This window comes from Tenrec ecaudatus, chromosome 7 (assembly GCF_050624435.1).
Source record: "Tenrec ecaudatus isolate mTenEca1 chromosome 7, mTenEca1.hap1, whole genome shotgun sequence".
NCBI lineage: Eukaryota > Metazoa > Chordata > Mammalia > Afrosoricida > Tenrecidae > Tenrec > Tenrec ecaudatus.
Genome location: NC_134536.1, coordinates 94,551,810 through 94,695,988, shown reverse-complemented (window position 1 = coordinate 94,695,988; position 144,179 = coordinate 94,551,810). Strand labels below are relative to the sequence as shown.

General features: G+C 44.4%; 1 protein-coding gene and 1 pseudogene across 2 annotated transcripts; one reads left to right on the top strand and one right to left on the bottom strand.

Annotated features, from left to right (window-relative positions):
- Positions 1-45,189: 45,189 nt before the first annotated feature.
- On the top strand, positions 45,190-104,446 carry SH3BGRL2 (SH3 domain binding glutamate rich protein like 2). Of its 2 annotated transcripts, none has more exons than XM_075554851.1 (4): positions 45,190-45,452; positions 78,161-78,346; positions 97,706-97,786; positions 100,499-104,446. In XM_075554851.1, exons 1-4 carry the CDS (start codon positions 45,363-45,365, stop codon positions 100,508-100,510), a joined length of 369 nt encoding a protein of 122 aa, XP_075410966.1. In that variant the 5' UTR covers positions 45,190-45,362; the 3' UTR covers positions 100,511-104,446. The 2 variants fall into 2 exon arrangements, with proteins under 2 accessions (XP_075410966.1, XP_075410968.1); XM_075554853.1 differs by having other exon boundaries at positions 45,197-45,407; positions 100,499-104,444.
- A 563-nt stretch (positions 104,447-105,009) lies between these two features.
- Positions 105,010-111,409, bottom strand: LOC142452430 (transmembrane protein 50A pseudogene; annotated as a pseudogene).
- Between the last annotated feature and the right edge of the window lie 32,770 nt (positions 111,410-144,179).

Sequence of the window (144,179 nt, the reverse complement as noted above, 5' to 3'; positions counted from 1 at the left end):
CCTTTCTCATTAAGGATAAAATCAATTCCCACTTCCTGAGCTCACATCAACGGAAGGCAGTAAAAGACAGTTCAAAGTAGCTCACGTTTCTCAGTGTTAAAAAGTTGTTATTCAAGGGTGTGCCTGAAAGAACCCAGTTCTTGGGGCAAGAGAGGCATGCTGAGCTTTTGCCCACAAGTGGTGCACTGAGATGGCTGTGTGAGCAGGTGAACTGTTGTGGTGACAAAAACCAGGCCTTTTTAAGTGGCACACAGTTATGCAATCTTTTCAGAACCTCTACCGAGAAAGCTTAACAGTCTGACTGGTGGAACAAACTCCAAATGCTCCATCACCCTCACATCAAATAAGAGAGAGAGAGAGCTCTTTTTTTGGTGAAGTGAAGAAGTCTTCCACTGGCTTATTTGTTGTTTGTTTTCAGGGTCAAAAGAAGAGCACCTTGTCTCTTCACCAGCAACGACCTTGGGGGGAAAGGCTGGGTCGCTTTGGAGCGATTCTCAATGCTCATCAGTCAGAAGCTGAGGCACAAATTTCACAGAGACCCTTCTTATTCCCAAATTTCCATTAACATTCACTAAGCCGAGCTCCAAGATAGTCCAGAGAACTTCCCCATCTCTTCAATGGTCTGTTGTCAGTCTTCAAGCACAAGCGCACAAATTTAGACCACAATTTTCATCCATTTGGGAAGTTGGTGGACGTCCTGAACTAGGTTTGTCATCAGTCGACAGCTTACCTTTTTTGAAATGAGAAAACCACTTGTACTCTTGAGTTTTCCCCACAGCACTGTCTTTGTAAGCTGTATTCAACATCATAAAAGTTTCTGCGACATTTTTTTCTGAACAGGAAACAAAATTCAAAGCCCCACATTGTTCTCTTATCAGCCATCACATAAAACGAGATTCAAGTGAAACTGCTTTATGAAAAAATTCACTGTAACCAGAGAGAACCTTCCCAGGTGACGCCACTGGGTGCACTAACTCAGAGCAAGTTGCTTGATGCTCGCCTAGTGGGGAAAATGTGTACTATGAAAGCTCCATCTAGCAGAACTTTTCCCCGATTTTTAGTTACCATACATACTCGTGTACAAGATGAGTTTTTCAGCACAAAAAGTGTGCTGAAAAACTGGGGTTTGGCTTATACACAGGGCAGTGGTACCCCAGCGAGGTGTAATATCTCACAGGTGATTGCCATTCCTCCGCTGGTGATTCAACACCCACTGACACTGCAGGGCTTTGAATGTTTGTTTACTCACATCTAACCAATCAGAGCTGTCCTATGACGCGGACGGCTCCAATTTGCAGAAGCACCCGTAGTGATTCACTTACGCTGGCAGCTGAACTGGTAAGGATGTGTCTGTGACTGTGCTCCGTCTCTCCCCTCTGGTCTCTGTGTTAATTCACATCCTGCATTTCCCACCCTAGGCTTATACTGGAGTCAATCAGTTTTTCTGGTTTCCCAGGTAATAATTAGGTACTTCGGCTTATACTCAGGTTGGCTTATATTCAAGTATATATGGTAGTTTGTTTTTTTGTGTATGTGAGGGGGTACCCTCTCATATGCTTTTTTATGTTTCAGTATATGAAACCCAGCACTGGTGAACTTATAGGGACAGCAAGTAGAATAAGGGTGTCAGGGGGTGGTGGGCAGGGGGACAGTAGTGGGTGAGGGGGGTGGATAAAAGTGAGACAATGTCAAGGAGCCCAAGAAGAAAAAGAATATTTGGAAATTGATTGTAGTAGCAATTGTACAATTCTGCTTGCTGTGATTGAACTACATATATATTAATTCCCAATTAAGAATAAATTAGATTTTTTTTTCCAGTAAACTAAAACAATAAAACCCCACCAAAAATCTTTGCGATAAAAATGCTCCAGTAATCTACCAAGTGCATAAAACCAAAAGTTGTCTAACCCTCATTAAGCTGAGATGTGTGGAGAATTGGCTCTATAAACTCAGCAGGTAGTTCTGAGTGGCATCCTTAGGCATCCGTGGCTATGCAGAACTAACACAGGCCTGAGAATAGCACTTGAGGACACCTGGCTGCTGATCCTGGGGTCAGAGGTGCAGCTGAGCAGGTTGTGGACAGAGGTTTCATCCACTGGGCTTCAGCATCTTTCCCAAGGAGATCCTGTCTTACTAAAGCTTTTATTTATCTCTGTGTGTGTGTGGAGGGGGGGGGCAGTCATGGCGACATCTCTGTTGTCATATGGTAACTCCACAGGCAAAAACAGGGCTCTGTTTAGATCATGCTGATAAAAGACCCAACCTTGTTAGAGTCAGAAATGAAAAGACCGTCTGGCTCCAAAGGAGAAACGTTTTGAAGGGATCTCTCTTCCTTTTCATTTTGCGTTAGGCTGCGCTGACCCTCATCTATGTATGAGAAAGAACTTTATATCTGGAAGTCATTATATCTCAAGAGAGCGTCCATACGTGTGGCACTAGGCCATAGCCCTCTTCAGACTCCCACAGCCACACGCAATGAGTCAGAATGCAGGCAGATCACAGGCCGGTGGGTGCAGAGTCAAGAGGATCCAAGGTCCGTGGAAGTGCTGCAGGGCTCCTGCAGCTCCTGGCATGACCAGCAAACAGGAAGGGGACAGAAAGAGTAGTTCCCAGTGTCTCACATGCTTAGACCATCAAGGAGTCATCAGGCTGTGACTTGATGGACAGGTTTGACTCCACCCGTACGTTTTCTTACATCTTCAAGTTGACATAAAATTATCTAGCTTTTTCCCATTCCAACCTCAAAATTCACATCCAAACCACCGAGTCGTATGCCTAAAGCAGGTAGGTAATGACTTAATGAAGGAAAGAACCACACTGAGTGAAGTAAAATAACTTTTAATATTATAGTAGAGTACAAGGTATATAAGGGTCATATGTTTGTTAAAGTTGAATGACAATAAGAGACGTTTTCAGCAACATGATTGACCTAATAGTCTCAACAGTAGCTAAACACACACTACACATTAAAGAAATGGCACAAGAGCTAGCAATGGTTCGTTGTGTGGCACATGGGGCTGGCCGCCATGAGCTGGAGCGGACGCAATGGCAACTACCAACAACAGCCAAGATAGTGTATGTCGGCCCAGAGTTTCTGGGGATATTTTGAGGCAATAATATTAAGAAGGAATTATACTTGTTTTCATACCAGATGGTATTTGTACTCTAGAGATAAGGTATCTGTGTAAAGTTGATAAACAATGTGCACTTGAACTTTGGAACCCACACCTGTCACACAATTCTACGGCAGTTACTGCTGAAAAGAGGCTCCTTTTCCTGGTTCCTTTAGTCAAATTGCTGAAGGAAGGTGAGTTTGGGGCATGAAGTGATCTAAAGCAGGATTGGGTCTAACCTAAACTTCCCGTCTTAGTCTCAAAGATCTAGCCACAGGGGCATGAGAGGGCTGAAGAGGCCACTGCCTTTCCACGTATTGGGAAGGTGCTCTGTGCCTGAAGTTGTGGCGGAATGCTAGTCTAAAATATCGTTACCCTATTCTCTCCTAGACATTCTGTATTCCGCCCCCTGCCTTCTCTTCCCCTCCTGCCTTTATTGCCTCAGAGGAGGTAAAAACAAGGTAGGAAACAGAGAGTCTGTAGGCTTTATGAGTTTTCCAATAGTCACCACTAACTCATGAGGATAAGGCTTGGGAAAGAGGGGCAGAACCTGAGCGACACAGGATGGAGGGTGGGCCTTGGGGGCTTTGCTTTGAGGAGGGTGCAAGCCCCAGGGTGGGGATTGGCAGGGTTCTCGTAGGGGGGACATCCTAAGAGCTTGAAGATCCAGGAGAATCTGATAGCTGGGGTTGCAGTGGGGCAGATGTTGAAAGAATATCAAAGGCATCCAAAGAATGTCAGCTATCATGACGTGTTTACCTCTGCATGCCTTCATTCTCGATTCTGATGCAATTCTGCAAGAGGAAGAAACGTTTCTGAGATTGGCTAAAATAGAAGTCCATATCTTTTCTAGGAGATGGAATTAAAATAAAGAATAAGTTGATGAATGCACAATATGTAGAAAATGCCAAAGTGCAGAAAGATAAAGTAACTACTCCATGGTGATCCAGCAAGCAACTAATTACCAAAAAGCAGAAGTCAACCCCAAACTGGAACCCAGAAATCCAGTTCCTGCTCATTAGTCCTCACGATGCCCTGAAATTTCTGGATCTACTTGGAAATCATCTGTTGCTTCATTTTGGAATCTACAATAGTTAAACAAGCCAAACTAAGCACCCTATTATAGCCATGGTTTTCCTTACTGATTCCACTGTCATCAATGATGGCTGCCCCTTTTCAAAAACATTAATGTGTGAATAAGAACGATGTAGGGGATACAGCGATGATGAAGTCTGACTTTGACCTTGGGGAGCTCACCGTCTGGTGATGGGAGAAGTATCCCTGCAGAGTCCGCATGAGCTGCTAGGAGGGCAGAGAGGAGGCTACTTAAACCAACTCGAAGAATCCGGGAAGACTTCCTCGACTAAGAGAAATTGAGCCAAGTTCTGAAGCGAGGCTAGCAGTTGGTTAGACAGTTTAAGTAAGGTCACAAAAGACAGAAAGGGAAAAAAAAATCAAAGTCCAAAGTATAGGATGTAATGGAGGGTAGAGTGATCAATAGGGCTGAAATATGAAGCTTCCTGTCACTCTAGAAGCTATTGATGGTAGGAAAGGATTTCAAATTGTGACTGGCTCACCAGGTTTATGTTTTCAACTATTTTCTAACCAGACCCGAGGAGGTTATGAGAGCAGAGTAGGAAAGAGGTGCACTCTCCTGTTCTCAGCTGTCTGCCATGTGTGTAGTACGCACACTGCTGTTTCAGGCAAGGGCCTCATCCCTGCCGCCTTCTCTGCCTGACAGAACCTTTGGTGGTTCCAGACTCATTCCGATGGTCGCTCTAGTGTCAGGAGTAACCACTGCCTTGACTTGATGACTTTCATGTTCCCCTCGTCACTTGAAACAAGCCATGCCTTAAATGGCACCAACACTCACAGTTATTCTCAGGTCATAGCATGTGTGTTGGACATGGTTCTCTAGAGAGACAAACCAGATTGCTAGTAATTATATATATAAAGATAGATATATAATACAAGAAATGAACCGTAAAATTATATACAGATAGATAATACAAGAAATTAACAGTTAAATTATAAAGCAGTGAGACACTAGCAGTCCTTTAAGGCTTGAGAGCTGCCAGTTGCCAGTCCCCTACTGTAGAGAGAACTGGGCTATATATATCCAGGCAGCAAACAGCAAGGCAGGTCCTCAGCTGTCATCAACTGTCGGTCCCCAGCTCCAGAGACGAACATTCCAATCGTGTGGGCTTAAAGGGACCTCAACTTACAGCAACACAGTCCACAGGCTAGGCATCCCACAGGTAGTGTACCCCTTTAAACTGAGGCACAGAACAAGCAAGGTGAGGCTCACCGAGCCATTTATCCCTCTGCCCTTCAGTTAATCCTACTTGTGTTTATCGGCCAGGCTGGCACAATAAACTGTCACAGCATGGGAAATTGTCCCTATTCATTTCATCCGCACCCCGTGCCCTCTCGGCGCACAGGGACTGAGGGCTGTCAGGCAAGCCTGGGGCTGCTAGCGGCAAAGTCATTGCTTCAAACCCCGCAACTGCTCCTTGGGAGGAAGACGAAGCTGTAGGCTCCAGCGAATCTTTACAAACGCCGCAGAAACCTTACATAGGGCTGATGTGAGTCAGACACGACAGCAGGTTTTTGTTTTTAGTTTTCTAGGAACTAGGCAAGGAGTGAGGGATAGAAAGTTGTATTAGACACAGCCCTTATGCTCAGGAAGATCCTGGTGATGGGACAATAGACAAGTAAAGAGTAATAAATCAAAGTGCTGCTGGGGGTGGCAATAACCAGAGAGTAGTCATCATAAGAGTAGTTGTTATGGCTGCTGTAATATTTAACATTTCTTTAGCACTTACTGTGACCAGGCATCAGAAGCATCTAACATGTCGAATTCAGTCCCCTTCTCAAGTCAACATCATTCATCTGGTGGATGTTGAAGCCAAGAATTCCATTTCTTGAACCCATGCTGAAAACCTATAGGACCAATGATGAGGGTTGGCTCCGCTGGCTACAGCCGTGAGCTACTTTGTAGCTACTTGGAGACCATCATGTAGGAGATGACGCCTGGCATAAACCCTGAAAGGCTCTTTAGAATTAGGTTGTTGGAGGTGGTGATTTGAAGAGAGGTGATCCATGTAGAGGGAACAAAGTGTTGGAGGTGACTTAAAAGTAGGTCATATTATGAGTTTCTTCGACTGAGTTTTCAAGAGAAGCAAAACGAGAGAGAGAGAGAGAGAGAGAGAGAAATTTATACCAAGAAAATGATTTATACAGTTGTAGAAATGGGCAAGTTCCTCGTCTGAGACTCAGATGTCAGATGGGAAATCTTGTGGAGATTCTATCACCAACAGGAACGTGATAGACTTGTTGCAGATGTGAAATAATACCAGGCTTGTAAGTCAGATCGCAGGCTGCTGAGGATTCATTCCTAGATTTGGAAGGCCACACAGCAGGCCATCACAGCAGGAACCAGAGATCATTGAGCCAGATGCACGACCCAGTCTCCGCAAAAACACCCAGCAAGCTTTTCCACTGATTCCACTTATATTGGAAGCAGGCTACACCTCTACCGAAACTTCCTTTCCATTTGATTGGCTTCTTCTCATAAAGGATCTCATTATGGAGGTGATAACAGTGTGTTAGATCACTTCATGGAGATTGCTAGGTATTCACCTAGTACTCCGTTCAGTATTTACTGACCATCCACGGAGAATTCTGGCCCTGTCAAGTTGGCATAAAATCTGAACTATCACAGTGGATAAGTAAGTGGTGTGGTCTGCCGTATGTGCATAAGTGAGAATGGTGAGAGATAAGGTGGTCGCTGTGAATCCTCTTGCTGCTGCTCCCTAACTGTAGCGTTTGGAGTTAAAACAGTTATTAACTGGGATTCCATTAAAAATGCTGCAAGTTCCTTAATGTCCTTCTTTATCTCTGATAACCAGAAGTGTTCCTCTTATTTCGTTTTATACTTCACAGTATTTGTGTTGGGCCTGACATGCCTTACCATCTGCTCAACTTCAGTCTTCCTACCTTCCTGCTAGAGCTGAACTTCACACGTGGTAGATGCTCAATGATTGACTTACCTCACTAGTTTCAGGAGGAAGATTAGCAGAGCTTACTAAGTAGTGTAGTAGGTTACTTGTTGGTCTGCTGACCACAAAGTCAGCAGCTACCAGCTGCTCCAAGGGAGAAAGGTGAGGCTCTCTCTTCCTGTAAAGATTTATATTCTCAGAAACACACAAGCAGTTCTACTCTGTCCTGTAGGGTTGCTATGAGTCAGAATCAACTTGTTGGCGGCGAGTTTGGCTTGGTTTTAGGATCCTAAGCATTGTGTGACTATGTACGTTTTAGAAAAGTCTCAGAGTCAAGCTGAGACAAAACCTTGCATCAGGTCTGTTGGTAGAAGGAACCAGGGTATGGGATTTGGGACCCCAAGGGACAAAGAGTAATTAGTTCTAGGACAGCAACCGCGGCACAGTAACCAGCCATGTGGAGAAGAGAAGGGGAGAAAGTAACTTTGTGACTTGGTGAAATGCTGAGAGCAGAAACAGAAAGAACCCTGAAAGCAACCCACGATGGCATGGGAGCCTGTCTCGGGAGAAGGGGCTCCACCCCCAGGAGGCCGTGCCCAAGTCCCCGCTCAGAGCTCATTTTCTGCTTACACCAGGGACCAACACGGCTACAAAACAAAGGTGGCCCACAGAAGTTCACCATCACTATCTCAAATGGACTGCACCCTTGCTTGGTGCCAGGACTCAGCTCCTGGTTGGGAGCCATCCCAGGGCCTGATAGGTTGCTTTAAATTTGAGAGGCCCACTGCAGAGGTAACACATTCTTGGCATGAGACCAAGAACCCAAACCAATGAGTTGATTTTGTCTCATCATGAACCTGTAGGCTCGAACTTCCCGGGTGTGTTTTGAAGGCTGAAAATATTTATGGGAGCAAAACCCCCCATCTCTCCCACAGATAGGCTGGTGAGCTTGACCTTGCGCTGACAGCCCAGCTGACAGCCCACTCTACCACCAAGCTCGTGACAGAGAGCGGCTTCAATGTGACTTGCACTTCTACCAAGAAGTTGGAGTTGGGGTACGTCACCTTTTTTTTTTTTTTTTTAAATAATTCTTAGTCTGGTGTGGTCTGAAAAACCATATGAACAGCTGAATGGAGTTATATCAGCACAAAGGCCTCTGTGAAGCCACCACTCTGGACAATAATTCCACGGCCTGATAAGGCTGATTGGTTATTAAAAGTATAGGCTTTGAAATGGGAGGCAAAGGGCATTTATGGAGGTCTAGATAAAGACATGTACATATGCAAATGTATTTATATATGAGGATGGGGAAATCGATCTATGTGCCTATATTTATAGGCTTAGTATTAAGGTAGCAGAAGGACATTGGGCCTCCACTCAAGGACTCCCTCAATGCAAGAATACTTTCTTCTATTAAATTGGCATTCTGTGATGCTTACCCTCCTGACACAACTGCTGAAGACAAAGCGGGTGAATAAGCAAATGGGGTGAAGAAAGCTGATGGTGCCCAGCCATCATAAGATATAGCATCTGGGGTCTTAAAGGCTTGAAGATAAACAAGCGGCCATCTAGCTCAGAAGCAACAAAGCCCACATGGAAGAATACACCAGCCTGTGTGATCACGAGGTTCCGAAGGGACCAGTTATCAGGCATCAAAGAACAAAAAAATCATATCATTGGCTGCATACCTCCATGATACAGTCACTGAGGACAAATGGGTGTATAAGCAAATGTGGCAAAGGAAGCTGATGGTGCCCAGCTATCAAAAGGTATAGCGTCTGGGGTCTTAAAGGCTTGAAGGTAAACAAGCGGCCATCTAACTCAAAAGCAACAAAGACCACATGGAAGAAACACACCAGCCTGTGTGATCACGAGGTTTCGAAGGGATGAGTTATCAGGCATCAAAGAACAAAAAATCATATCATTGTGAATGAAGGGGGAAGTGCAGAGTGGAGACCAAAAGCCCATTTGTCAGCCACTGGAGATCCCCTTGCAGAGGGGCCTAGGGGAGGAGATGAGTCAGTCAGGGTGTGATGTAGCACCGATGAAGAATAGAGCTTTCCTCTAGTTCCTAAATGCTTCCCCACCATCCTCCACCCCCACCCCCAGCCCGCCACTATCATGATCCTAATTCTACCTTGCAAGTCTGACTAGACTAGAAGATGCACACTGGTGCAGATAGCAGCTGGAGGGAGGCACAGGGAATCCAGGGCAGATGATCCCTTCAGGACCAGGGGTGTGAATGGTGATACTGGGAGGGTAAAGGGAGAGTGAGTTGGAAAGAGGGAACCGATTACAAGGATCTATATGTGACCTTGTCCCTGGAGGACAGACAACAGAAAAGGGGGTGAAGGGAGACATCGAACAGGGCAAGATATGACAAAATAATAATTTATAAATTATGAAGGGCTCATGACAGAGACGGGAGCAGGGAGGGAGGGGAGAAATGAGGACCTGATGCCAGGGGCTTAGGTGGAGAGCAAATGCTTTGGAAATGATGAGGGCAATGAATGTACAGATGTGCTTTACACAACTGATGTATGTATGGATTGTGATAAGAGTTGTATGAGGCCCTAATAAAATGTTTAAAAAATAAAATAATGAGAAAAAAAAGTATAGGCTTTGGCATGAGATCCAGATGTAAATCCTGGCTCTGCAGCTCACTAGACCAATCCCTTACTCTTTCAGAGCACTGGCTTCCACAAATGTAAAACGGAGTCCATATCTCCGTGTGGTTGGCACACATACAACCTCCATAACCCATTGTTATTATCGTCTTATTGCAAGCCTGTGTCTCCCCTGTGCGTGCGCTGCGGCACACAAGAGACTGTGCCCATGCAGACGGCAAATGATCTCTCTGCTCAAATGTCCTCTTATTAGCTGCACTTCCTTTGAAAACAGATTCGGATTTGAAGCGCCCCTCGATTCCATCAGGGCGGAAGCTACCTTCTCCTGCAGCCAGCCTCTCGGAGCTGGTCTTGACCTTTCCTCGGGCTATTAGCACAGTGGCCTCACGTCAGAGGGCAGGGCAAGGACGCCCACCAGGAGGAGAAGCGGGAGCCCATGCCATCAGAATCCTGCCCACAGCATTTCTCTAGCCATCCAAGTGGGATGCATCCTGAAAGGAGCAGCCCTAGGGAAGCCAGCGGGGCAGAAAGACAGGGTGGCAAGGACCTGGCCGCAGGAGTTGAGAAAAACTAGCATTTACTCTGATTCTTGCATCCGTGGCAGCGTTTTAACCAGTCTCTTTGTGCGTGTTTTCTTCACAACATCTTCCAGAGGACTCTGAGAGATGGGTAAATAAACTTGTTTACCGACGAGGAAAGGATGATCAGAAAGGTTCAGAGATTTTCTCAGGATCCCCCAGGCATACTGCATGCATGTCTTTCTGATCCCAGAGTGCCTTCTTATCCTGGGGGCTGCTTTTGAATGTGCACCGACACCGTGGCGGGGAGTATATCTCACGTTCCTTGTGCTTATACACAGGGCCTCGTGTACAGGATCTCTGTGGTCCCTTTCCGCTCTAACATGTCGCCCTTGGCACCTTGGGAAGCTCTGCGTGGAGATGCAGGGGCGTAAAAACCCACACCCAGCCTACCAATTTATTCGACGTTGGATAGCTTCCCATGTAATTCCAATACCTGTTTCCCCACAGCCTTAATCATGACAAATGTCAGACATCTCGACTCAACAGTTATTAGGGTTCTCCATATTTGCTTCATCAGTATTTGTCTCCACCACCCCCTCTGTCAGTTAGTCTGTGCCTCTACACATACACACACACACACACACACACACACACACACACACGCCCACCATGCAGAACACATTCCCGTGGTGCAGCCAGATGAAGGCCACCTAGGAAGAAAGGCGTGGTGATCTACATCCAACATTTTACCAGGACTTCAGGGATCACAACAGAGCATTGTCCCACTCGCTTATTTGGACAGGGGGGATTAATCACCCAAGGGGACTATTCTGTTTGGTGAATTAGAAGGTCACCAAGGGTAGGGAGACTCTTGGTAGGATGGATTGGCACAGTAATCACAACATAGATATGTTAGGCTGGTTTTTCTAGAGGAACAAAACCCAAGGACACTTGTTTATGTCTAAGAAACAATTTTATCAAGAGAGCAGCCCACACAGCCACAGCGGAGGCAAGCCCAGCCCAACTCAAGTCCATGCACACCAACATCCGTGACCGAAGGACTGTACATCATACACTCCGAAGCCTAAGGAAAGAATAGTTTCAGAGGCAACACTGTGGGATTCTGGTTTGCAGAGGGCTGTGGATGACAGTGGGAGCCCGAGATACCTTTGTGAGATCTGCATTGGAAATAAGCCTCTGGTGAGTCCCCTCTAGCCATGAGAAACGTGACCAAACAGAGTGCATTGGAGAGTTGACTATAGGAGATCAAAATGATCACCCCTCCTTGAACGGTAAACGCTTGCCAGTTGATCCATGCACGCCGGCCCTGATCTGGTTTAGCATTTTCTTTGTGTTCTTTTGTTTTGTTTTGTGTTCCATATACGAGTTTATCTCAGATATATTATGTCACTGGGGAAAACCCTCTTGAATTTTTGTTATATGTTCTTCTTTCAGTATGTGAACCCTAGGATTGATGAATCTATTTTGGGGGGTACAGTGGGAGAGCAGGGGAGGTGGGAGTGGGTAAAGGGTAGCTGATGTCAAGAAGGAAGATAGTGTTTTCAAACTGATTGTGTTAGCAGTGTTCAATGCTGCTTGATGTGATTGAACTATGTAACAATATGATATCTGTATTAACTCCCAATAAAAATTTTTTTGGGGAAAAAGTTTAGTTCTGTTGAACAATATATCAATACATAATAAACTCTTTGCCAATTGGAGGAAATATTATTAGCATGCTTGTGGACTCCCAGTTTTTTGGACTTGAGCTAACAGCCTGCCATATTGCCTGCCAGTCCCAGGAGTCATCAGCAGCCTGGCATCGGACCTGCCAACTTTGGGTTTATATGCCTCTCCAGTCACAAGCCTGACCTGCTGATCTTTAATTCATCTTTATATTCAGCCACTAGCCTGTGATTTTCTTGCCAATTTGGCATTCATCAGCCCCTGTAGAAACTCAAGTCAAGAGAAGCCCCTACTTTAACATCTGACTCAAGGACTGGGGACCCACATAAAAGCTGGACTTTTCTGCTTTGATAACTGTGTGAGCCTTTTTCCTGATATAAGCAATTAATATCTCTCTCTCTCTCTCTCTCTCTCTCTCTCTCTCTCTCTCTCTCTCTCTCTCTCTCTCTCTGTGTGTGTGTGTGTGTGTGTGGTGAGAGAGAGAGAGAGAGAGAGAGAGAGAGAGAGAGAGAGAGAGAGAGAGAGAACCCAGTCTAAGACAGATGATATAAATGATGCTCACAATTCCTTGATGCTCACCTTCCTGACACAATCGCTGAAGACAAAGCAGGTGCATAAGCAAATGTGGTGAAGAAAGCTGATGGTGCTCGGCTATGAAAAGATATTGTGTCTAGGCAGGGTCTTAAAGACTTGAAGGTAAACAAGCAGCCATCTAGCTCAGAAGCAACAAAGCCCACACGAAAGAAGCAAACCAGCCTTTATGATCACAAGGTGTCGAAGGGATCAGGTAGCAGGTATCAAAGAACAAAAAATCATATTATTGTGAATGAGAGGGAGTGTGGTGTGTGGACCCAAATCCCATCTGTAGGCAACTGGACATCCCTTACAGAAGGATCGCCGGGAGGAGATGAGCCAGTCAGGGTGCAGTGTAGCAATGATGAAACATTCAACTTTTCTCTAGTTCCTAAATGCTTTCTCCTCCCCCACTATTATGACCCCAATTCTACCTTAAAAATCTGGCTAGACCAGAGGATGTACACTGGTACAGATAGGAACTACAAACACAGGGAATCCAGGAGGGATGATCCCTTCAGGACCAATGGTGAGAGTGGTGATACCGGGAGGGCAGAGGGAGGGTGGGGTACAAAGGGGGAACCGATTACAGGGATCTACATATAACTTCCTCCCTGGGGGATGGACAACAGAAAAGTGGGTGAAGGGAGACGTCAGAAGTGTAAGATATGACCAAATAATTTATAAATTATCAAGGGTTCATGAGGGAGGGGGCAGTGGGAAGGGAGGTATAAAAATGAGGAGCTGATGCCAGGAACTTATGTGGAGAGCAAATGCTTTGAGAATGATGAGGGTAACAAATGTACAAATATGCTTTATACAATTGATATATATATATATATATATATATATATATATATGGACTGTGATAAGAATTGTATGAGCCCCCAATAAAATGATTTAAAATAAATAAATAAATGTGGGCAAATAAATGTGGGGAAAGCTTCTCAAAAGCAAACCAAACTCACTTCCATCAAGAAGGGTTGGCGAATGAAAACACCACCTTCAGAAACATGTGGGCCTCTATGGAAGGTATATTGAGTCGCAATAGACTCACATTTGGATAATTTTGTGAACAAAAGTGCCCGATTTTGTAGCAGTACTTTTGATTTATCCTTGTACATGGTTTTCATTATTTTTTAATATTAGGTGAGTTACTCTGTAGTCCTATAATGTTATTATTGTTATCTGGTCTCAAAAGAAGAAATTTAGCATCTATTATTTTACTTGTGATAAGCTTGCCCTTGTTTCTACCCTGAGAAGTCTTGTGGGCATTTGAGGTTTGGGCCTTGGGCTTTCCAGATGGGCAGAGGCACATCAAGCACCACTGATCTCCTCCTTCAGAGGATTTATCAACTGCACTCCACTTGCCTTGGGTACAAATGAGAGCAAATAGGAATGGAATTACTGCTGCTTCCTCTACACCCAGTCCTGGGCTTTTCCTTGTTTAGGTGGAAATAGCTGAAATTGGGACTAATGAAAGGAGGGCTGGTTGTAATACAACTTGGTTTTAACTTTCGCCCCCATTCCCCTTCCTGTCTTGGCACAAAATGCAAGAGTGGGGATCATTTCCCTTTTGTGCTAATTTAAACAAATGGGATTCTAAAAAGAAAGAAGAAAGGGGAGAAAAGATAGAAAAGGAATCCTGATCAGAAGAGAGAGAACACAGACCAGAATTTCAAATTCTCATGGAACTCGGGATTTCTGGACCTTTGGAGGCCACCTAGCTGGATCTCCACAATGATTGTTCTGAGATAATCTTTAAACCTTAAACCCAAAATAGTTCTCAAACCAAACAATAGTTTTGCTTCACTAGTAAAGTGTCTGCCTTGAACATTGTGCTTGAACATTTTAAGGATTCTGCCTTGAACATTTTAAGGATTATTTTTATCAAATGGACAACTCCAAGGATTAGGTAGGAAATTTGGGGGGGTCAGTGAGATCATGTGAATGAAAGAGGAACAACTCAGGAAAGGAGGAGAAGGATTGTCCAACTGGAAGGGCATAATCCACGTATCTGAATGGTAGTAAGGACACTGTTGAATTCGTGCATGCTTTATTGTATACATTCTCAACAACACTGAAACTGGAGCCTTCGTTAAACAAACAAACAAATGATTCAGACTTCTCTGAATCAATATAAATATAGGATATGTAAGTTCACTTTATGTTAAATTCTTCCCCCTGCTCTTCTAACAATGCTCATAAAACACATACCCTCAGGTTTTCATTCTCTGCTGTGTTTTATTCATCATTCTCACAGAAGCCCAGCATTGCCTTTTAAAAAATGTTCTTTCATGCCAGCTAAGTCTTTGAAATTCTACTCTTTCAAAGGTCATTCCTTAAATTATTTGTCCCATTGCTGCCTTATTCTTTATTTTTAAAAAGAAGTCGAAAAACACATTTGGTTAAATGTAAAGGTTTTTGTTTTTCCTTATAATGATTTATTACTGATCTTCATGAGAGTGATATGGTAAAAATAAATTGATGTAATAGAGTTGGTTTTTTTTATCAGCTAACAGATGCACCAGCCAAAGACTATTATTAGAAGGCCTGTGGATTTCTTATGCTTTAGTACATACAGACTAAATCAGCTGAGTTCCAAGTATACCATCTATTGGTCCTTGGCAGGTAATCATTCCCTAGGAATCAGAAAAATCTATGTGAGGTCAGCATCCTCTTATGGCTGTAAAAGCAGGAGCGGGTAAAAGTAATTATCATTTAAAGACCTGAGAAGAAAGGATAGTGTCATGAGACAGAAGGAACATGTGTGGAGAAAGAGGGTGGAGGGTCCCCAGGAAAATCAACGGAAAGCACTGCTGTGAGCCAATCCTGACTCCCAGCTACCCACGAGGACACAGCAGAGCTGCCTGATGGGATTTGCAAGGTTGTACGTTTCCCGGAAGTAGATTGCCTTGTCTTTCTCCCGGGGAGTCAGGGGTGGGTTCAAACTGCTGGTATTGCTTCGTGGTCAGCACTTACCCACCATGTCCCAAATAGATCTGAGAAAAAATAGGGAAGGGAGAGAAGAGAGAATGGGGAGGGATGGGAGAGATGGGAGGATGGAAGAGAAAGGGTCTAAACTGTACCGTAGAGCGCCGCAGGTAAATGGAAGAAACTCCCCTCTGAGAGCTGCAAGTGTATACCCAGGTCTGTGATGGGCGGCACATGGTGCTCTCCAGGAACTCTGACGAGAGCGGTTATAAATCCAGTACTTTGTGAAATCACTTATGGCTTTTCATGGAGTATTCATTATTTTCCAAAGAAACGCCGACGGTGGGCTGGTTGTGCTCAGTTGCTAACAGAAATGTCAGCGGTGTGAACTTCTCAGCCGCTGTGTGGGAGGATGGACCTAGAGACCTCTTCCTGTAAAGATGGCCATCTAGGAAATCCTACGGCCTTAACCACATTGCTTTGAGTTGCGATCAACTCAATGGCACACAATCTCTGCCACCACCAGCATGTACCAGACATAAGTCACGCACTTGACATAATGTCATTTCATTCTCTTCCTGAGCCTAGCCATTCAACCTTATAATGCACCCCATTTTCCTGCTGCAGAAACAGAAATGCAGAAGCTAAGTAATTTGCCCAAGGTCATGCTCTGAGCAAATGACTGTGACAGCCTCTGTTTCTTGCCACTCTCCAGCATCTCTCTTGCCTGTGCTGACAATATTCCCTCTACCACCACGACAGGCCCAGAGGATGGATGATCGCAGGCTTAAGCAGTTTGGGCTATTCTAGTCTCGTTCCTAATACATATTTTCCCAACCTCTCTTGTAAGTGGTCATGCAACCCAGTTCTGACAATGAAGTAAAACAAAAGTAGGCCAGGGTGGGGTGAGGTATAGATTCTAGAAAAATTTTCTCTGGCACAGTGAGTTAAGAATTGAGGCTTACAAATCAAAAGGTTGGAAGTTCAAACCCACTAGCTGCTCCACTAGAGAAAAATGAGGCTGCCTGCTCCTGTACATATTAATAGTCTCAAAAATCTTTTAAAAAAATAAATCATTTGGGAGAGTGGAGGGTGAGTGGGTTGGAAAGGGGGAACTGATTACAAGGATCCACATGTGACCTCTTCCCTGGGAGAGGGACAGCAGAGAAGGGGGGAAGGGAGACTCCGGATAGGGCAAGATATGACAAAACAACGATGTATAAATTACCAAGGGCATATGAGGGAGGGGGGAAGGTGGAGGGAGGAGGGGAAAAAAAAGAGGACCTGATGCAAGGGGCTTAAGTGGAGAGCAAATGCTTTGAGAATGATTGGGGCAGGGAATGTATGGATGTGCTTTATACAATTGATGTATGTATATATATGAACTGTGAAAAGAATTGTATGAGCCCCAATAAATTGTTAAAATTTAAAAAAAAATAAATCATTTTATCAGGGGATCGTACAACTCTTATCACAATCCATCAATTGTGTCAAGCACATTTGTTGCCATCATCATTCTCAAAACATTTTCTTTCTACTTGAGCCCTTGGTATCAGCTTCTCACTTTCCTCCCTTCCTCATGAACCCTTGATAATTGATAAATTGTTATAATTTTGTCATGTCTTACACTGTCCGATGTCTCCCTTCACTCACTTTTCTGTTGTCCATCGCCCTGGGAGGGTGTTATATGTAGATCCTTGTGATCAGTTCCTCCTTTTTACCCGACCTTCTCCTTCCCTTCCTCGTATGGCTATTCTCATTATTGGTCCTGGGGGTTTATCTGTCATGGATTTCCTGTGTTTCCAGCTCTTATCTGTACCAGTGTACATCCTCTGGTCTAGCCAGATTTGTAAGGTATAATTGGGAGCAGGATAGTGGTGGGGTGTGGGGTAGTGGGAGGAGGAAACATTAAAGAACTAGAGGAAATTGTGTGTTTCATCGTTGCTACACTGCACCCTGACTGGCTCGTCTCCTCCCTGTGACCCTTCTGTAAGGGGATGTCCAGTTGCCTAGAGATGGGCTTTGAGTCTCCACTCCCAACTCTCCATCATTCACAATGATATGATTATTTTGTTCTTTGATGCCTGATCCTATCAACACCTCATGATCACATAGGCTGGTGTGCTTATTCCATGTGGGCTTTATTGCTTCTCAGTTAGATGGTCATTTATTTATCTTCAAACCTCTAAGACCCCAGACGCTATATCTTTTGATAGCTGGGCACCACCATCTTTATTAATCACATTTGCTTATGCACTCATTTGTCTTCAGCTATGGTGTCAGGAAGGTGAGCATCATGGAATGCTAGTTTAATAGAAAAAAGTGTTCTTGCATTGATGAAGTACTTGATTGGAGGCCCAATGTCCATCTGCTACCTTAACGCTAAATCTATAAATATATACACATAGATCTATTTCCCCATCATCATATATAAATATATTTACATATGTACATGCCTCTATTTAGACCTCTATAAATGCCCTTTGCCTCCTAGTTCTTTCCTCTAATTCCTTTTAGTTTCCTTTTGTCCCACTAATATGTTCAGGCTTCATTTGGGTTTCAGTAATTCTTCTCGGTTATATTGCCCTTGATCAAGCCCTACCAGGCCTCCTACACCCTCCTCACCACTGATTTGGATCACTTGTTGTTCCCTTGTCCCTAGGTTTGTTAACACCTACTTCCTCCCTCCCCACCCCCCCCCACCCCACCCCCCCCACCTTCCCATGTCTTCCCAGGAACTGCTGGTCCTGTTGTACATCTTATGGAGCAGTTTTACTTTGGCTTTCTACTCCCATAAAGAGTTGCAGTCTTAGAAACTCACAGGGGCAGTTCTGTCCTGACCTATAGGGTCCCTGAGTTGGCATGGACTAGATGGTAGTGAACTTGGTTTTGGTTTGATAAGGTCACTAGGAGTCAGAACTGACTCTATGGCCGTGGTTGAGTGGCTTTGTAAGAAGAAAGTACAGTTTGTCCTGTTGTCTTCTTGACCCTTTACTTCGGATGGTGACATGAAGATGGCCTGACGGAAGCTGTATCAGGGCCTTGCAGCCATGAGAACGTGATGACGCTGAGGGTGGCAGAGCGGAAAAGGAGAAGCGTGTGAGCTCTGAGGACGTCGTTGGGCTGCAGCTCTAAACCTGGATTCATCTCCTGCAGACTCCTTCTCATGGGATATAATCCGAAGTCAACTGCTGTTGAAAAACTTTCAGGTTTGTCCACAGCTACCGCTGCATGTATATCAACTCTATAGGAATGGAAGTGGAATTTGGACACTGTGGAAGTTTTTCTGTTTTAGACCCAAAGTTTGCTATTCAGTGCTGTAGAATTCTGCCGCCTCAGGCACCTCCCACCCCATTTGATTCTACGTCCACAGTTCTGATTCTGCACCCAGAACAGAGTTGAAATGAAACAAAGTGTAGGAAAATGGGCACTAAGCAAAATGTAATTTATTCTACTCACTATATAATCTGGGAATGAAAATTATAAATACAGCAAGTAAACTTTAGCTCAGACTACAAAGATTCCTTTCAAAGGACCCATATTCTGTGCCATATTTTGTGTCACGCAGCCTCGGTGCCTCTATTCAGAACTTCATTTTGTGCTAAAACGGGGACACTCCATCCCTGACACAATGTCTTTCTTTGCTCTTCTCAATCTTTCACTCCCAGCGCTCTCTCCAGCGCCAGTGTATCGCAAGGGCTTAATCAGTGCTGTGGTGTGGAATTGAAATTGCAGGGTGCCTTCCTCTACTGAGCACTTGTCAAAATCATAGGACTTTTTAACATGACATGGACATATTACCATATTTCTGGTCTTCAGAGAATATAAAGATGAATAATTATTAACAACTTAACAAAATGCACATTGCTGACGAGAGGGATTTGATCATTTAATGATGGCTAGGAGGTGTGCAATTAACTTGATGAACTTGATGAGGTGGGCTTTTCAAAAGCTACCAGGGCATGAAAAGTGTAAATCGTAATTACAATAAAAATTTCATTATCTTGTTCTTATTTTTGCAATATGACCATTTAGGCCTATTCTCTTGGCTGAAATTTGTCATGAGGGTGAATTCCATTCCAAGTTTGAGGGGTATCTGAGAACCAGGCTCAGGGGTCCCACCAGACACGATCAAACCAGTAGTCCTGGTGATTGTTATGGTTTTGACATCTGTTCCATATTTCACTTCTACTCTCTGCAGGACCTCTGATTGGGATCTCTTTCAGAGTGGTCAGCAGGGGTAGTGGGCACCATCTACTCTGATTTAAGGTCATGGAGGCTGAGGTTCCCATGGTCCATTTGTCCTTGAGAAGGGGATGGAGAATTCAACAAGAGGTCCAAATACATCAGATTCACAAGCAGGGAATCGTTGACACTGGCAGGACTTACTGGTGCTGTGGCTAGGTGTCATTGAGTTGGTTCTGAGTCATAGCATCCTTAAACACAGCAAAATAAAACACTGTTTGGTCTGGCACCATCCTCACAATGCTTGCTATATTTTTCATCCCATTGTTTCTCTCACTGTTTCAAACCATTTTATCAAGTGTCTTCCTCTTTTTCACAAACCTTATTTTTAATTTATCAGGCTTAGTGTTCCACCAGGATTGGTCCTTCCTGATAACATGTCCAAAACAAGAGAGACTAAGGAACATTGTAGTTGACTTCTCCCAAAATATCTTTGTCTGTTCTTCTGGCAGTCTGGGTATATTCAATATTCTTCTGCCACACAATAATTCAAAGATGCAACAATTTTTTGGCTCAGTTTTCCTTATTCACTGTCTAGTGTTAGCATACATGAACGAACATACCATGGCTTGCGTCGGGTACATATTATTCCTCAGAGTTACATCTTATCCCGGTAAAGATTTTTCCAATGCAATATACCATTTGATTTCTTGACTACTATTCCATGGGCATTGATTGTGGATCTGAGAAAATGAAATCTTTGACTGCTTTAATCTTTTCTTTGTGTTGAAAAGTGTTCTGGAATCCCCGTTCTGTGCAATTTTACCCAAAATGTTTCATAAATCATACACAAAAAGCTTTTGCATAGTCAATAAAACACAGATGAATATCTTTTGGATATTCTCTGCTCTCCATCAAGATCCCTATCAATGGTATCCCCTTTTCTGCATCTTCTTCTGAATCCCATTTAAGTGCCTGGCAATCTGCTGCTAACGTACTGCGGCAAGCACTTTTGATATTTCTTCAGTAAAACTTTCTTGCTGAATTATTATAGTTTGTTACTTTCCACATTTCATAAATCACATATTTTGAAATGGGCACCAATGTGGATCTCTTCCAGTCAATCATCCAGGTAATTGTCTTCCAAATTTCTTGGCATAAACAAGTGAGCATTTCTAGAGTTATGTTCATGTGGTAGTTAAATAATCTGGTGTCAAAATGGGACTTGAGAGGATTAAGAGTGAAGGGGTGGAGACTAGTCTGTCAATCAGATCATAGCCAATTAGGCCTCTGTGTGGGCATGGCTTCTGAGAATTCTGGGAAATCTGGTTTATCCTCCTTATAGGCAGAAGACACTTCTCTCCTCTCTCCCTTGGAGACTCTACTGACAACACACATGGCACTACACTGATAGACCCCATGCCCTGGGAACTGGAGAAGCCACGTGGAGACCCCTGCCAGCACTGAGATGCTTACAACGCCACTGGATCCAAAGACTTTCTACCCCCCCGGCCTATGATCATCCTGTATTTGGCATCATTGCATGTGCTTCATGATTCTGAAGAGGACTTTATAGATTAGTGTTGGACATGTGGACTGATAGCAGCCTTATGGGCTTGGACTGGACTGGGTTGGGATTCTTTCTTTCTTTTTTTTTAGTTCAATCATTTATTGGCCTTTAGGAGTGTTTTCCAGTCCAGTCTGTTGGGACACCACGCCCTGGCCCCAAGGTCCACTTTCAGCATTCCCTGGGGACCTTGCCACTCCATTCCCTTGCTGTTCCGCTGCACTCCCCCAGTGATTTGCCTCGGTGTGGTGGGATCAGGTCAGGTGCAATTCTCACACTGTGTCTCCGGTGCTGTCCCCTGCAGGGCCATCGGTCAGTGAGGGACGTCATGTCTCATCGTGGGGCTGTTCATGTGGTCCTTTCTGTGGACTGTCTGCTCTAATTGGGGTCATCGTCCTCAGAGCCTGGTGGGCCAGGATGTGCTCCACTGTCTCCTCCTCCCCCTTCATCTGCTCCCGTGTGCTCCGATCAGATATGTCCCTCTCCCGGAGCTGCAGATTCAATGCTGTCCTTTGAAATAAATTCTTCTGGGGGAGGGGCAGGTGTCCACTTAGTAGTTGGGGCCAGCAGCATTCTGGTGTGGAGTAGGGAACCAGGGGAGAGGTCTGGGGGTATTCTTTCTTAATGCTACCCTTTATATAAAACTCTCTCTTATACACATATGAGTGTCTATGAATTTGTTTCTCTGGTCTACCCAGACTGACAATTCATTGGTTGAAATGTATCACTTGGTATTTTATTAATTCTCAAACATTTGTTTTTCAGCAATGCCTTCAGTATGCTTGGACTTTTTCCTTCAGTATTATTGGTTCTTGACCATTAGGAGGACAAGAATTCCATTATTAAGTGCTTTATTTGGTCATAAACTTAGTGTAAGGTTTATTGGGGCACGAAACATAACCAAAGATCCTATTGGCAAAGTTTTAGAAGCAGGCTTTATTGAGAAGCTTGCAGGCAGGTTCAGCAACTCAGGGTCTTGAGCTATTGGAGCCTCGCCCTACAGGTGCAGAGGTGCAATGTTTATATGCCGGAGAGAAGGCAGGGGGTGGGGGTTTCCTATTGTTAGCAGGTGCAGCTGGCGGGCTGCCTGGGATACCTGGTGTTCTGAGCACATTCCGTGCTGACCACGGTCATCCTGCCCTTTCTTTGTAGTTATTCCGAGAGGGGTGTTCACCGAGGGAGTGGAAGGGCAGCAAGGGGTGAGTTTGAGAGCTAAGATGGAGGTGTTGGATTCAAAATGGAGTTCCTCATGCCAAGACCAAGCACTTAGTGATAACTTGGTCATACCATGCCTTCTGAGTATGATGAGTTGTGTTCATAAGGAAGTCTTACTCTCTGACATCATTGCTTTAAATGGAATTCCACTTGATATAAAAATGCTTTTCCCCTATAAAATGATATTTAAGCTCAAAGATTTTCATTGCAGTGTTGGTCAAGGTACAATATATGCAAAATTTAAGATTCCTTACAATTAATTGACTAGAAAATGGACACAAAGAATTCAGTAAAAGGTGTCAACTAAATCCACATGGAAGAAGCACACCAGGTCATTGTGAGACAAAGATTAAACATAATAAAATTTAAATCCTAAAGAGGGAATGGTATCAGAGCTTAAATCACGAACATCTGGTTTGCAAAAGCCTATGGAGAACAGTGGAATTCTGAAATCCATTTGTAGGGTCCACACATGAATTCAGCCTCTGGTGAATTCACTCTGACCATAGTTGAGGGAAGTACATAGGCTTGCTATCAGATAAAGATCACTGTAAAGTTGATGATAGCAAATGAAGTTAAAATGTAACACCTTGGTCACGCCCTACCAGGCCTCCTACACCCTCCTCACCACTGATTTGGATTACTTGTGGTAGGGCGTGACCAAGGGTAATGCAGATGAGAGGAATTACTGAAACCCAAATGAAGGCTGAACGTGATAGTGGGACATGAGGAAAGTAAAAGGAAACAAAGGAAAGAACTAGAAGGCAAAGGACATTTATTGAGGTCTAATTAAATGCATTTACATATGTAAATATATTTATATAGGATGGTGGGGAAATAGATCTATGTGCACATATTTATAGGGTTAGTATTAAGGTAGCAGATGACCATTGGGACTCCACTCAAGTACTCCCTCAATACAAGAATACTTTATTCTATTAAACTGGCATTCCATGATACTCACCTTCCCGACACAATCGCTGAAGACAAAGAGGGTGCATAAGTAAATGTGGTGAAGAAAGCTGATGGTGCACCATGCCCTGGCCCCAAAGTCCACCTTCAGCATTCCCTGGGGACCTCGCTACTCCATTCCCTTGCTGTTCCATTGTACTCCCTCAGCGTTTTGCTGGAAAACACTCCTAAAGGCCAACACACAATCCTTGAACTAACTACAAGCTTTTCTTTCTTGTTCTACTTTTTTTGGTCATGGTTTGTTGTTGTTGTTTTGTTGTATTTTGTTGCTTAGTTTTGCTCTGTCTTGATTTTGTGCATGTTATTATCTCCACAGGTCTGTCTAAATAAGATAGGCTGGATGAACAATCTAGAGGAGAAAACAATGGGACCGACAGTTCTGGGGGGACATGGGAGAGGGAGAGGTGAGGGGAAAGGAAGTGGTGTTAACAAACCCAGGGACAAGGGAACAACAAGTGATCCAAATTGGTGGTGAGGAGGGTGTGGGAGGCCTGGTAGGGCATGATAAAGGGTAATGTAACAAAGAGGAATTGCTAAAACCCTGGTGGGGACTGAGCATGATAGTGGGACAGGAGGAAAGTCAAGGGAAATAGAGGAAAGAGCTGGGAGGCAAAAGGGATTTATAGAGGTCTAGATAAAGCCATGTTTATATGCAAATATATTTATATATGAGGATGGGGAACTAGATCTATGTGCGTATATTTATAGGTTTAGTATTAATGTAGCAGAAGGACATTGGGCCTCCACTCAAGTACTCCCTCAATGCAAGAATACTTTCTTCTATTAAATTGGCATTCTATGATGCTCACCTCCCAACACAATCGCTGAAGATAAAGTGGGTGAATAAGAAAATGTGGTGAAGAAAGCTGATGGTTCCTGGCTATCAAAAGATATAGAGTCTGGGGTCTTAAAGGCTTGAAGATAAACAAGTGGCCATCTAGCTGAGAAGCAACAAAGCCCACATGGAAGAAGCACACCAGCCTTGTGATCATGAGGTGCTGAAGGGATCAGGTATTAGGCATCATCAGAACAAAAAGTCTTACGATAGTGAATGAGGTGGGGAGTATAGAGTGGAGACCCAAAGCCCATTTGTAGGTCACTGGAGATCCCCTGGCAGAGGGATCTCAGAGAGGAGATGAGCCAGACAGGGTGCTATGTAGCAACGATAAAAAATACAACTTTCCTCTAATTCCTAAATGCTTCCTCCCCCCCCCCCCCCAACACACTCGCATGATCCAAATTCTGCCTTGCAAGTCTGGCCAGAGGATGTACACTGGTACAGATAGGAACTGTAAACACAGGGACTCCAGGGTGGATGATCCCTTCAGGACCAGTGGTATGAATGGTGATACTGGGAGCGTAGAGGACGGGTGGGTTGGAAAGGGGGAACAGATTACAAGGATCTATATGTGACTTCTTCCCTGGGGGACGGACAACAGAAAAGTAGGTGAAGGGAGATGTCGGACAGGGCAAGATATGACAAAATAATAATTTATAAATTATCAAGGGTTCATGGGGGGGGAGCAGGGAGGGAGGGGAAAAATGAGCTGATGCCATGGGCTTAAGTGGAGAGCAAACGTTTTGAGAATGATGAGGGCAATGATTGTACAAATGTGCTTTACACAATTGATATATGTATGGATTGTGATAAAAGTAGTATGAGCCCCTAATAAAGCGATTTAAAAAAAAGGAAGAAAAGTAAAATTAAAAAAAAAAAAAGAAGAAGAAAGCTGATGGTGCCCAACTATCAAAAGGTATAGCGTCTGGGGTCTTAAAGGCTTGAAGATAACCAAGTGGCCATATATCTCAGAAGCAACAAAGCCCACATGGAAGAAGCACACCAGCCTGTGTGATCACGAAGTGTCAAAGGGATCAGATATCAGGCATCAAAAAACAAAAAAATCATAACATTGTGAATGAGGCGGAGTGTGGAGTGGAGACCCAAAGACCATTGGTAGGTAATTGGCATCCCCTTACAGAAGGGTTGTGGGGAGGAGACTAGCCAGTCAGGGTGAAGTGTAGCAATGATGAAACATACAACTTTCTTCTAGTTTTTAAATGCTTCCTCCCCTGCCCCTCCCCTCACCCCCACTATCCTGCTCCCAATTCTGCCTTACAAATCTGGCTAGACCAGAGGATATACACTGATACAGATAAGAACTAGAAACACAGGGAATCCAGGGCAGATGATCTCTTCAGGACCAGTGGTGGGAATGGCGATACCGCGAGGGTGGAGGGGGGGATGGGTGGAAAGGGGAAATCAATTATAATGATCTACATATAACTTCCTCCCTGGGGGATGGACAACAGAAAAGTGGGTGAAGGGAGACGTTGGACAGTGTAAGATAAATTATCAAGGGTTCATGAGGGAGGAGGAAGTAGGGGGTGGGGAATGAGGAGCTGATGCCAGGGGCTTCAGTGGAGAGCAGGTGTCTTGAGAATCATGAGGGCAATGAATGTACAAATGTGCTTTACAAAATTGATGGATGTATGGATTGCTATAAGAGTTGTATGAGCTTCTAATAAAAGGATTTAAAAAATGTAACACCGTATCATTTGATCTCCCTTTTGACTCATTTTAAAGTTGCTTTGGTTTTTTATATTTTCTCCTTTCTTATTTATTGAGGGTTTTTTCAGTTTTGTTTTGTCATTGTTACTTTATTTGTTTATTTTGTTTTGTATGATTTGGATTTCTGTGCATGGAACCCAGAATGACTAGATCTTTAGAGATAGTAGCTGGATTAATAATTACCTAGTGGCTTGGCAGGGAGGTTGGGGAGACACAAGGAGCTAATAACTATGAGTAAAAGAAAGGAGAAAGTGTTCTGAAATAGATTGCCGTGATGTTTGCATAATTCTTTGTAATATGATTGAATGATTAAATTGCATTGTATGTGAATTATATGCCAGTGAAAACTATTTTTAAATAGAAACTATATTTTAAATAGAAACTATTTTTAAATTCAGAAAAAGAAAAATGACTTGATATTAAAGTTCTCAAAAGATTTTTCATTCTTTTAATTTTATTTCTAGGAAACAATAGTGACATTTTTTTCTCTCCCTAACATTTGTGTTGCTTCAAATTGAGCTACTGTTGTGGGTATATGATGATGTCTCATCGTTGTTTTACTTTGCTTCCACTGGATGGCTAGTTATCCTTTTATCATGTATTTATTAGCAATTTGAGTATTGATTTTGGTGAACTGTCAACTCATGCATTTGTGCATTTTAAAAAAACATTTTATTAGGGGCTCATACACCTCTTATCATAATCCATGCATATACATACATCAATTGTATAAAGCACATTCGTACATTCTTTGCCCTAATCACTCTCAAAGCATTTGCTCTCCACTTAAGCCCTCTGTATCAGGTCCTCTTTTTTTCCCCCTCCCTCCCTGCTCCCCCCTCCCTCATTAGCCCTTGATAATCCACAGATTGTTATTTTGTCATATCTTGCCCTATCCGGAGTCTCCCTCCCCCCCTTCTCTACCGTCCATCTCCTAGGGAGGAGGTCACATGTGGATCCTTTTAATCAGTTCCCCCTTTCCAACCCACTCACCCTCCACAATCCCAGCCTCGCCCCTCACACCCCTGGTCCTGAAGGTGTCATCCACCCTGGATTCCCTGTGCCTCCAGCTCCCATATGCACCAGTATACAACCTCTTCCCTATCCAGTCCTGCGAGGTAGAATTCGGATCATGGTAGTTGGGGGGAGGAAGCATGCAGGATCTGGGGGAAAGCTGTGTTCTTCGTTGGTACTACATCGCACCCTGACTGACCCGTCTCCTCTCCTAAACCCCTCTGTGAGGGGATCTCCAGTGGTCGACACTTGGGCCTTGGGTCTCCACTCTGCACTTCCCCCTTCATTCAATATGGTATGTATGTATACACACACACACACACACACACACAAATAGTGACATTTAAAGGTAAAAACCCTGCGTTCTTCTCACAATCATTGTAGATTACCGGGTTAAAGGCACTAGAAGCAGCTGCTAATGATGTCCTTTCAAAGCGGGCCTCCTAAATCCTGGGGGGGCAGGGGGACAATAAAAATAACTCCTGCAACCATAAGAACACTTCGTTTAGCCTGATATTTCCATTTTCTGAAATTGTATTTATATGTAAACATTTTCTTATACTTCCTCTGTTCCAATTATTCTGTATGGCCTCTATGCCAAGCATAATGAGATACTATAATGAATTCTGAAAACTCATTAGCACTTTATTTATGAGGAATCAAAATAGTTTTAGAATTCAACAATAACCTAAATGCAAATTTTATGTTTATTGTGACATGGCAATTACACAGAAAACAGTGAACTAATAACCCCCCAAATATAGTGGAGTGTTGGAAATTCCTATAATTTGTGTTACATAGAATTATATAAGCAATAGAATCACTTAATTTTGTTTTTGTGATATCATCTCCTTTCATGGAATGTGATCTCGGAAAGAGAATATATATGTGAATTGCTCCTAGCATGCCAGTGCATATATGCACAGGCTTCTTCCAAACAAAGCATGTTTAAATACGACTCTGCGATCAGTGGATAGGTGCAGACAATTCCTCTCAGTACTGCGCTTCACGCATCAACGTGTCTTCAGAAAAGGTCTCGTCAAAACACAAGCTTCAGAGGGGATCTGCTGGGTCAGCTGAATGTATGGCAGAGAAGTCCATTTAGAAGGTTATGGTGACTAACTTTTGGGATTCCCAAAGGATAATCTTGATAGGCTTTCTTAGAGGGCACATGGTGATCATAGGGATTTGGGGAGAAGCTTTAAGAAAATTTAAAATTGCTTTTGTGAGGGAAAACCAAATGAAACAAGATAGTTGTGCCAACGAACTTCTTCCCATCATGGCAATGCACCTGTCCACTCTTTAAAGGTGCCAAGAGTTGTCTTAGGACAATTTCCTTGGGAAGCCTTATCTCATCCTCCCCACAGACCTGATCTTGTCCCTTAGATTTCTTCTTGAAGCCCCTTACATACATTTACCTGTTGTTGTTGAGTTGGATCTGACTCATTGCTGCTCTGCAGCATGGGATAGAACTGCCCTATAAGATATCTAAGGCTGTCATTCTTGTGGGAGCTGACTGCCACATCTTCCTCCTCTGGAGAAGCTGGTGGACTCAAACCACCACAAACTTAACCACTGTGCTACTAAAAATTCCTAAGAGAGAAAAAAAATCCATTTTCCTAAATGTAGCATCTGATTAAGCAATCATCTCTATGAAAGATCTCTATGTAGGGGTAGGGGCTTTGTTGGACTTACTGCTGACTCCTCAACAATTGGCATAGCATCTGGGAGCTAATGAGCATGGATGAAGATAGCCGCATGTAATTAACTGCACAGCAGGGCATGTGTGTTTCGTATAGTTTTCAGAACCTCGTAATAATTTCAGGAAGATAGGATGACAGTGGGAACATGGCACTGGGGAATGAAATGCCAGCGAGGCTGTGGAGCCTCATAGGTTGGATGAGTGTAAATTAATTGAATATTATGCCTTGAATGTTGATTTCAAGTTGAAATCTTTGTTATTTGGCTCTGTTTCTTAAACATGAGTACTGAATATTCTATCTAATTTAGGGACTTGGTCAAGATGGATAGGGAGCTGTTGTCAAGTCAACTGGGGCTCATGGTGACCCTGTCACTGTCATTAGATGCTATGAAGCTGGGTCCGATTTATATTGACCCTATCTATGCAAAGCAGGGCAAACACTCCCCAGGTTTGCACCATCCTCGCAATCATGTCGCTGCAGCCACGTTGCCAATCCATTTCCTTGGCAATCTTCCTACTTTTCCTCTAACAGTCTGCTTTACCGAGCTCGATGTCTTTTTCCCGGGACTGGTCTTGCTTGATAACATGTCCAAAGCACATGAGACGAATTCCCAATATTCTCACTTCCAAGGAACATTCTCACTGGATTTCCCCCAAAAAAGATGTATTTGTTCTTCTGGCAGCCCACAGTCCTATCAATATTTTTTGCTAACGTAAAAATTCAAATGCATCAATTCTTCTGTAGTCTTCCTTATTCATTATCTAATTTTCACATGTATATGAAGTTATTGAAAATCTATGGTTTGAGTCCTACTCAGTGTTGTCAGTACTCTGTTTACCAGCACTCCCCTGCCATGCCTGTAGGAAATTATTAATCCAATTATTATCACTATAGACTTACCTCTCCTGGATTACAATACAGAAAATCATACAAATCATAATTAGGAAGTGAACAACAAAAACAATAATGACCAGACATGGAAACAGAGAAAAACTTCAATTTAAAAGAAAGCAGAAAATATTAAAAACTTAAACAACTTTTAGATGATTAAAAATGGAGATCAGATGATAAGGTGTTACATTTTAATCTAACTGCATCTGCCGTCATCCACACTATAATGCGCTCTGTCTGATAGCAAGGCTGTTCACACCCACCGACTATGGTCAAAGGGAATTGAGGCCTAATGCATATGGAGACCCTGCAAATGGATCTGGGGCTTCTACTGGCATCTATAATTTTCTACAAACTGGACGTTCACAATTTAAAATCTGATACCATTCCCTCCTTCAGATTTGGATTTTATTATGTTCAATCCTTGCCTCAAACATGCTTCTTCCATCTGGACTTTTGCCTCATTTAGATGGATGTTTGTTTAAGACAAACCTCTAAGACCCCAGATGCTATTCTTTCAGATAACCAGGCACTGCCTGTTTTCGTCACCACACTTGGCTGGAGCACCCACATCTTCATGATCTCTTCATTGGGGCGAATATTTAGCAGGGCCATGTCATAAGAACTAATTAAGTGTGAGCCCCCAATCCATCCATATATCTATGGCTTAAATATGTCTCTGGTTCACTTTAGAGACATCATTATCATTTTATGATAGAGAACATTATAAATCATCTCCCCTGGGTCATAAGGTATGTCTTTTGATAGTGCCATCAATTTAGCCGATGCAACTGAATTTAAAACACTGTTGAGAAAAGGAAATTACACAGGTATGGGCTAGCTTCTGACCTCATTACTTGAATACTGGCTCTTAAGTGACTGGACACTATTCACATGAAAAATGGAGATTGGTGATAGCGCGAACCTTTCAAGAGCACTGATTCGTGAAGGCAGAGCCATGCCTACCAGACTAATACATGTCATAAGAAAACAAGGAAGGCATTAAAATAGAGATTATATAGTAGTCCCAGGCCACCATTCATTGGGCACTCTCAAAGCAAGAGATTTGGACCCAAGCCTATTGACCAATTCAGTAACTTTGGGATCATAGTCATCTGCTTCTTCCCACACTAGAGTGTGTCAGCTTTAAGTTCCTTAAATTTGCTACAGGTGAGTTTTAGGTAAAATGGAACTAGCTTCAGTGGGGTTTCCACATCAAATCAAGGATGTTGTGTGCTTTGAAAAGACAGAGTCCAAAGTCCCAGTAGTCTATAGTACACAGACTGGACCACCAAGGGATGGATAGAAAGTAGGTTAACCATGTACAATTAGTAACATATTACTGGGCATATTCTTCCCTTGGGTTCTATGTCAGAGAAAACCAGCCTCTAACAACCAGAGGGTCAGTAGGCACAATTGTACAGTTATCATATATGAAGATTATAGTTAAGTCATAGAGAATAGGAAAGATAGGAGTCAGACACACTGTATGGTAGCATGCTCACCTCAGCACCTCTTCATGGTCCATGTGGAAGCGGGAGAGAAGAGAGAAGTCTTTCCTATCTTGAGATATTGATAGGTAGCCATAGGCAAGCATAAGGCAGTAGCTACACATGTCACAAGGTGGGTGGAATCTAACTAAGTAAGGTCCCTGAGCTCACAGGTGAGGAAACCTAATACCTTCTTGGGAAAGGTACAGGGGGCTGGGTGTCACGCAGAAAGAGATAGCAAGAGGACATCGTCTGCTTCTATTGCAGTGGTTCTCAACCTTCCTCATGCTGTGACCCTTTAATACAGTTCCTCATGTTGCAGTGACCCATCAACCATAAAATTATTTTCGTTGCTACTTCATAACTGTAATTTTTCTAATGCTATGAATCAGGAAACCCCTGTGAAAGGGTTGTTCAATCCCTCAAACTACAGGTTGAGAACCACTGTATAGGGAGATAAACTCAACTGTGCTCACTTTAAGGCAGCGTAGCTATTAGGGGAGAATCTGTGGAATATTCAAAGCAGGATAATGTACTTGGACTTTATCTCTAACCTACCGAAATGGAGGCTTTCCCACTGTGGAATACTAGCTTTCCAGATTCCCTCTGTTATAAGATAGGGAATACCGTCCTCATATTGCCCTCAGTGTGTTTCCCACAGTTCTACATAAGGATTGTTAATCATTTTTGCTCCCCATAGGAGTTTGCTCCATGTGGTTTACTCACCAACATTAAGTATAATAGTCTTCTTAGAGGTAATCATGTATAATGTTCTTTTATTAAAAACAATTATTTTATTGGGGGCTCATACAACTCTTATCACAATCCATACATACATCCATTGTGTCAAGCACATTTGCACATTTGTTGCCTTCATCATTCTCAAAACATTTTCTTTCTACTTGAGCCCTTGGGATCAGCTCCTCATCCCCCTTTTCCCCATGAACCCTTGATAATTTATAAATTATTATTATTTTGTCATGTCTTATACTGTCCAACATCTCCCTTCACCCACTTTTCTGTTGTCAGTCTCCCATGGAGGGGGTTATATGTAGATCCTTGTAATCAGTTCCCCCTTTCTACCCCACCTTCCCTCCACCCTTCTGGTATCACCACTGTCATCACTGGTCCTGAAGGGATCATCCACCTTGGAGTCCCTCTGTTTCCAGTTCCTATCTGTACCAGTGTACATCCTCTCGTCTAGCCAGATTTTTAAGGGAGAATTGGGATCATGATAGTGGGGGGAGGAGGAAGCATTAAAGAACTAGAGGAAAACTGTATGCTTCATCATTGCTACACTGCATACTGACGGGCTCATCTTCCCATGACCCTTTTATAAGGGGATGTTCAGTTGTCTATAGATGGGCTTTTGGTCCCTACTTTGCATTCCCCCTCATTCACAATGATATGATTTTTTTTGTTCTTTGATGCCTGCTACCTCATCCCTTTGGCACCTCATGATCATGCAGGTTGGTGTGCTTCTTCCATGTGGGCTTTGTTGCTTCTGAGCTAGAAGGCCAGTTGTTTACCTTCAAGCCTTTAAGACCCCAGATGCTACATCTTTTGATAGCTTGGCAGCATCAGTTTTCTCCACCACATTTGCGTATGCACCTGTTTTGTCTTCAGCAATGGTGTTGGGAAGGTGAGCATCATGGAATGCCAATTTAATAGAACAAAGTGTTCTTGCATTGAGGGAATAATTGAGTGGAGGCCAATGTTCATCTGCTACCTTAACACTAAACCTATAAATATATGTACATAGATCTATTTCCCCATCATCCTATATAAATACATTTACATACGCACATGCCTATATTTAGACCTCTATAAATACCTTTTGCCTCCTAGTTCTTTCCTCTATTTCCTTTTACTTTCCTCTTGTCCCACAATCATGCTCAGCCTTCATTTGAGTTTCAGAAAGTCCTCTCGGTTACATTGCCCTTGATCAAGCCCTACCAGGTCTCCTAGACACTCCTCATCACTGATTTTGGATTACTTGTTGTTTCCTTGTCCCTGGGTTTGTTAGCACCACTTCCTTTCCCCCAATTTCCCCTCTCCCATATCCCCCCAGAACCGTTGGTCCCATTGTTTTTTCCTCCAGATTATTTATCCAGCCTATCTTATCTAGACAGACCTGCAGAGATAATATGTATGAAAACAAAACAGAGCAAAACAAAGCAACAAAAGAAAACAAAACAACAACAACAAACCAATGAGACACACACACACACACACAAATAAAAGCCTGTACATAGTTCAAGTTCAGCTTGCTGACCTTTAGGAATGTGTTCCAGTACAGTCTGTTGGGGTGCCATGCCCTGTCCCCAAAGCCTACTGTTGGGACTTCCTTGCTCTGCTCCCTTTGATATTCTGTTGCACACCCTTAGTGTTTTGCCCCTGTGTGGTGGGGTCATATTGGGTGCAATTCCCATACTGTGTCTCCAGTGTTGTCCACCATAGGGCTCTGGGTTAGTGAGGGACGTCTTGTCTCATAGTGGGGCTGGCCATGTGGTTCACTCTGTGCATTTGCTGCTCTGAGCAGGGATATTGTCCCCAAGGTTTGGTGGGCCAGGATGTGCTCCATTCTCTCTTCCTCTACCTTCATTTCCTCCCGTGTGTTCTGATCAGACATGTCCCTCTACCTGAGCTGTAGCTTCAGTGCTGTCCTCTGAAGTGAATTCTTCTGTGGGGAGGATGTATAATGTTCATAATGTCTTCCCACAGCTCATCAACTTTTCTGTCATTAGTATTCAATGTGTCAAATCTGTTCTTGAGTTGTTCTCAAAATTCAGGTGGGATATATTCAAGGATGTATTTTTAATTCTCATGGATTTACTCGAATTTTCTTCAACTTCAACATAAACTTGCATATGAGCAATTGAGTTTGTTCCACAATCACCCCATTGGCTACTAATATTAAGCTTCTCCATGGTTTTTTTTCTGCAAATGTAGTCAGTTTGATTCCAGTATATTCAATCTGTTGAAGGTTTGGCAAAATTCTATCATGCGATTTCCAACCTTATTTATATCATTAGTGACATATTTTCCACCTACAGTTCCTTCCTTTTTGTTTCTATCTTTCCCATTCCAATTGGAAATAATTATCAATGCATCTTGATTACATGTTAGATCAATTTCAGACTTAAGAAGTTCAGAGAATACTTCAATTTATTCATCAATACCTTTAGTGATTGGTGTGTAAATTTGAATAATAGTTGTACCTATTGGACTTCCTTGTGGCGTATAGATGTTATCCTATCACAGATTACAGTATAATTCAAGATAGATCTAGATATGTTCTTTTTGGTGATTAATGTGACATTCATCTGGAATTTTTCACTCCTGACAACAGTAAACCATATGGATGTCTGATTCAAGATGGCCAATGCCAGTCGATTTCAGTTCACTGATGCTTAGCTGTCTTAGTCCAGGTTGAATACAGAAACAAATCTTGGGACATTCAAATGCATATGTAATTGAGAACTTTATATCAAGAAGTAATTATGCACCAGTAAATCATCCCATTCCTGTCCAGATCAAGTCCGTAAGTTCTATATTAGCCATACGCCTGATATTAGCCCATGAATTCCTCTTCAGACTCACGCGGCACATGCAATGATGCTGAGTTCAGGAAGATCACAGGCCGGTGGGTGGAAAGTCTTGTGGATCCAGTGGTGGTGGAAGCATCTCAGTGTTGGTGCAGGTCTCCCCGTGGCTCCTTCAGCTCCGGCTGCCACCTGCATAGCTCCATCTGGCTTGTCAACAGGAATGTGAAGTGGGGGGTGCCCCTCCTCCAGGGAGGAAGAAGAAGTTCCCAGAAGCCTCATGAGAAGTCCACGCCCGCTAGGAGGGATCAAGGAGGCTGTAACCTGATTGACAGGCTAGACCCTCCCTCTTCATTCTTTTGTAAAGTTGCATAAAATTGGGTAACCACCACACTAGGATATTGATCTTTAATTTTGGTGATTTCCTATTATTCTAGATTCATCCTCAGGATGAATTCCATCTTTGATGATTTCCTATTATCGTAGATTCATCCTCAGGATGAATTCCATGTTCCAGTTATCAATGTGTGTTTTCAGGTGTTTCTTTTTCATTTTGAGTCATGCCCAGCAATAAATGAAGTTCCTGGAAGCGTTTCCCCATCCGTATCATTATGGTCATCCTACTTTGAGGAATGAGTTCTTTCCCACCCGTGCTTTGAGTGCCTCTGGCCTCAGACCAGGAGCAGTTTTTCCTGGCACACATTTTCACTGTTGCTTGTAAGGTTTCAGAGACCCACCCCTCATAAGCAACCAGTCTGTTCCTTTTCTATCGTCTGTTCTACTCTCGAAGCTCCACTAAAATCTACTCACCTTGGGTGACTCTGCTGGTGTTTCACATACCAGTGACAGAGCTTCCAGCAGCACAGGCACACGCAGGCCACCTCGGTTCTGACAGACTGATAGATGGCGACCCTACGCACAGCAAAATGAAATGTTGCCTATTCCTTCATCATCCTCATATCACCAGCATGTTTCATGCCATTGTTGTAGCTATCGTGTCAGTTCATCTCACCCGGACATGATGTCTTCCTCCAGAAATTGAACCTTCCAGGGGATGTGTTCCAAAGCAAGCAAGCCTGACACTGTTCTATTGCGGTCCATAGGCTTGCATGTGCTACCTTGGGTTGGGGAAGCAGCCTGTCAAGCAGTGCTCTGATTGTCTACTTGGACATGAAAGCTCCGCTGAAGCCTGTCCACCGTGGGTGAGCCTGCTGTCATCTGAAACACCAGAGGCGCCACTTCCAGCAGCGTGGTAACATGCAAGCCACTGCAATACCCCCAACAGACAGGTCGGTGGTGATTGGTTAGTACAGCTGTTGCTAACTTAGATATAATTTGATCAAGAATAGATAGGATCTACCTGATGAAAAAGAACTACAGTAGTAGATAGATTTTCTTATTATGAACGTCTAGCTGCATTATTTGCTTTATTGCTACTTAATCCCACCAAGATCCGCTTTCTCTTTGTATGGCTTTGGCATGTCATCAACATTGAAAAGATTTTCTTAGTTACTTTAACTGAACATGACACTGTGCAGAGGCTTAGACACATCAAATCCTTGTCATTTCCCCATCCTACCACCGGTTGCCTTGTCATTTTAGGAAGTTAAGATCACAGACAAGAGGTGGAATTAATTATAGGATTTACATACTTTATGGAAATGGAGGCCGTTTCCGGATTTATTTTGCATGATTCATAATAGCTGGTACTTGTTGGGTCTTTACCATGTGCCAGGCATATGAAGAATACTTTATGTACACTATTTCCGTTAGTCCCCTTCCCACCCTCCAACAACTCTGAGATGAGTATTAATATCCTTAGGATCTGGAGGCGTAAGGTGAGGTATCAGCAAGTTAAATAAACTGGACCATTAATTCAAGCCTGGCTCTAAGGTCCGTGCTCTGAATGGGTGGGCATTCTCTGACCCCTCATGCCTCCATCTCATATCTGCCACTCCCATAAGCCTGACATCTACTGAGAGCCAAATGCGCTGACTGCCTGGGGAAGAACATCTGCTTGGAGCTGAGGAGGTGTTATGACAGGCAAATGGAGTGGAGCCTGAACTTACCTAAGAAGTTATTTGTTTCTATAATTTTTAGAAAACAACAATAATCAAAAAATTAAGTTAAATCCTTCGCGCAGTAGACAGTTCTCATTTAAGTGCTGCTAAAAACAGGGCATTCCTGATAGAACAGAATTATCCACCAGATTCAATTCTACCCTCAAAATAAAGCCTGGACTGTGAGACTGTTGCATTATTTAATCTGTCGGGAAACCTCAACGAAGGATGTTTATGCTCTCTCTCTGGTTCCGATTCTAGCGTCTGCCTCGCCTCTCTTCATCTCCTGTCACTTTGTACTTGCAAACACGAGTCTACATGGTCGCCTCACCTCTCTACCTCATCAGCCATCACCCCTCCAGCCACTGTGATCTGGCCTCTGCCTTCCACCTGCTACTGAAAGTGCTCTCACAAAGGTCAGCAAAGCTAATAAGCCATCAGTATAATCTCAGCTACGTTCTGGAAGTTTCTGGGATGCCAAACACTGGGCTCCGCATTTTATATCATTGAGGGAGAAATCTAGTCAAGCACGGGGCGGCCTGTTGTCGGTGTGTGCCTTCAAGTCAACTCCAGCTCCCCGTGACCCGATAGGACGGCCCAGAGCTGCCCCACACAGGAGAACATTTTAATGGAAGCAGATTGCCAGGTCTTTTCTCCCGAAGAGGTACATTTGAACCACTGACCTTTCTGTCAGCAGCTGTGAGTTTAGCCATTGTGCCTCTGGGTTTCTTTGAAGCAGCAAGCAGGCTGCCATCGAGTTGATTCTGACTCAGAGCAACTCTATGCGATAGAGTCGAGCCGCCTCATAGGGCTTTCCGGGCTGCAGTCTTGACGCAACGAGAGAACCCCTTCTTTTCCTGCAGAGAAGCTGGTGGACGCGGTTGGCAGACCCTTTGGCTAGCAGCAAAACGCTTTACTGCCGTGCCACCCAGGCACCCTTTACAGTAGTATAAGCAACGATGACAACACAAAATCAAACCCACTGCTGCTGAGGCAAGGCCGGCTCAAAGCATCCCTATAGAGTTTCTAAGGCGCTGTCTCTTTCCGGGGCAGCCAGCGGGTGGACCGGCGGGTGGACTTGAAGTACTGAGCTTGACCGTAGCTGCCCAGGGCCTAACTACACCGCACCAGGCCTCCTGTGAGTAGGAAAGACATCTCCAAACTCATCGCCGTTGAATGGAGTCCTACTCATAGCGGCCCAGCGGACAGGAGGGGCCGCCCCTGTGGGCTTCCAAGACTAACCAGCTCTTTCTGAGAATAGAAAGGCTCATCTTTCTCTCGCGGAGTGGAGCTAGTGGTTTTGAACTGCTGACCTTGCGATTAGCAGCCACTATGCTACCAGACCTGCAAATAATTCTGGCTTCGTTGCACAAGGCGTTGAAACTCAAGGTTAAAACATGAGGGTATTTCAGACAAAACCCCAAGGGAGCTGCGCTGTCTAGTTTGCTGCTTCTCCCGATGCCCAGGCCTCCTTTATTTGGACTGTGCCTACCTCCCTCGCCTGATGGTTCTCACCTCCCCCATTACGTCCCCTGCTTGATCCTGTTAGGAACATATGCATGATTTACTGCCCACGTGTGACATCAATATTCTGGTCATGGTAGCGTGTTGACAAATAAAGAAGCCTGCTTAAACTCGTGCAGTATAAAAGAGAGCGAGAGGCTATTAGATTCCCCAGGATCAGAACTTAAGAGCTGCCATCGTGGCAGAGCTGGATTCCTGGGAACTGAGACCGAAAGTAAGACACAAGAGGCCTCCTTTTGTGTGTTTCTGCTTTTTCTTTGGTCACAAACCAACATCTTCTTTTGACTCATCATTCCATTTATGTCACTGACTCAGCTTGCCCCAGGCTTCCCTCCACACCTGGCTCCCTCAACTCACCATTTCTGTCTGTTCCTGCTGCTAATTGCTTTTGTTCCACTTGTAAATTCCTAAAAGAGAAATTTGGTGGACAGACACACACACACACATACACACACACACACACACACACACACACACACACACAAGCTTGGCCACCTATGTCATAAATTCCTTTCAAGATGCTATCGAGCACACGGAGGCAAATGTGCAGCTGGGGCCCAAACAGCTGTGGCCAGATGGACGGAGAGTTTCCTTTATAGGCTGGGGGCTGGCAGGTCACAGAAGATTTACAATCTCCTACGTATAATTAATCCTCACAATCTTGAGTGATAGGCAATCTTTACACTTATTTTGTAGTGCCCCCCCCCCCCCCCGCTGAAAACAAAACAAGATAAAACCCCAACAAAAACCAAGGCTTAGGGAACCAGTGGAATTTGCTCAAAGTATTAAGTGGCAGGGCTGGCATGCGAACTCTGACTGCTGAACTGACTCCCTAACCGACCGGCCTCCCATTTCATGATCTTCGCTCTGGATTTCCAAGCTGAGTAACCTCTTTAGCTCTTCTCCACTCGAAATGTGCAGGTCGTCTCTGGGGCTCTTTTATGGAGCTCTTGGGGAGTTGCTCTTGGCTGATGGCTCAACCTGTTCTTTCATATTCCTTTTCCTCCTTCTAGTTGGTAAGTGTAGGGGTCTTCCTAGTTCCTTCTCCTCTCTTTCTTTACCTTCCCCCTCAGGCAAAGCCATAGCCTTCTACAGACTTGGATATAGTCAGGACCCCTGGTTTCTTACCCCGAGGGATTTGTGCATAGGATTAGGGTGTCTATGAACTTGAATGAGGGGAAAAATATCACATCTGTGTATCTTCACCAAATTCTACATGAGATGCAACAAGTTCCTCCATTATAAATGAAGGCAGGCAATAGACCCCTGTAATCGCAGCAACATTGTAGGAACTTGTCACCAATAAAACTCACAGGAATTTTCATATTTATAATTATTGTAATTATACATAATTGTAATTATACTATTACAGCTACCACTAGATTTTGATATTTAAGGCATTAATAAAAATGTATATATGTATCACCATCTCACAAATGTGCATTTTACTTTTTTTTAATGACTACTTTTGTTTGGAAATCTATTGTTTTCAGTTTCTAAGTCTATGTTTATCCATTTCTGCATTTAAAACATACTCTTAAAAGAAATGGTCACAAGGTGTTGAAGGGATCAGGTATCAGGCATCATCAGAACAAAATATCATATCATAGTGAATGAGGCAGGGAGTGCGGAGTGGAGACCCAAAGCCCATTTGTAGACCACTGGATATCCTTTACAGAAGGGTCTTCGGGAGGAGATGAGCCAATCAGGTGTGATGTAGCAACGATGAAACATAAAACTTTCCTCTGGTTCCTAAATGCTTCCTCCTCCCCCACTATCATGATCCGAATTCTACCTTGCAATTCTGGCTAGACCAGAGCATGTACACTAGTACAGACAGGAACTAGAAACACAGGGAATCCAGGGCGGATGATCCCTTCAGGACCAGTGGTGAGAGTGACGATACTGCAAGGGTGGAAGGAGGGTAGGTTGGAAAGGGGGAACTGATTACAAGGATCTACATGTGACCTCCTCCCAGGGGGACGGACAACAGAAAAGTGGGTGAAGGGAGATGTCAGACAGGGCAAAATATGACAAAATAATCATTTATAAATTATCAAGGGTCCATGAGGGATAGGGGAGCGGGGAGGGAGGGGGAAAATGAGGAGCTGATGTCGGGGGCTTAGGTGGAGAGCAAACGTTTTGAGAATGATGAGGGCAATGAATGTACAAATGTGCTTTACACAATTGATAGATGTATGGATTGTGATAAGAGTTGTATGAGCCCCTAATAAAACGATTAAAACAACAACAAGAAAGACCTCATCTAGCACATCAAATCTGTGCCTCCAGGGATACTGTTGCTAAGGGTTAAATGAAGATTTTAAAAAATGGTCAAAGATTTCATCAGACTTCCAAAGGGTCCTTGGCAGACTCATCTGGGATCTCAGTTTCCCAGGGTGGGTGTTCAAGTTACCACCGCCCTGCCCTGTGTGCGGATTTCCTTGTCAGATTGGCGTGCGCTCCTGCTGTGGTTCGATACCCTGGAGTTGATCTTGGACCTCTTGTTCACACCCTGGATGGCTTTTTGCCTCTCTGTCACCTCTCCACGTTGCTCACTCAGCCTCACACTGGCCTTCATGGGTTCCTTGACTGTTGACACGCTCTGTCCAGCATACAAACTCAGCAGGTGATTTTTTTTTCATCCAGTGGAAAAGTGGAGCTCCACACTGCCAGAGTAATCTTGAAACCCAGTTCTAATTGTATTCTTCTCTTTCATAGAATGCTTAAAAATCAAGGCCAAACATCTCGGGGTGCTTTTGCACGCAGGAAACAGAAATCTATTTGAGCTGCCTTGGGGCTGATCCGAGTTTTGTGATATGTTACGCAAGCCTCAAGGTCAGGGCTATAAAAACGGTGTGGACCACAGCCAGGGATTTGAAAACTTTTTCTATACATGCCTTTTGTGGGCATGGTGTCTCTGTCATTTTGCCCTAGACACTAAATAAGGGAACCTATTCCAATCAACAAACTGCCTTTGGGTCATAGTTTAAGTCCTCTGGGCTAAAGCATTACCAGGATTCTTACCACTCATCTAAGAAACCCTGAAGACAGAGTGAGTTACACATTGGGTGACTAACTGCAAGGTCCACAGTTTGAATCCTCTGGCTGCTTCTTGGGAGAAAGATGAACCTTTCTGTTTCCAAAGAGGCAGTTCTACTTTGTTCACAGAGTTGCTATGTGCGAGTCACAGTCAACTTGATAACAGTGAGTATCACTCATCTCTGTCACCCTCCACGCGCCAGCTTTGCTGTTTCCCACCTACTGACTAGCTTCTCCTGCATCTCTGGCTCACGTTGGAACATGACTTATTGAAAGCTCAGAACTTCCAGTTCTATGATTTAGGCCATAGAAAGCGTTCTCTTTTTCCAGACGCATACAAATCCTAGGGTAGGAATATTGTCTGACCTTCTTGGGTCAGGTACTCACAAACCCGCTAGCTGTGACCAGGGAATTGAGTCTTGCTGTATGAACATGGTTGGGGGCACCACCCTACAACCTCTTGGGTCAGAGCAGGAGGAACAGATCTCAGAAAGGGGCAAAGAGCTGGTAGACACCCTAGTTCCATTCACTCAAACCTAGTTTTTCAACATCAGTTCCTACGTGTTCTCTCTTACCCTTTCTGAAGCCAAACTGACTCTGTTCTCCTCACATATGCTTTGTGTTCTTCGTCTGCATCTCCCAGTCTGCCCATGGACATACTTACATTCCTTCCTAAAAGGTCACTTCTTCCTACCTTCTTCTTCTTTTCATTAGAAGATCACTTTATTGGGGGCTCTTTCAGCTCTTATAACAACCCACACATCAATTATCAAGCATATCTGTACATTATTCTCTAAACATTTACTTTCTATTGAGTCCTCGGTATCAGCTCCTCTTTCTCCCCTCATTCACCCCCTCCAACCCTTGTGACTCCTTCATAAATTATAAATTATTATAATTTTCATGTCAACACTGACTACTGTCCCCTTCTCCCACATTTCGGGTTATTTGTCCCCTTGAGGGTGTGTGGTTATGTGTTGATCATTGCGATCGGTTCCCCCTTCCTCCCCTCCTCTTCCCACCTTCCCCTTACACTCCTGGTATCGCTACTCCTTTTCCTGTTCCTGGATTCTGTGTGTCATGAGGTCTTTTATCTGTACCTTTGCACATGCTCTGGTCTAGCTCGCAGTGAAAGGCAGGACTGGGGTCATGACAGTGGGGGTGGGGTGGGAGTGTGGAAGCCTCAAGGAACCTAGAGGAATGTTGTGCATTCCATTGGTGCTATAGTGAGCCCTGGTTGACTCATCATTTTCTTGTGATCCTTCTGTGAGGGTATGGCCCATTGTCGACAGATGAGTTTTGGGTCTCTGCTCCAACCCTCAATGTTCTCAACAATTTTTTGTTTGTTTGTTTTAGGTCTTCTGATGACTGTTACCTGATCCCATTGACACCTCATGATAGCACAGGCTGGTATGCTTCTTCCATGTGGACTTGTTGCTTCTCAGCTAGATGGCTGCTTGTTTAAACTACAAGCCTTTGAGACCCCAGATGCTATATCTTTTGGTAGCCAGGCACCATCAGCTTTCTTCACCACATTTGCTTGTGCACCCATTTTGTTTCCAGCGATTGTGTGGGGGAGAGCGAGCATCCCAGAATGCTAGGTTGTTAGAACAATGTGTTCTTGCACTGAGGAAGGGTTTGAACAGAGGTCCGAAGTCTGTTCACTACCTCAGTGTATTGCCATATAAATATATGTACATAGTCCAATACCTCCATTTTAATGAATTAATGTATTTACATGTGTACATACCTGTGCTGATACCTCTATCCACAGCTTTGCTTCCTAGAGCTTTCCTGTTTCCTTTTACCTTCCTCTTGCTCCACCATCACACTTACCCTCTTCCACCTCTTAGTAAGTCCTTTCAGCTAGATTGCTGATGCTCTGACACCCCCAGACTCTCTAAGTCCTCCTTGTTGTGGATTTTAATTCCTAGTTGTTCCCCTGTCTTATTCTTCCTTCTTTATCTGCCCACAGCACTCGATTGCTGGTGTTCTGTGGCTATTTCTGTACCTGTCTTTTTGATGATGTTATTGTGGGACAATAGTACTCTGATGGCCAAAAAGTAAGACAAAAAACCACTGCCACTGAACTGCTGTCCACTCATTGGGAGCCTGGCCGGCAGGGTAAAACCACCACAAGTTTCCAAAGCTTCATTCTTTTTTTTCCCCCCCCTTATTTATTTATTTTTACATTTTATTAGGGGCTCATACAATTCTTATCACAATCCATACATATACATACATAAAGCACATCCATACATTCCCTGCCCTAATCATTCTCAAAGCATTTGCTCTCCACTTAAGCCCTTTGCATCAGGTCCTCTTTTTTTCCCCCTCCCTCCCCGCTCCCCCCTCCCTCATGTGCCCTTGGTAATTTATACATCGTTATTTTGTCATATATTGCCAAAGCTTCATTCTTTCCAGAAACAGCTCACCACATTTTTCTCCCTTGGAGCTGCTGGTGGGTTCAAACCACTAACCTTTTACCAACCTTGCATCTAACCATTGTACTACCAAGGCTTCTTCACTTGCTAACTCAAGACAAGGGTTCAATTTTTATCCTCTTGGGTAACTTCCATAGAGCAAGCATTGAATTCCTATTTGCTAGGTTTAGCTCTATTACTACAGATGAATAATGTCATGCTGAAGAAAATGTTGACTTTTATAAAGATTTATCGTTAGTTACACAGGAAATATGACATTTTTCTTTAAGCAAATTAGGTTTTGTGTTCATTTCCACTTTTCCCGGTACATGAAAAGTACATTGCAGATATTAACAATAGAAAACTTATAATTTAAAACTTTGAACATTAAGAAGAAATCAAGTCCCACAAGAAGTGCACCGTGTGTTATTGTATTGGGTCTCAAAAGAAAACGACAAAAATGACTTTTTAAATACAAGCAAAAAAGAGACTATAAACTTAAAATATTCAAAATCCCTCTTTGAAAGCATTATTCTGAAAGAATTAATGTTTGTGCAAGAAATTAACCAAAGGGACAGAGACTTCATCAACCTTTTTCTTTCTAGAACTATTAATTACCATCGCTCCCAGAACGCTCCTAAACTCCCGGCTGAAAAGAAGGAAGTAAGTACAGTCTTGCAGGGTAAAACTGGTTCATTTCCACGAAACTGTGAGAGGCGTGCACTTCTGTCAAGTTGAAAATACTTGCTAAAGAACTATTCTAAACGACAGAAAAGCGTTTCATTCAACAGCAGCCTCCTGGGAGCCTGCGCTGGAATGTGCAGCAGTTCTGTTAAAAAGACACAGATTTGGCTCAACTGTAAATATTAGGTGCACAGAGGCAAAGCCATTGTGTAAGGTAGGGGGTGGGTTAGGAGGGGTCCTGATTTCCAGTCTTGATAGAAGGATTCTAATTCCACTTGCTACTTATTTTTTCCTACTACAATTACAGTTTGCGAAGAAAAATAAAATATCGTTTGTGTTCTCAGCTGACTTCTAATTAACGTCTACAGAAGACGGAAAATTTCCTTATTTTGCAAACAGGCGAGCCCAGCCTCAGCACCATGCACTCTTGAGAACCCGGAGCGCTGTAACTGTAACCCGCTGGACACGGTCGGAGGGCTGGCTTGGCGCGCATGTTGCTTTGGCACGATGGGGCTGTGCAGCACCATGCAGGCTGTTGGCATTTCTGGGTGGGAATGTGCCAGCCAGTAAGCCACAAGAACACAGCACCCAAGCTCGGACTTTGAACCAGGCCCTCTGGCCTACTTTCTTTATTCCCCGTCTGCTCGGGACCCTCGCCACTTCATCTCACACCGTCTCCCTGGGCCCGTGACGCCCTCCCAAACACCATCGCCCTTTGGGGTTGGACCAAAGTAAGAAGGTGATTGACAAACGCTCGGCGTACCAGCCCCTCCGCGGAGAGGCCGAAACTACAACTCCCACCAGGCCGCGCGGCCGGAGTCCTCCCCGCCCCTCCCTCTGCCGGCGGCCGGGCGGCGCAGGGCTTTTATCCGCGGACCCGGCGGGAGGGAGCCAGATCCGCCGGCTCTTCCCGGACGGGAGCGCGTCGTCGGAAGGCGCCACTTCTGAGCCGGGTTCTGCCTCTGCGTCCGAGCCCGCCGGGAAGCCCGGGCGCCCAGGGACGAGCTGCGTCGCTGCGAAAGGATGGGCATCCGCGTCTTCATCGCCTCCTCGTCCGGCTTCGTGGCTGTGAGCGCACGGGAGCCGGCTACCGGGCGGGGTCCGGGGTCCGAGGTCCGGGGTTCGGGGTCGGGGGTTCTGGGGTCAGGGAGTCTGGGGTTCGGGTTCCGGGCCGGGGGCGCCGCGCCGGGCGTGGGTCCCGGGGAGGCTCGCGCTGCTGGCTTCTGCGCGTCCGCGCGCGCCGTGTGTCCCGTGGAACCGCGCCGGCCAGGTGAGCCTCCCTCTTGCACTGGAATCAAAAGGAGCTGCAGACGAGGTGCGCGAACGACCCCAGACTCGCCCGCGTGCCCAGTCTCGGGGCCCCGCGAAGGGGAGGGCGCGGAGGGAAAGATGGAGTTCGCGGGGAGCCCGGCTCTCAGTTGCATGTCTGGGCAATTTGGGGAAGGGGTTGTCCCGGAGCTCCGAGGTTCCCGCTTCTGGACGAGCGAACGATTCCCGACTTGGGACCTCCAAGCTGATTTTGCCTTTTTTTCCCCCTCTCTCTCTGTACTGGAGGGTTGTTTGGATTATGATTTGCCCCCAGCTGCGTGGCTTGCTAACCTAGCTCCAAGTGAAAGAAGTTTAAGTGCGAAATTGATTCCACCATCCCTTCCGCGCGCCCAAATACGTTTCTTTAGATTTGTACTTGTCCCGAGAGAAAGGTAAACCAGGTGCGGGCTGTCGGGTCAGGAGTTTTGGTTTATTTGTCATTTCTTTTTCCTACTCTTCTGGACAGATTGTTTATGTTTTCTTTTCTCTGGCAATATTGTGGCCAATTTCCTCCTGTGGTTGTTTAATTGGAATTAGGTTATTGGAAGTTCGTTTTTTTCAATGTGTGGGACGAATGTCTCCAGGAAGAGGTTGAATGCCATCAGTTTCAGACGCTAGGGAGACATGCAGTAATATGCTTGACAGCCCTTGGAGTGAGACATGGACTACTTGTATTTGTACCCTGATAATTGAGACTTGGTTTCCTTAGCGAAGAGTTAAAATTTAGCTTTAAAAGATTTTTTGATGACATGTAGTTGAATGTTGCACAAAGTGCTTAAAACTTGGGCTGGTCAGTTCCCTGTCCAGCAGTTTAACCTGATTGTCCCATAAATTGTTTCTGAAGCAGTAGGGTGGAGGATAGAGTAAAATACTGTTTACAAATCTTGATAAACCATTGATTTTTTTTTAATTTAAAAAGCAACCAACTTTGGAGTACAGAGACCTTTTGCAGTAGGAATAATAGATGGGAAATTCCAGCTTATCTTTACATGCAGACTGGGCTGGTCCACAGACTCCTGGTGATTTTGATGTTTCTAGTTCTTTGTGGTTGCTTAGTCATCCCTGCCTTTTGTAGATTTCTCCACTAATGCTCTGTGTCATGTGTTTGGAAACCCATAGTGTGTCACTGGTGGAAGTACTTACTCAAGTGCACTTCTCAGTCTTCTAGAAAGCTTTTGGTTCCACCACCAACTTGCATGCTTTCATAATTGTTCCAAAAGCATTTGATTGATTGTAGAAGAGATGCTTTTAAATATTAAGGAGTCGAGGCCACTTTGAGCAAGCCAAAGTCAAAACCTGAGACAATTGCTTGCCTTAACTTGTCTAAAACCCAACCAAACCCACACTGCCATTGAGTCAATTCCAATTCATACCCACTCTGTAGGACTGTCCCACGGGGTTCCCCGGGCTGTGAATCTTTTAGGAAGCCGCATCTGTCTCCTGTGGAGTAGCCTGTGGGCTGGAACCACTGTGAGCCAGGGCTCCTTACTTACCTGTCAGAAGGTTGTGTATCAATATAGTTCTGGAACTCTTCATCTCCGTTTCCCAATTCTATTTATTGCATGCCTATTATGTGTCCTTTTAATTTGTAAATTCAGTGACATGCTTTGCATATGAAGCTAGAGATAAGAGATCCAGGTGTTAGTGCTGGCTCTGAGTCGTGCTGTAAGCATAGGTGAGGTGTGTCATTCTACCTGAATTTCTCCTTGGTGTAATGAAAGATTTTGATTCGCAAACTCTGAATTGCTCTGACTGTAACTTGAAACTCTAGCTTGAAAATGTTTTGTTGGTTTCATCAGTTGGGTAAATGTTGATAAATCCTAACAGCTTCTTTTCTTTAGCAATGTAAATATTACCCATCAGATGTATTTTTTCTTTTTCTTTGGCATTTTACTGTGGTGTCTCACATTGCCAGAATGCCCCATTGGCTCTATGTGTTCTGACATGGCTTAATTTGAGCCAAAAGGCATACTCACTTACCACCTACTTACAGCCCTTAAAAACTAATTAGCTTTTTAATGGTCTGCTGTTTGAAGACCCACTCTTTCTAAGATATCTCTTGAGTCTCTGTAACAGTGCACACAGCATCTGGTGGAGCGGGTTATGAGTTGGGCCACTGACCTCAATGTTGGGAGTGAAACTATCAACTGCTGCAAGGGAGAAATACAAAGCTTTCTCCTCCTGTACAGAGTTAGGGTCTCAGAGACCCACAGGGGCAGTTCTACTTTGCCCTCTAGGGTTGCTATGAGTTGGCATTGAGCTTTTGGGGAAAAATACTTTTATAACAGTATACTGTGTTTGTGTAATGTAATTAGGTACTTTCATTGCTATCAAACTTATGTTCACATGCAAAAACGATAATTATTATAAGACATGAAGTTGTTTAGGTTACCTAGAGAGATCAATGGCGTCTATGACTTGAAGTGTTGGGCTACCAACCACAAGGTCCATGGTTCAAACTGACCAAGTGCTCTGAGGGGGAAAGATGAGGCTGTCTGGTCCTATAAAGATTTACAGTTTTGGAAACCCCAAGGAGAAGTTCTACCCAGTCCTAGAAGGTCACTCGGAATAAGAATCTTCAAAATCATGGGCTGGTCATGAGCCTTGTTTTATTTGTTGCCCCAGCTCTGACCAGCAAAGATATAGGAGAAAAAAATCATTTGATTATCTGAATCCCAATTCAATTTGGCTTGATGTCATTAAACCACCAAAGAAGGAATGTGACTAGAGTTAGCTAAATAAGTCCCAGAGATTTCAAACAGATTCTCTACCAATATCGAGCCAACTTGCAATCTGTTTAGAGAAAAATCCTCAAATCACGTTGTGATTTCCTTGAGCTCTCTAGCTTCAGCACCCAACACTGGTGGAGTCATTAGATGCCTCCAGTCCATTCCTCCTTGTAGTGCCTCTGTGTACAGCAGAACAAAGCACTGCCCGGCCGGTGCCGTTCTTACAGTTATTATGCCTGAGCCCATTGTTGCAGCCACTGTGTCAGTGCGTCTCGTTGAGGGTCTGACTGTTTAATGATGAAAGGGACTTGGTGTTTGGTAAAGGTTCTAGGAACCGGTTTTCCTACAATAGTCACTGGTACAACTAAGACCAAAGGATGATTCTCCTACGCACCCGCAAGCCCTCATGCAGCCTGCTTTTACCCAGAAGTGAAGACAATGCCTCATTATCACGCCATAGACCATTGCCATGGGATCAGTTCCAATTCATGGTGACCCTGTAGGATAGGCTAGAATTGTTCCTTTGGGCTTCCGAGGTGCTCAGCCTTTATGAGAACAACTAGCCTCATTTTTTTTTCCTGAAGAACAGCTGGTGGCTTTGAACCACCAACCTTGTAGTTAGCTGTTCAGTGCTTATCCTACAGTGCCACCAATGCTACTGATAATGTTGCTGCTATTCTCCAAGTAGTGAGGACGTTTTATTTCAATTCTAAGAAAATAGCTCGTATATTCATATAAATGTCACCTTTAAATTAATTTATTCTGACTAGATCCTAAAGAGGAAATCCTGATGCCTTTGTTCATGAAAGACAGCAGTGGTGACTTTAAAATTTAAAAACATTGAAAACAGTTTACTTCACTCATTCATTCATTCAACACATAGTTTACAGTTGTGCTTTCTTCCCACTTGGAAATACAGGATTTGGTCTCTGTCCTTGAGAGATTTGTAGATAGGTGGAGAGATAAAATGGGAAGGTAAACTCAGCAGTAAGTAATCACGTACAGCCCAAGGACTCATGCCTTTGAGGACCATTCTTTAGAGTAATACAGGTGGCAGAGGGATGCACTGCAGGATGTCTGATACGGAGAGGTGCCAGAAATCATAAAATATGCAGGTGGGAGCCTTTGGCAGATGGCAAGGAGAGGATTGGGTTAGATTTGGAGCCTGGACGATGGAGGACGGGCGGGTGGGCACTTCTTGCTCAGGCTGGAAAGGGAGAAGCTCCGGGTGGGAAGGGCAAGGGGCCAGCAGACGTCCTCAAGGACATCTTTTCAGGCTAGTGACTGGCATTGAGTTGTCCTTCATCTGAAGGAGCTTCAAAATGTTTGTGGGAAAATTCCATTATCTTTAAATAAAAGTTTTCTCTGAACTTTGTGAAGCCTCCTCCTTTTTGCTGCGTGGAGAAATGCTCCCTTCCGGGAGCAATGCAGTGTCTGGTAGGGTGTGTAATTTCAGAAAAATCTTATCCTTCCTGCTTGCCGTGTTGAAATATTCTCAAAAGTTTTTCACTCATGAAGGTTCTCGGGTTAAGTTCATAGAGCTGGAGGAAACCTTAGAGGAGTGTTCGAGGGCACAGACTGTAGGAACTCAGCGGCTTTAATCGTTTGTTTACCAGTTGCTCTCAGTCATTCCTAGCTCATGGCTGTCCCATGTGTGTCAGTCGATGCTCTGGATTATGTTTATATTTGCCACTTAAAGATACTATTGTGGAATGGGGGAGATAGCCAGGTTTGGAAAATCTAAAATGAACTGGACAAATGGAGGTCAGTCAACCTTAGACTAACCAAATGGGTTCAACCTCCATTCCTAGCAGGAGACCTTAGGCAGAGGTTCTAATGCCCTATAAGCCCATAGTCACCGGCTGAATTTTTAGCAGGAGGGCACCAGGCCTTTCTTTTGATGCACTTCTGGGTGGACTCAAACTGCCAACCTTTGGGTTAGCAGTCAAGAAGTTAACTTCTGACACCACCCAGGCACTCCTCGATTACATTAAAAACCTATACCAAGCTCGCTTCCACCAAGTCCATTTGCATAGCACCCCCATAGGACGGAGTAGAACTGGCCCATAGGGTTTCCAAGGCTGTAAGCAGCCCTTGGAGCTGCTGTGAATGAGTTTGAACTGCGGACCTCTGAATCAGTGGGAGAGAACTTAACTACTGCACCACCAGGGACCCTGGGGCTGCTTTAATGTGTGCTATTTCAGTTATAATGTCAGCTAGAAACTTGAGTTGTTCTGATTTACATCACATTTTCGCTATTATTTTTTTTGTGATACATTCTATATTATCAAGGTGGCCATGTTGCAACAAAATCACTTTAGTTTTTCAAATTGGAAATGTCCTTTATTTTCCTCTGTGAAATGGAAAATGAGGATTAATATTTGAGGGAAATGTCCCATTTAGGATTATGTAAATTTGTCTTTGTGGGGGGTGGTGTGCAGGGGGGTGGGGTGTTATCTTTTTTAACTAAAACTTTCTGAAAAGCATTTTTAAGATTTATTGTAGGATGCGTACCTCTGCCTACTTTCTAGAGGTTGTTAGGGTTGGCTCTGGAGTCCTGGTGGTGTAGGGGTTAAGCTTTAGGCTTCTATCCATGTGGTCGGCAGTTCAAAACCACCAGTAGCTCCTCCAGAGAAAGACTGGGCTTTCTACTCCTGTAAACAGTTAATCTTGGAAACCCACAGGGGGTTGCTCTGAGTCAGCACTGACTGACTGACACTGAGATAAGAGGTAAGAGGAGGAAGGAGCTGCAGATTGGTTATCTCTCCCCATTAGCAACAGAGTAATCAAATTGAGGGCAGTGCAGGATTTCCCTACACTCCTTCTCTTGATAGGCTTATCTCAGTATCTGCCTGCCTTGGCTGCTCTCTCTGGAACTGAGCTAAGGTCATTTAAAGGATTGTTAGCCCTGTGATCCTTTTATGTTTAGTGCTTCCCCACCCCCATCCTCTAGAAAGAAAACAACAGAGGAAAAGCACCTAATTGAATATTTCCCTTCTGGAACCATGACAACTTTGCATTACTACAGAGAACTGAAAGTGGGCCCTATTATGTGGTGGAAAGGAAAGGGCCCTGCCGACCCCAAACCTGTTGCCTGAGAGAGTGTGCAGCCCTTGAGAGACTGGCATACCTTTGTTGGTTCCCTTTGTCATCCTGAATGTGGAAGGGCGGGGTGAGGTGTAGCACAGGGAGCGCCCTCCTTGTTCTGATACCTTTGTGGGCCACTCCCAGTGTGACTTCCAAGCTCTGAAGAGGAAATGGAATGTTGCCTTTGACAGGGGCTTCTAACTACTTCAGGATGGTTTCCCACTTCCTGCTGCCGAAGGCTGGAAAGAGGTTTTTTCATCTTTGTCCTATTGATGTTGGAAGAGAGAGCCAACTAGGTGACTTGTTTGACTGGTCAGTTCAGTGGTATTTGGTAAACGCAAATATAGGTAAGTCAGCAGCTCTGGCTGCATACCAGTCCAGTATTAAACCAAACCCAAAGCAAGCAACACAAGCAACATAGCTTTTGACTTAGTTTTCCTTCTCTAGGTTCCACAAGAAGTGGGAGTGTGGTCGCACTTAGTCATGGCATTCTCGTGTGGGCTTGCTGCTCCCCGGCTCTAGTAATTACAGTGCTTGGATCAGTTCTTTGGGAGGGGAACTGGCCACGTCCATAAGCCTGGACTACCAACTGACAGGAGTTTGGGGTTCACTGATTTTATTATAACTAAATTACTTACTAGCCGAAGTAGGTATCTGGGTTACATATGTGCTGGTGCACGTAATTTTGGAATCCATGTATATTCTATCCAAACACTGTGAGCCCTATCAATCGACTGTCTCTCATTGAGGACAGTGTATTGTAATGGGTAAACAGGGGCTGAGAGTTCAAATCCTAGCTCTGTATGTATGAGGAGCATGCCCTTAGGTAAGTAGTCTTTGTAAAAATGGAATGGGAATGTAGGGGTGGTGTGAGCATGGAATGGATTATTCCATGGAAAGACATTTAGCAGCGTGTCGGTCATGTAGTGAATATACGGTGCACATTCCTTATTATTGCTGTCTTATCATTGGAGGCTCCAGGTGGCACAAGTAGTGTGCACGCTGATGCTAACCTAAAAGTTGGCAGTTCAGACCCAGCCAGCAGTACTATTCCAAGAAATAGGCCGACCAATCCGCTTCTTTAAGATTCCAGCCAAGAGACTCTTATGGAGCCAGTCCTCTATCCGGTGTGGGACCATCCTGAGTCAGAATCAGCGCTCGTTTGCAACCAACAACAGTTACTGCCATCAGTGCTGAAGGTAATAGTGGTAATAAAAAACCACCACCTGGCCTTGTATGAGACCTTCAACCATCAAAGGAATGATATAATCTACATATTTCCTAGTGAAGTCAGAGAGGTAGGCTAGTGTCACTTGAGGGGAGTATGCTAAACCAGGGCTCCGATGTATAACTGATGTGTAACTGATAGAACGTTAGAGTTTGAGCAGGTCATTTCCCGCAGTGTCACAGAATGAGAGTTCTGCTGTCACGTTTGAGTAGTGTGATTTAAGGCTTCTGAATCGACTGGGTGGCAGGGGCTTCTGAATCTTGGCAAATGGATTTCATCCTAAATGACAGGTCTGAGTGACTGATGGTGGTTGCCTGGAGAGTTGGGAGAAGGGCTTTGGAGCCTTGTCTGGAAATGGCAAGAAAACACAGTGTGCTTGATTGTTATGTCTGCCCTGGCAGGAGGAGGGAAGATCAGGACTTAGAGCCACTTGCTATCCCTGTCTTTAAAGACTGTGCAGTTGGCTTCTGCCTTTTGGATCTGCTTAACTGAATGTAGAATATTTTGAGTCTGTTAGTAATAGGGAAGGGAAATATGAGACACCAAGTGGAATTGGTGAATATTCTCTTTGAAAATACCCTGCCTTGTCTCCTACCTGAACTTGAAGGTGGAGATAAGAGAAGGACCAGGATCCCCCCACCCCATTTGGACCCATTTTATTTTTTATTAATCATTTTATTGGGAGAGCTTACAGATATTATAACAGTACAAAATTCAATTAATTAAGCATAGTTAAGCTTAATTAAGCAGTTTCAAACATTTTATTTCTTCTTGAACTCTTTGATATCAGTTCCTTTTTATTCCCCCACCCTATTCCCCAGGAACCCTTATTATATATTATTATTATTTTGCTCTACCTTATACTATCCAATGTGTCAGCTTACCTGTAGTTCTGTTATTTATTCCCCTCAAGTGGGGCTATACAGTCATCATTGCTATCAGTCCCTCCCCCTTCTTATACCCTCAGGGAATTGTTACTCCCTTTACTGTTTTTGAAGGGTTATCTATCTTGGCTTTCATGCATCCAGCAATCTTAATTATACAAATGAACATATGCAGGTCTGACAAGATCAATGAGGTAAAACAAAGACCATTATAGTAAGGGGAGGAAGTACTACAGAACCAGAGGATAGTTACATTGTCCACAAGTGCCATCTGCTTCTTAGATTTATCATCCCTTTTGTGAAGGACTGTTCAAGTATCTTACAGGTGGGTTTTGAACCTCCATTTTTCACACTCCATCACATCAGTTTTTGAACTTTTGATACCTATTTCCATCAACACCTCATGATCACACAGACTGATGTGCTTCTTCCATGTGGCCTTTTTTGCCTCCCTACCAGTGTCCACTTGTTTAGCTCTAAGCCTTTAAGATCCCATACACTGTATCTTTTAATAGTCAGGCACCATTAGCTTTCTTCATCACATTTGCTTATGCACCCATTGTGTCATCAGAGATTGTGACAGAAAGGTATCATATAGTGCTACATTATTAGAACAAACCGTTCTTGTATTAAAGTAAGATTTAAGTAGAGGCCCAAAGTCCATTTGCTTCCTTGATGTGTGTGTATATATATGTATGTATGTATATATGTATATGTATATATATATAGACAGATACACCTATCTTTATATATTTACATATTCACAATGTATACCTATTTATCTATAAATTATATATATAATTTTTACTTTCTTCCCTCTTTTTCTATTTTCTTAACTCCTGCCCTACCAGAATGTTTACCCATCATTCACCTCTCAGTAATTACTCTCGGATACATTTCAAATGATCAAACCAGGACCAGGCATGCTACACCCACCTCACTGTAAATTTTAGAACCCTTGCTGACAGAAAGGCGCATCCTACAAGACCCCATTGCTCTTGCTGCAGGCAAGGAAGGAGCGCTCTAGTGCTCCTCGCCCACCCAATTACACCTCTAAACTTTCAGTGTGGCCCCCTTGTGAATGCCCCCCAATCAGTTCAGATGAGTTGCCAAGCACTGATCCCCAAGTCAGAAGTCTGCAATCCTCAGGGACTTGCTGGCTTTGCTCCCAATGCTGGTCTGTTGCACTCTCCTCTTGGTTTGCCCCCGTGTGGACAGGTTCAATGGGCTCCTCTCCCTGCACTGTATCTCCAGTGCTGTCCTCTGTAGCACTGTCACCAGGGAGGGGACTCATGTCGCCAGCTGATCTGCCCATGCAGTCATCTCTGAACTAGCTGCTCTGAGCATCGACCTCCAGGATTGGCGCACCGCAATGAGGTCTACTCTCGTTCTCCCTTTCCTGTGGAAACATAAACAATACCCAGCCCTTGGGTGGGTAAGTGTCCCGAGGACCAGGATTTTTGTGCTGAGTGAAAATGAGTGGTACTTCCCAGGAAGGTTGCTGGTTGCCCTGACCGTGAAAGTGGGCATTGTGTTCTGTAAACAACTGATGAAACATAGTTTAGGCCCTTTCAGATCTGGCAGAGGGGCAGGTTAATGGTGGTAAGAGAAGAAGGGGGGCTTTGTAGCAACAGTCATGAGAGGGACAGACAGTAGAACAGGTGATGTCCATGACAGGCCTGTCCACCTGGCTGAGACTTAACTTTCCAAGATCAAGTGACCAGTCATGATTTTCTGTGTTCAGCAATGTGATAGGGGTTTTGTTTGTTTGCTTTTCTTTCACTGCAGGTTATTTAATCCTTACAGTTTTCCAACAAGCCACGATTTATTATACCCATTTTACAGATGAGGATATTGAGGCACAGGGTGATTATGCAACGTGCCCATGATTGTTGAGTGTAGTGGTGGAACTTAGATTTCAACCCCTGTCTTCTGACTTAGTGTCCATTGCTTTTTCATCACCCACGTTGCCCACCAGAAGGGAGCTGGGGTAGTGCTGACCCAGAAACCGCACTAGGATGACCTGGAGTCCCAAATTAAAGGGGGTGCTAGCGGTAGTTTCGGGGGTCCTAATGGAGCTGCTCCGCAGATGGGGGTCGGCGTGGTGTACTTACAGCATGTAAAAGCAGAGACAGGGATAGCTGGATGTGGGGTGCTATGAAACGGGAAACTGAAATTACACAGTTACAATAACCACCGTTCGTTCCATAATCAGGGCGTATGCCACTGGCTTTGTGTTTGTTATTTCTAGACCTTAAGGCAACTCAATATGATTGTAGTTCATATTCTTCCACACCCTCAGTCTAATGGATGAAGAAACTGAAGCTCAGAAACTTTAAATGACTTGCTTTCTCCCAGAGGAAGGAATCAGAGACGAAAGGGAAATTAGATTTGGCAGTACTTAGAAGGGACTTTTATTTTTGTTGAGTAATCTAAAACTATGATTTGCTTCAAATGGGATCCTCATCTGTTACCAAAGGTAAGCATGGCATGGAGGGAGGCAGGGGGGATTGTAGAAGTGAGGAAGCGTGGCTGTAATGACTGGAATACAGGGATGGGCCTGCCAGCAGAGACATAGAAGCTCTGCAACTTTCAGTAGCTTTCTGAACTCACTAGGGCAAAATGGCGGTGACGGAAGTGTGAGCCCTCACCCATTCCATCTCAGACCCTGGGCTGCTGGGGAAATTTCTGCAGAGACTGGTCATTCCTGGTTTTCTACTCTAGCCTCCTCTCACCAAAAGTCCGATGGAATATATTATGTACCCTCAAAATGTGTGCTGGATTCTTGACCCAGGTACTAGTGGATGAAATAGGGCTTTTGTTATGTGAATGATATCACACTAGTGTTGAATGGATCCTAAATCTGACCACTGAAGACTGATAAAGACACACGCACAGACACACACACACACACACACACACACACACACACACACACACACCCCGCGTGCAGTTGGGGGAAGCGCCTGTGAGCAGAGAGGTCACGTGAGGATGGTCCACAGGTTGAAGAATCATTAGGACTAAAACTCTTGTTTGGATGATTAGCCTCCAGAAATGTGAGAAACGAAATTTCTGTGTTTTAAAGCCACCCATTTGTGGTATTGAGAAGCCCTGGTGGCATAGTGGTGATGAACTGGGCTGCTAAACACAAGGTCAGCATTTCAAAACCACCAGTTGTTCCTTGGGAGAAAGAAAAGGCTTTCTCACCCCATGAAGAGTTACAGTTTCAGAAAGACACAGGTACAGTTCTATCCTGTCCTTGTAGGGTCCCTATGAATGGAATCAACTCAGTGACTGACTTTTTGCCTGACTTGTGGTAGTAGAGAAGCCCTGGTTATGCACTGTGTTAGGTGCTGGGTTGCTGTCCTCAAGGTCAGCAGTTTGAATCCCCCAGCTGCCCCAAAGGAGAAAGAGGAGGCTTTCTAATTCCCATCCACATCTACAGCCTCAGAACCCACGGGGCGGTTCTACAGTATCTTACAGCGTCGCGCTCAGTCAGAACCAACTCCGCGGCAGTGCGTTTGGTTTGGGAGTGAGTGACATTTCTGGTGTTGGTGTTTCAGCAGCCCCCGGAAACGAAGGCGGGTGGTGGGAATTTGTCAGCCTATGATGACCTTTTGTAGGAGATAGTGCAGGGAGAGAATGGGCAGTGGAGGTCAGTGAGGCCATTTTTGGTTGGAGGGGAGGAAAATGGGGGTGACTGGGTGTGCAGGCAGCCTCCGAGTGTAGAGAAAGACACTGTTGATGTACACAGGAAGGTTTGCAGGAATGAGTCTGTGAAGCTGTAGTGCATAAATTTCACCTAAACAACAGATTCATTGCCACCGAGTCAGTTTGAACTGATAGCAACCCTACAGGACAGAGTGCGACTGCTCCATAGGGCTTCTGAGTCTGTAAATCTTTATGAGAGCTAAGAGCCTCAACATTTCTTTTGTGGAGCAATTCGTGGGTTTGAACCTCCTACTCTGGCTGGAGTTCGAGGTGTAACTCACCTCATTGTTAGACATCTCATCTAGCCAGTTAATCATTTCAAGATGTCTGCCTTGTTAGTTGTTAGCCTCTCTTCCCATGACCAGTGTCATATACTCACTGAGAGCATGTAAACTTGCCGACAGTTGCCACTGGGTGGGTTAGACCCTCGGAGACCCTTGGGTGGCAGAGCAATACTGTGCCAGTGGAGATTTCAGTGCGGAGCATGCTCGGAAGGAGGAGGCTATGTCTTCCAGTGAGTCTCAGGGGACAGAAAGCTTCAGCCTTCTGTTTCGTAGCCGAGCGCTAGCCGTTTGCACCGCCCATTGAGGCAGATGCAGTCAGGTGATGGAGGAGCAGGGATGGGAAGAAGGAGTCCGGAGGAGAAAGCCCTGGTCGTCGCACCGTGTCTCTGGCCCCTCACTGGCGTGGCGGCTCTGGCCAGTCCTGAAGCTCCCTCAGGTTCAGATCGCCACCTGTAAAGCTGTTGGCGCTTGTGTTATTGTTACCATTATTATGAGCATCGTTTACATTAAGTTACCACTCATTCTCTGATCTTTTGCTTCGCGTTGTTCTTAGCGTTAAAGATTTAAATAAGAAAAAAACACCCTCCTTTAATTAAACTATCCTTCATACCGGGTTTAAAAGTACAGCTAGGATTTGTGCTCATTCTTTCGGTGTTTAGTAATGAGGTATGGGAGCAGTTTGTACCCCCTTCCTTCTTTTTCTAATAGATGAAGAAATGCAGCTCAGAGACTTTAAATAATCTGCCAGCTCTTCAAGCAGATAAGGTCCAGACATGCAGATCTGTGTCACCTTCTTTCTCAGGACTCCTGGCCCAGGGGAAGGAACCAGAGGCGAAAGGAAAATTCAGGAGGAAGTTCAGACTAGCAATGGCAGGTCCTGAGAGGGTGGAGCATCTCCCTAAGCCCCAACTACGGGTAGCGTTTGTCTTTGCGGGGTTGACACAGTGTGTTCAATTTCTTCAATCTCTGGAGTTGTGGGGGAAGTGACTCTTTTTAAGATTCTGCAACATTCCCGTTAAGAAAGGCTCCAGTGGAATGTTAAGAGACTCTTTCCCAGGATATTTCCCAGGAGTTTGTGAACCGGAATGGCTGTCACCCCAGCTCTCTTCTTATCGAAGGAATGAATTTGATTGGTAGAGCAGGGCTGCCCGTTGTGTAGGCTCGATGGCTCCTTTCCATTTGTATTTCCTGTGGTGTGGCAGGAAGACAGAGGAGGCTCCCTGGTTAGTTCCACAGCGTATTAATGGTGAGCTTGGTTCTGAAAGATCATTGACAGAGGTGACTAAAAGCCTCCTTTTCATGGGCTGCAGTCCCACAGCTCTCCTCATCCCCTCAGAACTTCTGGGCCGGCCGGGCGTCCTCTGTGCTCTCCTTCTGGTCTACTCTTGCACCGCCTCCTCCACTGCTATTTTGGCTGCTTGCTAAATACGCCTCCCTTTTGTCCCTAGCTCCTGTGTCTTTCTCATGCTGTTTTCTTTGTCTGGAAAGTTTGTTCTCCCTCTACACTGAAGCACTGCAGTCTCTCCGGTTTTTCAGAGCCCAGGACCACAGCTAGTTCTCCATGACGCTTCCCTTGCTCACCTGCCGCCCCCCCCTCCCCCCCCCCCCCCCCGCCCCCCTGGCCCAGCAAGGAAGGCTTCTTCTTCCACATCCCTCCCATGCGCTGTCTGCAGCCCCAGTACAGTCCGCCTCTGGGTCATCATGGCATGGCACATCGGCTCACTAAAGTCTTAAGTTCTTAAAGGCTTTAAACTGTTTCCTTCACCTTTTGATACTTTCATGTTCCCTATTAGAGATTTTTGCTTGTAGTATATTGTACTGAATTTATATATATATATATATTCCTCCATACTATAAAGCTAATTAAGATTTTTGTGACCCTGCTGACGTGGACTGAGAGTGGAGTATGTAGACAAGAGTCTATTTTGGAAGACAAAGGTTGGGAGGGACATGATATATTAAAAACAAAACAAAAAGCTGATCTCTCAATTCTGACTCATCGTGACTCTGTAGGACAGGGAGAACTGCCTCTGAGGGATTCTGAGGGAGGCTACAGATCTTTATAGGAATTGGAAACCTCATCTTCTCCTACAAAGCAGTTGGTGGCTTTGCATGACTGACTCTGGGTCAGCAGCCCGTGGAGTCCCCACTCTGTTACCAGGGCTTGCTGCTGCTGAAGTACGTGGCGTGAAGAGCCCGCTGAAGTTAGAGATCATTTTCTTTTAGCATTACTTCATTTACCCGCTGTCAGAATGCAAGAGCCCCTATGTGGAATGAAGCCGAAAGGGAGAAGGACCATACAGAGCTGTACATTGTGCAAGCCAGGGTGGGGGCTGCCTTGTGGGGCCTCATCCAGACAACTATGAATGAAGACCTTAGTCTTTGGCCCAGATGAAGGCGCCGAGAGACGAAGTTCTCAGAGAGATGACAGCTGCCTTCTGAAGGCAGAACTGAAGAACTCCGGAAGTACACTTTGGGGCTCTGGTGTTGAATCGGACAACAGACTTTTTACCTGTAAACGAACTCAACTGAGTCCATAATTGAGGATTGACTGAGGTAGAAACGAGAACAAAATATTCCCAAACACTGATGTGTTGCCAAGCAGCATCTCCGGACATTGATAAGTCACGGGCCTTTGGCTGAAGTCCTGCAATTCTTGCCGGTGGAAACTACGATGCTCAGCAGGATTTCCTCCTAATTAAGCGGATTTTGACCCAACTACAGTACGTTATGCTGGAGTAGCTCTTCTATAAAGAGTCCTTTAATTAACAGGAAGCATGTGTGTGAACGGTTAAATATCATTTTCAAAGAGAATCTCACAAAATAGTGGCATCCTAAATTCATATACATATATTTTCATTTTCTTTATTATTAATTGAACTGGTAATATGCCAACTAGTTCTTTAAAAATTATTTTAGTACTTTTATTGGAGGCTCTTACATCTCTTCATAATCCATACATTCCTCCAGTGTGTCAAGCACATTTGCACATATGCTGCCCTCCTCATTTTGAAAGCATTCTCTTCCCACGTGAGCCCCTGATATAAGCTCCCCATTTCTCCTCCTTCCCTCACAAACCCTTGATAAGTTATATATTATTATTTCTATATCTTACATTGTCCTCCGTTGCCTCTCACCCACTTTTCCGTTATTTGCCCCCCTGGGAGGGGGTTATAGATTGATCCTTTTAATCAATTCCCTCTTTCTTCCCCCCACCCTCCCCTAATCCTCCTGGTATCTCTACTCTCATTGTTGGCCCTGAGAGGTTTATCTATCCTGGATCCCCTGTGTTGTGGGCTCTTACCTGTAGCAGTGTGCATGCTCTGGTCTAATCCTAAATTCGTATTTTATGCTTGACTGACTTTTTCCTTTATGAAAGTAAATGCATTATCTTGACTGGGAAAGTAAAAACAATCAAATCAAACCACCCATTCTGCTTGTGTTAGTCTGGGTACATTAGAGAAACATCTACAGAAAGTCACATATATATATATATGAGAGTTTTATATAAAGGGTAAGTGTTCATTCCGAAAGCATCCCAACCTAGTGCTGCTGCCCAAGCCCATAAGTCCAACATTAGCCCATAAGTCTGACACCAATCCACAAAGTCCTCTCAATCTCATAAAGCACACTTATGACACCAACTGCAGGAGGAAAGCCGAATCATTGAGTGTACAAGCATCTCGGCGTGGCAGGGGTCTCCACACGGCTGCTCCAGCACCCAGGGCTGCAGTGGGGTAGGTTCATGTGACTTCCCCTCAGGGATGTCTTGCAGGAAGTGAGCCTTGCCAGCTGAAGCAGGGAACTGGGTAAGGCAGCTGCACCCTAGTCCGACCATCAGAAAGCAAGAGACCCAAGAACTCAAAAGGTGAGGCTCACTGAGTTATTTATTTCTCCGCCCTTCAATTAACCCCACATGTGTTTATAGGTCAGGTTGGCACAATAAACTTTAACTATCTCGCGACTCATTCCATATTTCTGCTAATGTTTTATTATGGCTTCTCATCTTTAAGTATTGCAAGGTTTTCCTTTAAGTTTTTTTGCAATGCTGACTGTAATACACAGATTGGCAGAGAAGGCAGGCAGAAACATGTTTATTGACTCAGGCAAATTGGAAAGGAGCTAATTGTGTAGGCTGCTATTTGATGAGCAGCCCCTGTCCTAGGCCCCAGCAGGGGAACTTTGTGGAGAAACAGATGTGATGCAGACATGGCCTTCATCCACCAGAGAAATGTGTGGCTAAGTTGGGGAATGAGGCTTGTACACAAACAATTATTATTAATATTGGCAGACTGTGTATCATGAAATACCAGGTTGGTGGTGACCTGTGGGCATAAAACTTGGGGCCAGGTAATTCTGTGTTACAGACCTAGGCATTGTAGGTTGTTTAGTAATATCCCTGGCCTCTACCCACTAGATGCCATTAGTACTCCCATCCCTTTATGACAGCCCCAAACATCTCGTAGCCAGGTGTCCCTAGGGAGAGGAGATACAAAGTTGCTTTAGGACGAGAACTTCTGGTGGGCTTAGTTTAGTATGTGGCTTTGGGGCTGAACTTCGAAGTGTAAGTAGAACTTGGATAGGAAGGGTGGAGACAACATGGAGGCAATTTTAGTTCAAAGAACCATTTAAGTAAAAGCCCAAAATTGAGCTGGAAAAGGGGGTGTCTAGAACAAACTCTTGCCATCAAGTCCCAATTGGACAGAGTGGAACTGCCCCGGCAGGTTCCCAAGGCTGTAACTTGTCGTGGGAGTAGAAAATCTCTGAGGGTTTTGGACTGCTGAATTTGCTGTTAGCCCTCCAACTTAGAATCATTTACGCCCCAGCCTGAGGGCAATGGACTAGCCTTTCTTTGGTACTGGTAGAAGTACAACCACGGGTAGCTATTTAGAAACATTTTTAGCAACTTTACAGACTAATTTTATGTCTGTTGACTGCCATGGGGAAAACTGAGCTTCTCGCGTTATATGTCATCATTATTTGATTTTTCTAGCAATCAGATTGTCTTGTATATTATAAAGGCACCAGACTGTGGCTGATTGGAACGTCAATATCAGTGCCACACTGGTCCTTACCTACTGGTCGGCGAGGAGCATCAGGGTTCTGATCACACTGGATTTAGGGCACAGGGTAGGGAAATAAGATGGTCTAGCTATGACTTAGTGGGCAACAGCCATCAGGCACTCAGCTACTGATCCAAAGGTCGGTGGTTCACGCCACCCCCCCCCCCCCCAGTAGCTCCACAGGAGAAAACTTGTGGTCTTCCATAAGGAACACAGACTAGAAGATTCTCAGTGACAGGGGCTCACTGCACCAGAACGGCTCAGTGGCACTCAGCAACGGCAGACATGACCCAGGTGGACCGTGATGTCAGCGAGCTTCTGAGTCTGTCCGTTCCCAGCTCCTTGAGGCCTGTTACTCGCAAGCTTCTTTAGGACGGTTGACTGCCCGGAAGCCTTTAAGCAGAGGGAATGGGAGGGGCAGGGACCCAGTGGATATTTTTGGAATGGGAGTGACTTCTACAACCGTATGTGAGCATCATTCTGTCTGTCTCTGATTTAAGCCTCTCAGTCTTTTGATTATCCCCCATTAGAGACCTTTGCTAATTGCTTGCTCTTTGACTATACTTTTCACCTGATAATTGACCATTTGAAACTGTAATTTGTGCATTTGTAGACTTTCTGGGACAGCTTATGTGTGTCCTTGCCTCTCAGGATGCCTACAAATCTTTAATTGTTGGTGCAAAGGAACTGCTTTGTTAGTCCTTAGTGATGCTGGTAGCTGTACTGCAGAGAAACAGTGGCGAGTACATTTTAGTTCATTTGCATTTTCTATGTGAAAGAAAGTGTGTGTCCTTGGCCCTGCTTCTGTAAGGACGCCCAAGGATTCGCTCTGGGCCTCTCTGCACTTGAGTTGGGTTCCCTCCTGTTCGGGCCTGTGGATGTGGGAGACTGAGGCTGTGGGGCTGATCCCTTAGATGTGTGACCTTTGCCGCCTCTGAATGCTTTGGGGACTTTTGTGGGCTGAGATTTCACTCACCACTCACTTCTCCATTGCCGTGCTTCTGTTTCTTAGCATGGATTAAATATGCCTCTTTTCGTTGCATCTGATAATTCAGTGTCTGCAGTGTCACTCCCTCTTAGTTTCCTTACTCCTTTTGGAACTTCAACTCATGAAATGCCTGTGTGCTTCCTAGAATGCTTAATTTGAAGATCAGCTGCTTTCTTTCTGATACCTTGAAACGAATTGCTTGAAATCGTATGTGGAATGAAAGAGTTTGCATTTTACTTAGGATGAGATTTATGAGACAAGAGCTCTTGGTTTCCCAACCATTAAATGTCTGTTGTTTGATCTTATGGGGATGTAAACGTTGGGCAGACAGCGTGTTAGGAGATCTGTCTTCCAGCCCTGGCGACCATTGCTCACATGTTGCATTATCATGGCCAAGTTACTTAGGCCACTTCTCTGTGCCTCAGCTCTTTCTCCCTGTTAGAGCGGGTAGGTTGGCAGGTCATGAAATAGCTGTAGGACAGGTCACTGATTTCTGGGTCATGGTTTAGGCATTGGCAATTTCCTGTGCACAGTTCTGCAGCTTCATGATTTTCTGAGGTGGAATGTAGCATATGTCCTCGGCCGCCAGATTTTAAAGGTATTACACAGGTGAAGGCCAGCACGTCTTAGGCGGTGGCTAAATGGATGCAAGCAGCATGTTCCCTGCCACTTCAGAGTGGAGAATATTCTACTCCGGTGTGCTGCTGGTGACGTGGCCTCTGCATTGGACTTTGCACGGGGAAACCCAACAGTACCCAGGCTCCCTGCCATGGAGTGGATTCGGACTCCTAGTGACCCTGTGTGATAGAGCAGGAGTCCCCTGTGGGGTTCAGAGACTGGTAACCCTTTATGGGAATAGACAGCCTCTTCTGTCTCCGGCCGAGTGACTGGTGGTGGTTTCTAACTGCTGATCTTGTAGTTCGAAGCCCAACGCACTACCCCAACACTGAAGGCAAGAGGGCCTTTAAGACAAGGGGAACAGACAAAAAATGACTACTTACAGTACTCCCTCAGGTTAGGTACACTAAGCCTGACGGGAGCTGAATTAGACCCACCGAGTGACTTTCTGCTCGCTCTCAGTTTCTCCTCTTGGCTGGGCTCTATCATAGCCCCTACAAGCTTCCCGAGGCCCGGCAGAGCTGCTTTGGTCTCTGCCATGCTGTCTTGCTCACGGAGAACTTGATGCCCATCTGCACAAACACAAGAGAGGCGAGTGGGAACTCCAGGCACCTGCTCAAGGGCGCTGGTGGCAGAGAAAGAGGAGTCACTTTTGCGGGGCCTTCCTGCCTTCCCCACGCAGATAGCCTCCGCGAGTGTGTCCTGAGATTCCTGCACCCGAGGATTCATCTGAGAGCAAGGTAGACGTTCTCGCCATCATCTCAGAGTTCACCTCCCAACAGGAGAAATGCACCTCAAGGGAACTGCTGTCCAGATAACTGATGGACATTGCAGTCAGTGCTACGAAAGAGCAACTCAGGACACGTATGCTTCAAAGGAAGACCTGCCCTAGGCTAGACGATTGACTCGAATGGGTGAGAGAGGGCAAGATTGAGCTGGCTCCGTGAACTGGGACAGAGGGTGGAAGGAGGCTGTGTATGTGCATGCACGCGCACGCCCCTTCATGAGCTGGGCTTCACCAGCCCTCCTGGTGACTCAGCTGCACCCAAGAGCCACTCAGAACACAGAGTGCGTGGGAGGGGAACAGGAAAGTGGAGCGGTGGGTGGTGTCTTCCCTGCTGGGTCTTGTGGGCCTGGATGAGTTTTCTACCCTCGTGTCAGAGGTTGATGGTGTCCAATGCCATTGCGTTGGTGACGACTCAGGGACCTTGTCCAGCAGAATGATAAGACGCACTGTCCGGCGCCTTCCGCGTGCCGGCGCCCAGTGCTGCAGCCACTGTGGCGATCCGTGAAGTGGCTACTGTTCCATTCATGAAGCACGATGCCCTTCGCCAGGCTCTGGTCTCTCCTACATGTCCAAAGCATGTGAGACAAATTGCACACTTTTGTCAAAAATGTTTCATGAATGCCCATAATCTTTGCTGGCCAGCCAGAGTGTCTCTTGGAGGCAAGGCCAGGGACATTGAAGATGCAGACCCATGTATGGTCCAGGAAGAAGTTGGCAGCAGAATGGTCAGTACTTGGTCAACTGCATGATTAGGAAAGTGAAGATGGAATCCTAGATTCTGGTTTGGGCAGGTAAGATCTTATGAATAGTGTGAGTTCCTCATGTAAGTGGCTAAATCTTAGCCACCCATTTGCCCCTGGGACTACTCCTTCAGGCAACTTCTAGAATCAACATACTGAGTGACATTTGAGTATACACTGCGTAGATAATACTCTTAGGAAGATAGGACATGCAGAATTAAAACCATAAGTTACAAAAATGTTAATGCACGTGTGGGTTCATGCATGTTTCCAGCAGTCACGACAAAAATAAAGAATGCATAAATATTGCAAAGATGAAAAATACAGGTGTATCCCGTGTTTGACTCAGGTGTGTATTGCCAAGACTTCCGATTTAGAAAGAAGAGCTGGAATGTTTTGATGGGAACAGATTTGGGTTTGCTGGTCCTTTTGAAAGCGCCTTTTGTGCGTGAGAGCGCTCTGGTGGGAGGGGGAGAGATGGTCGCTCAAGATTCCTGCATAGCTGGTGAGAGGAGCCTGTGGAGCTGGGATGGCAAGGGTGTTTTTATTTCGTGGTTAATTTGTTTATTTTAATCAATGTTCTGAGAAGACAGAGCTAAAAGGGCAGAGTGCCTGAGAGGCTGAGGGCCAGAGGGAGGCCTGCCTGCGAAGAGGCTGTCCTGACCAAAGTAGCTTATCCCAAGCGTTTCTGATACGGAACTGGAACCTGTTAATGTCCCTAATAAACCGCTCCATTCGGAGGGGGTGGGGGTGGGGGGTGTTAGAAGAAAATCCGATGAAGAATTGAAGCGTCTTGAAAAGGCGGTGATACGTGCATGTGGTTATTATAGCTGGTGGTGGAGGATTTGTGGAGAGAAAAGGGCTGGAAAGGCACTAATTTTAGATTTTTTAACATGAAGAAGTAATCGTGTGGAATTAAGTATTCAAACTTAGTTTTGAAAATAGAAGGCTTATTAAAATTTAAGGCTACAGACTTGATAAACTTGTTTATCTTCAGAAGCAAATATTGTTTGGATAAGTTGTCTTTGAAGAGTAACGTGAAGGGGTTGAATATACTATTCTGAAAATATTGTTGCCTTGTGAGAAAATAGAAGGAATGTTTTTATTAGTGGTAGATTAGATTCATGAGAGAGGAACCACTATCCCTGCCGAAGGCCAGTCGTACCCTCTCTTTCTGTATTCTGAACCAGCGCTACATACCGTGTGTACTCGAGTGTCAACCGAGCGTGTCAGAACATTTGTAATGCAGTTTTTGTGGTAAAAGTATGTGTCTCGGCTGATGATCGGTTTATACTCGAATAGATATGGTAGCTCACCTCTTGGGTTTCTTGGTATTGTGCTATCTCAATTGCAGTCTGTCTATCCAGAGCAGTATATTTAAGATAAAAAGGGATTGAACCGGAATGAACCATTTTGAAACCCTGGCAAAAACTTGGTGGAAAAAAAATCCCTTAAGAACCTGTTTTAAATGTGCTTGACACAATGGATGGATGGATGGATTGTAATAAGAGTTGTACACGCCCCCAATAAATGATTTAACAGGAAGAAAAGTACATGTTCTACAGCGGTGGCATTTTGCTCATATTTAAAAGGAAGCCTATTCTGATAAGTAGTATTCTGTTCCCAGAGGGCACATATGTTGGTTTACATCAAGCTTTTTATAGTTTTGGTACTGCCAGTACTTGAATATTGAATCCCAGTTTGTAAATCCCACTCTGGGTGACATGTTGAAGAAAGTCCTGGCAGGAGACTGGGACAGTGCTTGGCCGCGGCGAGACCATCACAGAACGCTGCTCGTGGAATGGACCAGTGAGGGAATCCGTGCTGGGTGAAGAGGGACATAGGGCAGTGGTACCACCAGTGATGAGAGAAGATTCTGGGCACTGCACTAAGACTCTGGGGATTCTGTGGTCTTGTAACACCACCCTCTGAGCTCACATACTGTACGCACTTATCAGATGAAGAAACCAAGGCTTCCTTAAAATGAGTAACTTGCTCAAGGTGACAGATCCATCCCTTTCTGCCTTGTGATGTTAACAGCAGGTCAGTGCTGGTGATTTCCTCCCTCATAGGTAAACTAGACTATTTCTAAGTCAAGAATATTAAGATTTATGCCATAGTTGTAGGAAATATGAGGGCTATCTTTTCTTTCCATTTTTACTGTTTCTAAAAACAAGACTTTATAGAACTAACTTTTAAAATCTATTATTTTTTAAAAAGCCTTAGAAAATGAATAAAGTGGAATCTCATACTTTTCAAGTGCTGGAACTGAGATTTACCCTGTAGCTTGGACGTGATTTAGACTTTAGTAATATAAAGCAAACTGATGTCATCTTGTGTGTATAAGGAACTCTGGTGACATAGTGAGCTATGTGTTGGGCTGCTAACTTCAAGGTCAGCAGTTTGAAACCACCAGCCGTTCCTAAGGAGAAAGATGAGACTTTCTACTCCCGTAAAGAGTTACAGCCTCAGAGACCCACAGGGCAGTTCTCCCTGTCCGACGGCAGAGTTTTCGAGTATGTATGTGCTTACTCACTCCTCTCCATCTGTCACATATCTCTCGAGCAAGGGAGCCTTGAAAGGTTTACTGGTTGCTGTTGCTTTTAAATTTGTATAGTAATTTGTATGCATGCATATAACAAAATAGTGCTCTGTAGCCATTTTAAAAATGTACAACTTAGTGACAGTGGTTATATCCACCAAGCTGTTGTACGCACCACCACTGTGCATTTTCCGTCACGTAAACAGAATTTTACTACCCTTTAAGCAATCACCCCCGTTCTCCTCTCCTCTCCTCTCCTCTCCTCTCCTCTCCTCTCCTCTCCTCTCCTCTCCTCTCCCCTCCCCTCCCCTCCCCTCCCCTCCCCTCCTCCCCTCCCCTCCCCTCCCCTCCCCTTCCCTCTCGCTGCACATAGTTGATGCTAGGCGCTGGCGAGCCTCTTCCTACTCAGTTCCGCCTGGTGCATACCAGGCACTGGTGCCCGCACCGGCACCATCCTCACAGCCACTGCTATCCTCGGACCCCTGGCTGCAGCCGCCGCGTCAACCATGTTACTGAAGGTCTTCCTCTATTTCACTGCTCACTCAAGATGTAGTACAGAGTCTTTGTGGACTAATTAAAAAACAATAGCAAGTATTTCCTCAATCTGTTTCTTTTAATACTTACCATTTAGAAAGTATCATCTTTACCTTAAAGGTACAGAAGGTGTGTGTGCTCATCTGTGTGTGCTCGCACATCCACCTCTCCCCCCACCCCCACCCCCAGGGGGGCACACACATCCAAGTGTGAAAAAGAGTATGTTTATGTTTTATATATGCTAGGTAGCCTACTACTGATAACCATTTGCACTCAGAGGAAAAAGATAGCAGATTTATAATACTTTTCTTTTTATATAAAATACTTAAATGCATATAAAATCCCAATGTTATGATAATGTTTTAATTCATTAGAGTCAATCCTCATACTGTGCTAACACAAATAGGTAAAAAAAGCACAGTCTGAAAAAAAAATCAAAGACATTTGGAAGCAATTAGTCTAATGGATTTAATGACCTCAGCCTCGACAACCCTGATATCAGAAGAACTAGATGGTGCCCAGCTCCCGTTACCAACTGTTCTCAAAGGGATCACAGTAGAAGCCCTGGATCGAGTGGGAGAAAGATGTGGAGCAACAACCAAAGAAAAGGCCAGGCTTATTGCCTGGAGAAAGGCTGGTGGGACTCCAGTCTGTGGCCCCTGGGTTATCTTTCAGGCCTGGAACTCAACTCATTCCCATGTTTCCGCTTTTAGTCAAATAACAGAGACGTCTATAAGGTCAGTGCTGACTAAGGAAGCATGTGCTCCTTAGAATAATCTACCATTCCAGACGCCCCTTTACTGAAAAGTTGTGGGGAGTAGGTGAGCTAGTCAGGGTGCAGGGTAGCAACGATGAAACATGTAACTTTCCTCTAGTTCTTAAATGCTTCCTCCCGCCCCCTGCCCCACTATCATGATCCCAATTCTACCTTACAAATCTGGCTAGACCAGAGGATGTACATAGGCACAGATAGCAACTGGAAACACAGGGAATCCAGGACAGATGACTCCTTCAGGGCCAGTGGTGAGAGTGGTGATGCCTGGAAGGTGGAGGGAATGTGGGGTGGAAAGGGGGAACTGATTACAAGAATCTAGGTATAGCCTGCTCCCTGGGGGAGGGACAGCAGAAAAGAAGGTGGGGGAGACGTCGGACAGTGTAACATATGATAAAATAATAATTTATGAATGATGAAGGGTTCATGAGGTAGGGGGGAGTGGGGAGGGAGTGGGAAATGAGCAACAGATATTAAGGGCTCAAGTAGAAGGCAAATGTTTTGTGAATGATGATGGCAACAAATGTACATGTGTTCTTGACACAATGGATGTATGTATGGATTGTGATAAGAATTGTGCGAGCCCCCAATAAAATGATTTAAAAGTAATTAAAAATAAAAGAAGTATTATGCCTAAAAGAAAATAAAAGAATGATCTACCATTTGAGATCAAAAGGGCAGTATTGGTCCAAGGACAAAGTTCAGAAGGCAGGAAGGGATAAGAAAGAGTGGAAATGGAAAACTCAGGGAGGAAACAGGATAAATGATACTACTTTGTGGGATTTGCAATCAGTGACATGAAACAAAGTGTCTATGTAGTTGTTCAATGGAAAACTGATTTGCTCTGTAAACCTTCACCCAATTCACAATAGGTTATAAAAGAAAAATAGAGCCTTTTTCATTACTAAAATTTTATTGTTTCAATTTATGACCTACAACAATGGTTCTTTCAAATACTGCATTTTGCTATTTTGTAACTCTTCTTTCTGTCCTCTGATTTCCTGAAGACTCAAGCCGCAATCTCTTGAGAGACAGCATTGTTCATTGTAATCTTTGGCTTGGTTACTTGGTATTTGCTTTCTAGGAAGATAAACTGAAATAGAAACCAGAAACAGCCCTTTATGTGTGTTATCTCATGTTTAACCATCATTAGAATAGGGACAGTTCGGCAGACTTGTGCTCATCTGTAAGTAGCAGAGAACTTGACTAACTGGAGCTGGATGTAAAGATGTAGAGCTTGTTTGTGTCTCCTGCTGAGTCTGGAAGCAGGTGGCTGCTCTTCCTTGTGCAGCCAGGCTTGGTCTTTTGGCCTTGTCCTCCCGCTGTGGCTAACACGGCAAGCACTGCCTCCGTACCTCTAGGCATGAGACCTGATGGCACGCTAGTTAAGTACTCACCGCCGGCCGCTCTGGGGTGTGGCAGTCTGTGTCTGTGAACAGGACAGACCTGAAAACCCAATCGGGCAGTTCTCTTCTGTCCTACGGGATTGCTATGATTTGGGGTCAGTTTTTGCACCTGAATTACATCTGTGTTCTAAGCAGGAAGAATGGGAGAGAAGGGGGCCCTTTGCTTTTGTTCGCTGCCGTCAAGCCAATTCCAACACATGGCAAGTCCGTGTTTGCCGAGCAGAACTGCTCCATAGGGTTTTAAAGGCTGCGGGACCTCTCAGAAGCAACTGGCTAGGTCTGCCTTCTGAGATGTCTCTGGGTAGGTTTGAACAGCCTACCTCATGTCTATTGGGAAAGTGCTGAACAGTTTTCACTGCTAGGGGACACCTGATTTTCCTGCTTCCTTAGGAAAACAACGCCTTCTCCACTCACAGACTCTGGCTCACATCTCACTGGCCAGAAGCCACATCTTTCGCCCTCAGAGGCCCAGGTGGGTTAGTTAACAGTCAATTGCTAAAGCAGTGGTTCTCAACCTGTGGGTCGTGACCTCTTTGGGGGGGGGGGGTCGAACCACCCTTTCACAGGGGTCACCTGATTCATAACAGTAGCAAAATTAGTTATGAAGTAGCAGTGGTTTATGGTTGGGGGGTCACCACAACATGGGGAACTGTATGAAAGGGTCACGGCAATAGGAAGGTGGAGAACCCCTGAGCTAAAGTATTGCACCCAGAGGGCTTTCTGAAAGGGTTACAGCTTAGGAAACGGCAGTTTTCTTCTGCCACGACGGGTCTCTAGTCACAGTCAACTCAACGGCTCACGAGCATTGTCTTATGTAATTCTCCCAGTGAACCTGTGGAAAAAAAATGTACTGGGTCCATTGCACAGATTTAGAAACTGAGGCTGAGAGAGAAGCCAAGTCATTTCTCCAAGACTACTTAACTGACAACCAATATTAAAACCAGGACAGTGAAATAAGTTTGTTTTTATTTCCAGTTTTCTTCATCATCTTGCACCTTTACCTGTCTCATTTGTTTTTCCCACCATTAACTTGCTTTTCCAACATTAAGTCTCAATTTACAAAATCTGCCTTATTCAGAATTGATTTCCTCGCTCCCTGCCACGCAGTGCATTCTAATCAGGGCAACTTACTAGTTAGCACCAGCTGGGTTCGCCCTGGAATTCAGCCTTGCCTGGGCTTGTCTGCAAGCCCATGGAAGGACTGGCAGCACCTGCTTAATTACATAACTTAGGTGGCAGCCCCGACTTCTGAAGAACTAACGCTGCAAGGAGTGAGCATGGACACATGCCAGTTTCCTTAAAGGTCAGTGCTACCAGCACGAGGCAAGTCTGAGTCAAATGCTGGCCTCCGACCCCATGTCTGGGACGCCCGGGAGCCCAGAGCTGCCAGTGCAGGCTACCCTTGTCCACACGAAGGTGCGCACGGGCCATGGAGCGCTCGAGCTGCCGCAGCCGGACAGCTTCTGCTGGGCACCTGCCGGGGTGCGTCCCCAGTGCTTGAGTGCAGGCTTTGAGGCCCTCTGTACCAGGCTCCGCAGCATCTTGAGTCAAACGGGTGAAAGGTTTACCCTGTAGTGACAGGAACGGCCTGGAAGCATATCTGAGGAACTTGCTTTTGAGCTCCTGAAGGTGGAAGGGTAAAAGTGGTAGAGGGTGATGAGTCCTACAGTAGCGAGTAGAAGCAGAGTCAGAGAAATACCAACATATTTGCTTAATTCTAAATTGTCATCAATTGCAAGTATGATTTACTACAAACCTTTGTGTGGAATAATTCTCCATTACAGTTGCACTTTCAAAAATGAACTTAGGACAGGACGGTGTAAACACAGAAAGTGCCGTGCATCTCTCCTTTTCAGTATCATTCCCAGTGTTAAAAGTGAAGTCTTGCTGATGCTCAGGGTTTAGAAAGTCCTCAGGATGATCCTGGCTACATGCAGGCTGACGTGGCCTTTTTATACATTGCTTTTACAGTTCATGCAGCTTTAGTACAGATGGAAAAATATTCATGTCTGTTCCACATTCCTGTTGGTCTAAACATCAGTTACATTTGTTCCAGAATCAATTTAGTTACTCACTTTGAAGATCACCTGAGACTGGCGATAATTCTTTGATCGCATGTTTTCTTTTGATGAGCCCTCCTGTGTGGCAGGCCCTGTGTCTGCAGGAGAGACAGAGCTGAGCTAGAAAGATGCAACCAGATAGGTACGTGGCGTTGTTAGACGTCTGGGTGTCTTAGAAGACAGAGGGCTGTGCACCACTTGAAGGGGCCCTTCCAGGAAAGGCACTCGAGGCAAGACCTTACAGGTGAGAGCGTCACACTGCTGTAGGAGGAAAGCTTCCTGTACATGAGCCCGGACTCCTGACGATGCTGTCTAGATCTAAAACCTAAGCCAAATCCGTTGCTCTCAAGTTGGCTCCAACTCCTCTAGCCCCGGAGGACCAAGTAGAACTGCTGTATTGGACTCCCAAGGCTGGGCTTTATTCAAGAGCTGAGTGGCACGGCTTTCTCCCACAGACCTGCTGGTGGGTATGAACTCTTAACCTTTCTGTTTGGAGCCGAATGAACCTTTAGCCAGCAAGGCACTGGGGCTCCTCAAAATGTTGCTTATTCTGTGGCAGATGTTTAATGAGTGCCTACGATGTGCCAGACCCCATTCTAAGGATCAGGGACTAAAGCAGTGAATAAAAAGACCAGCAACCTCCCCCTCCCCTTGTGGAATCTATATTCTACTCAGAGGTGAACAAACATAAGACAAAGGAAGCAAATCCAAAAGCACTCTTCCAAACTTTGAGTTCATTACTTGTATGGGTTTATTCCAAACTAAACATATTGAACATGTCTCTGCAGCCAGTGGCTAACTAGTCCCCTCGGTCATACACTTGGCTCAGTCTCATTAAACTCAAACCACACTCATTGCCATCGAGCTGATTCCAACTCATGGCACCCTGTAAGGCAAAGTGGCATCAGCCCTTGGGGTTTCCAGGACTTTAAATCTTTCCTGGAACAGGCAGCCCCGTCTTTCTCCTGCAGGTGGGTTTGAACCACTGACCGTGTTTTCAGCTGCTCACCTCATAGCCCACTATCCCACCAGGGTTCCGTAAGTTTCACTGGGGTACCGTAAACATTTTTTAAAAGATATTTTTGTGTGTGCCATGGAGAAAAAATTGAGGCCAAGGCTAATACCAGGTTTTAAACAAAACTCAAGTGGACATCTAAAACCCTTTGAAGCTTTGTAAATATGTTTATGAAAGTGTTGAGCCACAAGAAAGCAACTGCTTTCAGATTGATGACCCATTTCAAGGACTGTTGGGAAGAGCTCCTGGATGAGCCTGGAGAGGGAAGACCATCGGCCGTGCTGGATGAAGCCACTTGGCTAGTGTTCGGAAAGAGATGGAAGAGGATCTAGAATCACCATGGATTCTGTAGCTCTGGGAGTTGAGATCTCCCATGGTTTGGCATTTTTCATTTTAAATTGAACATCTTGCTCTAAGTTGATGGCATGTTTATGGATTGAATCACACTGAGACAAGTATTGGATATACCAGTATGACCCAGGAGCACGGTCTATTCAAAACAGTGGCTTCCAAGGGTTGGGCCAGTTGAAAGCAAAGCAGGAGAGATCAGCTCAGCAGGTTTGCCTAACTATTTGGGAGGAGTCTGAGGGGTGAACTTGATTTTCTAAGTGGACACAGCCCGGCGCTCCCACTGGGACTTAGGAGGAAGACGGTTTAAATCAATGGAACACTGCACTGGTGAGAACAAGGCTGTAGGAAGTTGCACCAAGGATTCCCCCCTCGTGATAGATAATTCAGTGGCTCATTATTGGAGAGAGGATTTCCTTGGGAAAGACGATCACATCCACCCTACAGCTCTGCTCTTGCCCCTTCTGTTTATCCCCAAACTCAAAAGAATTTTGAAAAATACCATTTGAGTTCCTAGAGCAGCAGTTCTCAACCTGTGGGTCGCGACCCCAATGGGAGGTTGGTGTGTGGAACGACCCTTTCACAGGGATCACCCAATTCATAACAATAACAAAATGACAGTTATAAAGTAGCAATGAAAATAATTTTACGTGATAAGAGTTGTATGAGCCCCTAATAAATTGTTAAAATAAAAAAAAATAAAAAATAAAATAATTTTACGGTGGTGGTGGGGAGTCACCACAACATGAGGAACTGTATGAAAGGGCCGTGGCATTGGGAAGGCTGAGAACCACTGCCTTAGAGGATGTCCAAACTGCTGTTTTGACCGGTGTAAATCCAAGGGCATAAGATCTTTTGGGATGGGATAGTGCAACAGAGCTCTCACTTGGCTTATTAGGAAGGAGTTTTAAGAAAATGAAAACTGCACCGGGAGGACAAGGCCAGGGACATTGCACCACGAAGCCGATAGTTGCATGGATGGTGGGTCAAGAAGCGATGGCTTCACTCTGGTGCTTTGTTTAATGACGGTTTCGGTACTTTTGTAGCGGTGTTTTTGACATGGCCCGCAGGGCAGATGTCAGGTGCTGTGGTGAAGAAAGCGCTGCCGAGGCGAGGGCAGGAGTTCCGAGTGGCTGCGGAGTCTGACATGGGTGCTCGGGGGAGAAAGTCAACACTGAGCCAGAGAAGCAAAGATCTGCCAGGGAGCCCAGGGGTTGGCAAGCATTTTCTGGGAAGAGCAACCAGTAAATTCTGTGGGTCTGGGGAGCCCTCGGGCCTGTTGTAGCTGCTCATGGTAGCACAGACAGCAGACCAGACTCCATACCATCGAGCGGGAATGGCCCTGTTCCAGTGAAAACTTCATTTGTGGACACTCTCAAATGTGAATTTCCTATCATTTTCACATGTTATTAAGTACTGTTCTTTTGATTGTTTTTTCAACCATTTAAAAAACAAATCTTGTCAGACCATGCAAAAAGGGTCAATGGGTCAGATCTGGATCTGGCTCGCAGGCCAGTTTGCTTCCTTTGAGTCCTCCCGCCGGAGCTCTTTCGGGGTGTGGTGCGAATGGCTTGCGTTCGAGCAGGGAGATGAAGTGCGCCTTCCTTCCTCTTGCAGATAGGCTTCCAGGATGGGCCCGACAACCTGACGTGATTTACAAAGAAAGTCATAGAATGTTATGTGTTTATCCAGCGAGACATACTCACTCTACTAGCTTGCCCTTCTCCCTATGGCATTTCTCTCAAGGCCCTTCTGCCAGTAGCTTTTATTTTCAGCCCTTCGCCATAGGACCGTATGTCTGAAGACCGTGTAAGTGGCAGTCAAGAATTCTGTCAGCAGGCAGCAGTGCATTTGCACAGCCGGTGCAGAAGACTTGAGGGAACATGGCTTGGTAAATGCGAGGGTTTGCCCCGGACAGAGGAGCTCGAGGAGCACGTGAAAGACTGGGGTGACAGCTGGCAGGTGCCACCCGGGACCCTGGCTCCTGCCTTTCTGTGGGGTCTTTATCTGAGGAGAGGCTCGCGGGATTGAACCGCACGGCCTTGTAGTTAACCGCTCTGTGCTGCCGACAGCATACTCTAGAGTCCTGCATGTGGACGGAAAGTATGGACAAGTTTTGCTATTTACATTTGTACAATGGTGGTCTGGGCGAAATAATTGTCGGTAGTCTTTATTTTTTATGATTTCTGGAATTTTTAAAATGCAAATGACTTCCCTTTATTGTCAAAGGAGCTGTATCCTGAAGCACATTGCGCTGTGCTAAGTATTTAAGTGTATTGTCCACAGGGTAGTGGGGAGCCACTGAATGATGTTAAGCAGGGGAATGACGTGATTTTTTTGGACAAGAACACACACTAGCTATAGGACCTTGATCCAAATAGGTGGTAACTCTCCCCCTTCTCAGCTGCTTTTTTAAAACATAAGAACAATAAAATCTTGCAGAGCAAAGGGAAATTTAAGTAGGATGGGCTTTTTTGGTACACCATTTCAAAATAATATTTAACACATTTCTGAAATTGTGTATGAGTGAGGAAAAATGTTAACTTCTTCAGACATAAGAATTTGCTTAAAGAAGCTGAGATAATGCCGGTTTCAGCTCGGTTACTGCATCATGATCTTATGGTAATTTCTTATTAGATAATACGGAGTTAAAGAATTTTGCCAGTTTTTAAGAATGTCTGGCCCATCTCGGAACTCATTTATAGATAACAAACCATCAATCAGGTCTCCTAGTGAATTTCATGTAACAGATTTCTAAGTCAAAGACACATCTCTTTTTCTGGGGATGGGGAGGGTGTGTGTGAGGAATCAAACCGATCTTCAGCCCCAGCATTTGTTCCATCTAAAAGGAGAGGCTGCGGGACCTCAAAGGGATTTTTTTTTCCTGGCCATCGTCTCGTTTGCTTCACGCAGTTGGTTCTTTAAGCAAATTCCCCAGAAGTATTTTTTAAAAAGCAAGTTGTTTCCCCCCCTGTTTCAGATGCTATGTTTAAGCCAATTGGGCATTGTCACCCATCTGCATTACTTGATAGGCACCATGAAACCAATAAGCTCGATGAAATGTAGAAAACCTAATTTTGTTTCTGTTTCTGACAGCCCTTCCAGAGCACACTAGACTGGAAGGATGACAGGGGAAGCAGGAGAGCAACAAAAGGGCTGAGCAATAGGTGCAAGTGAGATGGTGTGTGTGTCTGTGCTCCCCGGCCTGGGAGAGCCTCTTTCTCGTGGGGACTGATGAAAGGAGGTGGCCGAGACCGGGGCTGCAGCTGTCGGGTACTGGAAAGCAGCTGCGGATGGGAAGAACAATGTCGCCGCTCCTGAGAGTCAGTGAGATGTCCACGTGTCAGATGAGCTCCACCTGGCTTTCCAGTGCTTTGGGGCAGAGGGGGCTTTCATGACTAAACTGTCACCTTCCTAGAGACGAGAGGAGGCGTGAGTTACAGCTCACTGAGAATGAAGGGTCTCCTCTTCACAGGTAATCTGAGTTGCTCCCAGAGTTCTGGGGCATCCCGGGAAGAAATCACTGTGCTAGGACTTGGCTAGTTCTCTGTTGGCCATCTAGTGAGTGGGCAGTGCCCGATGCCTGCATACATCACCCCATGTTTGTCTCAGACCTCGGACAGTGCGAAATCCAATGCACGGTAGTTCGATTTCAAAGTACAAGCACGCTGTTCCTGGTGATCATTTCTCCTTATCTCTTTGCTCTTCTCTCCTCAGATAAAGAAGAAGCAGCAGGATGTGGTTCGGTTTCTGGAAGCCAACAAGATAGAGTTTGAGGAGGTGGACATCACTATGTCAGAAGAACAGAGGCAGTGGATGTACAAGAACATCCCCCCCGAAAAGAAGCCGGCTCAGGGCAATCCTCTGCCACCTCAGATCTTTAATGGGGACCGTTACTGTGGGGTGAGAGACTCCATGACTATAACACCATTTGCTGGCGTTCCTTGAAACTCCTAATCCCCTATCGTGTGTTTACTGTGACCTCTCCTCCAGCACCTGTGTGTCCACAAACCGAACCGTGAAGCGGAGAGGGGTATGGGCCCAAGGTCACCGTCAGTGTGCCTGTGTGTGGGGTGTGAGCGCGGTGCGTGTGTGCTCATCAGTCTCCATGTCTCTCGGCCTGCCTTGGGAAAGGGCACAGGCGAGGAAACTCTGCTTTTACTTTGTTCTACATCTTCAAGCACGCACGAGGAGGCTTCACACGGCTCATGGGACAAATCCAATATTGAATTTATTTTCCATGAACTTTTTGAAGCTCCCTTGGAAAAAATAGATAGTTAAAAATATTTTCCAGCTTTGCATCTCTTCACAGTGAGCAATAGGAATGTGACCTGAGATACTAGTCGGTACTGCAGTAAATAAACGATAGTGTAGTTGCTACCAGTGGCTTTTGCTTGCTCATCCACCTCTGTCGAGCGAGCCGGGCAGGCAGTCCCTGGGCTGCAGATGTTCCACGTACACACGACTCCCACGTGGACGTGTCATGTTACGTAACTTGCCCTCACGCCCCACCTCCCTACTCTGAAAACAGGGGAGCCAACCCGCAGTTGACCCAGATTCTGTATCACGATCATCTTCACTTGCTTCTCGTGCTCTTACATCATGCCACTAAACCCAAACCCGTTGCCAACGCGTTTCAACCTGAGAATTGAAGTGGTGTCGTCCAGACAGCTTGATGGGAGCAGACAGCCTGTCTCTTCCACAGAGAAGCTGCTGGTTTCAAACTATTAGCAAGTGAGCTTGTAACCCACTGTGCCACCAGGCTCCTTTTCTGCATGACAGCCTCGTTTCCAAACTTGGCTGATCATCGGAATCACCTGGGAATCTGGTGAACTACAAATCCACTGGGCTTCATTTGCAACCCAATGAATCAGAATCTCTAGGGCAGGTGTCCTCAAACTATGGCCCACGGGCCTCATGCTGCCCACCGAGTGTATTATCCCCATTTGTTTTTTTTTACTTCAAAATAAGACATGTGCAGTAGGCATAGGAATTTATTCATAATGTTTTTTTTTAAATTATAGTCTGACCCTCCAACAGTCTCAGGGACAGTGAACTGGCCCCCTGTTAAAAAGAGTTCGAGGACCCCTGCGCTAGGGGGAGATCTCTAAATAAGAACCACTGGGATTTCCAAGGCACTTAAAGACACATTGAAGAGCTGCTCTTGTTCAGAACTCAGCGGTGGCCTATAAGCGCATCCCTCATTTGGGAGCGACAGGCAGTCTCCAGGTTGGAGGTGAGACTCACTCCTAACCATCTTTAAGTGGAAATCATAGAGGCTGATGGATAGCGTACTCCAGAGGTCAGTGATGCTGGGTTGGATGCAGGATCCAGAGCCAGTGGGCATATTTTGAGAGCATTTATGTATATAAATTCTGGTAACTGGTAACTGGCTGATTTCATCAGCTCACATCATGGAGGATGATCTCATCGTTACGTAACTGCCAAGTTCTGTCAACTGCATCGTTACAATGACCGCCAGACTACTGAGAGTCTTGACCCAACCGAGTTTGCACACGACCTTAACCGTCGCAGTTTGCTTCCTTAGCACCGAGTTCCTCTCGAGCAGCCAGGGGGACGTCTGATGTCACTGTCGCTTTATGTGGTCAGTTTCTTCTTTCTTCTGTGCAGGGTTTGGGGAGCTCTTCTTCGTATTTGTGAGTCAGTCCTAAGTTTTCAGTGCTCATGCTCCGCGGATTCCTTCTTTAATAAGAATTAAATGACTTTCATTGCATATGTTCTGTGAGTTATCGAATATGCTCTGACACTGCTTCTTCAAACACTTTCTTCCCTCCTTTTGTCCTGGTCCCTTTCCCTGGGGTGCCTATCAATTGAATATTAGTCTTTATATCAACACTCTAATTGTATAATTCCTCTCCTCTCCCTCAATTGTCCACCTTTTTCACTTTTTATTACCGCTTAACCTCCTTCAGCTTAAAAAATATATAATTCCTTACCTCCCTTTCTCGGGGGGCGGGGGTGGGGTGGGGTGTAGGGTGTGTGTGTGTGTTCCTTTTAATCAGTGTGGTGACAGTAGCTGCTGGCTTATGTACTCTGTAACTTGTAGTTTGTTCTGGCGGGAGGCTTGAAGGCCATAGCCGTTCTTAGCAAGGTCAGACAAATCTGACTTTGATAAAAGCATTAGAAGCAGGTAACCATAGGCCTCCTTCTTCCTGCTCGCCCCAGACACCTTGCCTTACTCGGTAATAGCATGTGAGTGATCCATCTGCTTGGCTGACCTGTGGAAACCTACCACATTTCAAGTGACAAAGATACAGACAGCCCGTAGATTCTCTGACTTCTGGGAATTGGCCAGATGTTTACTATTTACGTTTAAACTGGGTGAATTAGGCTCATGAGACGTAGTATAAGAAGCTGTTGAGATACTTGGCAGCCAGTGTGGACAATTGCCTTCTCTTTCATTTAGCGTTTAAATCTTCTGCTTTGGGGACGGCGTTCCCCGGCTGTGTAGAAACTGTGGTTCTCTCCCCTAGACTCTGAACACCGAGGGTGGGGATGCAGACCCGCAGGGCCATTTCAAGATTACGGTGGCACTGAGAGGGTCTCCTAGGATGTGGCTCCAGTTTGTTCCCAGTAAGATAGACAAGGGGATTCCAGATTCTTTTCTGAACTGGTTCTCCAGCTTTATGGTGCCTTCTGTGAGTTTCTCAGTATCCCTCCATCAAATTCCACCCATCTCACTTTGTCAGTGACCCTGTCACCTGCTTTTAGTCCCCTGTTGTGTACAACCATGAGCAAGAATTTCCACTTACAGTGTGTCTGATAGGGCCCTAAAGGCCATTTCTCTTCTTCCTCCCTGGCCAGCAAACAGATTATTTGGATTGGTTATACATTTTTCCAAACTGGTAGTTAAAAGTAGGAAGGCAGCTTGGGGGGATGTTAACCAAGGTGTAGATTCACTGTCAAGGGGAGGAATCTACGGTGGCATTCAAATAGCCCAAACAGGCTGGTACAGCTTTGGCTGTGGTTGCCAGTACTCACAGTCAGACTGGGGAGAGAGATAACAGTCCTGGCCTACAATGGAGGAAGGACTACTAAGTTGAGAGATGGTGACCAATATTTTACAGAAAAATAACCTTTTGAACATTTTCCATGAAGCAATTTACAGTTTGTGTTTAAACTATTGAATTGCATTTTTCTATTTTTACACATTTAGTTTTTGTGGAATGTTAAATTTGTGCCCAAGCCTAGGTATTGCAAAACAAATATGGCTACGGTAAAGCTACTGACTCTCTCCTCTCCCTGCCACCCATTCAGTGCTGACGCACAGCCACCCCTGGGGGTTTCCGAGACTGGGGGAGGGAGTAGAAAGCCCAGGTTTTCCTCCAAGGAGCTGCTGGTGGTTTTGAACTCTCGACCATGTGGATCGCAGTCCAAAGTGTGCTCACTACGCCACCAGGGCTAGTTGTATTGAGCAATTTGGGCTTTACTGTGTCTGTTATATTTATTACCTTGGTTTGAGTTTCAAACGACTCACTGACAATGTGTTTGAGATTTTTCAGCTTAAAGTAGTGTAGAGGTGGATTAAAGTAATGTTTAGATGGAACAGAAGGGGTAAATGACCAGCAGTGGGTGGCATCTTCCACTCCGACCCCACCTCTCTTCCCATGAAAGCAGACAGGTTTTCCGTGCTCTTCACCCTGATGGAAGCCCAGAAGCACACCCCAAGCTCACCTTGATCTGTGCGGTTGTCACCATTCACAGAAGTTGTGTTCATAAGAGTATCGAGAAGGTTATCTTGCCATCATGTGTTTAAAGGTTAGGGAATATTCCTTTGAAGTGTGAGCATAGAAAAACTGCTAGAATCAGTTACTACAAATCCCTGATGTGCAAGATTCTGTCCAACACACACACACACGTTTTTATAATTGATAACCTGGCCTACTAATTGGTCTTATTCTCCATATCTAAATATAGAGGCATGTTTTTTTTTAAGTGCTCGCATACAAACGTAAGCCACAGTGTTAAATCTAAGGCCTCACAAGAAGTTGAAGGAAGAGGTGGCTAGCAGTTCTGGCACTGAACTGGTTAACCAGCAGCATTTTATTATTATTCCCTGATGTTCATTCCCCTCTTCGCCTCCTACGCCCAATTTTAAAACAAAGATGCCACAGAGAAAATTTGAGAAATAGTAGAGAAAAGGGGAAACAACCTGTTTTGCCAACATTTGTGGTATACCCTTTTCTTTTTACATTAAGTTTTTTGCTTAACTACCTGTAGCATTCTGGGATCAACTTATTTTTCAGCCAAAGAAGTCTCGATGTCATTGTAAACATATTTTGTAGAGGTTGCATGTTACTCCCTGGAGTGAATCATCATAATTAACTTAATCGCCTCCTGTTCTGTGGTCTGTTTAGTTTGTTACTAGTCACTGGAAACAATAATGCCTCACTGGCAAGCAGTTCTGTAGAATGCACTAAGTGGGATGCTATTTCAGGAAGTGCCTTCTCATTACAGGCTATTCCCACTCCTCTGTCTGTCCTTCGGGTCCTGTCAGCAGAAATGCCCCGGGGTGGACTCTTATCAAGCTATCTAGGGTGTCTATTGGCAACGCCAGCATTTGGTTCAAGGTCAAGAAAAAGGCACTCAATGGAATGAAAGCCAGTGCAAGTTAGAACAAGACGATTGTTGTAAGTTTTGCTGCTGAAGGAGTCCTGATGGCGAAGTGAACAACTCTCTAGGTTCTCAACACCGTGACTGCGCCTGCTGCTCACAGGAGACAGAAGAGGCTCCTGGCTGCTGTATTTAAACCTGGAGCCCACGGGGCAGGGCACTTTGTTTTACAGGGCTGCTATGAGTGGAATTGAAAGCTGTAAATTTTGGCTGGCTTTGTTGTTGGTAAAAACCAGCTTCTCAGTGCTCAGAGGATGCCCATAGTCATAGAATATCCTCGGACTTGAGAGTTACATGAAAGAATCACATCAACAAAATATAGCACTTTTAATAGCAACGCAAACACTGTCTTAGGGGTGGGACGCCCTTTATCGTGGGGAAAATAAAATAGAAGGCTCTAATGGGACTGTGTATTTACAGCAACTGTTTCAAGTTATATTGTCCAAATCTACAGGTCAGAGGGCAGCACATCTGGGAGATCGATCAGGGTGTGCAAGTCACCTTCTTCTGGGCCAGATCTTCTTCTTTATTTCCTGTTTTGCTCTTTGTTAATGTTGTTAAGGTGCCTTCTGGTCAGTCTTGATTTCGTGACCACTTGCGGCAGAGTGGAGCTGCCTCCATAGGTTTTCCTTGGCTGTGTTCAACCACATAAAATGTAAGAATCACCTATGGTGCATTCAGCCTGCTGCCGTTCTAAATAGTCCTTTTATATTGTCTCTTACCTCTGGTCGCTCTTTGGTGGTAGCATTTGAGAAACACCGAATTACCGTATATGCTCAAGTATAAGCCGACCCGAGTGTCAATCGCGGCTCCTCATTTTACCTCAAAAACTGCATTAAAACAGTGCTGAAGCAATCGGCTTATACACAGGTATATACGGTAGCCATTTCCCAAATCTCCTTTTTAAGACTCAGGTGCATCTTCTGGCAGAGTAGAGTAGAACATAAAGATGGATAGAAGCTGTGACCCAAGTTACAGCCTGACTCCTTAGGTTCCCAAGCTTATTTGGCCTGCCAACTCTTTCTTCAGAAAGCAAATTTCAACGGCTCCTTGGCAGTGAAAGTCTTTGGTACTGTAGCCCATAATCAAAAATAAAGCGCTGTCTGCTTTAGCAGCCCCCGTGGTTCCTAACAGCCGGTTGGGAGGTGAGCTGCGCGCGTATTACCCACTTTGGGAAATACTGCTATCGATTCAGTGGCGACCCATAGTGGTGCAATAGTTATGCACTGGGCTGCAAACTGCAACGTTCCAAATTGAAATCACCTGCCACTTCATGGGGAAAAGATGTGGCTTTCTACTCCCATAAAGCGTTACAGGCTGTGAAACTCGGAGGGGACGGCTCTACCCTGCCCGTTAGTGTTGCTGTGGAAACACTGGTCTTCACTAATTATGTATAACCAGATCATTGGTGGTTTGTATAGAATCAAGAATAAAAAACTTAACATTTTTTTCATCCTTGTCTACATAATATTTTGGCAAGGACCTCAAGGCAAAGCTCAGAAAATCATCCCACACCCATTGTCCTTACCTTGTTCACCAAGTTGGTTACCAGAATGTTAACCTTCCACACAATTCTGGCTTATTTCTCTCCAAGACTGTAATTCAGGTATGCTTTGTTATTAGACTTCCTCTAGATAATTGGCTACCACCTGTCTGCCTGTTTCTTATGCTGTGGTACCCGAGAGTTGCCATGATGCTCTGTTCTATTGCAAGTAGCGTCAGGCTCACCCGTGATGGATAGGCTTCAGCAGAGCTTCCAGACTGAGACAGACTGGAAAGAAAAGCGTAGTGAGCTACTTCTGTGAATTAACCAGTGAAACCCTTAGGCATCACTTGAAGAAATGTCCAGTTTGCTTGATTTTGAACTTGACATCAGGAAGCAGTAATTGCTAGGGAGGGTGTCAGGGCCAGCGAGGGTGAGGGAGACCCTCAGTGACACAGATGGCGATCATAGTCACAGTGAAGAAAATGAGCCTGCTGGAATTGTGAGGATGAGGCAGGACCAGGGATTGTGTTGTTCTTTCTCTGTCTACAGTCAATCGATCCATCTATCTAAATAACTAGGACTCCGATGACCATTCCTTCCCCCTCACCCCCCGCAACACACGCACACACGCACACACACTCACTCCCATCTCCAGTTCCAGCACACCTGTGCCATTTTATGGCTACTTTGATATTTATATACATGCTCTAGAATTTACATACTTGGTCCTCCTCTGGTCTCCAAACTCCTTGTGCTCACCATTAGCCTGCTCTGTGGCCTATGTGATTGTTTATCCTCAGGATTCAGCACAGTCTGGAACACGAATCATGTTTAACAACATTGACTATGTGGATGGGTACATAGACAAATGTTTTCAGGTGAGGAGGTGGATCACGCCCTTCTCGGGTTTTGCCTTGCCAAGCTTATGAGCACTCTCTGTATATGGTTTGAGGACTGAAGCATGCTGCATTCCTGCTTTATTTTTTTAAGCCAAAACCAAATGTGTTAAAAAGCAAGGCTATTACACATCTTCTAAACTTAAGATGCATTGAAATCCAAAATAGGCAACTACTTCTATTAGAAGTTCAGCTCCCCCACAGGTAGCATCTTAGGAAACTTCTGATCTGAATTTTAAAATCGATTTCGAGTCATTCCGTGTAAAAGATCCCTAATGCAGAAGAATGTTTCCGTCAGGTGTCCAACGTGAAAGGCATATACAGCGGAACCTGTATGAACCACAACGTCAAGGGACTGCCTTGTTTCCTGCGTTGTTGCTCTTTCCCCTGCCCCCTCCTCCCCCCGGCAGCTTAATTGACCACCTTTCTGTCATTTGTTTTAGTGGAAAATGCTTGTGTTTTCCTCTCGTGACTGATTTCCACCACACACGCACTCCTGCTTTCGCGGGTTTGACTGAATGCTCACACACACACACCACATGATCACGTATACACCAGGAAGATACACAGGGAGCTGTAGGTGAGGCGTCGGACTACCAGCTGAAGCACATCTACCTACTGGTGCCTCCAAAGACAAGCCTGGCAATCTGTGCCTGAAAGGTCGCATCCTTGAACACCCTTCGGCACCACTGATTTTGCTCTGCTCACAGGAGGTCTCTGTGAGCCAGAATCGCAACTCAAGTGCAGCCTCCGGAAGGGGGTGGTCTGAATTCTGTTGTCTGGTTGCTGCTCAGCTCTGTGCTGGAACGCCTAACGGCTTAATTAGGTGTTTCTTGCAGTGGCATTTCTTCTGTACACTAGGTTTTATTCTGTCTGTATAAATGTTTAATCTCCCATTTTCACCCATACTGAGAGGCCTACCTCTGTATTCCTCAGAGATGTATCACTGCGGTATGGCTTTCATACAAATTAGGACTTGGACTGTGACTATTGCAAACCTCCAGCCAGGATGAGACCACACAATTCCATGCTTAGCAGTATAAATTACCACAGATTGGCAATTTTTGTTTTGTTAAAAATGTTCTCTCTCAGCCTTATGTGGCTATTGTTAATGAGCTATAACAAACATCTATTAAGTCTGAGTAAGGCCTGTTTGGCACTAAGTTCGTGAGAGGTTTTGTGTTTCTGAAAGCTGTTGCTAGTATTTGCTTGCATTAATCTACATATTGGTGGTGTAAAAGACAGAGTAGTTAAAAGTTTTTCCTCAAAGGACTAGTAAAAAGAGAAGAAAGGTACAGTGATTGTCTTGAAATGCTTATGAATTATTACAGTGTGGTAATTTCCTTCTTGGGACATATTTTTGATAGAATAATATAGTAATGTTAAAAATGATGTCCGTTCACTTAATAAAAACTTCCACTCAAGACTTTAAACTTTCTGCCTTGTCTTCAAAAGGAACATAATAAGAAAACTAAGCTTTGCATACTTGTATTTAAGCATGCTTCGTTTTCAGAACGATATGGCAGGCTATGAACTTTTTACTCTCAAAGTTAAAGAAAAAAAATCTGGCTTTATTTGTTTTAATTATAGTAATATCTTCATGTTGGAAAAGCAAAACGAATTCAAATCCTATAGGAGGGCCAGTTTCTGCCTTTTCTACGTGACCGCCCAGGTGCCCCGGATGGAGCCTCTGGGAGGGTCTGCTTTTTAGTGTCCCAGTGATGAAAGTGCTCTGCGGACAGACAATGGCTGGCTTTCAAAGCCTGGGCGGAGCTGCACAAATCAGCATTACGCATCAATGGAGGCAGACTGCTTCACATCACCAAATGGATCAAATGACATCATGCCATAATTGCCAAGTCACAGAGCATTGTGGGCCAACCGAGTCACCGTTGACACAAGTGCCCAACACAGTAGAATCATGACCTGGCAATGCTGAGACAACGTTACCGTCACAGCCCACCTGAATGCCGCCGCACACCTCAGCAATCAGTCCTGCCAGAGGCATATTGTTAATGTGCAAAATAGCGATAGGCTAGTTGGGGTTTTTTTAATTAACCATACGTAGTTAACATTGGGTAACAAGCTAGTTGATAACATGAGGAGTAGGTGTATTTCATATAGTAACACCTATATCCTTGATTTTAAAATGTGAACTGTATTTAGTTACATTTTGTCTTTTAAAAAGGAAGAGGGCTTGGCATTTTTAAGCTTCTCTTATTTCTCCCCCAATTTGATATAAACACACATGACATTGTTCGTTTACAACTGTCACATTTTCTTCAATAATTATAGTAAGTTGCCCGTGTTTTGTGTAAGAAAAGCATTTTAGAATTTTAAACTCAATAAAACCAGCATTTACAGTGCTATATAAATAGTACTCCCTAAGAAATGGTTAGGAGTGTGGACAATTGTACAGGAGAATGTAAAAGCCTACCTCAGCAAACCCCAGCAGAATACGGGAGAAGGACACAAGAGAGTCTCTTAATTTGCATTAACATTTTTCACATACACCAGATCACACTGGCTTGACAGCCATATTGTAAGAGATCCAGCTTTCTTACATTACTTTTTATTTGCTTCGACTATATCCTGCAGTGTGACAGTTACCTTGCGGAATCCCACTGCCATTGCATCAGCTCTGACCCTTGTCACCACGCTCCGCGGGGTTTACCAGACCAAGTTTTTACCAGGGCAGGCAGGCTTCTCTGTCCAGCTGCAGGCTCCTCCGGTGTTAAAGGATGAAGCCTCTTACACATTGAAGGGCTTAAGTGTGTACCTTCACAATACATTTCCTCTGCATTTTCCCCCTTCTGCATCAGATGTGATGGGCCCTGGTGATGCTGCGCGTTAAGCATTGGCTTGCTAGCTACAAAGGCAGCAGTTCAAACCCACGAACTGCGCCACGGCTTGTCCTGTAGTGCACACTCTGTTTTATAGCATCGGTATGAGTAGGAATCATCTGGATTGCATGGGGTCAGATATCTGATGTGTGGGAACCCTGGTGGCTCAATGGTTATGTGCTCGTTGAAAGGTTGACAGTTCAAACCCACCAGCCGCCCTGGGAGAAACGTGATGGTCTGCTGGAAACCCTGTGGAACAGTCTTATAAGATTGCTTGAGTTACAGTCAATTAGATGGCATTGGCTTTGGGTTACTGATGTGGGCCTTCGAGGCGCTCTCATGTCATGGTTACTACTCGGCTGCTAAACCACAAGGTAAGCAGTTCAAAACCGCCAGCTACTTGGGGGAAAGCTGGGGCTTTCTACTCGCGGAGAGTTAGTCTGGGAAAGTCAGACGGGCAGTTCTACTCTGTACTATAGGGTTGCTGTGAGTCTAAATTACCTTGGTGTGGGTGAATGTTGTAAATATTAGATGGTGCATGGGTAGGGGGTGCAGGGTGTGTGGGTAGATGTATCTGATTGCTGAGCCAACTTGAACCAGCATGACCAGATACTAATAAACAAGAGTTAGGGATTGAAAATCCTCAGTTTGGGGCTTGCTCATATACTTTGGTATTTGGCATCAAAGTTGCTGATCATAGCTGACTTAGACAACTGCATTTTGGCCATCCTACTAGGATTGGAACTGTCAACCCTCTTCCCTTCTGAGTGAAGATGTTATAAACTGATTGTAGAATTAATGATCTTTAGCCAGGACATCAGAAAGTCTGTCCCGAGGCTACCTTCAGGCGTGAAGACAATGAAGAGGAGTGTTTGCCTGTCCCGGGCCCTGGTAGTTCAGTGGGTTACACTGGTGGTTCAGTAGGTAACCTAGGCTGTTACCTACTAGGTTAGCAGTTCACAGTCACCAGCCACTGTGGGGAGAAAATGAGGCGCTCTGCTCCTGTAAAGATTGATAGTCTCAGAAGCCCCTGGGGCACTTGGGCTCTGACCCACGGGGCACTGTGAGTTGGAATCGACTGGGCTGCAGTGAGCTTTTGCCCATTTTAAGGAACTGCAACAGCAAAGTCTTAGAGCCTTTAACACTCCCTTTCCCTCCTCCTCATGGCAAACCAAACTTACCTTGGCTTGTTTAGAACCGATTGCTTCTGCCTTTCCAGGTAAACCACGTGCTCTTTGTTTCCTGCACCTTCTGTGTGGCCGTGCCTTTTCCATGAAGGCACTGTAGGTCTGTCACGGGCAGTTGTCAGTGTACGCGCTGTGGCTTTGCTCACGGTTCTCTTAGAGAAGGAGAAGGGCGTTGTCTCAATGCTGCTCTGCTCTCTAACAGTCTAATGGGCGCGTGGGCATAATGGCCTTAAGTGAGCTTTGTGGAAGAATGGGACTATTGTTCACTGCACCTGTTACAGATTTTTATCGTGAACTTATAAACGTCTCTAACATTGATCTGCACCTGAATACAAACAGGGAGAGGAGATAGCCTCTCATTACCCTCTCCTTCCTTTGTTTTTTAAACAGCTCTGTAGCTTGCTGGAACTTGGGTGTCACAATATTCTGATGAATGTTTAGCAGTGCAGGATTACGTTTATAGCTGTACTTCTCATAATTTTTTTTTGTTTCTAAACTTGATGCTAAGAACAGCTCATTGGTCCTATTTCTTAAATGTGATAAAATGCCATCACTTCTGGAACTGGGTTATTATTACTATTTTGTGAATGTGATTGCATATGTGTCTGTCCCCTTCTTCTCGAGTCCCTGGGTGGCACAGACAGTTAGCTAGGCGCTTGATTGCTAACGGAGAGTTTGGAGCTTTGAATCCACCCAGAGTATCTTGGGCCAGAGGATCTGCGTTGAAGTGACCGCCTCGGGACCCATGGGACAATCCCAGTCTGCACACACGGGTCCCAGGAGCACAGTTCACTTGCTGGCAACCAGCGTAGTGTTTCTTTACTTTTCCAAAGATGCTGTTCGCCAGTCACATTGTACTCGACAGTGGCAATTGATTGTCCTGAACTGTACAATTTACAGATATGCATCTGCAGACACTTCAGAGAGAATGCCTTTGACTATGAGGAATCCAGCAAAACTGTTTAAAAACCCTATAGTTAATTTCAAAAATCCACTGCTTTTAACATTTCAGCAGGAACCCACGATATTTTAAAAAAATGTGAGTCTGACCAGTGAAACAAATTTGATAAGGAATCGGGAAAGTTTTCTCTGATCAGAGGAAGCCTAAGGGTGTAATAGTAGTCCACGTCTCCCAGTTTTAATCCACTCTGTGGCAGTGAGTTTGGTTTTCACAAGATATTGCCCTTAAATGGTTTTACGCTGTACATGTTAATTTGTTATCCCTGAAGGGAGCTGTTAGTGATTGAGAAGTCATGTTATCCACCACCTGTGCTTTCGCAGATCGCTCTGAGTCAGAAATGATGCCATGGTAGGGAGTTCAGGATCCATCAGGCCCATCAAAGTTTTTGAGGTGGTACAAGGCAATTTCTTTTTTCCCCAAATTCCTCAAAGCCCACTCCCCAAAAGCCACTGCCACAGAGTCAATTTTGACTCAGTATGACCCCAGTCGGTCTTTCTCTGGAGGTGAGGTGTTGGGGCTGCTTTTGAATGGCGCGGGGAGAGGATGCAGGTCTGCAGAAGCAGCAGCCACTGCCAAGCTTGAGGCTGAGCTGACTGAATTAAAATCACAGCGGCCTTCAAAAGCACGCGGAACTCCACTTTCTAAAGCTTTTGGACAAGAGGCTTTTCTGTGTCGAGTCAAATAATTCAAAGATTTCGAATTAAATGAGGCATGCTTTGCGAGAAGCAAATCTGTACTCAGCATGTTGTCCACTCTTGTTTAGATTCTGTGCAAGATTCCTGAGTACTCATGATGCTCTTGGCTTGGCTCAGCAATGGCATTTTAGGGCCCAGTGACTCTGGCGTACGCACTGTAGATGAGCAAATGGTTGGATGGATGGATGGATCCTAAGAGCCCTAATGGGACTAGGATGTTAATTATGTAAATAGACTGACACTGGATTATTTGTGTTATGGGCCCCTGGGGCATCACTGATTTGCCCCTCTGACTGAGGAAAGGGCCCACAGTTACTCCTTTGACTAAGGATGTGAAAATACAGGCTGGAAAAGCATTGCTTCTCTAAGGAGTTTGTGGCCACGGCTAAACAGGCGTGGTTGACACAGGCAGGGTTTCTTCTCCAGTTTTTCCACATAGTTTCTTTTGTGATTCTGCCAACTTCTTTTCCTCATGGACGCTTGACCAAGGCGCATGGTAGACCTGGACCAGAGGCCCTAGAGTACCATTGCTGAGGGAACTTTTGTACCCCGGAAACAAGGCAGCAAAAGCTTCGGACAATCTTTTTCAGCATCAGAGTGTGGGCATGGAGGAACACATCATTTTGTAGAGATTTATACAACTGTAAAGTTATCAAATGAAATAAATGCAACCACCATCTTCGCACCACAGAAGAATCATCCGATCACGCAGTGATCGTGCACCGCCTACATAATGTGCCAGCTGTGCATCTAGCTCTGTGCCACATGCTGCTACTGACAGTGGGAGATGGCCTCTGCGCTCACAGGCGCAGGCCAGCACATCGGACACACCAACTGTGCAGTAGGTGCGGCAGGAGTAGCAGTGCTACATACATGTGTGGCACAGAGGATGGGGACATGATGCAAACAGGCTTAGCCATACAGGCAGATGTCACGACTGTGATATTTGCATTAAATGTGTATTAGATATACCTTTATTACTCTTTATCATCTCTATATACTGTATATCCTTGAGTATAAGCCGACCCGAATATCAACTGAGGCACCTTATTTTACCATAAAAATTGCATTAAGATGTGCTGATTTATAGAGGTCTAAATAGAGGCATGAACATATGCAAATATATATGATGGGGAAATAGATCTATGTGCATATATTTATAGACTTAGTATAAGGTAGCAGATGGACATTGGGCCTCACACTCAAGTACTCCTTCAATGCAAGAATACTTTGTTCTATTAACCTGGCATTCCATGATGCTCACCTTCCTGACATGATCGCTGAGGACAAAGTGGGTGCATAAGCAAATATGGTGAAGAAAGTAGTGGTGCCTGGCTATCAAAAGATTAGCATCTGGGGTCTTAAAAGATTGAAGATAAACAAGCGGCCATCTAGCTGAGAAGCACCAAAGCCCACATGGAAGAAGCATACCAGCCTGTGTGATCATGAGGTGTCCATGGGATCAGCTATCAGGCATCAAAGAAGAAAAAGTCGTATCATTGTGAATGAGGAGGAGTGCGGAGTGGGGACCCAAAGCCTATCTATAAGCAACTGGACATCCCCTTACAGAAGGATCATGGGGAGATGAGCCAGTCAGGGTGCAGTGAAACATACAACTTTCCTCTAGTTCTTTAATGCTTCCTCTGCCCCCATTATCATGATCCCATTTCTACCTTACAAATCTGGCTAGACAAGAGGATATACACTGGTGCAGATAGGAACTGGAAACACAGGGAATCCAGGACAGATGAGCCCCTCAGGACCAGTGGTGAGAGTGGCGATACCAGGAGCATGGAGGGAAGGTGGAGTAGAAAGGAGGAACCGATTACAAGGATCTACATATAACCTCCTCTCTGGGGGACAGACAACAGAAAAGTGAGTGAAGGGAGACATTGGACAGTGTAAGATATAAAATAATAATAAATTATCAAGGCTTTGTGCTGGGGGGGGCAAGGAGGGAGGGGAAAACTGAGCTGATACCAAGGGCTCAAGTAGAAAGAAAATGCTTTGAAGATGACGATGGCAACAAATGTACAAATTTGCTTGACACATAGGATGGATGTATGGATTGTGATAAGACTTGTATGAGGTCCCAATAAAATGATTTTTTAAAGCACACGTATCCTAAATTAATCTGTTTCTCGATTGGATTAATCCGTAAAATGTGAAAGACATAAACTAAAAAGTAAAAATTAAGATAATATATTTTCTGGACATCAAAAGTTTTAAAGTTGTACAAATTAACCAGAGACAAAGTTAGATCTAATAATCCTCTGAAAAGCAAATTATTATAATGTAAACTGTCCTTGAACCAATCACCATTCCTTATATATTTGTAAGATATTAAACTTTCAGTATAATTTTGAAAAATGTGCTGGAAAACGCAACTTATACACAAGCATGTACGGCACTTGTTTTAATGGTAAGTAATGAGTCAGTGTAGCTTACGCAGAGGTCGTGGTGACTGACGTTTAAAACACTGTCAGCTTTCAGAATTCACACGGTCAACTATTACGGTTTGTAAATGTCTGGAAAGTATGAACAATGGCACAAGCAAACTTCAGGAGATTTGAGTTTAAATACAGTTTGCACGCAATCATAAAACTTCCCGTTGCATTTTAAATTCGCATGTGTTTTCATTCTCTGCTGCCTGCATCTGAGCGAAGGGCAGGCGCGTGGTACAAGGGCGGCCGGGCACTCTGTTCCTGGGGTTGGGTAATAGTTCATACATGCACAGGCTTATTCCAACAAAAGCAGTTTAAACAAGTGTCTGTGACCAGTGGATGGCTGCAGACTCGTTTTCTAAGTAATAGACTTAGTCTCAGCAGTGTGCCTTCAAATAAGAAGGATACTATACAAACCTTTGCACAGAGACCGGCCATCTCAAAATGCTTATCTTCCCATCAGTCTTGTAAGCAAAATCAAAGCTAGTGAAATGACTGTAATGGAAGAAATTTTAACTGGGGACGAGTCTTGGGGTTATCAATATGATCCAGAGAGCAAGACCCAACCAAACAATCACCCCCGGAGTATTTAGTAGGCTAGTTAAGTCAATGCAGAGAGGTCAGCTCAGAAGGCTATGATGATTGCTTTATGGGGCCCCAAAGGGATCATCTTAATACAATTTTGCAAAAGGCCCAAGACAATTACAGGGGCTCATTAGGAAGTAGACTGAAAACAATACTGAGAAAAAGGCCAGAAAAATTGTGCGGTATTTTTCCCATCATGACAATTCGCCTGCTCATTCTGTGGGGGAGCAAGGATGCTGGAAATGGTATTGGAACCCTTACTCCTTGAAGTTCACAGGATTTCAAGCTTCGTTCTGTTTCCAAGACTCCAAGAAGACTGAAAAGGAGCACCAATCGAGTGCTTCAGGGAAGCCCAAGCTGCCCTTTTGATGTTGTCTTAATAGAAGAGCCCAGGATTGTTTAGGGAAGGGCTAATGAGAGATTATAACCCCAACTTCAGAATTACAATCACCCAGTGGGGAAGGGTTTGTTGAGATACAGTAGCTTCACCTTTTGCTGTATTTTTAATAAAAGTTTCGATGATTTTATAGTGATACTTTGTGGCTTGCCCTCGTATCTTAACATATGATGTAGAGGACTGTCTTCATGTAATGGTGTCCCTTACCTGCTTTCCTTTTGGGCCCGGAGCTTCGTAGAGAGCAAAAATAAGCATTTCCAGATCAGTGAGACCTGAGTTCACCTTGTGACACCGCTACTTGCTGGCTTGGGTAACAGTTCTTTGTACAAAGTCAGTCTCCAAAACTTGGTCAACTGTGGTGGAAACTAAATGACATGTTTAGAGTGTAGCTGCCCAGAGCAGATGTCTAGCCGTGCCTATGGTCATTATCTGTTGATGATGCTATTTTTAGAATAAAGTGATACAAGGACTTTTAAGACTACTTTCATCATCTTAGAAAATGTGTGATCATATACACACACACACACAAACTTTAAAAATAGAACAGTTGATGAAGCAGAATTCAGTAAGAGTACTTCTCAAGAAAGGAGAAAGAGCAAAAGAAAGATTCTATATTTGTATTTGAACCAGAGCTAAATGTTATAAGAATGTAATTTCCTACTTTTATTTGATCTTATTCCATCTGAAATGATGAGTAAAACAGCTGGACACAAGATTCCAAAGGATGCTTTATGAAGACAAAATAAGGTATTAAACTTAAACGTGCAAAGACCTCATTAGACAACCAAAAGGGAAGAACATGCCTAGGATATCTCCAGTTGAAAGAACTCAAGAAAATATTAGATCTCCAGTTGCAATATTGGCAGATTCCAAGGACAGAATATTAAAGGATCTCGGAAACATTAGAAGAAGGTGGAAGGAATTCACAGGTTACTGTACCCAAAAGAAGTGGCCGACCTTCACCATCTCAAGAGCTAATGGAATTGAAGGGAAAATCCCAAGCTGCACCAAAGCCATTAGTGAAAGACAAGTAGTTGATGGAATACCAATTGAATTGGCCAACAAACTGATGCAGCGCTGGAAGCAGTCACTCACCTCTGCCATATTTGTACCCATTGCAAAAAAAAAAAAAAGGTGATCCAACAGAGTGGAAATGATGGGACAATAGCATTAATAGAATAGGCAAGTAAAATTTTGCTGAAGATGTATATTTTTAAATGGTATATCAACAGGGAACTGCCAAAAATCGGATTCAGATTTAGAAAAGAATGTGAAACGTACGTTCGATGGATATTGGCTATAAGCAGAGAATACTGGAAAGATGTTTCCTTGTGCTTCATTGCTTATGCAAAGGCATTTGACTGTGGGTTCTTATATAGGAAATTATGATAACTTCGTGAAGAATAGGAATTCCAAAACAGTTCTTTGTGCTCATGTAGAACCTATACATTGACCAAGAGGCAGTGATACAGATAGAACCAAAGAATACAGTATGGTTTAAAATTAGGAAAGATGTATGGCAGGGTTAAATCCTTTTCCCAAAGTTTCTCAATTGCCATGGTTAGCAAATAATTGAGGAAGCTGAACTGTATGAAGAACAGCATCAGAATTGGAAAAGACTCTTTGAAAACGTTTGATAGGCAAGTGACCCACCTTCCTACAATCAAAGGACTCAAAGCACTTTACTGAAGATCGAAGACTGCAGCCTCATTTCAGACTGCACCTCAGCATAAAAGCCTCAGAGCTGGACCAAGAAGCAACATTCTGACAAAAGGGAGAAAGATCGAAGTTGTTAAGGATTTTGTTTTAGCTGGATCCACAATCCACGCCCATGGAAATAGCCATTAGGAAATCAAAAGATGTATTGCATTGGTCTTTTCTGCTGCAAAAGACATCTTTAATGTATTAAAAAAACCAATTATGCTACTTAAATGTGCCTGACTCAATCCTGGATAATTCAGTCTCCTCATATGTAAGGGAATGGAGCCCGAGTGGTGTGGTGGTTAGGAATTTGGCTGCAATCCGCATGGTTGGCAGTTCAAAACCACACGCAGCTTTTGTGGGGGAAAGAATGGTCTTTCTACTCCTGTAAATTGTTACCGCCCCAGAAATCCACAGGAGGTAAGCGATAGCAGCGACAGCAGATGTATGGGAAAGCCACACAATGAATAAGGAAAAGGAGAAAGAATTGATTCCTCTGAATTATGGTGTTGGAGAAGAATATAAAATATACCATGGGATGCTGTAAGAACAAGTCCATCTCAGCAGAACAGTGCTTCTTTGCAGCAAGGAGGAGAACTCTTCAGTTCGTGTACTTTGGACCTATTTTTAGGAGAGAGCAGTCCCTGAAGGAAGTAATTCTGGGTAGAGGGTGCGTGGAGATAGAAGACCTTCCGGGACATGATTGGTCTGGGGCTGCAACAATGGCCGCAAACAGGAATGCTTGTCCACTGGTGCAGCCTGGGGCTGTGGTCCACTCGTTTGACATCCTTTCTCTGAGTCAGAAGCAGCTGTGTGGCACCTCACCACAGTAAACAACACTAACTGAGGATGAAGGGGAAACTTTAAATGTCTAAGAGATACACTCTCATTGACCGTTGGAGACACATAAGGCTTTCTGTGTATCCGTTGATTTTCTTAAAAACTCTTTACAAGATATTCAGAATAGATTTGGAAATTAGCTTTCCATACTTAACATTTTAGAGTGAAATCATAGGTTAGGGTGAACGGTTTGGTTTAACCTCTCTGGCAGTAATCCCGAGTGTGGCTCGGGGTAAATGTTAACTGTGTATTAAAGTTTATCATACCTGGAATGTCTACTAGAGAGATTAAAATGAGTCTTAAGAATTACAGTCCTACAATATAAAACAACAAATTTTATGCAAAACAATACTGCTTTGGGTACAAAATTACTGACATAATTAGACTGCCAGGGAGGTTAAGCTTAGGCAGAATAAAACGATTTAAATTTAAGCAGAAGAAACTCAATAGTTGTATATGACCCTTCCCTGGGCTGACTAGAACAAAGGTGCGTTATTTTTCTTTCCAGCGTGAATGTACTGAAAGCACTAGAGAGAGCTCATTACTTGCCGTTGTTTACTGGCTGTGTTTTCTCCTCTCCATTTTTTTTCTAGGACTATGACAGTTTTTTTGAATCAAAGGAAAGCAACACAGTCTTTTCATTCTTAGGCCTGAAATCACGGTTGGCATCAAAGGTAAATATTCTTATTCTTTTAAAAAATAAATTCATCTTCCTTGAATTGTTTTTAGAGTTGAAGATGTTGGGAGGCTGGCTTATTTATAGTCCCTAAAACTGTAGTCTCGGCTTCTCAAATGCAGAGAGGCTGTCTAGGGTGCGCCCTGGTGACGCAGTGGTTAAGCACTCAGCTGCTCAAGGAACGATTGCAGTTCAGCCCTGTCCAGCTGCAGGCGGGAGACACCTGGTGATCTGCTTTCATCCAGGGGACAGCCCAGACAACCTTATGAGGGCCCTCTGTCCAGTGGGGCTGCTGCAAGTCAGAATCACTCAGTGGCAAACAAGAGGATTGAAACACACAAAGTAGACTGTTTCCCTGCTATTTCATTGTTCCTGTGCTTTGAGTATTGGTGTATCTCTGGTTTATCCTTGTCCTTTGAAGAAGAACTTGCAGTGGCAAAAAGCAGTAGGAGCTTGCCATCTAAAACCCCAAGTTTACATTGCTTTACTGCAGTGGGTCTCAACCTCCCTCATGCCACGACCCTTTCGGACAGTTCCTCATGTTGTGGTGAGCCCCAACCATAAAATTATTTTTGTTGCTATTTCATAGCTGTCATTTTTCTACTGTTATGAACTGGGTGACCCCTGTGAAAGGGTTATTCCACCCCCAAAGGGATCGTGACCCAAAGGTTGAGAACTGCTGCATTACAGTTTTTTACGTAGCAAAATCAAAGCCATATTTTAGGGTCTTTTGTATAGTTAACTTGCACAGGAGGGGAGGTGCTGTGCAAACGACTGCAGTGTATGGTTTCAGAATGCACTTTACCATATCGCATTTGGAGAGCCTCGAAAACCCACGCCTTCATGATACCGAGACCCAGTAAGGACGTGGGTTATCAGCCTTTGAGAACATCACATGGGCTCACGGTCAAACGGAAGAGCACGTTTCTGCACTAAATAAATTAATGATTCATCGTTCCCTCTTGTAAAATGTTCATTTTTCCTGACTGTGAAATTCACCCAGGCTCATGTAGACAAATTGGAAATACACAGAAGTTAAAAAGAAAAGAATGATTCCTATCCCACTACTGAGAAATAAACCGCCTTGACACTTTTGATCTGTTTTCTTACCATCTTTCTATGTCTAGTAGTTGAGGTTTTGACTGTATTTCAAATTAAGGCTGCATTCCTAAGCGTCTGTTTTTAACAGGGAATTAAAATGAAAGTACATTGCTAGGAACTTTGTGGGTGTGAGGTTTTTGTGAGGCTGCCCAGGATTTGCCGCATCTCTGGAGCACCCGGGGGAGGAAGGCAGGGACCATCAATAATATAAATTACGCAGTAGCACCCGCAGTGCACAGCCCACGTGAAAGTCTTGCTTAGTTTTTACATCAGCAAGGCCACAGATGGTTGTGGGTGGTTTCCATGCGTATGGTTTAAGCAGAGGTAAAACCCACACATAGAATATTTAAAGGTTCCTAAAACTATTTTTATAAAGCGAGAATGCTCGAGTACTTGCTACATGAAAATTACAGTATTTTTATAACACTTTTCTTCCAAAAATTTTAACTAGTCCAGAATTCTAAATAGTTTTAAACTGAGTTTTCCTGAAGACAAGTAAGGATATCTGAATCAAGCTTATTTGTGAATGTCTGAATGTAATCATATCTTCCTTTACCATCCTCAAAATGCCGTAATACTAAGGTGTACCTACCTGCACACAAAGAAAGCCAGTGCCTAGCTTCATTGTTAAAAAGCACTGGTCTTTGTTCCACGAGTCCTATGCCTGCCCAAGGTATCTCCCCAAACTTCCAGAGCTGGTAATTTCCCAATTAGAACATTCTGATTACACAGTAACATCCATGCAGTCTAAGGCCTTAACAGAGCCACCACAGGGTATAATGTGGTCCAAAGACAGAAAACTTTTCTTTTCCTTTCCGACTCCCTCTGCAACGCACACACAAAAGATGTCTAGGACCCCTACCAGAACACATATGCAGACTTACTTAGCACCTTTGATCGCGCTGGCTTGGTGATGAAGGAAGGGAGGGACAGGGAAAGCAGGGTGCAGGCCCCGCACAGGGTCGGTGTAGACGCTGACTGTGTTGTGCTCAAAAGTAAGCAGGGCGCCCAAAGAATAAGGCAGGAACGCACCCAGCTCCTTGTACAGCAGGGGTCATTGCAGCCCCGTGCGCATTGGCCGGATGGTGGAGACGCCCAAGTTCTCATCAGCAGACGAATGGATAAACACAAGGTGCTCACATCTACAGTGGATGTCATACCCGTAAGGAGAAATGAACTCCTGACACAGGTGGCAACATAATAGGGGGCCTTTGAAAACATTGTGTTGAGTAGGATAAATCAGTCATAAAAAGACACATATTTGTGATCCCACCTACATGAAGTAAACCACCTGCCCCTCAAAACCCACTGCCATCCAGTTGGTTTTGGACTCACAGTGACTCGTGCTGGGCTTCCCAGGCTGTGTAGGTCTATGGATGCAGATTGCCTCATCTGCCTCCATAGGGTGGGCAAGTGGATTAATGGTTGCCAGGGATGGCAGGGAGCGAGAAAAAGGGCTCATTGTGTAGGGGACACTGAGCTTCTGTGAAAGTGATTTCCACTGCTTGTTCCTGAGTTTGAAAACATTACATGTGTTTGTCACTGCCATGGGTGATTTGCATGACAATGCAATGCAGTAACATCCCCCCACCCCTTTTTCCCCCAATAGGCAGAGCCTTAGGGAAAAATTGAAGCTGAAGAAGATGCATTATGAAGCACCTCCTGGCACTCCTCACACACGCCGCATCCCTGATACCCCAGATGCACCAGGAGAGACTTTGCTGGCCTGGAGAAGGTGTTTTTGGAAGACCCGGGTGTGATGGGGATTGCTTTAAACAAAATCAGGACTGTGGTAGTGGTGGTGGGGGGTGTGGTGTTGGTGTCTTTTTCTCCTTAGATTTGCCTGCTCTTGCCTCCCTCCCCTGGGGGCACTGTCACCTGTAATGGATGCGCTCCCTTAATGACTGAAGATAAGTGGGTGGGTGGTGATGTCAAAGAAAGAATGTTGGTCTCTGCCCTGGGGGAAAGGAGGTTTGAGGATTGATCAGACCCACTTCTCTTAGCTGCCTGTATTTCATCCTTGAAATTAGTCTGCCAGGCCAGACTCTTAGAATCTTCTAGCTGGATCGAAAAGAAAAAAAAAGCGGGTTGATTATAGTGCATTGAAAAGTTTGACTGCAGGTCACAAACGTCATGGCTCCAGTGCTTTGTGATAACACCTGTAGGAAAATTAGATGCTCTCTCCTTCTCTTTGTAATGGAAATTCTTAACCCTATAAATCCTCCCAGCTCTTATAGGTGTTTCCAAAAATATATTGCAACAACATGTGACCATAAGCAAGTTACAGGGATGAAAATGACTGGGATTTTGTAAAATGCATGCTTCTCTTGCAAGGGGCAAGTTTCACCGAAATGCACAAGACTGCTTGAAAGATAGATTTTAAGAAGTGCACTATTAGGTCATTTATGTTGGAAGATGGAGCACTATCTGAAGGCATCTTCAGCCCTAGCGATTTATGTATATGTAAGTGCACATTATATTTTTAAATGCAGCACCCTGAACTAGCAGCAGCTTGTTCTATTTTGTGAAGGGATTATATTTTTGCGAAAGGAAGATCTCAATTAGCTATATTTTATGAACCCTGATGAGGCATATTAAAAGATACCAATAGTGCTGTGTGAGATAAGTTTTTTCCCTGTTTCTTTTCCTCATATTTCTGGTTCATGTACAGTCTCAACTTTGCTCAGAGTATTGGGGGCACTTGTTCTTATTCCAGATGTGAACGCAGATGTGAGCGTATTCCGGAAAGGGCCAGTGGGCCGTCCAGAGACTAACTCCGAGTTACTGTCGAAGGCAGCGTCAGGATGTGCGTGGAGGAGCGCCGTTGTGTTTGCATGCCTTTCCCCGGGAGTTTGCCACGGCCTGTCGTATTGAGCATGCAGAAGGCCACTCCCGTTGCAGTGGATGTTGATCCAAACCGAGTATGTGGCTCCTTTGAGGCAGAGGCTGCTTGCCCCCACAACAGGGAAACGTGCATATTTTAGCTCAGTTCATTGCTGCCCAAAATATTCTGCTGTCCCTAGCTTCCTGGTGCTAGATCTGCTGTTCAATTCTGAGCAGGGAGTTCATTGAAAGACCAGAAGAATTAAGCCCTTTCTCATCCCCTGGGATTTGCTAAATGTGGCCTCTTCTGAGGAACGCAGTGAATGATGAAGCTGAAACCTTAACTTGAGATTTGTAGTCCAGAAGCAGAATACCTCCACCAGATTCCTGCTCAATTGGAAAGAACACATGCTCCGTGGTCTAGGATTTTCTCTCCCAGGAAAGCTCTTGTCAAGTGTGGGCATTACTAGGTAATTGGCAATAAATAAGATCCAGATCAAATTCCATTTGATAAATCCAGGAACTACCAGGAAGGATTTGATTTTTGAAGTGGATACTGTATTTAGTATGTGAGTCTTCTGATAAGGCTTAGACCTTTTTAAAATAAACATGTTACAATTAAATAACATATTTAGTCTGCTCTTGCCAGTGAACATCAAGAACTATGTAAGACTGGGACTTTGTGAGTTAAGTTCTAGGGGCTGTAGGATCAGCAGCTCCTTCAGGAAAATATCCAGATTATTTTGTTTTATAGTTTTGCATTAACCATCCTATCCCCAGCAAGGTTATGTTGGATGAATTAAGGGGTCATAGAGCCAAATTACTACCACAGCCACACAGGAGCCACTTTCCACTCTGAATTGTGATCAGTAAAGAAATACAAGCGACCACGTCCCATCAGTACTGCTGTGTGCCGGAGCCTGATGTGAACCTGTACTTAGTGAACAGGCTCTCCAAAGCACCCAGGTCTTGTCCCAGGGCCCGTGCAGGCTCTGAGAATGTGACTTTATGCGTACTGTTTTACCAGCTGAATTCCAAACAAGTAGAGGTGATTATCTTGTTTCTCTGTTGTTTTGTTTGTTGACCTTTAGATTCTGATCATTGTAGGCTTTGGAACGTAAGAAAGAGATAGATGGGAATTGCAGATGTAAATAAAAAATCGAGGGCATTTCAAGACAGAATTTTAATTTTATTTTCGATGGTGTCTTGTTGGGACAAGGAGATGTGCTGCTAAAAATTAAATTCTGCCATTTTAAAATCAGATGAAATACAGAGGGCCGTCCTCTTGAGCATGTGCAGATTACAAGAAAATTGAGTTTGGAAAAAGAATTGCTTTTTCCAAATTATGGTGTTTTATTAAAGTAAAAATTGAGAAAAAGAAGGTTTACCTTCCAGAACCTAATATATGTTTTGATTTGTTTCTGTGTCAAAGATCTGATCCAATGTTCCCAGCATAGGTGTTTTTATATTACCTGAATTGATTAATGAATTAAGCTCATTTTTGTCTTGTTGTTAAATGGTACCAAAGCCATTTTCTGTGTGTTTGCTTATTTTTGTTATGTAACTCTGTTTTTCTATATAATCTGTTTCTCAGGTGTCAGGGTCCACATTGCTCTGCATAATTATTGCTTTCAGATGTCACTTTGTATTTGTCTCTAAAGTTACTATTAACATGATGGGATTTTATATTCAGCTCAAAGAGGGGAAATAGATTCCAGAGAACATATTCTGGAAATGGAAGTACTTGCTTCCTACCATTTATCAGCGCCTTTTCTCGTCTTGTGTTTGGTTGAGATTTTCCTGATAAGTTGAGATGCTGTTCTTTTCTCCCCGACCCCTGCCCACGAGTCATGGACCCCAGCAGGGACACTGCAAGCTGGATGGGAAAATGTGGACAGATCAGATCATTTGAGCATTCAAGGAGCTCTGTGTGTGTGTCCTGAGGAGTGTGTGTTGGAAGGAGACCACAGAATCATCACTAGACATTCATCTCAAGACCCTGTGGTCCAGTTAAGCCCCTTACCCCGCCCCCCGGTTGGTTCAAATGGATTCCTGGGTAGTTTCCTGAATACACTTATGGGGTACGGGGAGGGGGGTGGGGGGGGGAGGGGACAGGATGACAATGAAGCTACCACCTTATTAGCCAGGACTGCCTTTGAGGCAGCTATCTCTGAAGGAAGTGTCTGAGGTCGGCACTTGGCTCAGTGATTTCATGAAAGTTTCCAGGAAATACAGGGTTGGCCATCCAGTCAGTGTGTACTGAACCCCATAGGATGTGAGGGGGCTGCAGGGACAGAATCATAGCCTCCGTCCTCAAGGAGAAAGGGAGTCCACGAAGCAAAAAGGGACACGCATGTAGTAAATGATGCGATTCCGTACATGGTAGTCCAGGTAATAGAGTTCATCATCTGACAATGAGTAGTCTTTTTGTTACAAACATTCCCATTTTAAATGATTTTATACATGCAACGGAATAGCAATATGTGTGCATATATGTCACATACATGTAGATTAAAGTACTCAGAAGAATCAGATCAGCCCTGTATACTTGCCGTCTACCTTTCCGTGTTTCTTTTAAGGCACCATGTGATCTTCCCCAATCTCATCCCTTCCCTGCCTGATAAGGGAGCCTCTCTATCCGGAACCTTATGTTGAGCCCCCCCCCCCCCCCCCCGCTGTCCTTGGTCCTTTTACCTCTGTGTGTCCTTCACGCATAATAAATGGAATTGAACTCTGTGTTGCTTTGTCATTTCCTTGTTTCATGTTCATTACAATGGGAGTTACCCATTTTGAAATGAATTCTCTACTTTATGAAGTCCCTAGGTGGTTCGGATGGGCTGAGTGCTTGTGTCTGAGTCAGGAAGTCGGCAGTTCAAACCTCCCCGAGGTGTTTGGGATGAAAAACTTGGCATTCTCCTTCTAAGAAGTCACAGCCTTGAAAACCCTGTGTTTGAAAACGAGTCAGAATCCACTCAGTTAGGTACCACAATCCTACTTAATTGTCACTGCTAAGTATTACTCCATTGTAGGAATATAGCATAGTTTTCTCATTTCCTGCATTTGGTTGAACTGCATCTTTGCTTAAAACAAAAATCAATATTGCTGTGAACACATTTTTTCTTTTGTAAATTTTTATTTTCACAAATTATACCATGATAAAATTCGATTTTTAAATATGTGAAATGTTTTCCTTTAAACTTATAAGTGCAAACCACAATAGGGAACTTTTATTGTTTCCACTGGACGTTCAGCGCTTTAACCTGAGACTACACTGAGAAATAAGTTTAGAAAATGGCATTAGCAAAGATTGGGAGTGAGCAGACAAAAGCCCACAAGGCAGGCCTGCGGAGCTGTGAGTTGCACGGTCACTCCGTTAAGCCTTCGGTGTGGCAAAACCAGTCCTCCAAAGAACAAAGGCATTTCTGGAAAAACAGGAATTCCAGGGCACACTGGGGTTTTTTTTTAAACATAACCTCCAAAGAGAATCCATATAGATGCAATCAGATATTCAAAGACCAACATAAACCCAAATAAACAGCCAAATGCGATCACCTGTGTGGCCCAGACAGCCTTCACTGTCACATCACCTCACACTTGTCCTTTTGGTACTGCATTCATCATTAGGAAGCCTCTGGTTGCTATCACACCACAGGCCTGGTACGAGTGGGGTAACTAACAGCCGCAGCAATGATAATCCACCAGCCTGTGAAACAGAACACCAGCAGCAATGGAAGCAATGGGATTGTGCTTAAACACCCCCCCACCCCCCGCCAAATCAATGCACTCTGAGCATCTCAGGCCTTCTAGAATTCCAGACACCTTTTTTTTCAGGTCAGTCGAACCCAACCTAGATGGTAGGTGTAAAGGCTGGTGTCTCGCCCCACTGATCCGCCTCAATTTCTCCTTTTAGCCAAGAAAACAAAACTCGAACATTCAAAAGTCGGTGTGCCCCTGGAATGGAATTGTTGGGTTGAACAGTATCAACGTTAGGAGATACGGTCAATTTTTCAAAGTAATTGTGCAAATTTACAACCACCACTACACTCTAAGTAAATTAATAGATATGTAAATATGTCAGTCTGGGTACTTTAGAGAACCAAATCCACAGAAACTCATGTGTAAGAGAGAGTTTTATATAAAGGTTAAGTGCACATCAAGAAAACATCCCAACCCAGTGCTGCCCAAGCCCACAAGGCCAACATTAGCCCATATGTCCAACACCAATCCACAAAGTCCTCCATCTCACAAAACACACACTGACGCCAACTGCAGGAGGAAAGTCAAATCAGTGAATGTGTTAGCAACTCAGTGCTGGCAGGGGTCTCCACACAGCTGTTCCAGTACCCAGGGCTGCATCAGGGTAGACCCATGTGCCTTCTCAGGGATGTCTGGCAGAAAGTGAGCCTTGCAGGCTGACGCAGGGAACTGGCTAAGGCAGCTGCACTCTGGTCCGACCATCAGAAAGCAAGAGACCTGGGAACTAGAAAGGTGAGTCTCACTGAGCCATTTATCCCTCCGCCCTTCATTTAACCCCACATGTGTTTGTTGGCCAGGTTGGCACTATAGACTAACTATATCAGTAACTAACCAGTGCCATTGAGTTGATTTTGACTCAATAGAATTTGAATATTCCAGGACCGCACCAATGTTTGGGGCCATTAAACTAACATTTTGCCAGTCTGGGAACTGTAGAACGGTACCTCATAGTGGTTTCATTTTGCATTTTCTTTATTACTCTGAATGTTGAGTGTGTTTTATTATGAGGGTTGCTATTCTGGGAAATGCCTCATTTTTTACCCTTTCCTATTGAGTTATTTTTTTTTAAGGTTCTTTATGTCTACATTTTATCAGTTAACAGATTTGGAAGTTTTCTGAGGCTATTCCATAAGCTTGAAAAGCATGTTACATTTTATTCTGATAGAAAACAAAATAAATGCACGTGTTAAGCATTTTATTATGTGCTAAATTTTAACTTGTCAGCATATCAACCAAGAGAGAGTCTTTGGAAACTTCTGTGTTCTAGAAGAGTTCCTTCCCTTGGGCTATTTTAAGGCTCATCAATTCCAGTTATTTGGTAGAAAGTTAATGTCATTAGTGTTATGCTTCTGATGTTTTGCTATAGTATTTTGCACTTATAAACACTTATAAACTATGTATGTATGTATGTGTATTAGTGTACACATAGCCAAAAATTGTCATATTTTAAAAATATTTAAGTCATAGGAGATTGAATTGAACCTATACTCAGAATTGAATCATTGTTAAGCCAGAAGCGATGATTTAAGGCTTTCTACTCCCTTAAGGAGTTACCATATCAGATGCCCAGCGGGCAGCTCTACCCTGTGGTAGCGGGCATCTCTGTGAGTCAGCAATGACTCCATGGGAGTGAGGAGCGGCCGGATGTTCACACATGTGCAAACCAGTAAGTGAAAGAACTGAAGTAGATACCAGTCATGGAGGCTTCCGAGAGCCCGGGAAACAGCATTTTTCATACACTGAAGACCCAGGTGTTTGAAAGCGTATTAACTGAAATGTGCTAGCAGTGAATTCGGTTCTTGGTTTGGGGCTCTCATGATAGCATGTCCCAAGTGCGTGAGCTGATGGGCCCATCAGTGATGTTACACAAATAAAAGGTCTGTAGTGTAGCGTAGAGCTCCTCAGTCAGAGACGCATGAACCCCGTGTGGCTAACGAGCACGGGAACTGTCCGGGTGACTTCTCTGTGTTAATGCGGGAGGGGCTTCAATACAAGAGGGCACTTCAAGTCACTGGTGACAAATTCCATTGTGTCTTAATTCCATTTGACTCTGAGCTTTTTGAAGCTCCCTTGTATAGGCTGAATTTGGAAGATTTAGTATCAAAAGGTGAGATCACTAATCATTATATGGTACACATTGATAATATTTGGGATGTATTGCATTCAATAAAATGCTAAGAGTTCTACCTGTTTTTGTTTTCCCTTTTATAAATGTGGCCATGAGAAAAACTTAATTCATGTACGTGATTGCACCTCTACAACTGAGTTTGCTATGGACAATAAGTACATACAAAAAGGTTTTTTTTTACCAAATATTTCTTTTCTGCCTTTGTAACACTGACAGGAAATAGGAGCTGTTGCCAAAATTAAAGCTTTTCTCATTTCTGTGTTGTGTCCCCCTGGCTTGAGTCTGTGGTAGCAAAGGGACGTGTTCTTTTCCTCATGGAATAAAATAATAATACATGGGTGCTGGTCATCAACCAAATCATGGTGGTGCTTTTTTATTTATTCGTGTTTCTTTTAAAAATAACATTTTATGGGGGGCTTTTACAGCTTTTATCACAAGCCACACATCCATTGTGTTAATCACATTTGCACATATGTTGTCATTATTTTCCAAACATTTTCTTTCTACTTGAGCCCTTGGTATCAGCTTATTCCTCCTCCCTCCCTCATGAACCCTTGAAAATTGATTAACTTTTTTTTTTCCATGTCTTACACTGACCACTGTCTCCCGTCATCCACTTTTCTATTGTTCATCCTCCTGGGAGTGGGTTATATGTTGATCATTGTGATCGCTTCCCTTTCTCCCCCCACCTTCCCCTGAAAGGGGATTTAATGAACCCCATAGAGAGCACCTGTAATCTGCTGACCAGTGCTGAATACTAATAAGATTTAGTCCTAAGTTTTCTAAGGTGTTAATTCTTAAGAATACGCATTTGAATTCATAATAATATAGAAATAATCTGCTTCTTTAAAGGTACTTTCTGGTCTCACTGCCAAAGATGAAAACAGTATGTGTTTGTATTAAGGGAAAATTTCTTCCTTCCCTATCTGGCATTATAACCATTTCCCCTTTTCTTGGCCAAAAAAAAAAAATAAATAAAAAGAAGAAAGGTGGGGATGGGAAGGAAGAGGGTAACATTTTTCTCATGAAAACCATTTATTGTGACAGCACTCCTTCACTGGAGGACTGATTTGCTGGAATTTTTTCGGAATTCTTCCCTGGAAGGAGGGAGAGAAGATGCGGCCCTTTGCAGGCCGCGAGTTGCCCGGTTATCTGCTGTCAGATGAATATTGCTGCAGTTCTTAGTAATATTTCAAATAAAATGATGGGGAGCACAATGTGCCCAAATAAATACATAGACAAACTTGTTCCTGCTATTTCACATTCATTTATTATTATTGGTATCCTGTTTATTATCCCTTCCCTGTCAGCCCATTTCCTGTCACCCACAAAGGACCATCACAGGTGTGGGAACATTCCACTGTCTTGTCTTTCCATTTGTTCCTGAGCTCTTGAAGCCCCTCATACTAAGAGCATCACTTAGTTACAAACAGAGTTGCTTCCAGATTCTGATCCCTGAGACAGCGCACACAAAGATTGACTTTCAGACAAAGTAGTTGGGCCTAAAGAACCACTTACCTGGTTAGCTTAGAGCAGACCTCCTCCTCCTCCCCCGTCATAATGGAAAGTCCCTCTGACAGCCATCTGCCATGGCCTAATCGTACCGAGAGCAGAAGTGTTGACAGCAGCAGTATTTTCATCCCACAGATGGAACCAGAAGGACTGTCTCCCAACTGCAGTTTCCCTGACTGTTTCCTATGCCTAATAAATATTTATCATTATTACTATATCCCAGCCACAAATGAAAGACTGAACACTGGCAGGGCTCCCATGCTAGTCTTAAGTCAATTGTGCAAACAGAATTTTAATACTTATTTAGAGGTCAAAGAACTACAGCATTCGAACCAGGCATGGTTTTCTAACAGCAGCAGAAAGCAACTTCTCGGTTAATATGGGGGAAACTTACAGGGGCTCATGGTTAGAATGTTTGTCTTGCTAAGCAAAAGGTCAGTGGTCTGTACCTGCCAGCCCCTCCACAGGTGGAAGATGCAGCAGCCTGCTTCTGGACTGAGCGCCCCGGAAACCCTATGGGGCAGTTTTGCTCTGTCTTGTTGGATTACTGATGGGGCAGAATCAATCTGCCAGCAGTGGGTTTGGGTTTGAATAATGAATTGCCTTACTGAGAGCCACAGACTACCTCTGGGTGAAGCTTTTAGGGAGCTGTATTAGGACCCCCCCAAATTCAAACCCGTCTACAGGAGTATGAACAGAACCCCCGCTGGGCTGAGTGCGATGCAGGTACCAGGGAAAGCGAAGGACCAGGGGCCTGCGTGGTTCAAAGAGCTGCCCTGACACGGGCTCGCAGCGGAGCAGGCTGGTGTGTCATACGTGGTGATGAAAGTCTGTTTTCTCTGATGTGCTCACCAGCACTGAAAGCTGTTTATTAGTCGCCCTTGTGCAAAAACAGGTGTTTTCAATATGCTTGCATTCTGGTATTTTGCTGATTGAAATAGCGTCCTTCACAGGTTTTCTGGTCGGGAAATCAGCTTCCTAGGCAAAGTCAGAGAACCTGCCGGTAAGTGGTGTTTTCGTCCTGTGCACCTGATTGTCTTTACTCGGAGAGACGAAGCCCTTTGTTATTTCAGGCCTGGCATAAGCACCAAGCACCCGCTTAAGCCCCGACGCATAGTCATCGTATTCACCATCCGTGAGGTTGTGCTGAGGCCACTGTACTTGCTTGTTGTTACCACTCACTGTGGTTGGTGCGTGCACTATGTGACTGAATGTGTCGTGTTCGTTGTAGCTTACCTGCGAGCATAAATATTTGCTGTCTCCTCTCTCTGAAGTTGCTCTCGTCTGTATGTTATGTGGTCTGGGTGGACGTTGCCCTCAGGGAGCAATTACTTGTGTGTCCTCCTTCTACTTGTATGCAACCAATTTGTTATGTAAAAGCTAACTGCACAGCCAAATGATCTGTGGTTCCTTAGCATGTGCTCAGCGGTCTATTGGATGATTAAATAGCGCACAGCCGGTTCTAGGAGCCTTGGCGGTGGAAAGGAGCTCAAACCTCGGGCAGCTCCGTGGGGAAGCTTCCTGCTGCCATCAAGATTTCTTGCCTGGGACACCCAAAGTGGTGGATATAGCCATGTACTGAAAGGCCTGGTTTTCAAATTGTGGACCTGCCTGTGGCCAATTAGCAGATAAACAACAGTGATTTAAGCAGGTGAAGTCTCACGCAAAGCATCATTAAACGCTGACACCTGAGTGAGGGTAACACGCAAGAAAGCAGTTCTATGCTACGACGGAGGGATGGCTGGAGAAGGACTAACCTGGAAGGGAAGCCTTTTCCAAGACCAAGACGGGAGCGCCTTGGGGGCGTTACCGTTACAGCCCACTGGACGGCAGAGACGTGGCCTGCTTGACAGCTGTGGGTTACCCGTGAGCAAGGTAAGCACGCACCTACTTGTGCATGCTTATGAATCCGCGGCGATTCCGCAGTGGCGCACGTTTATTAAAAAAGCCCATGTCTATGCTTGAAAGGTCCTCAGCCTCTGGGGGGATTGTGATTTGGAAAATAAACGTTGACGCTGGAGGAGGAAGGGGCTGTGGCCTTAGATGCGATGGATGCCAGTCATGCCTGGAAGCAGAGTCTTTGATGTGGTGGAAAAAATGTGAAACTGTTCGCCGCAGATGAGCAGGCACTAGTAAGCCTGAGCTTACCGTCCTGCTGGGTGATCGCGGTAGTGGCTGGGCGAGCAGGAGGCAGCCCTCCTGAGGACAGCCGGGGGTGGGCTGGCCCAGGGGGTGGGCGTCCAGCACAAAGAGGGCTACAAGGGAGATGCGCAGGGACCAGAGCGCGCTCCGTGACCTCATGCCCCGTCCCAGCTGGCTCACGGCAGCAGCCCCTTCCCGTGCAGTCCTCCCTGCACTGAGAAAGCCCCTGGGAGACCAGCTGCCCGAGGGAGTCTACCCAAGTTCACAGAGCAGGCACTCCAAGAGGAAGTTGGCGCTACAAAAGATTGAGTTGATAGCCATCATGTGTTCTCACGCGTTTCTAAAACATCCTTAAACCATAAAAACCTTCTTAGTGGCGTCTTCTCTCGAACTGGCCATGTTCATGCAAAGCAAAAGCATCCTTAGTGCTTGCCCAGGCGGCGGTACTGGCATCGCTAGTCAAACTGGTGTGCCTTGCCACCAAATGCCTCAGTAAGGGCAGCGCAGCACCTCGGGGAGTAAATGAGCTAGTGGGTGAAGGACGCTGCCATATGAAGAAGCAGGATGGCTTCTAGTCTCCCTTCTCCGCAGCTCGCTACTCAGTTTTATAAAGCTATTGAAGTTTTATTTCACGGTAAACCCCAGTCCTGAAATATATGTGAAAGCACATAAAAGATGGACAGCCCCGTGGACTGGCAGGAGAATAAAGAAATCTGTCTTGGAAGAAGTACAGCCAGAATGTGCCTTTGAAGCGAGGACACCGAGACTGCCTCATGAACGAGCTTTGGCCATGTTACCAGGAGAGACCAGAGCCTGGAACAGGACCTCATCCTTGGTCAAGTAGGTCAGGGAAAGAGAGGAGGCCCCCAGGATGCATTGACACCGCAACCGGATAACGGGCTCCTGGGTCCTCCATTGGGAAGCCCGTGTGAGCTGGACGGTGTTTCATTCTTCTGTATGCAGGATCACTGTGAGTCGGAACCCAACAGGAAGTTATAAAAACAACCTCATAAAATTAGCTGTTCGGAGGATGTGCACTCTTTTGAGAGCATTTGTCTTAGCCTAGCCCCAGAATGTCTTTTTACCCCATAAATAAGTAAATAAATGCCAAGAGCCCAATACTTCTAAAAAGGAATTAGTTCTTAGCTCTTTAAATTTTTATTTCAATTCACTCCTGTGACAAATAGACCTTCCACACTTCCTAATAGGTTTTGTTATGAATAAAAGATAATGCAGGGAGTTCTTAGGCACTTGTGGGTGCTACTGGGTGGACTTGAACCACTAACCTTTAGATTAGGAGCCAAGAGAATGTCATTTGTGCCACCCAGGGATCTAGAGGACCACTTTTACATTTTAAGTTCTGTGATAGGGATTTTACAGAATTCTATAAGTCAGTACTTAACATCGGTGTTAATTATAGAAGTAATACCACTTCATAAGCCAAAACGTTCTCAGCTTAATAAACATGTCCGCCAGAGACAGAATGGGAGGTTTGGGAGTATTGATTATTTTACGGAAGTTTTAGTTAACTGAACATCCTAATTTTCCCAGTAGACAAATGGGAGGGTCGCTGCTGGCTTATAAGGAAAACCGACCAAACTCTGACACTGACTTTTATGTAATAACCCTCTTTTCCATCTGATTTCTACCCTCTTCCATTCAGAGGCGGGTTTGTTTTGTTGGTCTTTAGCTAGCACAGTCAGCTAAATCACTGACATAAACTTTGGGTGGGTTTTCTGTTCCGAGAAAAAACCTGGCCTTCCTGGGTCCTGTAATAATTTTAACTCGAAAGCCAGAAATCAATACACACTGCCTTCAGAAGCCTGACAGAACCTGACAGTTTAGCCCGGAATCTGAGCTCGCTGCTGTTCGGTATTTTTCTTAGGTACAGCAAGTGGGTGGATGCTAAAAACAGCGTGTTCTCCTGTCATAACCTAGATATAGTCAAAGTTCTATGCCCAGCAATAACTTCAGGTTATATTCAAAGCTGTTTTGAAAGGGCTGCTTATACAATACTATAATATTGACATAAGTATTAAATATATGCTTTGGAAAGCTCTCATGTTGGGTGTATAGGTTGTGTGTGTGGGTGCAGACATGTGGAGCCTTGTCTCAATTTTGGTTTTAAATGTGCGTGTGTGTGTGTGTGTGTGTGTGTGTGTGTGTGTGTGTGTGTGTGTTTTAAAGGAGAGGCCATGAGTATGTTCTCAGTCCATCAAGTTAAACCTTGGTCTCTGAAGTGTGAAAATGATCAGAAGACAAATTTAATAATTGCAAAGTCCTTAACAAGAATTCCAGGATCAGAGTCCTCAACAGGACAGCACAAGTGATAGCAACCCCAGGGTATGTGCTCAAAGGAGGCATGTCTGTCCTCAAGAGAACAAGTAGAAAAAGCAAACCGATGGCTTTTGTGCATGCTTGTGACATGTTTCAAGTTCCTCTGACTTTGACAGTGCAGACAATAAAACCATTCATAAAGCCAAAGGTACTAGAAGGCCGGTATTCCCCACATCCCTCCACCACCCCCCCTTTGCAAATATAGTCATAGTCACGCTTGTAAATTGAAATTCTTTCTGAAATGGGAAAAGGCCAGATAGTAGCACCAAACTAGTGAAACAACCCAGTGTTTTCAGAACTCGAGTTTGCTGCCATTCACGTGGTTTGCAAGGATAGGCAAATATTTTAAAAGGGGAAAATGCTGAAACGGTGTACAGGAAACGCATTTAAAAATAATAATAGATGAACCCCCCCATCCAATGCACTCTTATTCAAACCAAATCCAGGATGTTCTAGCCCAGTGTGGACAAGAAGGCATTTCAAACGAGACCAGGTCCATGAACTCTTACTAGGTTTGAATTTGACACAGAAAACTACAGCTAGACTGTCACAGAAAGATGGCAACCTTCTGTGATTTAAAAGGACAGGGACACAGGCACACAAAAGCATGCTGCTGGTGACTTGAGGGAAACATGCTAATGCTCATTAGCACCTGTGTGCACAGCCAGGCGCCCTTTGTCTCAGGAGTTGTGCGGCCGCGACACCTAGAGGACTGACGGGTAAGTACAGGCGCGGAGCGGGCTTTGTGTTTCCTTGTAATCGTCACCACGTAAAAAGACAGCTACCAGAAGGACAATCTACCTTTGAAAATCGTTTGCTCCTACAGTTCAGGGTGTGTATTTTAGATTGAAATGAAGGCTCGAGGAAAGAGGAGCTTCCCACTAATTCAGAAAGTTGCTCCAGCGAAAGAGATCCACCGCGGTGGAGGAATGGAGGTAGGGTGGAGTGGGGGTGGTTGCTGCGATAGGCTGCGCGTAGACAGTGTGCTTCTTTAAACTGCACCCCTGCGACCCAAATCTCCCCGGAGTCCTTTGCCTTGGATTAACTGTTGTTCTGGGTGCCTGAAAAAAAAGGAGGAAAAACAAAGCTGAAATGGACTTTGAGCTTTTACGGATGAACAAGTTGATTTCAAACACGTAGGGGGCCGGGCGGGTCTAAGTGGGTTAGGAATTCAGGTTCTCAAAGGGAGTGGGCGTCAGGGAGGGTGGGGACAGTGATGGAGGCAGCGCCCCCAGAGTGACCTCCCTGCGATGCGCGTTCTCCAGGAGTTCGGGAGCATTTTAAAGTGAACTCCGTGCAAACGGTCATGTGTTCAGCTGCTAAACACAAGGTGAGAGGTTCGAGTCCACCCGAGAGGAAGCTCGGAAGTCAGAGAGCAATGCCGAGATTTTGAAACCAGACCGCGAACGCCCTCTGGGGCAGCGTTCTTTCTACTCCGACACACACGGAGTCAGATCAGCTAGCAGCCGCAACCACCCAGGCTTGCGCTAGGAGGGCATAGAAAATGCTGCGTCAGCAGGCTTTGGCATGTGGGTGCCCTGTGGGGGGACTCTGCTGTGGGAGCATGGTACATGGAGCCCTTCCCCCAGTGTCTGCCTCACTAGTCGGCAAACCGGTCCCCTTGTGCTTCCGACCTTGTCATTTGTCATGATCAGCTTCATGTTTCACCCCCTAGAGGGAGAGTTGGTTTCTGTCTCTCTCCCGTGCATCTTCCTACCGAGTCAAACCGTCCTCTAGATGTACACCCCGCCAAGGAAGGCGCCCCAGAACCCACACGAGCAGGGGCTGACTCGTTTTGACTCGTCCGTGGTGCAAAGGTTCCCATCAGTGTTGAAAACCATGTGAAGTTGTTCACGACAGGTGAGCAAGGAAGGCCAAGTACACTGCTTATTGGGTAACTAACTGCCACAGTCCTTGAGACCCTCCCACCTCCGCCCGACCCAGCAGGACGCCAAGGGAGATCCCCCACAGCTGCGCGCGAAAACACTCAGGTGAGAAGGTGCTTCAGTCACCTCCTAAGGTTTGCCCCCTGTGTAGGGAGGGAGAGGTGGTAGAAACCTGAGAACAGAAAGGATGAGCCCAGAGATATTCCTCTGTAATTTATTTCGTAAAACATACACTCACGATTAATTCATAATGTAAATTTCCTATTGCTGCTCTAGCAAATTACTAAGAAGACAGTGGCCGCAAACACCACAAATACATGGGTCCTACAGAGTGAAACGAAGGCACTGTCAAGGCTGCATTCCTTTCTACAAGGGGGGTGGGAGAGTCCATTCCTTGTCTTCTCTGGCTTCCAGAAGTTTCCCCCACATTCCTTGGCTTAGGGCCCCACCACTTTGACTTCTGTTGACATTGAAATAGCTCCTCCTCTGACTCTGACCCTTCTGCCTCTTTTTTTATAAGGAGCCCTGAGATTACATTGGCTCATCGGAATAATCTAGAACAAACCCTCTCTCAAGATCCTTGACTTCATCCCCTCTATCCCCTCTCCCAAGTTCCCTTGCTGTGGCTTGCAGCAGTTTCTTGGGATATGGGTATCGTTCCAGACCCCACTCACTGCCACCGAGTCTACTCTGACTCATAACAACTCTATGAGGCAAAGTGAAAATGCCCCTTTGGGTTTCCTAGGCTGTAAATCTTTCCTGGAGCAGAGAGCCGCATCTTGCTCCCTGGGAGCAGCTAATGGGTCAGCGGTCCAGGAGTATGTCATCTACTACATCACTGGAGCTCCTAGTAGGCATTTGCAGCACCTTTCTATTTCAGACCAACCTGGTCAGGTACAGGTCACATGAAACCTCTGTCCCAATGGGTGGGTTAGGGCGTCATGCAAATCAATCAGATGTGAACACACGTGACTCAGTAAGAGAAGGGCAATCAACCGAGGCTGTCCACTAAGGCTTCCCCACTGAGGTGACTTTTGATGTATCTTCAAAAGATTAGCAAGAGTGAGCTAGATGGATGAGGGAGAGCGGGTTAAGCAGAGCAGAGAGCACATGCAAATCTCTGGAGAGATGTGTAAATGGGCCCAGCAGTCCCCATGACTAACAAGATGTCAAATTGTGTTGCTAGACCTGGTGGGAGATGAGCCTGAACTTAATGGCTCACCTATGTTAGGAGCTAGTCACGAGTCATAATTTGGTTTCTCATGCTGGACCACGACCTCAGGGCTTATGGCATTTCCTGGTCAATGAAGGGAGCATTTTATTTCAGAAACAGGACCGCTCTGCTCTGGGGATCTTCCCAACCCTTGCCTGTGTGCCTCTTTGTAAACTTTGATTTGCATATAATTCATATATCATGCCATTCAATTCTTTAATCATAGTCTTAAGAAGAGATGTACAACCATCACCACCAATAATTTTAGAATATTATCTTTCTTGTATTCATTGTTATTAATGTCCCATCTTCCCTCAAGGTCCGCTGCCATATTCCCAAGAAAGCACTAATTCAGTTACTGTCTCTATAAATTCATCTGTCCTGGACTTCAGGTACAGAAAAACATCTGAAACAAAAGACTAAAATCATAACAAAGTAACACAGAACATCCTCAATTGAAAAACAAGAAGAACATATTTAAAAGACTAGAACAAATTTAAAATGTGTCCAAAGGTAGATCAAATGATAAGGTGTTAAATTTTAACCTAACTACGTCTCAAAAGTGCACTTTCCAATGCACTCTGCACGATAACTCAGCTGTCCACATTCCTGGTCTGTGGTCAGAAAAGACTCACGAGAGGCTTAGTCCACGTGTGTTTCCCTTTCACACGGTAAAGTTAAAACCACTTTAACATGAGTCCAAATGGATCACATGAAAAGATACTATATTTTAACCTCACTGCATCGGCCACAAGTGACTGTATAATGCTTTCTGATAACAAGGCCATGCGCTTCGCTCGCCTGGGGCCAGAGGGGATTCTCTGGAGGCTGCATCCGTGCGTGGACCCTGCAAATGGATTGTGGGCTCCCACGGCCATCCACGGCTTTCTGCAAACCTGGTGCTCACATTTTAAGCTCTGCTACTATGCCCACCGTTGGATTTGGATTTTATACTTTGCAGGTGTTTGGATCACACAGGCTGGTGTGCTTCTTCCATGTGGCTTAGTTGATGCCTCACTCAGATGGCTGCTTGCTTGAAGACAAGCTTCTAAGACCCCAAACACTGTTCTTTCTTGTAGCCAGGCATCATCTACTTTCTTCACCACACTTTGCTGTGATACCCTTCTCTGCATGAGTGTGAGCATGAAGCAGGGGCATGTCATAAGAAGCAATTGTTCTCAGACTGAGGCTAGATTTAAGTGCAAGGCCCAAATCCATTCATATATCTATGGTTTATATGTATGTGTCTCTGGTTCACGTTAGAGACGTCATTATCATTTCTGTGTTTGAGAGCATTAAATCACCCCCCAGGGGCATAAGGTAATGCTATTGTCATTCATTGAGCCAATGGACGTAGTTGAAGCATTGTTGAGAGAGAAGGGGAAATTATACAAGTATACACTTGTACAACTCAAAATCTTAAGTGACTGAATACTATGCACCCAAACGATTAGTAGCTGTAAGTATAATCTGCGTGGTATCTGTAAATCATTCCAGCAAATTCATGAACCCAAGGACGGTACGCTCTTCACATGTGAGGTCTGACCCAGCCCTGGGTGTAGTGTGTGTGAGTGTTGTGTGGGTAGCTGAGGTTAGAAAGGACGGGAGTGGGAAAGTACATATAATGACTGATCTCTACCTTCTGAGACTCGACTACAGGCTGTTTCTTATCCACAATGCTTCACTCTCTGCTTCTCTGGTGAGTACACTGGAGCCTCCAGTCTTTTGGCTTGCACCTAGGCGTGTGCATCATTTACACCAGCCACAGACTCTAAGTTTAGGATTCCAAAGTGCCAGCCCCATGCCTTTGAGTATACTCTAACTCCTATTGACCCCTACTCTCTGGGGTTGCATCCGCTGTAAATCTCCACAGAACCAAACTGCCACACCTGTCTCTCGGAGCGACTGGTGAATTCCAGCTCCTGGTCCTTCAGTTGACAGCCATGCATGTTAACCTCTGGGGCACCAGGGACAGTGACTTTAGAATTAAGGTCAAGAAATTAAACGATTGTTCATTAAATGTAATTATCTCTCTCTGCCTTCCTTCAAATACCCTCTTGTGCCATCAGTTATAGACTATATTCTAAGACTCCCCAGATTATATCTACAACCCAAATCCCCTTCCTGAGCTCCTAGGGATTGACCATAGTGACGTACAGAGGGTTTTTCATAAAGTGGCCCTGGCTCAGATTTACCTAGCATACTGGGTGCACAGTCCCCACCTGGGATGGTAAATTTTAAAAAGGCTTTGACTCGATAGGCCTTACAGTTGGGCGTGAGACAGGGGCCAGCCTAATCTAGAAGCAGAATCTTTGTTAGTTTGAAAACTGTGAAATTGTTCACTACAGATTTAACTAGTAAGCACAAGCAATTCCATGCTTACCTTCTTGCAATTGTGAGGTTTCATGTCAACCTAGGTGGACCAGGATTGTCTCATAATAGGAGCTAACACAGTGTGGTCAATTCCATGATGGGATCGACTGTGAAGCAGCCAAGCAGTTAACTGGGTCACAAACATGGTATAATTCAGGGAGGGCTCATCCAGGGAGTGGCCTACTCTTTTTTTTTTTCCATTTGAGAAACTATTTTTTGTTTGTTCTTAAAATTTAATTTTAAATCATTTTATTGAGAGCTCTTACAGATATTACAACAATACATAAATCAATTATACCAAGCAAATTTGTACATATGTTACCATCGTCATTTTCTTTTTTTTTCTTTTTTGTGATGGCTGATTTTTCTTCCCCTACTCTTAGTGTAGATTGACATCTACAGGAGTTAGGAGAAGCCTTGGGCTTGGACTTGAACCGTACTGGATTTAGCTACTTCTCCAGTGATGGCAGTCATTTCTTGATATAAAGTCATTTCTATATACATATGAGAGGCATTAGGTTTGCTTCTTTAGAGAACCAAGCCTAACACGCTCGCTTCTTGGGTAATCTCAGTGTTCTTTCTCTGTTAAGAATGGTTCTGGGCTGGCAAAAGAACAGGATGCTAAGCACTGCTTCTCAGCTTCATAACCTAGGAAATCATGGTCTACTGGTCAACTAGTGAGATGCATTTTAATTTACCTTTTTAGTAGCTACTCGTGAGAAAAGAAAAAAGCTGGAAAGCTAGGAAGAAACTAAGCAAGTGACAATCTAATAAAAACAGTTAAAGAAAGAATTTCGAGAGAAGTATATATAAGATATATTTATTAAGGCTCTTAATATATTTCTGTTCTCTCATCACTGACCTCATGAAAATTTTAGTGAGATTTTTATTAAGAGTAAAGGAAAATTAATATGGTAAAGACCCAAAGGTGAATTGTTAAGAAGCATAAGACAGGTTTCATATTACTGAGTTGTTTCACACTAAAAAAATCACTAAAGAGCTTGTAAAGCATGTACTATATTTTCTTGATCTTATGGAAATATTATTTTTATCTTTCGAATATGGACCAACCCATGTCTGGTGTTTATTTTCCTGGCTGACAAAATATATGAGATGTGTGTCTAGAGGGCTGGGAAGCCCACAGAATTGCATCTCAGCCTGTTTAAGTCCATTCTCTGCAAAGCTCATGGAGAAGAAAATTTCAGTAATGAAAATATGAAGATTAACAAATATCTGAAAACTCACTCTGTGACAGGCAATAGGTCAGACCTGAAAGAAACAGAAGAAGAGTTTGGCGTAGGGAGTCGCAGGCTAGCTTCAGGGCAACGGAGACAAATATCTAAACAGTTATGTTCCCGTATATGAGAGATGCTACATTTGAAACATGTTGAAATGAAAGTGCTACACAAAACACAGTAGAAAGCTATCTAACCTAATTCTGTTTTGGAGCCTGTTGGCAATATTTTTTATCATAGTCGGTGATGCCATCGCTCCATCTTAAATAGAAAAGAGAGACACGAGATTTCCAGGGAAAGGAGACTGGAAAGAGACAGCATCTGCCAGAGAGTGCATAAGGGACGAAGGCGGAAGACAGTGGAAAATTCCTGCCCATCTGATGGTCTGTGTATTCCAGTAATGCCAGGGATTATGCTTAGAATGTTAAACAAAGACCAGGCTGAGGGCCCTGGTATTCTGTCCTATGGGGTTTGTAAATTCATCTGTGAGCCCCTGCTACTCAAGGTGTGATCCACGGACAAGCAGCCTCGGGGGCTTTCTAGACATGCACTAGACTCATCCAAACGGCATTGTAACACACACACACACACACACACACACACACACACACACACACACACACACACACCCCTCCGGTGATTCCGAGTCACACGAAAGATTGGAACGCTCTTCTTGAGGCATTCAAAAACATTGAAGGGTTGAAGTTAAGGTTTTCATTTTTAAAGCATGACCCATCTGGCAAGATCTGGAAGAATGCAGCGTTGGGGTTAAGAGCAGGAAGAATTCATCAGGCGCGGGGAGGGGGGTGGGTTCAGAAATTTGTTCAGAGAGGATAAGGGCTTCAACTAAGGTTATGGTCATAGAGATGGTCTATTAGCTGTTAAAACAGTCATATTCCCCCTCCCGCCCCCATCTCTTTTCTTTTGGTTTGGTTGATGGAAGAAATCAACTGAAATAGAAAAAAAAAAGACTGAAACCTACTGTTGTCAAGTCAACGCCAACGGAGAGCGCCTCCTCAGGCCAGAGCAGAGCTGGTTGTACGCTTTTCAAGGCTCTAGTTCTTCACAGACGCAGACTACCTCGACTTTCTCCCATGGAACAGCTAATGGATTTGAACCACCCAGAGCTTACTCCACTGCACCACGAGCACTCCTTTTAGGGTGCCCAGCTATGTATAATTTCATCTCTTCCCCTTTTGGAATAACTCCATGAAACTTGATTCAAAGATATTTGCAGATTCCTATAATTTTTGTGTATTTCTTTCAAAATAATTAAAACTAAAAATGAGAGATCAGTGGAGTTATCTGTATTTTGACTCAGTCTCTGTATATACCAATCTTACTCTCTAAATGAAACATCATACATCTGAAGGATTTTTAATTGCCTGCTACTTGGTTTAGTTCAATTGCTAGCCTTAAGGTGAGAATTCCAATACATGGTGTCTTAGTGTCCTAGTCCTACTGTTAACAGGGAAGAGCCCTGGTGGTGTAGTGGTTATGTGTTGGGCTTCTAATCACAAGATCAGCAGTTCAAAACCACTAACTGCTCCTCAGGAGAAAGATGAGGCTTTCTACATTCATGAAGTCTCAGAAACCCACAGGGGAAGTGTATCCTATTGAGTCAGTTATGAGTTGGAATCAACTCGATGACGGTGAGTTTGGTTTTATTGTAACAGGAAAAACCTCAGGTGGGGGTAGGAGTGGTTTGAAGAACAGAAAATTAGTTCTCACAGTACAGGAGGCTAGAAAATTTAAATGTGTGTGTGTGTGTCTTTTTTCTTTTCAGTTTCTAATACCTGCCAGCAACCGTTGGTGTTCTTAGCCATGTAAATGTGTATGTCATCATCCATCTTCTCCTTCCTTCTGTGTCTCGGTCAATGTTCTGCTCTTTTGATAATTCAGAAAATACTAGGACTAGGATGCATTGTACACTAACTTGACTCATTGACATAACAAAACCCTGCTATCTATAGTGGGTCGTGTTTACAGGTACAGGGATTGAAACTTCAACACGTACATTGAGAGGATGCAATCCAAGAGACATAGTCTTCTTTCATTTAATATTATTTAGTGTCCTCAACTGAATTTACCTGGCATTGAATCTAGCTTCTAGCTTCTCAACCCCACCCCATTTTCCATACCAGTGCTCGCTGAGCAGCCTGGCGTCTGTCATCTGTTCAGATGAGTAGCACTTGTCCCCAACTATGGCTCAAGAATAACTTTGACATGAAGCAAGTGGACCCGGCCCTTTAATGCCAAACTGATAACAGAGAATACCGACTTGAGAGCTGAAGTTCATACCCCAGGCATGGGTGGACGTACGGCTCTGAGTGTGTGGCCAAGACTCCTTAGCTATAGCTTTTAGCTTTATTCCAGGAGAGGATCATCCATGCTGAAGAACAGTAAGCACCTGGGTCATCCCTAAAACTAAAACCACAGAGATATAAATATCACATGCCCGCCCCACTGGACAGCCTACCAGAACCACGTGGAGTAGGGGGGGAGGGGCTCCAAAGGAAAAGCGGAGGGCCGCTGTGAGAGCCAGGTGTGATGTCAACTTGGCGGCACCTAGAAGATGTGGATGGAGCTCAACCCCTCGTACAAGCCAGAGCCTGATGATGTCTCCTTGGGGTTGTGGTCTGTTTGACATCCATCAAAGAGAGGCTGCAAAGAGCTCCCTCTTGTTGCTCGTGTCACTTTGGTGTCTGTCTCATCCATCTCTGGCTCATTGAACTTGGGCCATGGTCTACCATATCACCTGCCAATCTGGGGAGATGCAGCAGTGTGCTATAACATCTGACCAGCGGAGTTGACTCTGCCTCTACCAGTCTTCTTCTGTCCTCCTGCTTCATGGACCCAGCAGCTGCTTAGCGTCTGAACCACAGACTTGAGCCTGGCTGGGCTTGCCTGCCCTGTGGCTCTGAGGAACAAACGGCTCCTTTAATATAAATTTCTGTCTTCCACAACAATGTACAAGTGTGGCTGGATTTGTGTCTCTAGAATACGCAGCCTAGCACAGGTAGTAGCAATGACAAGAACTATGCTAGGACTGTGGGCTGTAGGCTAGGCTACGGCACTCTGACTGGTGATCTTTCAGAAGTAGATCAACAAGCCTTTTCTTTTGAGGAACCTCTGGTGGATTCAAACAGCCAACCTTTCAGTTAGCAGCTGATTGCCTGTTTGTTCCACCGAGGGGCTGGCTGAATGACTGCTAGTCAGATGAAATAACAGATGGCCACACACGCCAAGTACTCAAGGCAACGAGCCATTTAGAGGTGGTGAGAAACCACCCATGTAAAATAAGACCTTGAGAAAGGACTAGAACTTCAGTTAAAGCAGAGCTAGGAACATCTGGGCAATTTGAAAGAGAAGCTTCACCCAGCTGACAACAATATCATACCAGATGCAGGGCAGATATCTGTGAATAAGCCCAGAGAAGACCCTCACATGACAATCTTTGAGCAAACACACCGAGCATAGCTGTATTCGAACCCAGAGACTTTCCAAACATATTACAGAATACTGTCCATAGGCGATGACCAAAATCATACAGACAAAAATGGAGGAAAGGACCATATGTCAGGCACATAATTTTAGGAAATGTGTTATTTTTAATGACTGTCTATGATTGTCAGCTTTTTAAAGCTTGTAAATTGATGTGACATATTTTTTTCTCATTTTTAGACATTCATATTATTCCTAATTTTTCTTATTCTTTTTTTTTCTTAAAGAAGATTCCTCAGATTGGATAAACTGCATGCCCCTTAACATTGGAAGCTGTCCTTGAACACTAGAGGAAAATCCTAGTGGAAAATCCAATTACATCAGACTAGATGGTTCTCCCAGAAGAATACGGCTTTCTGTGATGGCATAACTATAAAATCACTCAAAGATGTCACTTTCTGGACCTGTGGACACAATTTTTTCAAAACTGTAGGATGTGGGGCACCAGAAGGATGTCAGGAAGTGTGACTATCTTGGGATAGTTTCTGAGAAGCATTATTTGGATAGGATTTTAGGGAGGGCAGGTGGCAGACTTTCTTTGTGGTTAGCTGCCTCAAGTTGGGGTCCCGGCCCCATGCCCAAGTGCACAGAACACTGCCTGGTCTTTGCCATCCCCACTATCATTTGGGGATTGGACTAACATGGTGCCTTTGGCTTTTTCTTTGGCTGATCTCTAGAGATAGATTGCCAGACCTTTCTTGCTAATCCACCTTAGTCTGGAAACACCACTAAAACTTGCTTTGATTCATAGAAACATGCAAGCTTTCACTGACAGAGAGGTAGTGGCCATGTGTGAAGGACACTGGCCAGGAACCAAACCCTTATCTTTAGAATGGAAGGATCCAAGTTTACACGGAAGCACCACTGCCTAGGACTGCTCTCATCGCAGCTATATCCATTCTGTCAGAGTGAGCACAGACCGTGGACTCAGCCACCGCCGCGCCCTGGATGGGCTGCACCTCTGGGCCACCCAGGGTTAAGGCGGCCTGTGTCTGGCAGTTGTGCCATACACCAGTTATTTGTGTTCACAATTTGCATCCAAAATACTCTTTACTTTAAAAATGAGGGAGAAAAAGCTCCTGCTCTTTGCATTCCCCCAGGTAAAAAGCAATAGTTCAATGCATTTTTTTTCAATTTAAGCTCCCCCTGCAAACATATTTTTACCCCACAAACTATGAACTTGGCTGAATTGAGCCTTATTTTCCTGATTACCAGCATGAAGGTAGACATTTAGCTCAGAGAAATTCAGTTTTAATCAAAGAAGAGAACAGCCTTTAATAATCAAGAATAATCGTTATCCAAAATAAGTTTTTCTTTTAATTTGAATGTTTACTTCCTAGGTGGTATCTCACCTCCGATTGGTTGGCAAGAACAGGTTTTTACGCATAGTCCTTCGCTTAGGGTTCGGTAAGTGGTAGTCCCAGCTGATGTGTAAATGTATTCCTTTATTTTGACATCCCCCATGTGGAAGTTAAGGCATTGGAGAAAGTACCAGCACAGCGACTCACCACTTATTAGCACTCACCACAGGCACTGATGGAGCTTCAGGATTTTCAAAATAACCTCCTTCAGTGGCCAGACATTTCAATGTGTTTCCAATAGGCTTTTCTTTTGAAGTTTTATTTATGCTTTCATTTTGAAAGAGTTTCTGCGAGTTTTTATATTCTCATCTAATTGCATAAAGGACTACATTAAACCGTAATGAGAAATCTTAATTAAGATTTTTTTAATAGAGAAGTGTATACATGCTAGGGTTTCGCATTGTTAATCCAACAAATTCTTCATCCTGGCTTTCACAAAGCTTCCCAAACCTCACTTCCTCATCCTCCAGCTCCAGCTTCGCCCCATTCACCCCACCTGCGGCAGCCTTGGGACCCTCATACCACACCACTGCTCTTGGGTTTCCCATGTGAAATGCCTTTTCCCCTCTCACTTCGTCCCAGTTTTTCTTCAAGCATCATCCCAAGTCCTTTGTCTTTCTCTGTTTGGAAGCCTTTCTTCAGTACTTCTGCTGACTTTTCTGTTGCTCTTTTCTAAATGGTGCTTTGAATAATTTCTGGAAAATTTCACCTGCCACTTTATTATTCAAAATTATGTATTCATTTTCTCCTCTACATAATTATACGTATTGGAAAATCTCCCCTGAGAAACACCCACTGCCATCCAATCTATGCTCATCTGTAGTCACCCTACAGGTAGGGCAGGTGCGTTAGTCCCAGTGGACTAGAGAAACTAATTCATAGACACTCGTGTGTAGAAGAAAGAGATTGATATAAAAGAGCAACTGTATGTTGAGAAAACATCCCATCCCAGTCCAGATCAAGTCTGTAAGTCCACGATTAGCTCATATGTCCGATACTAGTCTATACATTCCTCTTCAGACTCACGCAACACAGGCAATAATGCTGAGCACAGGAAGACCACAGGCCAGTGGGTGGAAAATCTTGTGGATCCAATGATGGTAGAAGCATCTTGGTGCTGGCAGGGGTCTCCACCTGGCTCCCCCAGCTCCAAGGCTCTGGCTCCATCAGCATAGCTCCATCAGCGTAGTCATCAGGAATGTCTTGCAGAGAGAGAGTATATCTGGCCTCCAATCAACTACCATATATACTCGTGTATAAGTTGAGATTTTTAGCACTAAAAATGTGCTGAAAAACTGGGGTTCGGCTTATACACGGGTCAGTGGTACCCCAGCGAGGAGTAACATCTCGCTGCCCCCCTGCCCCCTGAGGTAATGGGACCAGCGCCTGATATCTCACAGGTGATTGCCATTTCTCCACTGTTCATTCAAAGACCCGCTGACACTGCAGGACTTTGAATGTTTGTTTACTCACATCTAACCAATCAGAGTCACCCTATGACGTGTATCTCTGAATAAGCCTTTTAAAGACTGTTTGCGAAGGATGTGGCATGAATGGATGTCATCTGGTCAAGCCCGACTAACAAAAGGAGGAAATCTCATGAAGCCTGACATAGAGTTAATAGCAAAGTGTGTTCGAGATGCATGGGAAGACATTCCAGAAGACATGGTGTGACGTGCCTTCCAGAAATGTAGTATTAGTAATGCTATGGGTGGCAGTGAAGACTGCGCTTTGTATGAAAATGACAGCAGTGATGGTGATGACGGCGATCTCAGTGAGGACAGCGTCTATGATGACCTCACACCAGCTGAAGCTCTGCATTGGGATACAGATATGGATGATGATGAGGAATCCAGTTTTGAAGGACTTTAACTCTTTACATTTTAGTTTGGTTGCTGACTGAGCTCAGGGAATAGTCCTCTTAAGGTATCATTGTTGATACCTTATTATTTTTGTTGAACCTATTTTCCACTTACTGTGCTGGTTTACTAATGTTCAATGACTTGTCCTTTTATTTATTTAAAAAAATATTTAGATACATTACCCCACTGACGTCTCAATTTTTAGTAATTTTATTTTCAATTGTTTTGATTATTGAAACTCACCAATTGTTTCTGCATTTTCCACCCTCGGCTTATACTCGAGTCAATCAGTTTTTCTGGTTTCCCAGGTAATAATTAGGTACCTCGGCTTATACTCAGGTCGGCTTATATTCGAGCATATGCAGTGTTTATCTCTGTCATGCCTCCGAATGAGGTTCTCAAGCTGCAACCTGATTGACAGGCAGGACTTCACCCTTTCCTCAAGTTGACTGTAGATTGTGTAACTGCCACAGCACGGTAGAACTGCCCCTGTGGGTTCCTGAGGCTGTAAATCTGTACAGGACAAAACAGCCTCATCTTTCCCCAGAGGACAAATGGGGGCTCCCAACTACTGACTTTGTGGTTAGCAATTCACTGCACAACCCACTCTGCCACCAGGCTCTCTGGATCTTTCCATTCAAGGCACTAAGTAGGCATGTGCTGAGCAGTTGCCCCATTCCGTATTGTGAGCACCACAAATGAATGTTTCCTGATGATCCAAGTGCAGCTTGGACTTTTCTCCAAGCTGCAGGCGGGGGGAGGGGGGGACGGGGGGACAGCATGTGGACAGCAGTGGCTGACTCAGTTGAATGCTTGGCATCCTGGGAATTCGCCTGCTGTGAGGTGCCTCCAGGCTCCATATTTTGGAGCATTTCGTATGTCCACCGACTCTGCTGTGATGTAATGCTCATCTGTCCTCAATACGCATGCAAAGGTAACTCTTTAATCAGACTTTGTATCAGCACCGATGAAAAATACAGCTTTCCTCTAGTTCCTAAATGCCCCCCTCCCCCCACTATCATGATCTGAATTCTACTTTCCAAGTCTGGCTAGGCCAGAGGAGGGACACTGGTGCAGATAGGAACTGGAAACACAGGGAATCCAGGGCGGATGATCCCTTCAGGACCAGGGGTGTGAGTGGCGATACTGGGAGGGTAGAGGGAGAGTGGGTTGGAAAGAGGGAACCGATTACAAGGATCTACATGTGACCTCCTCCCTGGAGGACAGACAACAGAAAAGGGGGAGAAGGGAGACATCGGAAAGAACAAGATATGACAAAATAATAATTTATAAATTATCAAGGGCTCATGAGGGGGGAGCGGGGAGGGAGGGGGAAAAGGAGGACCTGATGCCAAGGGCTTAAGTGGAGAGCAAATGTTTTGAGAATGATGAGGGCAATGAATGTACAGATGTGCTTTACACAATTGATGTATGTCTGGATTGTGATAAGAGATGTATGAGCCCCTAATAAAATTATTTTTAAAAAAAGAATGATACCTTCCATTGCACCATATAATACAAAGCTCTTTAACACTCAAAGAGACTCTTAAAAACAGGAAATTCCTTTAGCTCTTAATTCCGCTCTTGTGCAAACCTTTGAAGTCCCCTGGTATAGTCTTGCATTTGGTCTCCAACATTAAGCTTATGAAGTATAAGAGAACAAGTGGTATGGAAATTGATTCTCAGAAACGGTCCCTACAGGAAGTGCCTTAGGTCGCACAGTTTTCTATTCAACTTCTTGCTATAATAAGCGGCAGAAATAGGGTAGCTTGCATGATGTTTGGTTTTCCCCATTTCTTGCTTCTCGACGCTGTGAGGATTCTCACGGAAGAAGCCCTTCTGTCATCTTTTGTGCGGGAGTGGGCAGTTTCGTGCAGTACGCGCGCGCGCAGACAGCACACGCACATGGGGACCAGGAAACCCTTCACGTCACTTCAGGGGAGGGCGGACACCGGGAAGAAGTGCGGGGACAAGAGCAGGAAGCGACCCCAAAAGGAAGGAAGCAGAGAGAGTGAGTGAGCCAGCGAACTTGCTCTGAGATGGAAATGCGAGTGCTGCCCAAGGGGGAGAGCTGCCCTCTGACCTGAGAGAGAGCAGCCTGCCCTCAGACTGTCTTATTTATCCCCCTCCCACACCGTGGGGCCGTGGTTAAGGGCATCGGCCAATGTGAGTGGCTGAGTGTAGGGGCGTGTGTGATGTAATGGTGCTGGTGCCAGTGTGCACGCCCAGTTGACCTTCACCTGCCCCTAGGTGACCTTGGTCTGAGCGTGCCAGCTCTGTGGATTGTCCCCATAAACGTCTGATGTGTGCCTGGTTTCTTTCCAGCCGCTTATTTTGCTATGGCCAGCTACTTTTCCTTTAGTGTGGACCTTCAGTGGACACAATCCCTCCATCCCTCACCTTCCTACCTTCCAATTTGATACATAGCCTTTAAAAATTGTTGGGTGTGTGTGTTTTCTTCTGCGATATAGCTTGCTATTCCTCCCCTTCTCAAAATCCTGGTTTTGTTTTTTCCTCACTCCTCTCCAGGTAACGATCCCTCGCTCCCTTGTTCTGCGAGGTCTCATAAGAGCTGATCTTATGATACACTCAGGAGTTGGCAAACTTTTTCTTCAAAGGAACAGAGAATAAGTATGTTTGACTTGGTGGACCACGTAGTCTATTACCGCCATGCCATGTGAGAGGGGCCACAGATAATAAACGCACGAGTAAGAGTGTTTCCATTCCAAGAACGCTTTTCTGGACACTGGAGTTTGAATTCCATGTCATTTTCATGTGTCATGAAATATGCTTGCTTTCGTGGTTCTCAATGATTTTGAAAGTTCACATTGTTCTTATGGGGCAGGCTTTTAAAACAAGTAGGTGGTGGTGGCACAGGTTCGGTTGGCTCACTCCCCGGTACCGTATGTTGCCAGGGCCGCCCAGATGCCAACTGGCTGGGGAGCTTGAGTTTGAGGTAAAGTTGTCTTAACCCCAGTTCCGTGGCTTGTGGAAGCCCTCCCTGTCTTGAAGGATCCTGCCTGGTCTGGGTTGTCAGAGGACCTCAGGATTGCCGCCACCTGACTCACCCTGCCTATGGCTGACCCTGTCCTATACCATGCTGGCCGCCTTAGGAAATCGGTTTTCTTTACTGAGCTCCTCTGGGGGCTCTCCATCCACACACGTCTCCTTAAGTGACACAGCTTCACGGAAGACGTCAGAGGAAGAACTTCTCACAGAAATATAGACACTGTCGCCCCTTCCTGTCACGCTTATGCCTAGTGTACAGCCCCTTCCTGTGATTGACTTGTGGTTACCTGTAGCCATGCCTCCCTCAGTAGATATAAGCCTTGGTTAGCAATAAACGGAGGTCTTCGCCTCACCTTGCCTCGGCCCATGCTGCGCACGGACCTGGCTGGTAAGATCATGGCCATCCAGGAGATCATATGCCCAGACTCAGAATCAGCTTCATCACAAGGATCCATGCTACACAGTTTGTATGATTATTAAGTATATTGTGGTAGATATATAATCATTTGTCAATTTGAGAATTAAGATTGTAGGGGTGCAGTTTAGCTTGTCAATCAGATCATAGCCAGCGAGGCCTCTGTGTGGGCATGGCCTTCTCCTGAGAATTCTGGGAAATCCAGTACTTCCTCTTCAGAGGTGGGAGACTCCCTGCTCACACCCTGGGAGACATAGCAACTGACAAGACACATGGACGCACCCTGATGCAGAGACCCCTGCCATCACTGAGATGTTTCCACTGCCACTGGATCCGGGGACTTTCCACCCACTGGCCTGTGATCTTCTACATGCAGTGTCATTGCATGTGTTTCATGAGTCTGAACAGGACTTTATAGACTGGTATCGGACATATGGGCTAATATTGGACTTATGGACTTGATCTGGACTGGGCTGGGATATTTTCTCAATGCTCAATTACTTTTGTATATAAATCTCTTTCTTATACATACACACGCACAGAGAATGAAATATAGACACTGTCCCGCGAAATTAGAGCATTACTCCTTTTAACAGGTGTTTCCAAATAAAGACGAACACCTCTTTTAAGCAACTGACATAACTGGCTATAAAAGCAACTTCTTTTCTCCCATTTTCTCCCATTTCCAAGCATCTACTCCAAAAGAAATTTTCTGCAATGAGGGCAATTTTCTATGTCTGTACTATCCAAGATGGCAGCCACTAATGACGTAAGGCACCTGAGCACTTAACATGAGGCTAGGGAAGCAGAGGAGCTAAATTTAACGTTTTGTTCAATTTTCACCAACAAATTAAAATAGCTGCATGTGGTTACTGTTACCATATTGGACCAGACAGATGTGACTTATGCAGGTATATATATATACACGGAGCACTGGTGGTGTAGTGGTTACCAGTTGGGCTGCGATCTGCATGGTCGTCAGTTTGAAACCACCTACAGCTTCATGGGAGAAAGACTTGGCTTTCTCCTCCCTTACACAGTTACAATCTTGGGTCACTATGAGTCAGTCTTGACTGGATGGCAAGGAGTTTGATTTTTTTTGTGGATAGGTGTTAGAAGTCTCTGCTAATACTCCCTTCCTAAAACTCAGGAAAAGTTGGCTATTGAATTTTCACTGTGCAGGATTACATCAAAATGTCAGTGTTTATTTTGCTGCCTTGCAATCAGTAAGTCTCAACACTCTCCCTCCTGTCTCCTGTCATGTAATTAAAGATAGTTCCTGGATTTTAAATGTCCTGTCTTTCCATTTTGGTTACACACAAATGCAAAGACTCTTTCCCCCACGGATACATTCCTCACACAAAGCACATCTTTATCCCTGTGTCCAAATGCTGTATCAACTCCAGCTGCTTTTTCACTGAGTATACAAATGCAACAGCTGGTCTTTGTTCTTAATGCCTCTCCTTTTCAGTTAAATATTTATCTCTAAATGTTCTTTTAATATGTTAACATGGAGATGATCTATATGAAAATATGTATGGTTTGTACCCAAGAGGATCGATGGAGCTGGATTAGCAAGACTGTGGCATAGTGCTCGGATACTTCTCAGAAATGTTGGTGGATAATTTCCCCAATCACTGTAGACAAACACAGTTCCTCTGGCTGGAAGCCAGACTGTTGTTGTCGTTTCAGGGATATAATGAACCTGTGTTTTCAGCAAAGCTGGACTCATGGATGCCAAGGCATCTGGTAATCCTGCCAGAGAGTATGATATTCAAATACATTTGAATCTTAGAAAAATCTGAGTCTAGGACCCCATAGGCTAAATTAGTTTTTTGGATTCACTCCAAATTATGAGTCAAAAGCAAGATGGGGTCGAAGAGCCAGCATATTCAGGAGAACAATTAGCATTGGGCTTCTCTGTTGTTTTGAGTTGGCTTAGCAAATGATGGTGGGTAATGGTTCTTAAAGCCTTTAAAATATAAGATATCAATCACTAGTTTCCAAGTTTGTCAAGAAGATTAAAGGCAGATTAGATAATAAACAAGAAAGAACATATTTTAAAGGCCGTTGTAAGGAAAGTTTAACTATATTAAATTCAGAGATCTATATAAAATAAGGGAGACATTTGGGAGGAAAATCAAGATCCAAGAAGATACTAAAAATTTCCAAAACTGATGAAAGTCTGAAACCTCAAATTTAGAAAACTCTTATAAATTCCAAAGCAGATAAGTGAAAAGTAATTTTTATTTAGAAACATTGATGCAAAAGCAAATTCGAATGACACTGATTTCTCGACAGCAGCAATAGAAGTTAGAAAACAGTGGAATTATGTCTTCAAAGTTAGAGTTCTATACTCACAGAAATAATTTTTTAAGAATGAGGTAAAAAGTACCATAATTTTAAGCAAATAAAAACCTGGGATGCTTACTTAGGTTCTTTCCATACCCTAAAAATAACCAATACTGTCTAATTTGTAGGAAATTATAAATCAGCCTCAATGAACATATATGACATCAATAATTATAAAGTAAAATGGTAAAAATCAGCAAAATGACCCACTCATATGTAACACCGTGATTAGATGATGCTTTAGAGTAGTGAGCCAGACAGAAATTACTCTCCCATTTTAAATTCTTTTTTCCCCCCCATTTTAAATTCTATGAGCAGTGTTTCTTGTTGCGCCTGGCACAGGATAGATGATCAGTAAATACTTGTTGGATGTTTTTCCATTGACTTGACTGTTCCTTTTGGGCCATACATTTAAGCATGTCATTTTCTAAAGCCACCAAATCTACTAATGTCATATCTACTTATCTAGTAATGTCTAAACTAGGTTAGCTCAAGTCAGAGACTCAAAGAGAGCGCTTCTAAACAAGCCTGATGTGAGTTGACATTGAAAGGTATTTTATATTATTCTGATGGTCCTCTGCTGTAGAAGAATTTCAAATCCCATTAATTGGGAACAGCTAATTTCTAATTCTGCGAAGGTCTATAGACACCACTGAAATATAGTACCCGTGGGCCCCTTTTTCCCTTGCAGAACAAAAAAGCCTTTCAACTACACTTTAGAAAGTTTCTGTAGAGCAAGGGACAGTGGGAACTAGAAATGCATTCTAGTTCTACTTCTATGGCTCTGAGATGGTCATTTTGACACCAAATCGTCATTTTTCATTTGTGAACTATGAATCTTAGCTTAATGGTCTCAAGGCAATCTGATATCCTTGTCATTCTCTGATATTGTACTGCAAGAATGATGGGTAATAACGTGGCCATTGTCATTACCAGAAGAGCTGCAGCACTGTCTTTAATTGTGCTTTCAGAAAGGACGGGTTATTCGAATCTCACATTTCAGTGCGTCATTGGGGCCCACTTATCCTTGAGATCCAATAGGTGATAAGGTCCATGAAAAGGTTTAATTTTAATTTCTTTCAAAATTAGAAGATAAAATGAACAATAATAAATAATATGTAATAATACATCTAGCTTGGATTACATTTATCATTATGTCAGTTTAGACATCAAAATCTTTAATATATGAGAGGGCCTTCAAAGGTTTGTGTAACAAATGGAATATATATATGTATATATTCAAAATAATTTGTGGAAAATTCCATTATGTTAATTCCATATACATCTACATAAAGGGAGAAAATCCACTAAAGTTCTTGATGTGCAAGCATTTATTAAATATGGATTAGATGAGATCTAAGAGAGACTATAAGATCTCTGCATTCCACATCTAGTAGTTGGCACTTGGTGATGACTTTAAATACGAATTTACATTTTGAAAGGTAAGAAAATCAACAAAATGAACAAATCAATAATTTACAAATGTGTCTTTAAAATACAGGGAGCCTTCCAGGTAACATCAATGAAGAGTAAGGTTGGGATATGTGCGATACCCACTAGCATCATAACTGTAATCATTATTGAGTATTTATGGCATACTGTACTCCATGTGTGCACGCTTTTTTAATCCTCACAACAGCAGTTTGAAGCCAATGTTATTAACCCCATTTCACGGAGAAGGAAACAAGCTTTCGAGATTAGGTGCACTTGTTGAATACTGCATGTACAGTAAGTGTCAGAAATAGGTTTACACATAGAGTTTGATTTGGGAGAATGTAGTAATGCTCCCAACAAAATCCCTTCACCTTGAAAAAAACATAAGCTTGCCCAGCATTAACAGAGCTGAGCAGCCCAGTATTGACAGAGTTGAGCGCAGGTAGAGTGGGTGATATGCTGGTCTGGGTTGGCTACAGAAACAAATTCATAGACTCTCATGTGTATAAGAAAGAGCTTTATATAAAAGTGTAACTGTATATTGAGAAAACAGTCCAGCCCAGTCCAGATCAAGTACATAAGTCTGATATCAGCCCATATGTCTGATACCAGTCTGTAAATTCCTCTTCAGACTCATGCAACACATGTAATGATGCTGAATTCAGGAAGATCACAGGTCAGTGGGCGGAAAGTCTTGTGGATACAGTGGTGGTAGACGCATCTCAGTGCTGGTGCAGGTCTCCCCATGGCTCCTCCAGCTCCAGAGCTCTGGCTCCAGCAGTGTAGCTCCATGTGACTCATCAACAGGAAGGTCTCGCAGGGAAAAGAAGCAGAGAGTGGCCTCCAGTGAATGATTTATCTCCATGGTGCCTCCAAATGAGGTCATCAAGTTGTGACTGGATTGACAGGCTAGACTCCACCCCTTCCTCAAGTTGACAGTAGATTATGTAACTGCCACCGGTATATGTGAAGAATAGGAAAGAGGAGCAGAGAGAGAGAGAAAATCTCACTGTCATTGAGTTGATTTTGATTCAAAGCAATCCTACAGGGCAGAGTAGAACTGCCCCTGTTTGTTTCTAAGACCATAAATCTTTATGGGAGCAGAAAGCCTCACCACCACCACCACCCCCGCTCACCCCACCTCCCTCCAACTGTATGCATAATGGAATGAAACACTGCTTGGTCCTGCATCATCCTCAGGAGCAGGAGCATGTTTGAGTGTATCATATGGTCAGTGTGTCAATCTCTCTCTCCATTGCACTCATTGGCCCTCTGCTTTATCAGACACCATGTCTTCGTGATCCCTCTTGATGAGATATTCAAAAACAAACAAGTGGGCCAATGTTCTCTGGTGAACATTAAGATTTTCAGTGGCTAATTTTTTGAAGTACATCACCAGACCTTTCTTCCTAGTTTGCTTAAGTGTAGCAGCTCCCCTGAAACTTTGCCACCGTGGGTGACCCTGCTGGTATTCAAAAGAGCATTGTACTAGTTTCAGCATCACAGCAAAATGCAAACCTCTATGGTACAGCAGTCAACAGATAGGTAGTGGGAGAAGAGAATGGACAGGGAGAACTCCAAATATATTAACACTCTCTGTGAAAGGCAAATGCTAAGAAAATATAACCTAGGTCAGATAAAGTGCTAGATAAAGCACAAGACACAAAATGCTGTAACTCTGAAAATCAGTATGATTCCCAGGTAAACAGTAATTATCAGCAGGTCTTTTGCTGAAGAGTCCCTGACATTTTTAAAAAGTTAATAACAGATAAATTCAGGGAAAAACAGTTGAGGGAGATTTTGCACGCATAAAATCTAAGCTTTGAATGGTTGCTCAAGAGCATGGAGATACATTGAAATTAGTTATAAGGAAGACAAAGAAATGACCCTTCCAACAGACTGATACAAACAGAAGACTAGATCAGCAGATGCTGAGGTATCTGAACAGGAGGAGGCAAAAACGTTCTTATCGCTCTGCTGTGTTAGGAGCTTTCAGCAATTCCTACTGAGATGACGCTGGGAGTTATTAGAAATACCACTCTGCATTATGTTTATGGTTTGCAGTAAATAACTATGCTCAAGCTAATTTAGAGTAATTTGTTTATAGTTCTTATTCCATATGGCCTCCATTAATTTGTTCTCAATTACTCTTTTTATGATCTTTATTAAGGGTTGAATTAATGAACTCCTCTAATATTAATGTGTGTCTATATCAGATTGACCCGAACTGGTAATTATCTTCGAGGTCTGGCAGCCTGGGTTGGCAGGCAAACTTAGGAGCTCTCGTTACCAGCGCCGTTCTAATCAGCTTTCCTCTTGTCTGGATGTGGGGAGCACATTACTAGAGAACCACACTGCGGTTTTTTCTACACTAGGTAGAGGAGGAAGACATGTGGCTTGGCAAAGACTCATATTTTGTTCAATAGATTAAGTACTTTTGTGGATGGGTAAACCGTGTGACGTATCATTGTATTCACCCCTCTTTGGGGACGATGGTAGCGTGCTTTGAGAATGACCCTTTCACCCCTGGTTAATGAGGTCAGGCTAAGGATGTACCACAATAAGTGAGGGCATGAATGTGCTCAACACATTCAGATCAGGCTGATCAATTGACAGAAAAGAAGAGAGAAGCATTTTAAAAATAGGAATATGACTCATGCTCATGAACCAGCTGTAGAGTAAGAGGATGGCAAAGAAATAAACTTTGATTTCATTGTATATGGTTTTGGAGGTGGGTATTTTGGGGAAGAATGCGGCCAAAGTTGGATTGGAAAATGCTACTGGTCCTCCTTCCCTCTGCATCCCTTTTCCTTCCAGTCCCTGCTGGCCACCAAGGCTCGGTGGACCCGAGGCCAGTTACTTATGTCTGCTCTACTAGTGAGCAACAAACCGAGAGAAGGAGCAAAAAGCCTGGCCCCGTGCAATGAGAAATTTACTTCACAGGGGACTCAAACCTCTCTCGCTTCTATAGAGAGAGGCAGCAAGACCTCTGCTGCATCATCTCTAACATGATAATAGCCCGCACCTCTGGCCATTGTCTGTTGAGACAGGCACTTACATACAGCAAGGCCACACTACCTGGTACGTTACGGCCACTTCGCTGAGGGCTGCTGTGGGGTGTCACTGCGCCAGTCCCCACTCGGCATGGTGTTCCACGACAGAGTAGAACTGCCTCTGAGAGTTTCCCCGTCTGTCATCTTTGTGAAGGAGCGCCGTGGCACAGTGGTTAAAGCACGGGCCTGCCAAGAAAGGCCAGTAGTTCGAAGCCCAGAGGACTGAGGGCGTCAGCTTCTGTCAAGATTTGCAGCTCTGGAAGAGTCCTAGGAAACAGCTCTGCTCTGTCCTATATGGTTTCCCGGGGGCTGACTCGACCGCATGGCAGTGGCGCCGTGGGTTTCTCTGTGACCAAGGAGCCTTGTGGTCATAGTGGTCATAGTGCTCATGGTGCTCATGGTGCTCATGGTGCTCGTGGTGCTCATGGTGCTCATGGTGGTCATGGTGGTCATGGTGCTCATGGTGCTCATCGTGCTCATGGTGGTCATGATGCTCATGGTGGTCAAGGTGCTCACGGTGGTCATAGTGCTCATGGTGGTCATAGTGCTCATGGTGGTCATGGTGCTCATAGTGGTCATAGTGGTCATGGTGCTCATGGTGCTCGTGGTGCTCATGGTGCTCGTGGTGCTCATGGTGCTCATGGTGCTCGTGGTGGTCATGGTGCTCATGGTGCTCATAGTGCTCATGGTGGTCAAGGTGCTCACGGTGGTCACGGTGGTCACGGTGCTCACGGTGCTCATGGTGGTCATGGTGGTCATGGTGCTCATGGTGCTCATGGTGCTCATGGTGGTCATGGTGCTCATGGTGCTCATAGTGCTCATGATGGTCAAGGTGCTCACGGTGGTCATGGTGCTCATGGTGGTCATGGTGGTCATGGTGCTCATGGTGATCATGGTGGTCATAGTGCTCATGGTGCTCATGGTGGTCATAGTGCTCATGGTGGCCATAGTGCTCATGGTGGTCATGGTGGTCATGGTGGTCATGGTGGTCATGGTGCTCATGGTGCTCATGGTGCTCATAGTGCTCATGATGGTCAAGGTGCTCACGGTGGTCATGGTGCACATGGTGCTCATGGTGCTCATGGTGCTCATGGTGCTCATGGTGCTCATGGTGGTCATAGTGCTCATGGTGGTCATGGTGGTCATGGTGGTCATGGTGCTCATGGTGCTCATGGTGGTCATAGTGCTCATGATGGTCAAGGTGCTCACGGTGGTCATGGTGCTCACGGTGGTCATGGTGCTCATGGTGCTCATAGTGGTCATGGTGCTCATGGTGCTCATGGTGGTCATGGTGGTCATGGTGGTCATGGTGCTCATGGTGGTCATGGTGGTCTTGGTGCTCATGGTGCTCATGGTGATCATGGTGGTCATGGTGGTCATGGTGGTCATAGTGGTCATAGTGGTAGGCCGCTAACCAAACGGGTCGGTGGAACCAACCAGATGCTCTGTGGCAATACAGCCACAGCTTACAGCCCTGGAAGGCCAATGGGACAGTTCTATTCTATGCAATAGGGTTCCTGTGAGTTGGAATCACCTTGACAGCAGTGGGTGTGGGTATTACTGAGGTCCCTGAGAGGCAGAAATGGTTTGCAATCTAGATAACATGAAGGTTGTTTGCACAAAACCGCACAGTGGTTCCCTGGGAAAAAGACCCGGTAATCTGCTAACTGTTACTATTATAGCTAGTAAACATTAATTTACCTATAGTTCAGATTACAGCAAAATCTAAAAAAACACCACCATCCCCAAACCCTATGCATCAGGCTTGTATCCTCTCACCATACTTATTCAGTCTGTATGCTGAGCAAATCATCAGAGAAGCCGGACTGTAGGAAGAAGGACATGCATCAGGGTTGGAGGAAGGCTTGTGAACAGCCTGGGATATGAGGATGATACAACCTTGCTTGCTGAGAGTGAGGAGGACTTGAAGCCCTTGCTGGTGATGATCAACAATTGCAGCCTTCAGTACAGATTACAACTCAAGACCCAAATCTTTGCAAGTAGAGTAATATATCATGATATATGGACACGATAAATGGACTATGTCATGATACAGTCATGGTAGATAGGGAAAAAGATGAAAATTTCAAGGATTTCAACTTGCTGGGATCCATAATCAGTGCTCATGGAAGCAGCAGTCAAGAGATCAAACTGCACATTGCCTTAGGCAAATCTCTGGCTCAAGACCTCTCGAAGGTGTTGCAGAACAAGGGGGTCACTTGGAGGACTAAGATGAGTCTGACCCAAGCCATGGTATTTTCAGTCACCTCATATTTGTATGAAAATTGAACATTTAAATAAGGAAGACCAGAAAAGAATCAGTGTATTTCAATTATGGTGCTTGTAAAAGACATTGAAGCCATAGACTGCCAAAAGAACAAACAAATCTGCATAGTCAAGATTTTTACAACCTGCACATAAGTGCAGTCAGAATGCCTCTTAAAATGCCTCTGACGAGACTGGTGCCTGACAAAGGGATTTGTGCTTGGTAAAGTGGAAGGTCAGCAAAACCGAGGATGACCCTCAATGGATGGGTTGGCACAGTGGCTGCAGCAATGGCTCAAGCATAACAATATTGTTTCATGATGTTGCATGCAGGCTCATCATCAGGAGGAACTGACTCAGTGGTACCTAGCAACAACAACATGGGGTTGCCATGAGTCGGAATCACTTCCATGGCGAATACCACCACCTCTACCAACAACAACATCACGATTATCCGCTTAGCATTCTAGAGAAACCGAGGATGCAAGTGAGACTACATAACTGTCTGAGAAACTGAGGATGCAAGTGAGACTACATCACTGTCTGGAGGTGAATGGCTATGCCAGGTTGACCTGGTGCCCAATCCACATTTCCAATGCTCTGCTTTACCCTCTGGTTAGTGGGACACAGGGGTCCCACCTTTGTGGGGCTTTTGTGTGACCTGTAGGGTTGAGTCTCAGAGCCCTTCTTTCGTTCCATTTTCAAGCTTGCAGAATCCTAGCATCGGAGTAAATACTCTGGGTAGCAGGAATATTCCCAAGTACGATTAATATTGTGGTGAATACAGGCAGGGTTTTTTGTTTTTGTAGGTTGGGCCTTTTGCTTTGTTTTATATGTTTATTCTTTTTCTCCTTTTTGATTCTACAAGCTTGATAACTCTGGGCGCAATAACAACATTCGGTTTGGGTTTGCAAAGCTAGTGCCCAGACCCAGGCTGTGGTGAATAAGAAGAAACTCGACAGCGTATGTGCCCTCTGGTCTGGTCGGGCTCTCCACCTCATTCCTCCCAACCTGTCTCAGGCACCATGAAATTCTTCTGACAAGGTTCCCCGTTATTTTGCTATCTGTGCCATCCTATGACCTACATGTGTGTTGGTGCCGATAACTCTTTTGACATTGAAATGATTTTGAATCTCAACAGCTCTTCTCTTCATTTCAATCATTTTAAATCTAGTCATTATTGAGTTTTCCTCACAATTAAAAATATCTCTGTCTTATTTACTGGAAACTAGGGCACCTCTGAAGAGCTCTGGTGGAGTAGTGGGTTTGCACATTAGGCTGCTAAGCACAAGTCAGCGGCCAGAGCCCCCCCCCCCCCCCCAATCACTTTACAGGAGAAAGATGAGGCTTTCTACTCCCATGAAGACGTTAAACGCTCGGAACCCACAGGAGCAGTTCTACTCTGTATATAGGATCTGCACGAGTCCGAATTGACTTGATGGCAAGGAGTCTGGTGTTTGGCTTTAGGACCCTTCTGAGAAAAGCACACTGGGGATGAGGAAAGGCATCTACTGAAAGCTTTCAGCTGTGATGAGGAAATAGTGGTGTGATGCTGAATGATGTGTACTCTGTTTATGGCAGCAATTTCTATAATAGCAAAAAAACATGGAAACCACCCAAAACTTCAATTATAGAGGAGTAGATAAACGCTGGTACAGTCATACAATGGAATATTATGCACCAGTAAACAATAATGACAGCTCTCTTAAATACTGCAAGACATGGGCAAAATTAGAGAAGATTAAGCTTAGCAAACTTAATCCTATAAAGATGAATATAAAATATCACCATTATTATAATGGAAAAGAAAGAAAAAGAAACATGGTTTTTACACCTAAAGGATGAACTCTAAAGACGATGGGAAGAGCAGGGATGGGGTGGGAATAGGGAAAGGAGAGGGCTAGGAAAGTAGCGAGGGAGGGAGGACTGACAGGAGGGGAAAACAAAACAAAACGAACCACATTTATGGGAATATGGTGAGATACTGCTACTGATTCTGTCTATTGAGATGGGCTGTATAATTACATAGAACGTGCTTTTTAAAAACCAAAGGGGGGTTTTCAGACTGAAGGTGTTGGTATAATTCTTCATTTCTGCATCACTAGCTGTAGTGGTGGGTGCGTAACTTAGACTAAAACGTGTGTTGACTAGATTCCCTTGCATGGGGATAGGCATACTATCACAGACAGCATTGTACTCCAAGACAGATCTTCAAATGTTCTCTTTGAAAATGAATGTGACACCATTCCTCTTGAATTTGTCATTATATAACCATGTGATTTTTTTTTCCTGATTCAAAATGGTCAATACCAGTTCATTTCAGCTCACAAATGCCTAGAATTTTTATCTTTATGGGTTCCATTTAATTCTTCATGACATGCAGTGTTCCTAGTTTTGTGCTCATACATTCCAGGTTCTGACAATTAATAGGTATTTACAAGGTGTTTTTTCCTCGTTTTCCATTGTGCCACACAGCAACAGACGAAGATCCCCAAAGCTTTACTCTCACAGGCTTTACTCCATCCGCATCACAATGGTGGATTCTGCTGCGAGAAGGCGCCTTTCCTGGCTCATATCTGGAGTGTCTCCTGGCCTGAGGACGCATCTTATGGCAGCATCTCTCACAATGTGTTGTCGCTATTCATGAGATTTCAGTATCTGACCATGTTTCTCGGCTATCCATAAGGTTTTCAGTAGCCAATTCCTGGGTCATGGGCAGCCTATTTCTTCTTAGTCTGTTCTCGGTTAGCTCTGCTGAGACCTGTTCACGTTGTATGACCTGTTGCTATATGAAGTACAGCGACCTAGCTTGGAGCATCACAGCCCACAGGCCACCACGGCGTGACAAGTTGACAGACAGGTGGCAGAGAAAGCATGGATTCAAGGAAATCGTTTCTTAAAGCAGTCTGAAGGCATACAGTTTTCTGCTGGTGGGGATCTTCAGGGTGAAAGTATGAGACAACTTTTGAGGCCAAAGTTTGACCTTCCTCTGAGTTCAGAGAAGCACAAAGCTGGGCTCAAAGTTTTCTTTCACAAAAGATTTTTCTTTTTTGTAAGAAAATGTTCTTTGCCAGCACCGTCCCTCCCTATCAATCATGCACTACATAAATGTTTGTTTAATTAACAAAAAAATCCCCCTGTGGGTAAATGAAAGAAAAATACATTCACCGAACACATTATAAAAGATGGTAACATACAATTTTTGTCCAATCTAAAGGAATTGATAATCTAAAAGTTTTAAGCAGACAAATGGAGTTTTCTCCACCTTTGCAAAGAGTGCTTCCTAGAATCAGGATGATTCTATTGTGTTCTGTCAGGAGCTTCTTTTAAGGAATAAACACGGGTCCATTTGAAATAACACAGAAAGCAACATAGACTCGTACATAAGCATAACATGTGATCAACTCTCTTTCCTGTGCCCTCATTATGTTCCAGTCACACGCCGTGGCTTCTTGTCCCCAAATCGGCCATCGCAGTCCTGTCTCTGTACCTTTGCACATGCTGACCCCTCTGTTCAGAATGGCCCCCGCCCCCGCCCGCTGCCGGTGCAAGTTCAATTCAGATGTCCAGGTCCTTTCCAAGTGCTGGGCTCACAGAGCCCCTCTATTTACCAGATTTAATTTTGTTTTCCATGCACAGCATTTGGTTGTGAAAAGTTTTGCAGTTTCTAATCATAGGCCCCATGAATAACAAGGCAATGGCTATACTGTTTGTGCTTCCCAGTGCTCTGCACTTAATACTTGTCTGGCATAAAGTAACGGCAGAGAAGTGTCTGCCTTCAGACCAGCTTATGATAAAATTTCTTTGAAGGCATGTTTCATAAAAAATTGATATGAATTTTGCATTCAAGTTGCTCAACTAGAAGTAGCAATTTAATAATGTTCTTGTTAGCCGCTACCAAGTCATCATCAAACTAAAGGCAACCCCATGTATAGTGGAACAAAACCACTGCCAGGTCTGTGTTATCCATTTAAGTTTGGTTGTGGTCAGACCAACTTTCATGATTTAATTTTCACAGATTGCCAGATTTTCTTCCTTGTCCATCTTAGTCTGTCACCACAGCAACAGACAAGCCTCCGCAGTTAATTGATGGTGGCACAGGAGGTGCACTGGTTGGAAAGCAAACCAGAGCCCCCACATGGAAGCGGGAGTTCTGCCACTGAACTACTATTGCCTCCCATTACGACATAAATGTTTAAACTTCTCGAGTAAGATGAAGCCTTCAAAGACTGCCCGACTGCTTATATTTTAGGTCCGTAGGCCTTCTAAAACACAGTTCTGGAGGTACGTTTCCCAGTTAAGCTCACTGCCATGAAGTCGATGCCCACTCACAGCAACACTATAGGACAGAGTAGAACTGAGCCTGTGAGTTTCCCAGTCTGCAGCTGCTTATGGGAGTAGAAATTCCTCTCTTTCTACTGAAGAGCAGCTGGTGGTTTCAAACTGCTGATCTATTGGTTTGCAGTCCAATTCCTAACCACTCTGCACCAAGGCCCCTGTTTCTCACTTAAAACACAGAAATAGGAGTTTTCTGATATTTATTAAATTGATTTAGTTAAGTGTAATATTTGAAATATTTATCTAAAAAATGTCAAATAATTGAGAAAATAAAGTTAAGACAGATAGAGAC

What these genes read in the sequence shown, in the direction of transcription:
- SH3BGRL2 (XM_075554851.1), top strand. Translation starts at nt 45,363, where the DNA reads ATGGGCATCCGCGTCTTCATCGCCTCCTCGTCCGGCTTCGTGGCTGTG. An exon ending in GGCGGGGTCCGGGGTCCGAG is followed by an intron (nt 45,453 to 78,160) that starts GTCCGGGGTTCG and finishes TTCTCTCCTCAG; the next exon opens with ATAAAGAAGAAGCAGCAGGA. An exon ending in ATGGGGACCGTTACTGTGGG is followed by an intron (nt 78,347 to 97,705) that starts GTGAGAGACTCC and finishes TTTTTTTTCTAG; the next exon opens with GACTATGACAGTTTTTTTGA.